At 36.1% G+C, this 144,179-nt stretch overlaps 3 protein-coding genes across 5 annotated transcripts; 1 reads left to right on the top strand and 2 right to left on the bottom strand.

The window, feature by feature from the left end:
* Nucleotides 1-18,126: 18,126 nt before the first annotated feature.
* On the top strand, nt 18,127-75,655 carry LOC133302602 (DExH-box ATP-dependent RNA helicase DExH14). Of its 3 annotated transcripts, none has more exons than XM_061502410.1 (49): nt 18,127-18,287; nt 18,522-18,583; nt 18,686-18,857; nt 19,177-19,621; nt 19,714-19,779; nt 20,367-20,471; nt 20,585-20,887; nt 21,206-21,322; nt 21,447-21,506; nt 25,694-25,765; nt 25,871-25,987; nt 26,096-26,257; nt 26,843-26,908; nt 27,021-27,173; nt 27,264-27,347; nt 27,530-27,604; nt 27,692-27,823; nt 27,912-27,977; nt 32,441-32,506; nt 32,595-32,717; nt 32,852-33,001; nt 39,640-39,852; nt 40,760-40,915; nt 41,303-41,527; nt 41,609-41,710; nt 41,815-41,895; nt 42,011-42,091; nt 43,491-43,694; nt 43,798-43,914; nt 44,025-44,147; nt 44,485-44,574; nt 44,642-44,767; nt 44,880-44,942; nt 46,654-46,742; nt 47,212-47,302; nt 47,895-48,044; nt 48,127-48,318; nt 48,441-48,506; nt 55,203-55,358; nt 55,437-55,580; nt 61,941-62,008; nt 62,107-62,272; nt 62,374-62,436; nt 72,483-72,578; nt 72,684-72,851; nt 73,858-74,028; nt 74,460-74,609; nt 74,694-74,825; nt 75,283-75,655. In XM_061502410.1, exons 1-49 carry the CDS (start codon nt 18,181-18,183, stop codon nt 75,364-75,366), a joined length of 6,270 nt encoding a protein of 2,089 aa, XP_061358394.1. In that variant the 5' UTR covers nt 18,127-18,180; the 3' UTR covers nt 75,367-75,655. The 3 variants fall into 3 exon arrangements, 2 of the variants coding, with proteins under 2 accessions (XP_061358394.1, XP_061358395.1); XM_061502411.1 differs by having other exon boundaries at nt 41,621-41,710; nt 41,824-41,895; XR_009750365.1 differs by lacking the exons at nt 74,460-74,609; nt 74,694-74,825; nt 75,283-75,655 and having other exon boundaries at nt 62,360-62,436; nt 73,858-73,994.
* A 23,198-nt stretch (nt 75,656-98,853) lies between these two features.
* LOC133302604 (flavonoid 3'-monooxygenase-like) lies at nt 98,854-102,934 on the bottom strand. Its single transcript, XM_061502414.1, has 3 exons — nt 102,491-102,934; nt 100,500-100,946; nt 98,854-99,501 (listed from the first exon to the last, which is right to left on the bottom strand). Exons 1-3 carry the CDS (start codon nt 102,932-102,934, stop codon nt 98,854-98,856), a joined length of 1,539 nt encoding a protein of 512 aa, XP_061358398.1.
* A 6,180-nt stretch (nt 102,935-109,114) lies between these two features.
* Nucleotides 109,115-114,520, bottom strand: LOC133302603 (flavonoid 3'-monooxygenase-like). The gene is made up of 3 exons (XM_061502412.1): nt 113,976-114,520; nt 110,666-111,112; nt 109,115-109,973 (listed from the first exon to the last, which is right to left on the bottom strand). The coding sequence occupies exons 1-3, from the start codon at nt 114,417-114,419 to the stop codon at nt 109,326-109,328; spliced, it is 1,539 nt and encodes a 512-aa protein (XP_061358396.1). The 5' UTR covers nt 114,420-114,520; the 3' UTR covers nt 109,115-109,325.
* Between the last annotated feature and the right edge of the window lie 29,659 nt (nt 114,521-144,179).

Genomic DNA, 144,179 nt, shown 5'->3' on the forward strand with positions numbered 1-144,179 from the left:
ACAACAATATCATCAGCTAAGCTCTTGCCTCCTGCCGCTAGAGGCATCAGTCCCAAGCTACCTGATCCTGAAATAAGCGCCCCAAACGTGGGGTGAGATCTCTAAACAAGAAATCTCAGTAAGACAAGGGGTCCTCAAGGATCTTCCACCCCAAGCTCACTTACATGTGCAATATAAGTTCTAAAAGTAGTAATTCAATATCAGTTCCAAAATCAGTGCAATGCAACAGATATTCATGTCATGTGTGTTATAACAATTCTACTGATCAGAGAAGTGCAGGAATACGTCTATTACCCACACAGTATAAGCCCATGCTGTATCCGCCCACAAGAATACCCTATGGCTTCCTGTTTAGACGGAACACCACATACATATCATATAGCATTTGCACTTAACAGTTCAAAAGCATTTCAGCAAAACAATACATAAAAACACATCATGCGTATAACCATCCCCCTATGGAGTATGGTGGAACAGACAATGGCTCAACCGAGGACACGAAAGCTTACCTTGCAAGCTAACAACCCAAGCCAAGAGTCTAACCAATGCTCAAAGTTCAAACACAGCAGAATCACAATCTGATTAGGACCAGCAAACATATCAATACACATAGCTCATAAGCATAAACATAAAGACAACGCTTCTCTTTTACGTTTTACGTCTTTAGGCTCCTCACAAAGCCTCAAGCCCTTAATCACTTGATTCTGACTTAGTTCAATTATTACAGAAGTCCAAACTAGCTAATCATGGGTCCACAAACCCAAAATAGCAATCTGTATAAATAGTGCCTTCACTGTTCTTCGAAACCCAGAATATCCGGATATTCCTCGGGGACATATCCGGATATCAATATCCGGATATCTCTGGGGACATATCCGGATATTTCCACACCCCATATCCGGATATCCATATCCGGATATTATTTCCAGAGAAATATCCAGATATTTCGTGACAGAATGTGGTTTTGCATTTTCGCGAAGATATCCCTTCAAGGTTCCATTTTTAACACTTACAGAAGCTTAAACATCAATCTTTAGGTCCATTTAGGTTCATAAAACAGTGGGTTATTTGTTTAATTCATTAAACATGCCAAGACACCATCTTTAAGCATTAGAACTCATGATCATAGGTTGGTATCACTTACCAAGACTCAACACAGAGAAAAGGTTGCTCTTGGAGCTCACCAAACAACTCTCCCAGTTCTGACTTGGTGCAAACACGAAAATGGCACTACAAGGTTGGTCCCTTCTTCACAAAGGAAGCTCCATGGAGCTCCACAAGCCAAGAAAATGAACCCTCTCACCCAAACTCCAAAAACAGCTCTCAAAAATCCACCAAACAGTGGCTGAGTGTCCAGAAAATGCAGCCTCACACTCTCACAACCCACCCTACCAAGTGTTTGCAAGATCAAGAGGAAGAATCAAGAAGAAAATGGCCCCAAAGCTCAAGAAATGGTGAAGGAAATGCAATGGAACAGTGACAACCACTCAGCCTCCAAGTGTGTCACGTAGGAAGTCTGATGTGCCAAGGGTTTTGGGCCAAGCAAGGGTATTTATAGCGGTTTACAACTTAAACACACAGTATTAGCGCTAATGGCTACACTTAGCATTTTAATCCCAAACTCAGGATTCTTAACCTACTCATTTTTACAAGATTTATCATATTTTTATTTTATTTTTTGCAGCACTTTTTCGGTACGCGCTTTTCATAGCCAGTATCAGTTTCTGGCAACAGTTCTCATTATTTTAACTTGAAACTTGTTTTACTAGTCCTATTTAATATTCTAAGAATTATCATGCACTTATAATTTTCCGGGATACTTTTTCGGTACGCATTTATACCGAGTAGCAGAACCGGTATCTGCGCTTTTCGTCCGAAAAACGACTTTTGCATTATTACTCACTTACCATAATTCTTTAAGCCTCATAATAATTATTAGGGTCAATTATGGAATTATTTCCTAATTTCACATAATTATTTAATTAACTTCCTTAATTAACGGTGCGGGTTCTTACACATCTACTTTTCGGTAGCCCGGAACGGAAGAACTCCATAGTTAAGCGTGCTTGACTTGGGAAAATTCTGGGATGGGTGACCTCCTGGGAAGTTTTCCCGGGAAGTGTGCGAGTGAGGAAAAAGCACGCTGAAGAGTCCAGTGTTAGTGTATGGGGATAGTTATTGATTCTTGAAGCAGCCAGGGCGTTATACAAGCCCCTTAAATGTTTCTTCCACTATTAGTCAAACTTCACGAGTGTTTGAAAATTTTTTACTACCTCCAAGCTTTTGGGTGCTTGAAAAGCTTACAAACTATAAGCTTTCGAGTGCTTAGAAACCTTTCAACAACCAAAGCTTCTTAGGTGCTTGGCAACCTTATAATCCACTAATTTTTCGGGTACTTGACCACCTTACGATCCCACCAAATTTATGAGCATTTGGGAATCATGCACATCCTTTGGGTATTAATACCCTCAATCACATTTTTCAGAAGGTGTTTAGGATACTATATACACTTTTTGTAACATCCCAAGAGCTGGCAAGGGCAGAGAGTGATCGCCGGTGCGAAAGGGCACGAACAATGAGCGGCTCATGCCAAATCTTGCAGCTTGGGGGTTCATGAATGAATCGAATCAACACCCGAAAGAGAGGGATTCCAGAGACTGTGCTGGTATGGAACGGTACAGTTAGGAATAGCTTATAAGAATTAATTGGTACTACCTATACTAACAAGATGCATCTACTTTTTGGTTGCCCGGATCGGAAGAACTCCACAGTTAAGTGTGCTTGACTTGGAGCAATTCTGGGATGGGTGACCTCCTGGGAAGTTTTCCCGGAAAGTGTGCGAGTGAGGACAAAGCACACTGAAAAGTCTCGTGTTAGTGTGTGGGGACAGTCATTTATTCTTGCAAGTGGCCGGGCGTTACACTTTTAGATTGTGGATAATACAAGTTGAAGCTCTATAGATGTATGATCTTCATAAAAAATATGCTCAAAGACATTAAATGATCATAAATGAGTTATGCAAGTGTTGAAGCAATAAAATCTACCAAGAAAGGCTCAAGGAATGTCTCCATGGTGTCTAAGATTGTTTATAGTCATTGAGTGAGTATTTATAAGTTTCCAACCGGAAATAATTATTACTAGCTATTGGAAAGCTTACTAGCTAGTAAGGTTTCCATTACTTTTCAAGGAGTATTCAAATACTTTCCTTCTAGGAAGGAAGTATTTGAATACTTGGAAAAAAGTAATCGATTAGTTTTTTCTCTAGTATAGTATTTGGATACCTGTCAAGAAAGTATTTAAACACTTTATTGATAGAATCCCATTATGTAATACTTTCATGTATGATTTGATCCTAATGACCTCCGACCTCTTTACATGAATGTTCTTTATTTTGGAAAAGATATTTTGAAGTTATAAAGCATGTCAAGAATTTTTTCCATGGATTTTTCAAATTACTTTTAAGAATCACATGCCATGGATTATGCATTTTTATAAACATTTTTACTTTGAACTCATTTAAGCAATATTATCTAATACCCTTACATTTAAGTCTATGTCGTAAAAATTTACTTCACTAAGGGGGCGTTTGGTTCAGGAATTTTTTCTGGAATAGTAGGGAAATGAGATAGATAGAGAAATGATTGGAAAGATAGATAAAGTGAGATAGGTAGAAAAATGTAAAAAAAAGTTGTTTGGTGGGAAAAAACTTTACTGGGAAAATTAGGTAACTTTATGAAATCAACAGTGCATTAAAAGCCAGATAACCGGTTTTCCGAAAAATCCCACCTTCAAATTGGGTTTCTAAACAGTGCGGATATCTATGTTTCTCATAAATCTATACAAATTGGATATATGGGTTTTTGGTGAAAATACGTTGAAACAAACATGGTGTTTCTAAAAGCCATACTTCAGAAACATAGATATCCGCTGAAAAGCTCCCAACCAAACACCACCTAAAGGTCTTGGACTTAGCTTCTTACATTGATTCTTGGATTTTCGTCTTTCATTTGAACTTGATACTTCACATGTTGGATTTTACAATATTTGACACTTTGTTGGACTAGATCCTCTTTTACCATGACTTGTGACATTAATCTTCTCTTGAAGATTGTTCATGATTTGTGTCTTTGATCTTGGTTCTGCTCCTCTCATTCTTCCTTTTTGCTCTTGATTCCTTGTTTTCTTCAAAGCTTATCAATGTTATTGCCACTGTGATATGTCATTGATCTTCTGGTGTGGCTCTACTATACATCTTTAATCTCCCTATATGATCTATGCTTTTTACTCTTAATTAACGATCTTCTCCTTTTGTTGTTGCCTCTTTGTTATCATCAATACATATCTTATATCTATGTTTCCTTGCTCTAATCTCCCTTTTTACACTTTTGACATCTCCAATTATAATTGTTTTCACAACATTATTTTAAGCTTGGATTGCTTTAGAAACATTACCATTTTATCTTACTCAAATGAAGTTTTGGCACCAATTCTTATCATGTTATTGATGGCTTTAGGGATCAATACTGTTAGATTATTGTTTGCTTTTGAACAACACTCATAAAATGTTATGGCAGTATTATTTAGATGTGAGCTACCCACTGGGTTGGAGAAACTATTGTTTTTATTTTCTTTACCTGAAGTTGTATCAGAAAAAGTCCAACTTATCAGTTCAAGTTTTGTAACCTTTAAATAAAATTTGAGGAGTGAGACTTCTTCTAATGCTACTTAGGGCACAACTAGAAAATTCATAAATACCGACAGAAAATTATGAGGGAAAAATATCCCTTACAACTTGCGACAGAATTTGCGACCATGAGACAATTGTAACAGTAAGTAGGCCAACTTTCCGCCACCGAAATATCGTCACAGTATCCCTCGCATTTCGGTCGCAAATTGTGAGGAAAAAAAAACCTCACAATAATTAAAATTTTGTGACAGGTAATAGCGACAGACAATATTTACGACCGAATTTCCGTCGTAAAACATGGGAGCAAAAGTTGCAACTGAAATTTCATATTATTCTTCACAAATTGCGTCGGACTTTGCGACAACATTATTTGTGCGGGAATAGCGATGAATATATTATAAATATTTGCAAGGGAATTCAATCCGTCGCAAAGTTCATAAATTTAAGACTATATAGAAGAGATGTGATATGTATATGAGAAAAAGTCATTGAATGCATCACTGCAACCTTTGTCAAGGACATTGAGTGATTATAGAATGACAGTAATGCCCATTTAGGCTAATCTAAGGAGAGATAAGACTGTGTGAAAATTCAAGGTGTGTGTATTTTGGGGTTTGGGAGTTTAGGTTATTAATAGTTTTTCCTCTTTGATTTTTTTTCTCTCTTCGTTAAGCCATCCTCTTTAAATGATATTTTTGTCCAAAAAAGATGCAATGTGCGTAGGAGAAAAAGTCTCATTGAGTGCGTCTAGGATGGAAGTGCCATTGTCGGAGAATCTAAGGAGAGATAAGATTGTAATGGCGATAAAGTAATACTTGTCGGACATGGGCAAGAGACAAAGACAAGACGCAGTAGTCAAAGATACCCACTAGGTTGCAGTGAAGGACCATGAGTAATTAGCGGTGCAGTGCAACTAAACAGGACTAAAGTACTTTAGACTAAGTTCAAAGTTTTTATTTATTTATGTATTCAAAAAAATATATTTATTTATATTGTGTTCGTCTTTCCATATTCTTCAATTATTTACATCTTTTGGACTATGCTAAAGAACATTATTTAGCATAAGCAATTGTACGAGTGAGAGTGAGAAGCAGAGGAAAATGTCTGAAACAGACACGCTCCACCCATCCTCATAGTCATCACTGTACAAATGAATGAAAAGTGACACATGCTTCCGGTGCCACCAGAAAGGGCAGTGGTCCTGGTATTTAGTTTCTCTCTTTTTTTTTCTATGGCCTTACTGTCTTGGTATCCTTTTGTTTGATAAGACATTTCAATTTTTATTATTTTTGAGGTTTTTTTTAGAATATACTTTGACAATGGAATAACGGTTCCGTTAAATGGCAAGTTTGATATACTATAGGATTGTTGGGTAGGAAAAATAAAATAGTAAGGTGAGGAGGAAAAAGAAAAGGAAATGGTGTTCTGTTAAATGGTGTTCTCAACCATAGCTATATGAAAGCACCAATGAAACAGAAATAGAAATGCAGAAAAGCAAGGTGAGGAGAGCAAGGGAAGTGTGTGTGAGAGAGAAAAAGATGATAACTTTGGTTATGCACATCTTAAGATCAATTGAGTTACGATAACTTATTAATTCATGGATGATAACTTTGGTTTTGCATCAAGTTGCCTTTAAAAGTTTTCATAATTAAGGATCATCGAAATTGTGAACATTGTTGACCAAAAAATATCAAATTGAATTAAAATAATTTATTAAAATGAAATAAAACATCATTTTCTCTTTTTTCATAATTAAATTCAACTATCCACTTATCAATATAGAATTAGCTTAGAATCATGATGTGTGCGTCATTTTTTGGGTTTTTAGGCGTGTTTATATTTCTAGTGACAACAGTATAATCTATATTTTTATTTTTAATTGCATTTCAAGGGTTAATTGGTACTTTATAAAAGGGTTTTTAAACTCCGAATGTTAGTTCTGAAATTCTTGAATATTGTTTTCATTTTTAGAGAATTAAGGAGTCTCTTTATCAATCCCAAACCTATCTTATCCTAATAAAGTGTACCTAAGCACCCTTAGGATACCTTATCAGGCTCTAGATAAAATAAGATGAGCAACCATGATAACTTTATTCCATCCTCTAAGCTCATTAAATAATTGTTAAGAACATGATAAAATAAAATATCCTATTCAGCCCTAAGAGATAAGAGAGAAAATTACGGATATGTTACGATATACAATTTGAATGTTTTAATAAGTGATACAATGTGACAAATTAGCCATGATTCAAGGGATGTTGATAAGTTAGAAGACTTGCATCTTGGCCTATAAATAGTAGCCAAAGGAAGTATAAACACACACAAAACGTAGAAAAAAGTTTGAAACATATAGAGCTTTGTTTCTTTTCATAATCAATTCCTCATTATATGTATGAATTATATGATCTCTCATTCTAGCTTGGCTTGAAAATGTGCGTGAGTGATGATTGCTTAATTATATACTTAAACCTTGAAGTGTCCAATTATGTTGAAATGTTACTTTTATCCTCTCATACAAATAGATTTCCTCATTAATTGCAAGTGAACATGTGTTATGTATTTTTTTTATTTTCTTGCAATGCATCATTTGCTATGAATTATATGTCATTCCATTTTATCTGAAGGCAAGTTCAATTCATAAAATTTACAAATTGAGATCATATTTTTTATTTGATTCATTTATATCATATATTTGTTATGGGTTAGTAAAATATAACTTTTTTATTCAAAACTTAATTTTAAGAAGGGCTAATTGAGTTGGGACAACTTGCTAGATGTGTTGGATTAGACAATACTTTACACTTTTTTGAACTAGATCCTTTTTTCCATGTCTTGTGATATTAAGCTTCTCTTGAAGATTTTTCATGATTTGTTGTCTTTGATCTTTGTTTTTCTCTTCTCATTCTTCATTTTTTATCTTGTTTCCTTGCTTAAGCTCATCCATGTTATTAAGCCACTATAATATGTCATTGTTCTTATTGTGTGGCTTTATCATGCATCTTCAATCTCTATATATGATTTATGTTTTTTTCTCTTAATTAAGTATCTTATCTTTTTGTTGTTGCCTCTTTATTATCATCAAAATATATCTTATATCTACACTACCCTTGTCTAATCTCTCTTTGCATACTTTTGACATCTCTGATGGTATTTGTTTTAACAATATCATTTTGCTTAAAAAAATATTACCATTTTATCTTGCTTAAATGAAGTTCTGGAACTAGCTCTTATCATGTTATTGATGGATTTAGGGATCACTGTTGTTATATGACTGTTTACTTTTGAACAACGGTGATAAAATGTTATGGCAATATTATTTAGATGTGAGCTATCCATTGGGTTGGAGAAACTATTATTTCTAGTTTCTTCACTTGAAGTTGTGTAAGAAAAAGTCAAACTTTCTAGTTCAAGTTTTGTAACCTTTAAATTAGAATTGAGGAGTGGGACTTCTTCTAATGCTACGTAGGGTATAAAAATTGGAAAGATAGTTTCTCCACATCATTGTATAACTCACATCCAAATAACACAACCGTGACATATTATTAAAAGCTAAAGTGGAGATTTCGGACTTGAACTATGCAAGAGTACATTGACATCACCACAACACCATTAACCATGAAGTTTCGATGACAAAAACCTTAAAGGATGAGAAAGAAAGAGAGCAAGAAACATCAATGGATAAGCAAAAACAAAAATGAGATCAAGTTTGAAGACCAAAGTGAAAGAAAAATCAACAGAAAACTTGTAGAGCAAGCAATATTGATGATGAAGAAAAGTGTAAAAGCCTAGAGCTCAAATTGTTTACATTCACTTGGACTTTGAAATATAGGATTATATGATTGCAATCATTGAGCCTAAGTCACATACATGACATACATATGCATGAAAGACTCATGAAATTACACCTCACTTGTATATAGGAAAGGATTAAAATTGAATTTTACCCCAAGAGACTTTTATGAAGTCATTTGTTAGCCAAACACGCATAAGATATAGTAAAAAATAACTTGGAATACATATTGCACATAACACTTGTCTTTTGCATACTATTACCCTAATATGATCATTACTTGAGTAATGTATGATCATTATTAGAGTAGTAAGTCTGGTATGGATTACCCGATTAATCGTAACTGATTACCTGAGTTGGTTTAATTACCTGAATAATGCCTTGTATTACCCGTGTAACATAATAGATTACCCAATAAAGCTTTTAACAACTAGTTGTGAGTACAAAGGCTATATAAGCATGTTTCCCTTGTGCATGCCTTTATGATTCAACATATTTTTAGAGAAGACGCCTCAAATTGAGAGAAAAACTCATTTTGCAACCATTTTTCTCATTCTAGTGCTTGTGGTAAATCATTATTGCTTTATAGCAATTTTGATATGATATACGATCTTTTATAAGGTCAAATATTCGACAACTATTGTTGTATTGATTCTATGTTGAGAAAGGGTAGATAAACCACAAAAAGATTATGTTAGGTGGCCAATACCATAAATTTGAGGATAATTTTGCAAGGTTAGCCAAAAGTAAGAAGGTTTGACATGTTTTAGTGCTTTTGCAGCACCTATTGTAGCTATGAACAACTAGTGGAAGTAGTGGCGGAGCCGGGCATAAACTTTAGCCAGAGCTGAAGTTTTCAACAAAAAATGAACTAATCGGGGGTTTGCACAAATTTGAGGTGACAGAACGAATTTTTGTGCCCACTCTTTAACACTGGCAAAACCCCTCTATCTTAGCCTATGCCATAGTTTTCAACAGAACTTTAGCCCACGCAAAAACTTTAGCCTTGGAATCAATTGTCAACAGTGTTCATTTTCTAAAATTTTTAAAAAACAGCTAGTACCAAAATACATAAAAAGGGTAGGATTAGTGAAAATCCTGAATTCGGAGACAAAATACATAAAAGGGGTAAAACGGTAAATTGCCAAACACGTAACTCTAGGAAATGAAATGTGAGTAGAAGGTCTCAAATGAGAAAACTAACCCTGAATATGGATTCAGAACGAAAAATTGAGTGGTCAGGCAAATTTCTGAAAATTTGATGAATAGTATTTTTACCGGGTAAAAATACAGCGGTACAGTTGCACCGAATAATGTGACGAGTGAAATTCGAGCTCTAGGTTTGAAAATAAGTTGAAAAGGGTACATAAGACTAAGAATTATGATTTTTGGTGAAAATTAAAATTTTTGGGGAAACTTGCCAACAGTGCACAATCTGGTTAAAACTTTGATTTCACCGAATGACCGAAAAACTCCGGATTCATCTAATCAAGTATAATTAAAGGACTTTGGTGAATGTTAGATTGTGAATTTTATAAATAGTTTAGAAATTTATTGGTGATTAGTGGGTTAAGTGAGTAGTTTAAGTGACTTTTTGTCCTTTTGTGCCTATGTGGCAATCCATGTCACTTAAAGACATTTGGACCTCTTCTTCTCTCTCCAATTTTCTACACACCCTCCCTTCTTCCTTGCTGAACCATGACTCCATTAGAGCACCTAGGGAGAGCTTATTCTTTGTTTGACTTCTAGACATCTTTAGGAGAAAGTTCCAACATCAAAGTTCATCTAAAAAATATAGTGAACAACATTCATGTTGTGGATTTTTCTTGAAAACCACTACATCTTGAGATATCCCTCCAACAAGGCTACAAAATTTTGAGCAAATTGGGGCCATTGGAGCTTGTTTGGCTTGGATGAATGCTTGAATATTCCCAATCCCATTGAGTTTTGTTGATGATTTGAAAATGAGTATGAAATTTGAATATGTGTGAGTTGGTTGAGGTAGTTGGAGACCTCAAATTGAATTTGTGCATTAGACAAATATTGTTTAGAATGATGAATGAGAGTGATTGAGCTCATAAAATTTATTGTGAAAAAGTTTAGTAACTTGGTGAATTTTTGGATAGATGAGCATGACTTTGTGAAATTGGATTGTTGTGTGATTGAAAAATTGAGTTGTGGATTAGTTGCAGTAGTTAATTATATGTTGTATGATGTGTTTGAAGTGTGGAATTGGATTGAATTCCCCTTGGTATGCATGCTTGTACAATTCGGCCATGTAGGTGAAAATAAGGAAGGATGATATGAATTTGATGTAATGGGTGTTGTGAACATTTGAACCAAGTTTAAATAGGTTGTGTGATGGTGTGATGCATGTGAATTGGAAGCAAAATCATTGGATATGTGTGGGTTGTGATTTCGGCCTAGAAGAGAAAGTTTAGAAAAAATGGTGTGAGTCGTGATTAAATGATGTTGTGGACTTGAATTGGTGTTGTCATGAACTTAGGAAGCCCTAGGAACGTTGGAATAAAATTAACAACATGATTTAGTAATTTAGGCCTAATGACCGAAATGGGGTTATTGGGTTTGTGGGAGTTCATTGTGTTGTATTTCAACTTGATGCACAATTGAATTAATGATCCTATGTGTGATCGTTGTAGGTTGCCTCCCACGGACGTGATCCTTGAGGATTGAGCTTGATGGATTACCTTTGGTCATTGACCAAAAGGATTGTGGCATTTCTGAGGGGACGAAGCTACGGTAAAACTTGCATTGGAGCTACCTAGCTTGGGAGGTTTAATAAGGTAATCCTTTGGTACTGGGGTTAATCCCCATGTGTGCTCCACCATGCCCCTTGGGGGGTATTGGTTGAAGGTTGTATGTCAAGAATGTAGTTATAACATGCTCATGTATTTGTATATATATTGGGTACATAGGATGTACCGTATCTCTGGCCAGTAGATAGTTGCCTTTGGGCGTTACGAACTTCCACTGGATAGGTCTTTATGAGGGAGTTCCAGTTGACCTGGGGTCATAGAGCTGTTATCCATTGAGGAGCACTCTAAGAATGTCTCGGGTGTATTGGTGGTGGGTGCCTTGGTAGATGTTTTGTGAACACATCATTGGATAAGAGCCCATGGGCTATATGCCGAGGGCAATAGGCCGGATGTTGCGTGGTTTTGCTTGACCATTCCAGTTTCATCGTATATTTACTCCGTATGCATCCCCACTTCACTAAATCACTTGTTTTATCCCTCTTTGGTTGTTATGATTTGCTGTTGATATTACATCTGAGTGAGCCATTGGGAGGAGTGATCTCCAGAACCTCTGGGTTACTGAGATATATTCGTATATCTCATCCCGTGTTTGGGACATTATTTTAGGTAGTTATAGCGGGGCAGGAGCCATGAGCAAGAGGCCCACATGCTGAGCACTTGGAGTTAGAGGACTTTTTGCATTTTAAGGCCACTTTTGGCATTGCCTAGACTTTGGGCATGAACATTGAATATTGCTTTGGGATTATGGATCTTGTCATTTGTTCATGCCATATTTTGCCTAAGTCTAGTTGATGATTTATTATGTTGTATTTTGAGGATTTAGTTATATTATGCTTACCATTGGAGAATTATAAATTGAAAATTATGGACCTTATGTAATATTTAAAGCATGTATGTGATGAAAGGGAAATAAGCCTATTTTAGGTTATGATTATGTGTTTATTGTAAGAATGCATGCAAATGGGATAATATAATTGAAATGTTTCTAAGTTTTGATAAGTAAGCATGAATGATAAATGAATGAAAAATAATGCAATTGGTAATGGGTTGTAAAAGCACCAAGGTGTTATTGGTCCTTGAGTGCCACCCTTTCCTATTAGGTACCTTTAAGGCATAATAACACACTTTTGATAAAGTGGGATAGGTTGAATATACAAAGGAGGTGCCGTCGAAATTTATATAAAATGACAATTTTTAGGCTAACTTTGGGAGAGTATATCTCCCTCCACAGAGATCCAATAGGGACGTGTCATACATCATTTTGAAGCTTGAGATATCAGCTATGTTGTGTCAAAATTTGGTAGCAATTAAAGTTGTGATCAGACCTGTAGACGCGTTTGAGTAAAGACTACCTAGATGGCCCTGCACATGGGGGCTGTCGGGTCATTGTTTTGGGAAAATTGTTTCTCCCTCAATTCTGACTAAAATTAGGCTAATGATATGTCAAATTAAAGTTGGAGGTGTCTAGTTTACTGTATAAAAATTTGAGAGCAATTTGTTGAGTGGTGTGTTCAGAATCACGGAAATGGTAGAGTATGTTTGGTTTCCTATTTTGGGTTGGTTGGCAGTTTCGCTTGTCCAACTTCAAACGAAGATAACCTGAGCAAATAAGAACTTTATGGGGTATGTGATACCTTGTTGGAAAGGTAATTGAGTCTAGAATAACATACTAAAACATGAGAGTCTTGTAACCACTAAATTACGCACAATGTCCAAAACACTAAATCATGTTCAGTTATGTAAAAATTGTAAAGTGAGAATTATGCTAAGTGGATTTATGGAAACCCCTTAGTGATTAAGATAAGTATTGTATGCTAGTTAGGCATATATTTTAATTATTATGCGTTTAGATCTCAATTATGATCACAACTTTTATCATTACGTTTTATTATTGTTTTTAAATGCTTACGTAATGAAAAGGAAAAAGTTTACTCGCATTTTTAAATGTACTGCTGTGATTGTAACTGCGCTTAATATCATAATCAATGTTAACAACATCGGTATGTAACGGGCTGTTACACAGCAGCTCTTCCTCTTCCAATAATCCCACTTTCTCTCTCTAAAACGTGGTGTGGTGTTACCTACAGTCGTTCCTGGCTTGCCTCTTGCCTTCTGAATCCGTAGGGGACTCCCCTTTAAATAGGAAAGGTGGTTGGTTAATTGGGCCTCAGGTTTAGGAGTGAAAATCCATGATTTGTGCTGTTGCAGCCTTATCTTATCCCTATTTTCTTGGGGAATAATTAACTTTTGAAATTTGAATTTCAATTGTTCCTTGTCCTCGCTGTCATGCTGTACCGATTGCTATATCATTACTTCGTTAGCTTCTCTGCTACAACACTAAGGCGTCAACTTTTCCTGCAAAGACAAACACTTAACAAAACATCTTTTCTTACACAAAATCAAGGATAATTATCCCATTTTTCATACTTAGTCATCTCAAAGAACTTAATCATGAATATGCAATATTTAGCTCAATTATCATGCATTTAAGACACTTTATATGAAAATTATGCAGCAAATTCATCACAAAATACCAAATTAACTCTCATTCGGGAGAGTTAAAAGTTAAAATAACTAATTTTCACTTTCTTGAACACTAGTTTTCTTGCACACCAAGGTTCTTGGAATTCAATTTGTGACATTGTAAGAGTTTTTTATATTATGTTTGGTAGCTAAATTCACTTTTGCAATTTGCCTCTCTTATATTTTATATTGAGCTTGAATAAGTACAATATTGGGCATCTATTTAGTCGAGAAAATGAATAATTTGGTGGGTTGCAATTTGAAAGTTTTCATAACTTAATTCACTCCATCTTGAGTTTATAAAAGTCACTTGACTAACAAGTAGTATCAAAGCTTATACTTTTTTTTTTTGGGAAAAGCTTCACTGTTGTAAAGGAATCTATGGATTCTCTGAACAATGATTTTCCCAAAAAAGGTAGGTTAACAAATAGGCTCCCCTTTTTTAATGTTACTAATTGTCCATATTGAAATTCAAGGAAAATAATATTCATATAATAAGAAACAAATGACAACCCTAAAATACCTTTCATTCATTCCCCCAACCTCCAAAATGACGTAGTTTTGGGGTTGATGGAAATAATTTTTTTTCATCTTGATGAAAAACAATATATATATATATATATATATATATATATATATATATATATATATATATATATATATATATAAGGTTTAAAGTTTTTAAAGTTACTTTAGATAACTTTATCTAATGTTCACCAAAATATACACATAAAAGTATGTCATATTTTCTTTTTCTTTTTCTTCTTTTCAAATGGGTCTATATGGACTCCACATATTTTTTTTTGTGTATTTTGGTGAACATTAGATAAAATTATCTAAAGTAACTTTAAAAATTTTAAACATATATATATATATATATATATATATATATATATATATATATATATATATATGGGGCGGGATCATCGTACACCAGTGTAAGAATTTTAATCTTACACTCCATCTGAACCATCAATCTTACTTCAATCTAACGGTAGGAGATTAATGAGAAAAAGTAAGCACGTGAGCCATTTACTCTCCCTTGATTTCTTTTCTTTTCTTTTTTTCTTTGACGTTGTAGCTTCTCCACATAACACAAACTCTTCCACCCCCACCATCGCTCCTCTCCTCAACCTCTTTTGTCGCCTTCGCTTTGGTGTTGGCCTCTTTCGCGAGCTAGAGTCAGTGCCAAAAGGCACCTCACCCCTTTTTCTTTTCCATACTTTCATTTCTCTTTGTTTTTTCCTTTGACTTGTAGCTTCTCCACAGAGGATAAACTTTTCCACACCCACCATCGCTTTCCCCCCAACCTGGGTTTCTGGGTTTCCAAAAAAACCCTCGATTCTGCTGGAATATTAGATTTTCTGGAACTGGGGTGACAGAGCTGTTGTAGCTTGTCATTCTCACGCATAAAAGGAGGTAACTTTGGGAATGTAGGAATGGATATGTCATTTTTTTGCTTATGCTAGACTTTTGAAGGTTCTTTGCAAATTTATCATTTTTAATTTAATGGGTGTTTTCTAAATTTTTCCTATTTCCTTTTAATGGAAAAGTTTAACGAATTCTTTGTGTGTGCTGAGCCTGTAATGATTGTTATAAGCTTCGACTCAAGGAAAGGAAAAGTCCACCATAAATTGCAACCTCTCCCAGAAACAATTGTTATAAGCTATAATGAATAATTTGTGTTATGATAGTTGTCAAGAAAATGGTGCAATTGGTTATTTATTGAGTTGAAAATTAAATATTTCCTTTTTTCCTTTGTTGATTTATGTAAGCTTTTCAGGATGAAAAGAAAGAACGGTAGATACAAAAGAAAGAATTATTCAATGGGAATAAAAAATTGTTCTAAGCTAGATTTCACAATGGGAAACTTTTCACCACGAGAATAATAAAGAACCAGGCAACGGCCTTAGGACAAAGACATACATTTCATGAATAGTTTATAGACATAAAAATTAATTTATTAGTTTTTAATAGGTACAAAAAGACTTAGGATGACCAGATTTCTTATTGATGAGAGGCTACTATAGAAAAATGCATGGACAAAATATTCTGCATGCCTTCTCCTTCGAGTTCGCTCCTCAATTATATCCTTTATTTGCCATTGTTTTTACCTCATGGAACATGCTACAAATGTCATGAACTCGTAAAGATCCTCACTGTCAACGAAACTCATATATTGAGAATTACTGGCTTCTAACCCCAATTAGAAGTGTTATAGTAAACACTCGATCAATAATTGTAAGCCTGGTGACACCGACTCCAGCTCACAAAAGAGGCCGACAATCATGGAGAAGTTCAGAGGGAGGAGCAACGATGGGTGTAGACGTATTATTTTGTGAAGAAGTTGCAACGTCTTGGGAAAAAGCAAAGAAAAATTAAATTATGGAAGATAGAGGGGTCACGTGCTTACTTTTTCTCATTAATCTCCTACCGTTTGATTGAAGTAGGATTGATGGTTGAGATCGAGTGTAAGATTAAAACTCTTACACTGGTGTAAGATGATCCTGCCCATATATATATATATATATATATATCTAGAGGTAGGATCCTTTGACATCAGTGTCAAATTTAAAATTTGACACCTCATCTAAGAGCCATTGATCAAAAAAGACAATGGTGTCATATGCTTACAAATAAGAACTGTTGATCTTTTTTGATCCAATGGCTCTTAGATGAGGTGTCAAATTTCAAATTTGATACTGGTGTCAAAGGATCCTAACTCATATATATATATATATATATTATATTTACAAACTAAATTTTTACAAACTCTTGCAACTAAATCTAAACTATTGATTTTCATCAATCTAACAGTTATAATTTATTGTGCTACACTTTTTAATAAATTATTAATTTTCAATAAATTATAACCATTAAATTGACAGAAATCAATAGTTAGAATTTGATTGTAATAGTTTGTAAACAATTTAGTTTTAAATATAACTCTTCATATATATATATATGAGAAAAATGTTTGTCCTTTTAAATGATATAACTTTGTGTCATTTTAGATACTGACCGTTGATTTTTGTCAATCAACAGATAAGATTTATTGGGTCAAACTTATTAATTAATTAGTAATTCGCAATAAAATCCAATAAATCTTAATCGTTGATTGATGAAAATCAACGGTTATGATATAAAATGATATAAAATTAATAAAAAATAATTACTAATCTAATTACTAATTAAAATAATTAACTACCCTAAAATTTACTTATAATAATTCATGTAATAAATATTATAAATGTCATCTATCCTAGGATTTTTTATATTAACACATGCTAATAACAACAATAATAAAAAATAAATACTAACCTTAAAATAATCCCTTATTTGGTTATGCATCTGTCGGTGAGGATGTGACACGTGGATGACATGCATATGTTGGTCGTACGGTCTCAACCATTCTCGCTGGGCATCCCAATGAGTTAGACCAGGGTACTGACATGTGGAAAATGTACACCTATTCTAGTTGGGTAGCCCAGTGAGATTAGCCGCGTGGACAACTTTTTGTAGATGTGACAGTCTGCCACATTGATCATGAATCTTGCTATACTGCTGGGCGAGATTTGTGGCCTGTAAAACACTGTCACGTGTCAAATTCAGTCTCGCTTGGTGGACTAGCAAGAATGTGACGTGGCATTTTGGAAAAATTTCATTGGATCGTGGCATACTAATAAATACTTTCAAAACAGTGGTAAAAGAGTCAATGTCCCTCAGTTGTCTTGCACTTTTACTTTTCTCATATACCTTTACCTGTCCAATTAAAATTGGGAATGAATCCTCTATATCATAGGAGAGGGAAATTTCTTAGGTGTAGTTAAAATCGAAATTTTATGTAAATAAAATCAGAAAGAGGATAAAAATTTTTAAAATATAAAATTGTAACGAAAAAAAATCATAAAAATGTAAAAGTGTTTGAAATATTGACTAAATCATTTTGATAAAAAAAATCGTAAAAATATAAAATCGTAATAATAAATCGAGATTTTAATTAGCAGCGGTTGAATAAATGTATCTATTTGGATACATTTTTTTACTAAAAGTGATTTTTTTTTCTTTTAAATCCAACTTTTAATTTATATTTCCATCGAAGTCATAAATTTTTTCATTTTTTGGATAGGATATACCTATATCAGCCGCACCCAAAATTTGTTCATAAAAGAGGTACCGTGAGAGGATTTTAATTAATTGTGATAGTAAATACGCAATAAAATAAAAATATGAAAAAAAGAATAATCATTTATTTGTATTTGGATTAATAAGATCTACTCCCATCAGTCTTTCGGTATTTATTCGAGTCATAGTGCGGTGTATGAGCTTTCCTTCCATTACCACAGAGTTCGTTCGTCTTCTTAAGAGAGGGACTCAGAAGATTGGGCATCAATCTATCGATAATGTTGATTCAGATTCCTCGCCTCACGAACTCTCTCAGAGACCCCTTCGATGTCGACCAAGCCTATCTTCATCGCAAAACCATTCTCCACAACCGAAGACCTCGCAAGTAATCCAATCCATCACACTCACCAATTTCCATCCTGTTTGTTTTGAAGTTATAGAGAATTAAGAATTTCCATTTCTATATTTCACGAGTTTCTTGGCAACCGAACACGTACTTTGAGATGCTACTGGTTTTGGTTTTGTAACTTTGTAGTGTACTGTGATTTGAATGCTTTTCTTGTTTGTTTGTACAATATATTGATGTTGACAATTTTGGATTTTGAACTGTGGCATTTAGTTCTGCAAGCTCGCTTGATGAATCGGAACTCGCACGGAAGATTGTTTATGGGTGGGAAGAAGGTATTGTGCTGTTGTGAGATCAATGTGCTAATATTTTCAATTGATTCGAAAAGAAATTAGTTAGGGATGACATGTTTGTATTCGATGAATTGGTGAAAGCAGCTTCATCAGAAGTGCGGCAGGCCTACAAGCAATTTATAGGAGCAGTAGTGGACTTGGTTGATGGAGAAATGCGCTCTGAGGAGTTCCATGAGGTGGCGCTGGCTGTATACCGTTTTTTTGGCAGGCCAATGGAGGAGGAGGATTATATTGATAAAATTATTTCTGATAAAAAGTAAGTATTGGCCTTTGAAGTTTTGACATGTTTTTTGTGATTTCCCTTTTGCGCTTTATAGGAATAAAGTAATTGTTGAACTGTGTATGGCTTTTGGATTTAAAGAATTGAATGAGCCTTACTAAATATTGTTTATTGAACTTGAATACACTGTTATGGAAGTTCTCTAATTTTGTATTGGCAGGTGCATGATACAAAATGCAGAGGCCCATAATATGTCTTAAATATTTGATTGATTATGCTGTGAGTCTTGAATGTGGAGTGATTGGAGCATTTGTTCCAAAACTTTAAACTTTCAGTGTGTGACGTTGGTATGCAGGTTAGAATTGCAAAAACTTATCGGTCATCCAATTGCTGATGCCAAGTTGAGGCAAGTTGCATCTCTAGCACAGAGTCTTCTAAATTTGCAGCCTAGCAATACAAACTCATCCTTTTCTTTGGAAAGCAATCTCGATGCTGATGACGATTTAGAATTTGGAGCTGATTTTGTTTTTCAAGCACCAGCTCGTTTCTTGGTTGATGCATCCTTAGATGATGGAGATATGATGGATTTCAAAAACACTGCTTCTTTAGCATTTCATGAAGAACAATATGGTCATACTGACCCAACAGATCATTCTGTTGTCGATGGGGAAAAGTTCAACTTGACTTGGTTAAGAGGTGCATGTGATAAAATAGTTAGGAATTGTGATTCCCAGCTATCCCGAGATGAATTAGCAATGGCCATTTGTAGGGTTCTTAATTCAGAAAAGCCTGGTGAAGAGGTATTGCTTGATGCCAATCTTCTTTAACAGGTATAAATAACTACAGTTTGCTGCAATACTGGAACTTACTCTTTTCCCCCCTGTCTTTGAAGATAGCTGGAGATCTGTTGGATCTTGTTGGTGATAGTGCATTTGAAACAGTGCAAAATCTTTTAGTGGTGAGAATATGCTAGTTTCCCCCTCTTATTTGTTAAAAGGGTTATTAGTAAATCTTTATGAATTCATTCTTCTCCACCCGTATCCAAGTAATGGTTGCTTCATATTCTGTGTCAAGTTCTGCTTTTTTTGTTCTTTGTTTGTATTAGAGAAGTATAAAAACCATTAATGTAGCCTCACCCAAAAGCTTAAGCTTTTGGGTTGAATTGGTTCTTTACATGGTATTAGAGTCTTGGTGTCACTGGTTCAATCCTCACCGCTCTCCATTTAGTTAATAATTAATTAAGTCTCGTGGAGTTTCTTAGCACAAGTAAGTGGATCTGTGCCTTATCCACCCTTTAAGCTCAGTGGCTCTCGTGTGTGGGGGCGTGTTATAGAAGTATAAAAACCATTTAATGTAGTCTCACCCAACAACTTAAGCTTTTGGGCTGAAGTGGTTTTTAACAGTTTGAATTACACTTTTTGTTGTTTGATGACCTTCACTTCAAGACATAAGGCATGATTGTCAACTATCTGATAGTGAAAGATACTGAATTTTTTTTTATGGATTTGTTTGAATCATAGTTGGCATGTCTTTGACAATTTGCAGCATCGAAAGGAGATTATTGATTCTATTCATCATGGCTTATTGATATTGAAGTCAGATAAAAATGGATCAAATGCTCAGTCTCGTATGCCTAGTTATGGGACACAGGTATTAACCATGTTCTTTATAATTAATTTGTACTTCTTCACTTGTATATTGGAATGCAGACACATGCTGTCTTTATTTAAGATATTGTTTTCTTAAGGAACTACTGTTTTTAGGTGACTGTTCAAACAGAGTCAGAAAAGCAAATTGACAAGCTTCGACGCAAGGAGGAAAAGCGAAACAGACGGGGAATAGAACATGCTGGTGATGGTGACTTGTCTGCACTGGATTTCTCATCTTTACTTCATGCAAGTGAGAAGAAAAATTTATTCGATGAGATGATCAGTTCTGGAGATAGGTCTGAGTCAATAGCTGTTACTGCTCTTCCTGAAGGAACTGTCAGGAAGCATTTTAAGGGGTATGAAGAGGTTATTATTCCTCCAAAACCAACTGCGCCAATGAAACCTGGAGAAAAGCTGGTACAACTCTTTTATTGTGATTCATGAGATACTTTCAACTATTCAATGAGAGATTAAGAATGTTATTAATATATGAAATGAGTGATGGATTTGATGCTGGGATTGCTATTGTCCTAGAGTCTTTGATTATTGCAGGATGATACCATGCCACTTTTAAAAGAATCAGAACTCAGATTTTGTGTATTTTCTATTTCTTTGCCTAAATATTAATAAAATGCATGACTACTGCTTCCCCCAATCCCCTAGATGGTCTTCTAAATAGTGGTTTGTGATAAATGGCGTCATTAATGCATATTTACTACAATTATGCACTTGCAGATTGAGATCAGGGAGTTAGATGACTTTGCTCAAGCTGCTTTCCGCGGTTACAAATCACTAAACCGTATTCAGAGCAGGATATTCCAAACTGTTTATGGAACTAATGAGAATATACTAGTGAGTGTTCTCTGGTCTAGTTTTCAAACATAACTAGTAATGATTGTAGAGATGTTTCATTTAGCAAAAGAGAAAAAGTGTTATTACTTTCCTTGTGGATAAAGTGCTTTTCATGTGCTTGCAGGTGTGTGCTCCCACAGGAGCTGGCAAAACTAATATAGCTATGATTTCAATTCTACATGAGGTGAATACTCACTTGCTTTATATTTACTCTTTTCCTGAAAGATATGATTTGTTTCTAACATCTGAAATCAATGCTTTTAGTTGATTCCTCTCTCTCGTTGATCTCATGAGACAAAGAAAGATTTGGATGTACTAGCTGTTTACTTTGTGTATTCTTTACTTTCTTCCTTGATCCTAAACCTGTTTATGAGGTTATAGTTTAATTTTCAATTCATTTTCTGCTATGTTCATCATCATTTTGTTGTTGTGTATACAAACTGAACTAATCCTCCTTAAAACAATATTTTTTTCTAGGACGTGATAGTATTGACTACATATGTGTCACAATTTTGCTGGTGAATGAGAAATTATGTTAAAGGGCTAGTAACCTAGTTTTGCCTTCTGTCTATTGATTTTATCTTCAGTTTTCATTTGCAATTTATTTTATTTTTTATATCTTTCTAATTTGAAAGATTATGGGTTTGAAGTTAGGAGTTGGTTGACAAGAACTCTAGGTTGTAGGATCATGATAAACCTCTTCCAATTACTGAAGTATATCTGTATATGTTAGGAAAAAGAAGTGGGCGAGAGTGTATAAGGGGAGAAATAGGGGAATGTTCAAAATGAGAATGATAGGCCAAAACAGAAGTTAGTTGAAGGCGTTCATGCACAGGAGGGTCCACTATTGAGAGAGGAAACAAGCACATTGGACATGGGAAAATGAATGTTCTGGAAGGAGGTATAAGGGGGGACAATGTGACTGAGGAGGCAGATAAGGTTTTGGAGGTAGGAAGGCCAGCTAGAGAGCCTGAGAGGTCTGGCCTTCAGTAGAATTTTTATTTTTTATTTTTATGCTTAAGTGTTTCTGGGCAGAAAAATGAGTTTGATAACACATTTTACGATGCATCTATTGAATAAATGGAGAGATTTCTTTGTTCCAATTTTCAAATCTTGATAACACATTCTACGATGTGTTTATTTAGTAAATATATTCCCGGGAACAAAAAAATAAAAAAGGTGTTTTTTCTTTTCACTTTTTGTTCTTTGGCTATCGGTTCATTCTCTATAATAAAAAAATGAACTGGTTTTATCAAACACATTTCTAACTATTTCTATTCCCAGACTAAAAATTGAAATAAAACTATTCTTGGGAATGCTGTCATGTACACCCTAAGTTACTTTTTACAAGTGGTCAATGTGACTGAAACAAGTCCATGGAAATTTATTTCTACTTAGATTTGAGGAACTGTGTGTTAAATCTGATCAGACTAGACTTATATTTATAATGATAGAGTACATGGGCTTGAGCTTTATTTACATGATATGAGACTAAGACTAATAAAACAGTAACTAAAATATATTTATTCTAATATTCTAACTCTCCCCCTCAAGCTGGTGCGTATATATCATGTGTTAAGCTTTGGTGAAAATATTTGCAAGTTGATCATTAGAATTGACGAATGCTGTCTCGATCTCTTCAGGCTGAATCTTTACTCGGATGAAGTGACAGTCTATTTTCGTATATTTGTTCCTCTCATGAAAGACTGGATTAGAAGATATGTGTATTGCTGCTTGATTGTCACAAATAAGTTTCATTGGTTGTTGTTCACAGAGACTTGGTTATTTAATCAATTGCTTTAACCAAATAAGCTCAAAGGTTGTAGCTTTCATTGCTCGATACTCAGCCTTTGCACTTGATCTGACTATCATAGTTTGCTTCTTACAATTCCAAGAAATCAGATTTCTCCCAAAGAGGACACAATATCCTGAAGTGGAACGTCTATCTGAGGGAGAGCGTGCCCAATCAACATTTGAGTTACTACAAATTTTGACATGCCCTTTGATGACGGCCAAGATCTGTAAGAGGCTCTTCCTACCTAGCTAGAAGCTTGACATTAAGATCCGTAGGTGTATCAATAGGCTTACACCCTAACATACCTATTTCTTCCATGATATCCAAGGCATACTTTCTCTGATATGTTCTGTCTCTATTGTGCCACCTCAATGGCTAAGAAATAACGTAACTTACTGTAAAGAACCTTGGAATACACCACCCCAAAAGCTAGCTCAAAGGGTGGGAGTGCCCAAGACCTTATAAACTCCACATTAGTTGCACATACAACCAATGTGGGACTATATATCTCAACAGGAGCCTTGTTGGGAGCCTGAGAGGAATGTCCTTGTTGTTGGATAGGATTGGTTCTTGAGAATGAACCAAAGGATGGCCGATTGTGAGAGCCAAGAGATCCAGAGTTATGAGTGTCATTAGATTGATTTTGGGGCCTATTCCAGGAGTCATGAAGTAGTGTTGTGGCAGTGTACTGGGAGGAAAGGTGGAACTAAGTCGGAAGATGCATCTAAAACTGACGTTGGAACGAAATTCGGACTGAAATGATGAGTGACCAAGTTGGCCACAGCGTTAGCACGAGATGGAGCTGTGAAAGCCTCGACCATCGCAACCTCTAAAGTCATATCCAATGGGACCGCGAAAAGGCTATATAGCTTTGAGAAAATCCGAGCTTAAACTCAACACCGTATCTAAGTAGTGACTCAAATTTGATAGCAGTGGACCAAAGATTTGTGCAGGTGGAGGTGGTAGTGATGAGGGTGCAAGTTGTGATGCTTGTGGCTCGGATGTGATCAACATCTCAAGGAGAAGGTTGCACAATGTTCACTGAGAGAGCAGCAGGTAAAGAGGAGTTGTGTGTTTATCAATATTCGCATCTTGTGCAAGGAGCAAAGATTCAGGTTCGCAGGTTGTGCAAGGATGAACTCTATTGTTAATTGAAGTGACAAATGGTAAGCATCATAATCTTCTGGTGATCCATCTAAAATGAGATCAATGTGATATCTAGCAGTGATTGTATCGCCAATGGACAAAAGTGAATCTGCAACCATCTTAATGCGCAGAAGGTACTCCGAAATTGAGCTTCCACCTTTCTTCATGTTCCTTAGTTTAGTCGGAGATGTCAGGACTGGGCTTTCATTTGGGAATGAAAATGGTTGTGTATGTCTTCCTAGACTTGCCAGGAGTGCACTCAGCCTATGATTTTCATAAGAATGGTTTTAGAAAGTGACGAAAGGAGCCTGGAAATTAATATTTGGTCCTGTTGCTCCCGCTGAATGTATGCATCACTGACTTGATCGACCATTCGATCTTCCTCCGAAGCAAATTGCTGAGGAATCTCTGGACTTGCTACTAAAACGGTGATGCTGATGAGCCTTTATCCCTGCTTGTATGTGCTGCTTCCGCAACAAGTAGTCATTCTCATCTAGTTTTACCGAAATTGAATGAGAAAATAGCACTGGATTGGTCTTGCTTTGACTTGTATCCATGGGGGACGTAGGATTCTGGTTTGAGAAGGAGGAATCACTAGGAACAAGTGGAGCTACTTTCGTATGTTGTGGAGAAGCCATGGTTAATGGTTCAGGCCCTACTGAGAGAAAGAGAAGAGAATAATGAGAGAGAGAGAGCGAGGAAGAGAGAGAGAGAGATACTCTGAATGTTTTAATATTATTTCTACAAACTAAAAACTCTGGTATGCAGAGAGGGATATAGATAGAAGTAGAAGTACAAAGGTTTGCACTGTAAGCTAATGAATCTAACAACTGCTATAACAATGACAGCTCAGCTAACCAACTAACAGAAAGAAAACTAATCTTAGCTGGAGTAACAGAGTTACTCTAAGTGCAGCAGTACCATAGTTCTGTGTAGGAATATGATTACTATTCTAATATGGACAAGCTGCTATTACTTCCCAAAACCTATTAGGTATTGTGAATATTTTTATCTAATAATCTTCGAGCCACACGCTGAAAGGAAAAAATGGTGAAGTACCGTAAGTACCATGCTTACTTAATTTTAGACTGTTAGCTCATCTATGATAATTTATTTATTTATTTTTTTAATTTTTTGGGGTACAATCTGATAAATTTTAACTAGACCCATATTGAGATTTTTTGGGGCTAAAGTGATACTATAAGTGGGGAAGAGATAAAGTATGTTCTATTTTTAATTTTTTCTTAATGGGCATTTTCAAGGAGTTTGATTGCTAGATATCTCGAGAAATTATAGGGCTTTAATGTATTCATGGTCTTTCTTAATTGTTCAATTGTTTGTGCTTTTTCATATTTTAGCTCTGTATGCTCTTTCTTAGAAGCGTGTTTTCATGAAAGAACTTATTTCCTTGATGAATGAATTGTATGCAGATTGGACAACACTTTAGGGATGGTTACTTGCATAAAGATGAATTTAAGGTAGTTTATGTTGCTCCAATGAAGGTATGTTGATGCTTGGGTTGCTCTTCTTTCTATTTCTCTATTCAGTCTTGCCTTTTATTCCCTGAATTTGTGTTGTTTCTGAGTTTAGATGATTGTCCTTTCTAGGCTTTGGCTGCAGAAGTCACAAGAACATTCAGCCAACGTTTATCTCCTTTGAATATGATTGTTAGAGAGCTTACTGGAGATATGCAGCTCTCTAAAAATGAACTTGAAGAAACTCAGGTTTCTTGTTATGAAAATTACAGGGTTAGGAATCTTCAGATTTCTTCGCCAGCATGCAAACTAAGTTCTGTTTTTTTTCTTTTTTCTTTTTCCCCTGGTTTAAATCAGATGATAGTGACAACACCTGAGAAATGGGATGTCATTACTCGAAAGAGCAGTGACATGTCACTCTCGATGCTAGTGAAGCTATTAATTATTGATGAAGTACATCTACTCAATGACGATAGAGGTCCTGTAATAGAGGCTCTAGTTGCCAGGACACTACGGCAGGTACAGCTTGTGACTATGTTTTTAATTGTTGGTGAGTTTTGGTTAAGCTAACATTCATGAAGCGTTTGTATCCTCGGTGAATTGTGCTTATGAAGAGAAATCTCGACTGGCTTCTTTCCAGTGATGTTTCTTGTGTTTGTTTTTGCCATAATTTATGTTTAAATCTAGAATTTTGATAAATAGGTTCCTCTTTCTAGTGGGTACGGGTTAAAAATGTAGTTCTGTAGGGAAGTAGAAGAGGTAAAGAATGAAAGAAACTTGTTTATTTTCAACAAGCATTTATTTTCGTTGTGCTGAAGTTGCTTGTGACTCTAATGTATTGTAAAGACTTATAATGCATCATTGTAAAGACTTATTTTCAACATGCATTTATTTTCATTGTGCTGAATGTTATTATTTTGATAATATCTCGCAGATAATGCCTGTGGTTTTGGTGTAATTTATATGATATACCAATCTGTGTAGTGGTGCTATTCCCATTACTTGGTGGTGCAACACTGCTATTACAGCCATTTATTATGTTTTATTTCCCCGCGTAATAATTGGCTTCTAATTGAACAATTTCTTCTATCTTTTTAATATCAGGTGGAGTCAACTCAGACAATGATACGCATTGTGGGCCTTTCTGCCACTCTTCCCAATTATCTAGAGGTGTTTGGTCTAATATATACTTGTTTTTATTACCTCTGTTGATCTTGATATTATGTATGCTGAAGTGTTTACTGAACTTCATCTGCCAATTCTGACCATTCATTGTGACCAGGTTGCACAGTTTCTTAGAGTAAATCCAGACGCAGGCCTTTTCTTTTTTGATTCGAGTTATCGTCCAGTGCCTCTTGCACAACAGTATATTGGAATTAGTGTGCCAAATTTTGCAGCTCGTAATGAATTGTTGAATGATATATGCTATATGAAGGTCTTGTTCCATATCTGTTCTCTTTTCATAACTAAATAAATCTTGCAATGGTGGCTAATTTGCTAGGTCTGACTCTTTTGTTTGAACCAGGTTGTTGATTCTATTAGACAAGGCCATCAGGCAATGGTATTTGTCCATTCACGAAAAGACACTGCAAAGACTGCTCAGAAACTGGTTTGTCATTTTGGAAGTTTTATGTAGTCATGTCATTTGATTTGTAGTTCTTTGTCCTTGAATTGGAGTGTTTACTAAACCATTATTATTGTACTATTTACTTCTGTGCTTGTGATCAGATTGTACTATTACCTTCCCATGCTTTGCTTTTAGTATCATCACTTGTATGTCATGTTCAATAGGTTGAACTTGCACGAAGAAATGAGGACTTGGAACTCTTTAGTAATAGTACACATCCGCAATTTACCTTTATAAAGGTAGGTTCAGTAAACATTTCTTTGGATTTTTCTAATGATATCTATGCTTCTTTTGAGTTCGGAGATTTTCTATCTTATGCATTGCAGAAAGATGTTATTAAATCCAGAAACAAAGATCTTGTTGAACTTTTTGAATTTGGCATGGGTATTCATCATGCTGGGATGTTACGTTCAGATAGAGGACTTACTGAGCGGCTTTTCTCTGATGGACTTCTGAAGGTAGAGCTTATCCCTCTCTAGTTTTTCGAGATTAGACTTTTAAAATTTGCCTGTAGGTTAATATAAGTATGGCTTTTACTGCTTTTAGGTACTTGTCTGTACAGCAACTCTGGCATGGGGTGTCAATCTACCTGCCCACACAGTTGTCATTAAGGTTTCTACTACAGATTTCTCTATCTTATTTGTTTTCTATAAATTAGATTTCATTTTCATCAATCCAATTTTTCTATAAATAATTGGTTATTCTTAAGTTGAAAATCTAGCTGTGAATAATTTGTTATTTGTTGAAGTTTTAGGTATTAGATTGAAAAGGGAAAAGTGACAGAGACAGATCACAAGAAAATGTAGTGCACTAGAGATACTTGGGGATATTCTAACATCTGTCAACCGCTTAATATGTTCTAGAAATTCATACATCTTAACATTGTGGTTTAGAAATTATGTTGGACAATTATTATATGGTGCATGAACCAGTAGAACCTAAATCATTTTCTGATTATGACAAAACTTTATTAGCTTGATCTATATGATATGATCTCAGCTTTTAATCCAATCACGGGTTTCATAGAAATTTAATTCGACAAAGAGCTATTTAATGTTGTAACTTTAGTTTAACACTCACACCTGCTCTCGATATATCCTAATGTGTTATGTGCATAACTGCATGTGTTTTTGTCGAATCTTGGAAAAGATAACAGGCACATGCTTGCGTGGTGTTGTGTGACATTAGAATTCTATTATTGTGATTATTACCATCTATGATGCACCAGAACCGACACCAACACGGGATACGATACGACACGACACACCGACACGTTAATTCTAAAAAATGTCATATTTCGACACGTTGAGACACGTTTTGATATTAAATAATTTTTTTAATATGTATAATATAATTTATATTTAATACATATACGAGTCCATAATAAGTCATATAACCAATCAAATATTTAAATTTCATAACATAAATATAAACAAAAATAATTTTTTGTACTTTGTTAATTTTTCATGTCAAATTTCATAACAGAAAAAAATTAATTTATAATTTTTTTTTTATATTTAGTTAATAAAATAAAATTAAGACTAAAAAAAATAAAAACGTGTCAGAGCGTTGACCGCGTGTCAGAAAAAGTTGACTGTGTGTCGGAAAAACGTGTCGGAGAGTTGACCGAGTGTCCCAAAATGTTGACCGCGTGTCCGTGTCCGACATGCAAATTTTTTTGAAAAGCCGTGTCCGTGCTTCTGAGATTACCATCGCATTCATAATTTGAACGGCAAACAGAGATATGGTTTTGATGTCCTCTGCTTTTTTTTCCCCCCACAAAATACAATAAGTATTTATTTAGAGAAAATAAGAAAATAGAACTGGTGTTACCAGAACCGATTGTCAAACTGTATTGTACATTTGTACTCATGAACTGTCTTTTGCTTTATACTTTCACTTTCTTTACAGTCAACTTGCCCATATTACACTTCAATTTTTATTGATTGGCTATGGGATCTAGTCTTCTTGACTTCCACAATTTTCAGAATAGTTCTACAACCCTTAAGTTTTCCTTATCTAATTGCCTTATGATTTAGCTTGATCCATGTTTGACTCGTCATATGTTGTAATCTATATGTTTCTTTAATTAGCGGGCTACGTGATATTGTAACTGCTGATTATTAATAGTTTTCTTTGCAGTTGCATAGATAAAAAAACATTTTGGGGCCTGCACCTAACAGCTTAAGATCTTAGTCTTAGGAGAGTTGGTCCTTCATTGTGAGAACCTCTTTGACTAGGTGGTTAAGATTTAGATCCTGCTCTTATTTCTTCATAAATTATTTGAAGGACTAAGTATGATGGATTTGTGCTTTATCCACCCTTGGCTGAAAGGGTTTTTGTGAGGTTGGGTAGTAAAAATAATAACCATTCCTATGCATGCACCCATAACATCTTTAAGCATTTACGACTTAGGAGAGTTGGTCCTTCATAGAGATTTTTGGTGTTTTCTAGCATGTAGTAGCTTTTGATACGAGTTTACAACAGTCTAGGCTTCTTGGATATATATATCAACTTCACCTTTATCTAAAACTAGTTTGAGTCTGCGGTTGATGAATGCAAATAAAAGTAAAAACAAGATTCAGGAAGAAAAAATAAATAAGAGAAAAAATAAAAAAGAGGGAAAATGTAAATAAGAAAGTTAAATTAATAAATAAATAAATATAGAGAGAACAGACTAAAAAGGACCGTCTGAAACATTGGAAAAAATGGGTATACCCCTCCACAAAGTTAATAGTTTTCTTCCACTCTGTCCTATATTTCCTATTCCGTTAAGTCTTGCTTTACTATTTTCCCCCAAGTAAATTTTGGCCGACCTCTTCTTTTTGTGTCATGCTCTTGGTAACAAACTTCTATTCTTACAAGAGAATTTAGGGGCATAGTAGTTAAAAGCGGCGCTACCCGCTCTGTTCGCGGGTTGCGGTGGTCAGCCGTGAGAAATTGCTCCGTACTGCGCCAAAAAATGATAGTGTCTGTAGTGGCCGAAATAGCGGAGGAATCGCGGCTGAAAGCGGTTCAAAATGAATTCAAAGCGCTTTCTCTCTCTCTCTTCTGCGTTAAAAAATGGAGTTCTCTCTCTTCTGCGTTATAAATTTGAAGACGTCGAAACAAACCCACAAACCCACGTGACTTGTATTGGGTTTCGATATATTTTAATATACTTTTTCCCACACGAGTCACGGGCAGCAGTTACAAAAGCTAAAGATTTATTTTTTATGGATAAAAAAATATATCAAAAGCTATTATTTAAATTTTAAGTAGTTGTTTAAAAAAAAAAAATTTAAACAATCAAGCTATATAAAAGAATTAGTAAATTGTTTTTTCCAAGTGTGAGCCACATATTTTTTGTCCTCTAAGATATATATAATTTTATATATACAAATTTAAGAGTCATAAATTTACTGTTACAATCACTTTGAACAAAATGAATATTATCTCAATCGATGTCTTCTCTTTTCTATCTCTATCTCTTGACTCATCTGAACAACATTGGCAGTGGGCAGCTTCTCCTCTCCTCCCTCTTGACTCATCATCTCTCCTCTCTTCATTTAGGTAATGATTTTGACTTTTTTTTTTCTCTAGCCTCTTATTTTGTTTTTCTTTTCTGGATTATTTTTTTTGAACTTTTTTTTCTGGTTTTTTTTTCTGACCTCCTATTTTTCTTTTCTGGTCTCCTATTTTTTTTTGTCAATAAAAAAAGAAGATCAATACTGATCTGGTCTCCTAATATTATTGTTTTTTATTTTTTAGCATATAAATGTGTGGTATATATAGGTTCTATTAATCCATTCCACTATTTCCGCAACCGTAACTCGATATAGTGTTTTTCAGGGTTGGCCACAATAGGCCGCAATCCGCTTTTAACTACTATGTTTAAGGGTTTTCATATTATATGCTCAAACCATCTCAATCTATATTCTCTCATCTTTTTAGCCATGGATACTGTTGCTATCTTTCGTCGAATATCTTCATCTCTTAGGGGTGTTCGCTGTCCGGATTGGATCGGTTTTGAAGCAAAAGTCATCTGATCCAATCACTTCGGTTTGTTTGGATTTTTTTTAAATTCGATCCAATCCAATCCAATTTTATTCAGTTTGGACTGGATCGTTTTTCGATTTTTAGGAAAGCCTAAAATTTCAGCCATATAAATCACTAGATATATCAAAATGAAGCCATACAAAGTTACAAACTACTGGAAATTCAAGTCTTCAAACTAAAAAAAATCATATCTACAAGTCTAACCAAAATAATTCTATCTCTTTTGTTTCTGACATCAACAACTCTATCTCTGAAACTCTTATCGCCGTAATCTCAACTCCATTTTTACTCTTATTTATGCCTGTGTACCACAACATGAATCTGGTGCCTTCTACTTCCTTAGCCTTTTTTGCAACCCATTTATGTCCTGTAGGAAATTAAAATTCACTCTCCTAACAAAAGTATCTGTTAACTTCGTTAACTTATGTGTTAAGGTTCCTTTATTCTAGCTTCCCAATTATATCCTTATATCCTTACCCCTTAGGCATTTTTTGCCTTATGTGCTTGCCCATAAATGTGTGAACACTCTAGCATACTTTTCACCATATCTGGGTGATGATGTGCGTCTTGCCTTGCGGCAAAGAACCTAGCCCATTTTTTGCTACACCCGGGCTCCGATGCAACATGTCACTAAGAAGGGTATGCTCCAATGAAAAATCATAAGTATTTATCTCATAAAGATAGTTATTTTCTTTTACGGCCAGCTCGCTACGCCTGACGTCAACCCTCCTTTGTGCTTGCTTGGGATAGGCTATGTATACATTCCTAGGTGGAGTTCTAATTCTGGACAAAATCCTAATTTGCTAACACATAATTGTTGTAGTGGAGTCTTATAGTGCCAATGTGTAAAAATTGATGACGGGCTACTACTGATTATATCCTGTACAATGTCATACCCAATATCCAGCTGCTTGGTTTCAGATTTATTTTTTCCAGGGATTTAGCATCAAGTTATTATGTCCTACTAGGTTCTTAAGGGTCTTGAGTTACTTTTATCTTGTAATTTGTAAATTGATCTAAAGATTGTTGTTCTCCAGGGTACCCAATTATATGATCCAAAAGCTGGTGGGTGGAAAGACCTGGGTATGCTTGATGTTATGCAGGTAAAGCATGGAGTTTCCTGTATTAAGAACACATGAAGCTCTTTTTTAACATTAGCTAAGATATTGTTTCTATGATATATTGTTGTAGATATTTGGGCGAGCTGGGAGACCTCAGTTTGACAACAGTGGTGAAGGTATCATAATTACATCTCATGACAAACTAGCATATTATCTGCGACTGCTGACAAGTCAACTACCTATAGAAAGCCAGGTAATGACAAGGAAAATGGTGAGGCAGTCATGTTCATGTGTGTACTTTGAAATTTTGCCTGCAAATTGGATCATGCATAAGATTTTTGTAATGTATTTGGTATTGGGTTTACTGACTTCTTTCGTCATTTGCAGTTTATTAGCTCCTTGAAAGATAATTTAAATGCGGAGGTGGCATTGGGTACTGTAACTAATGTTAAGGAAGCTTGTGCATGGCTTGGCTACACATATCTTTTCATAAGGATGAGAATGAATCCTTTGGCTTATGGTATTGGGTGGGATGAGGTACCTAACTCCAAACTTTACCTTTATTGAACTAGTTCTACAAATGTTTGTAAATTTTGGATTGTTTAGGGTAGATATCCTGTAATCATTAGAAAGTAGGAGTATTCGAAACCTGAAACATGGAAGTAGTGATATGGAGAGAAGGCTCTACTTAAGAAGCTGTACTATTGTTTGCAATAAGGAAATGGTGTAGTACAGATACATATTTACATATTTCCTATTCAGATTTGGGGACGCACTTGTCTGCCAGTATTTCAGATGCCTTATTAGGTGTGCTTCTTGCTTGTTCCAACTACATCTAGCCTGCCCTTACCCCACCAGTTTATGTGTCAACCTAGTAATTAAAATAATAAGAACTTACACAAAAAAGGAATTTGTATATTCTTTTTCTGATATGCTCCAAATCATTAGTTTTACCTTTTCACACATTTTACAAAAGTGTTAAGAGTATAATATAAACCATTAAAGAGACCCTCACCTAACAGCTTAAGCTTTTGTGTTGAATTGGTTCTTTACTTGGTATCTCAGAGCTCTTTTGTTTTGGGGACCCTCGCTTTCGCTTAGAACCTCGTTTTCGCTTTAAAACCTAAGCCCATTGCTTAGGAGTTCTTTTTTCTTTGCCGTGCGTCCTTCCGCAAGCCATCTAGGGCTATAAGCTCCTTCAGATTATTTCCGAACGCGTCAGCACCTCCGACCGCCATCGGAACCACCGTCTGTCACTGTTCCGGCCATCGGAGAATTTTTTCGGCGAGTTTTTGAACCAGAACACCTGTGATCAAGTCCCTCTCCTCCCGATGACCAGTTTTGTGGAAGTCCCACTGCCGTCGCACCCCGTCACCTTCTCTACGGGTGGTGCTAACGCGCAACCTTCCACCGGCGCGTGTGCACTGTTCCGGCGTCATTTTCCAGCCGTTCTTGGACAGACAGGCTCGCCCTCTTCTCCTCTTTCCAGATCTGTGGTTGGTTCTTTGTGGGTCTCACTTTCGTGTGTGCCTCTTCTTAATTTGCAATCAGGTTAGTTTCTGTTCACTTGGTTCTGTACCCTTGTGATTTTTTATAATGGCAGCATCTTCTCCTGCTCAATCAGGGATCAGTTCTCCCACTCGTCCTGCCAAAAGTTCCTCAAATGTCATCTCCACCAATGTTGGGCCCATTACCTCTTCCAAACTGAAGGGTTCTGTTAATTACAAAAATTGGGCTACCTCTGTTCGAGTTTGGTTCTTTGGATAGGGACATGGACAACATCTTACAACTAAATCCACTGATATTCCTAAAGAAGAAAAATCCGATTGGGATAGAATTGACAACCAACTTCTGAGTATCCTTTGGCAGTCTATTGATCCAATCGTCTTGGATATTTTCTATTCTTTTCAAACATGCAATGAAGTGTGGGAGGAAGCAAAACACCTCTACACTAAGGTAGTGTTTGGTTCAGGAGAAATTTTTTGATACTAGGAAAATGTAATTGATAGGAAAATGGAAGGAAAGTAAGTTTGGTAGGAAAGTTTAAAAAAAGTTGTTTGGTACTGCAAAATATAGATGGGAAAATTGGGTTAAATAAACTGATGTATGTTTGGTTGAAAATAAGTTTTTGACAGGAAAAAGAATTAAAATGACAAAATTAACCTTCTTCGTCTCTGTTTGTCCTGTCTTCTCCAAGCGGCCAGCTTCTGCAAAAACAACATCACTTTGGAGGTTTGATGGACTAGCCAGCTATCAGAATTACATAATTTGCAACTGAAACTTCACTAATATCATCATATGATTTAGAAAACATCATCATGTACATCGGGTTTAGACGCTTTAGAACATGTTTTTCCCAATCTGGCCTGAATCTAAATGGGCTTTCCTCAAGCCACACAGTTTGGCAATGCTCCAAATCAAGATTACCCAAACCATATCTCAAGAATTGTTCCTTCGATTGTGGCTTTCAAAAGGAGTGATGAAATTCTAAACCCTCAACTCGCATCTCAAGTTTTGTCAGAATGATACATGGTTTTGGCGTAGTCGACGTGTGGTTAAGATTGGAGGGGTATATTTGTCGTGCATGTCCCACCATTTTCAGATATCCGCTTTCTACGGAGAAAACCACCTTCACAAAAGGGTTTCAAAACACTGTTCAAAATTGGATTTCCTTTGTTATCATAGATTGATAGACAAACATCATTGATGGGGAAGAGACACCAAATCCATTTACCAAACGTGGAGAAGAAAGAAACCCGTTCTCACTTTGCTAGGAAAATTTTGAGAAGCATCGAACCAAACACTACCTAATGATGTTCAACAGCTCTATTTCATCTTGTCTCAGTTTGTGGATCTGCGCAAATCATCTGACACTCAGATGGAGACATGTTGGCAAAAGTCGATCTTTGATGCAGACATATTTGGATATGTTGCCCTACCCTACTGATGCTTCTGCATATCGGAAACAGCTGGAACGTCTCTTTATGGTTGCCACACTTTCTGGTCTTCCCGAAGAATATGACAATGTCCGGGATACTATCTTGACCAGTGGGGATGTTGATCTATCAATTACGTATCAGCGTCTTCTGAACCTTAATAAGAAATCTGCTCCTGCATCATCTTCTGTTGTTGATTCCACTGCTCTAGTTTCCCGTACTGACTTTCGCGGCAACATTGGAGGTGGTTGTGGTCGTGGTAGAGGCCAGGGAGGATGTGGTCAAGGCGGACGTGGTCAGCTACCTCGTTGTCATTATTGTCAGCAACTCAGTTATTATGAGGAACGTTGCTACACAAAGCATCCTCACCTACGACCCTCTCATGCTGCTAATATAGCTCAATCGGATACTGCTTCAATTGGTACAGTCTCTCTCTCCTCTGAAGACTATGCAACACTCCAGATTCTTCTCAGGAAGGCTTCTCCTCAGTCTCAACCCTCTGCTACAGAAACTGGTAATCCCATTGCTTGTGTTTCTCATTCTGCATCACTTAGTCCTTGGATATTTGACTCCGGTGCTACTGATCACCTTTGTGGTAATAAGGAACTCTTTTCATCTCTTACTTATTCTGATAATTTACCCTATTTTACTCTTGCTGATGGCACTAAAGCCCCTGTTCATGGGATTGGACAAATTTTCCAACCTCTTCCTTGACCTTGACATCTGTTTATTACATTCCTAACATCCCTTATAACTTAATTTCTGTGAGTAAATTGATCAGCTCTCTTAATTGTATTGTTACCTTCTCAAACCATTCTGTTTCTGTGCAGGATCCGGGTATGGGAAAGACGATTTGAGTGGGCTGTGAGTCACGAGGTCTGTTCTACCTGGTTGTGCCTCTTCCTTCAATTGCTTGTTCTCTCACTGAATCTCCACAACTCATCCATAGTCGCCTTGGTCATCCTAGCTTTTCAAAATTGCTGACGATGGTTCCTCTTTTATCCTGTCTTCAAAATTTAGATTGTCAGTCATGTCAGCAAGGGAAGCACATACGCTTCTCCTTTGCCAATCGAGTCAATAAACGAACTGATGCTCCTTTTTCTTTTATTTGTTCAGATATTTGGGGTCCAAGTCGTAATGTGTCTGTTTTAGGGTTTTGGTATTTTGTTACTTTTATTGATGATTTTTCACGTTGTACCTGGATTTATTTAATGAAAAATCGTTCTGAGTTGTTTTCTATTTATCAAACATTTTCTGCTGAGATTCATACTCAATTTGGTGCTTCTATTCATATGTTACGTAGTGATAATGTTAAGGAATATGTATCTATTGATTTTTCTAATTTCTTAGCCACACAGGGTACTTTACACCAAACTACTTGTCCTCACACTCCACAACAAAATGGAGTAGCCGAACGTAAAAATAGACATCTCTTTGAAACTGCACGGACTCTTCTTATTCACATGCATGTTCCTCTTCACTTCTGGGCTGATGCGGTTCTTGCCTCTTGTTTTCTCATCAACCGCATGCCTTCATGTGTGCTTAATAATGACATTTCTTATAACTTGTTGCTTCCAGATGCTTCTCTCTATCCCTTATCTCCACATGTCTTTGGTTGTACCTGTTTTGTTCATGATCTCACTCCTGGTAAGGATAAGTTAACATCTAAAGCCTGTAAATGTATTTTTCTTAGTTATTTTCGTCTTCAAAAGGGTTATCGTTGTTATTCTCCTGATCTTAAGCGGTATTTTGTCTTCGCTGATGTCACTTTTCTTGATCAACAACCTTTTAATTCTATCCCATCTCGATTGTCACAGGTTGATCATGTTCTTCCTGTTCCTTTTCTTGACTTGTCTTTTCCAGTTGCAGGTAACTCTATTCCAGATGAGCGATCTATTGCTTCCATACCTGAGGAACGTCTATTTCTCACCTATCAGAATCGTAGAACTGTGCCTCCTCTGACTTGACTCTTGCTTACATACTACTCTTAACCCTTATCCTCTTTATACTTTTTTGAGCTATGACTATCTTTCTATTCCTCATTTCACTTTTATTTCTAGTCTTTTTTTTGTTTCTATTCCTAAAACCACAGGTGAAGCACTTTCCTATCCAGGGTGGCGCCAAGCGATGCTTGATGAGATAACTGCACTTCATTCCAATGACACTTGGGATCTTGTTTCTGCTCCTTCAGAGAAATCTATAGTTGGTTGTCGCTGGGTCTTTACTGTCAAGGTTGGACCTGATGGCCATGTTGATTGTCTCAAGGCACGCTTAGTTGCAAAGGGTTTTACTCAAATCTTCGGCCTTGATTATAGTGACACATTCTCTCCAGTAGCTAAGATGGTATCAGTTCGCCTGTTTCTTGCTCTTGCTACTGTTCGTCACCGGCTACTCCTTCAACTTGACATCAAAAATGCCTTTCTTCATGGTGATTTACAAGAAGAAGTTTACATGGAGCAACCACCTGGCTTTATTGCTCAGGGGGAGTCTGGGAAGGTGTGCCGACTTCGCAAATCCTTATATGGTCTCAAGCAATCTTCTCGGGCATGGTTCAGTCGCTTTAGTTCTGCTGTTCAGGCTTTTGGCTTAATCCGCAACAAAATTGACCATTCTGTTTTTTATAGGATCACATCTCCTGATAAGTGCATCTATTTGCTAGTCTATATTGATGACATCATTCTCACTGGAAGTGATCAAGCTGGAATTCGTCAGTTAAAAGAGAATTTTTTCAGTCAATTTCAAATAAAGGACCTTGGGAAGTTGCGTTACTTCTTAGGAATTGAGGTGGCACAATCTAGACAGGGCATTTCTATCTGTCAAAGGAAGTATGCCTTAGATATCCTAGAAGAGACTGGTATGTTGGGATGTAAACCAGTTGATACACCCATGGATCCCACTATCAAATTATTGCCCGGACAGGGGGAGCCGTTATCTGATCCCGGTTGTTATCGGAGGTTGGTTGGAAAACTCAACTATCTTACTGTGATTAGGCCAGACATTTCCTTTGCTGTTAGTGCGGCTAGTCAGTTCCTTGACTCTCTGTGTGATTCTCATTGGGATGCTGCTGTGAGGATCCTCCGATATATCAAAGGAGCACCAGGAAAAGGTTTGTTGTATTCTGATCAGGGAAATACATAAATTTGTGGTTATTCGGATGCTGATTGGGCAGGATCACCCTCAGACAGGCGCTCTACTTCAGGTTATTGTGTCTTCTTTGGAAGAAACTTAATTCTTGGAAGAGTAAGAAACAACCTGTTGTTGCTCGATCTAGTGCAGAAGTTGAGTATCGTGCAATGGCAATTGCTACTTGTGAGTTAATCTGGTTAAAGCAGTTGATTCAGGAGCTTCATCTTTGTGAACAGAAATAACCCATGACACTCATTTGTGACAATCAAGCTGCACTACATATATCCTCTAGTCCTGTATTTCATGAGAAAGCCAAACATATAGAGATTGATTGTCACTTCATTCGAGAAAGAATTCAGTCGGGAGAAATCTAAATAGTTTTTGTCAACTCTAATGATCAACTCGCGGATGTCTTCACTAAAGCTCTTAGAGGTCCTCGGGTTGAATACATTTGTAACAAGCTTGGTGCTCACAATATATACGCACCAGCTTGAGGGGGTGTGTTGGAATACGAAATATAATATATATAGATTTTGTTTAGATTTGTATAGATTACTTTCCTATCTGTAAATATTCTTTTCCTTTTTAGTTTTGGATTAGGTCTGGGCTTCTCACTTAAGCCCATTAGGGTCTCTATATATTGTAACTCTTTGTATTAGCTTAATACACAACATATTATTATATATTCAAGTTGGTATCAGAGCCTCGTGTCCCGGGTTCAATCCTCACCGCCCCCACTTTCTCTTGTGGAATTTTCTTAGCACAGGTAGGTGGGCTTGTGCATTATCCACCCTTCAAGCCCAGTGGGTTCTCGTGTGAGGTGGCATGTTAGAGTATAATATAAACCATTAAAGAGGCCCTCCCCTAACAACTTAAGCTTTTGGGTTGAATTGGTTCTTTACAAAAAGCATGGAAAGAATGCATAGATACCACTAATTTAAAATTGAAAGTTGATAATTTGCTGTGTTTCACAGATTTTCCCTAGAGTGTCTCACTTATTATTTTGAATTTTTTTTTGGTGATTCTCTGTATGCATTCAAAGATTTTTTAATGGTAATTTTTTATATGTTGTCTAGAGCAACACTGGTGATTTCTTGTTCTTCTATGCTTTAGGTGATGGCAGATCCTGCTTTACGCTCTAAGCAAAGATCTCTTGTAATTGATGCTGCACGTGCACTTGATAAAGCAAAAATGATGCGGTTTGATGAGAAAAGTGGCAATTTTTACTGTACTGAGCTTGGTCGCATTGCAAGCCATTTTTACATTCAATATTCCAGTGTTGAAACATACAATGAAATGTTGAGACGCCACATGAATGATAGTGAGGTTATTGATTATAATCTATTGCAAACAAGGTTTTAATTACTGCTAAAGTTTTGTGATCACACTTATTGAATTCTATTTTAAGGTTTTTTTATGCTCTTAAATTTGAATTGGGACATGGTTATGTTTCTAGCTTCTCTTAGTGTTATGCCAATGGCTGTTTCAAGTTAGGGATAAATTATGTATGAGGGATAAATGTAATAATAGTATAGGGGTTGTTATAGAGAAAGAAAATAGAGTGTTAGTTAATTCTAGAATATTCTTAAAGAATAGGATAAAAGGAGGGGGATTGTGTGTAGTGAGGTAGGCATGAATTAAGTGAATATTTGGGGGAATTGGGGATCTCTTGGAGCCTAGGTGTATTGGTTCTAAGGGTGAGCTTTTGGTTTATTTTTCTGCAATAAGAGTTTGTATGGAGCTTGTCTCCATTATTTTACTTTAATATAATTTTCTGGTTCATCAGTTATGTTTCTAGCTTCTCTTAGCGTTCTGCCAATGGCTGTTTCAAGTGAGATGCCATATGCAATATGCAGAGAAATTGGGCAGCCTTGCTGCATTCTTAGTTTTTTTGTGTGTTTGTGTGTGTGTTTTCATTTTTAATGCTTTTGATGATATCTTAGCCTGCCTTTTGTTGTACTTTTATTCTTTTATTTTTTATGAAAATTTCTTTTTCCATAAAAAGGTTCTATTCTACTATAAAAACAATTTATTTCTTATACATATTATTATGTACTTTTTTTTCTGTAAAATTGGAAAAGATGTGCAATTTGGTCATTCATCATCTCATATATCTTGGTTCAGTTCTTTGTTCTATGCCTTTGTAAACATGTATCCAGTCTAAATGACATTCTTTCTTATTTTATTATTAGAATTTGTCTTTTCATTATTTTCACCTTTTCTGTCGCTCCAGGTGATTAACATGGTTGCACATTCTTCTGAATTTGAGAATATTGTTGTTCGAGAAGAAGAACAGAATGAACTAGAGATGTTGGCACGCACATCGTGCCCATTAGAAATTAAGGGTGGTCCTTCCAATAAACATGGAAAGATTTCCATTCTGATTCAGGTTTTTTTTTTCTTAAGCAGTTGACCTTGTTTGCCTGTTTGGTATTTGTTAGAGTATAATATAAACCATTAAAAAAGCCCTCACTTAAAAGCTTAAGCTTTTGGGTTGAATTGGTTCTTTACATGGTATCAGAGCCTCGTGTCCCGGGTTCGATCCTCACCGCCTCCACTTTCTCTTGTGGAATTTTCTTAGCACAGGTAGGTGGACCTGTGCATTATCCACTCTTTAAGACCAGTGGGTTCTCGTGTGAGGGGGCGTGTTAAAGTATAATATAAACTATTAAAGAAGCCCTCACCTAACAGTTTAAGCTTTTGGGTTGAATTGGTTCTTTATAATATTAGCATACCTGAATAATTTTGTGAATAATGCATTACTTGTTGTTTGCAGTTGTACATATCTCGAGGCTCTATAGATTCTTTTTCTTTGGTATCTGACGCCTCATACATAAGTGCAAGCTTGGCTCGTATAATGCGGGCTTTATTTGAGATTTGCTTGCGAAGAGGCTGGTGTGAGATGTCTTTGTTCATGTTGGATTATTGCAAAGCTGTGGATCGCCAAATTTGGCCGCACCAACATCCTCTTAGACAATTCGACAAGGACCTTTCTGCAGAAGTTTGCCCTTAACTATTGTTTTTCTCTATTCTCTAGCTATATTTCACTTTGGTGTGTGATAGTCTTTTTTGGTTGGTCTAGATACTGCGGAAGCTTGAAGAACGTGGGGCTGACCTAGATCACTTGCTGGAGATGGAGGAAAAAGACATTGGGGCATTAATTCGTTATGCACCTGGAGGAAAGGTATGTACCTTTTAGTAGGATGGTGTTCAAAGATTTCCTTTGAAAGCGGGTTCTGATGTTGAAGAAATATTGATTATTATTTTCTTATCCCTCTCCATTTTTAGTTGGTCAAGCAATACCTAGGGTATTTTCCATCACTTCAGTTATCTGCAACTGTGAGTCCAATAACCAGAACTGTCTTGAAGGTGATTCCGAGATGAAGAATTTCTTCCAGAGTGCTCAGATTGCAATTTTTTCATTGATTTTATCACATAATATAGCCATGATATCCAATTTCACATAATCAATTATTTTTTTCAGGTTGATTTGGTCATAACACCTGTTTTCATTTGGAAAGATCGTTTTCATGGTACCGCTCAACGTTGGTGGATTTTGGTAGAGGTGAATAAATTTTAATGTGATGATTAGTCACTTTACAAATTGTTTGCTCATTCTCTTGTGATTGGTTAAAAATTCTTTCTGAGGTAAAAGCTGTAGACCATTTGCGTGTGTCTGTCTATCTATCATGTTTGGACTTTGTGACCTATGCATGACATCTGTACTCCCATGACGAGACCTCAAGTCAGGCAAGGCTACCCATTGTGTTTAAGAAAATTAATAATAGGAGGAAAAGAAACTAACATGGATTCCCTTAGTGACAATGAGCGAACTGGAAAGAGCCCGCCATAAGAGTTGGTCTCCCTTGGCATCGAAATTGTAGTTTGGTGAAGCGTCTTAAGTGGCAGACTGGGCTTAAGAAGTCTGTTGCAAAGTGGGCCTAACTTTTAAATTTGGACTCCTCGGATTACTCATTTAATTTTTTTTCTTATAAATGAAGGAATTAATTAAGACAAAAATAGAAGAAGAAGAAAATTACAAGGAACTAGAGGATAAGGGATACCCATAATGAAAACGTGTAAAATATTGGGCAAAGCAAACTTCAGTGCACTAGACTACCTGCTTTGCAAGGGTAAGGGTGAGAGTTGATAATACACATTTTTACCTTCGTATGTTTTTTTTACAAAGAGGCTGTTCCGAAGACTCGAAACCGTATCTTCTGGTCTCAAAGAAGCAACCTTACCACTTGCTCTAAGGCACACCGGCTCACCCTCTAAAAAGGGAAAAAAAATGAAAAAGAAAATCAATGGATCAAAACGGCCTAATCCTCTGCTTATCGGTTTGGGAAACTCTTGTAAATAATTGTGTTTTGAACCATAAGGAAGCCAAAAGCCTAACATTATCCTAAATTGGCTCCGAGACAAAGAAACTTTAGGAGTTGCTGACATGTTTATGCCATGTTCAGATGGTTTTCTATTTCATCTAGTATAATTATTTTTATTTTGATTTGGTCGAAATGGTTTTACTGAAAATTTTGTTTTTGGTAGAGCCCCAGTGTCATTGATTGATCCATGTTGCTGATCCCACCTAATGGGTGTGTGTGTTGGTGGTTGTTGTAAGTATTTATATTTTGGTATGTATTGTTCAATGTGTGTTTGGATTTTTAGCATAGCCAGAATATTTTATTTTAAACAACTTTAGGAGTTGCCCATGTGTCTATCTCCAATTGCTGTTTGATTTTATCTAGATTGTTAGCTTAAATATTTATATTTTTGCATATGAAATGTCAAATGTGTGTCTGAAAAAATGTATTGCAAGTGTTTTGACGCCACAATTAAGCCAGGGAAAGCATGTCATGTAGGCTTTTCTCTGATCCATCATTTTACATTGCCAGATTTTTAGCTTGTTATGGCTTGATAATTGCTAACTCTAACTTGCATGCATGATCAACTATTTTGAGCAGGATTCCGTGAATGATCACATCTACCACTCTGAACTCTTTACCCTAACAAAGCGGATGGCTAAGGGGGAACCTTACAAGCTTTCTTTCACTGTGCCTATATTTGAACCACATCCACCACAATATTACATCCATGCCATTTCTGATTCCTGGCTTCATGCAGAGGCATTCTACACTATTACTTTTCATAATTTACCATTGCCAGAGGTATTACATGTCCATTTATTTCCATTTTTGGTTTCTAGATCTATTGTATGGTAACTAGTTCCTGACCAATCCTTGTCTCACACTTGGATTATATTTTCCTCAGGCTCGTACTGCTCACACAGAACTACTTGATTTAAAACCTCTTCCTGTTTCTTCCCTTGGCAACAGTGCTTATGAAGCGTTATATAGATTTTCACATTTTAATCCTATACAAACACAGGTCTGGTTCATTCGCTTTACGACAAAATTTGTTAGGTTATACACCATGGCTTTACTTGAATAAACAACTTATGTAGACTGTTATGTAATGCCTTTACTGGACTTGGGCAGACTTTTCATGTCTTGTATCACACGGACAATAATGTTCTATTAGGAGCTCCAACTGGAAGTGGAAAAACTGTATCTGCTGAGCTTGCTATGCTTCGTCTTTTCAACACTCAGCCTGATATGAAGGTTTGTATTTAAATTTGTTAATTGTTAATGCAGTTGAGAGAGAGTTTAGCATTTTATTTGAAGGAAGTCATGCTGCTTTCTTTTTTGCTGGGAACTTAAGGTGGTTAATTATACTGATGTATTGTCGTGAGACTTAAGTGAGAGAATAAAATGCATAATAAATTGCATTTATTCATTTCTGTAGATAAAATGGTGAAACTTCCTGTATATGTCGTGTGTAATTATTTTTTTTATTGTTATGCATTGTTGTGTACCAAAATAACTGTGTCTGTTGCCTATTTTGTATATTATGTAACATTATGAAATGTGTAAGTTACTTTGCTGTATGAACATGCAGGTTATTTATATAGCACCTCTGAAGGCTATCGTTAGGGAAAGAATGAGCGATTGGAAAAAGCGTCTTGTTTCTCGACTAGGGAAAAAGATGGTAAGGAAAAAAATATGACATAAACTATATATGGTATTGGTGGTATTGATATTCTGCTTTTTATCAGGTTGAAATGACTGGAGATTATACTCCAGATTTGATGGCCCTCTTGTCTGCAAATATCATCATATCTACTCCTGAAAAATGGGATGGTATTAGTCGTAATTGGCATAGTCGTAGCTATGTCACAAAGGTGAATTCATATTGTCATGATGTGTGTTTGTGGGTGTATGTAATATTATGTATTGAAATTATTTCAATATTGAAGCTATCCGAATTTGAATTGTGCTGGCACTGATCACTAGGTTGGACTTGTGATATTGGATGAGATTCACTTATTGGGAGCTGATCGTGGGCCTATCCTTGAGGTATATGCTTATGAACTGTGGCAACATACTACTTACTTTCTGCCTCATTTGTTAATTTTTTTTTTCTTCCCATATAGCACTTTTGGTAATGTGAATCGTTTAACTATTATATTATACTATAATTAGAGTCAGGTAGTTACATGCAATTGTTTTTTTTTTGGGGGGGGAGATTTCTTGTAAGGGATCCTTTCTATGTTGAGTCCTACTATCTTATTGGGTTTGTCAATCTCCCTTCCGAACTTCTTATAAGGGATACCCGTGGGGGTCAACACAGTACACAGGAGTTTCCTATAAGACTATTCTTAGGCTTTCACCTAACAACTAAAGCTTTTGGGAGAGTTGGTTCTTGACATCTTATTAGAGCCATCATAACCAAGTGGTAAGGAGTGCCCGCATTATTCTAAATTAAAAGTTGAATTTCAGCGCAAGGTAGGGCAAGTCTATGACTGTTCATGTTTCAAGTCCAAAAGTCTCTTGCGCAAGGGTGCGTGTTAGAGATAAAATTACTCTTGAGCTTTCACATGACGTCTTAAGCTTTTGGAAGAGTTGGTTCTTGATAACAGGGAATATACAAGATGCCTTCTAAGGACTGAAGAAATAAATGGGAAGGGAAAAAACCATGAATGAAATAGCACTAGAATCAGAGTGATTGGGATGCTAATATTGTAGCCTGAGCTTTACAATTTACCGCATGGAAATTTGTATCACAAGGTTATACTACCTATAGATCTTTGCTTTCTTTGAAGGTCGGTAATGGTTCTCATGTCAACTTTTGGGGGGACTATTGGGTAGGAAATTCATCTGTTAGTCTCTGGCTTTCCCATGCTGTTGTCGACTATCTTCCTATCAAAATTCTCCTATCCACAATTTTTATACTGTTCAATCCCACTTCTTGGGATTTTGTTAGAAACCCACGAATGAGAGAGCCAATAGATAGTATGGAAGAATGAATGAATAAAGACTGTTATTGATTGCTGAATCTTTATAGGAAAAGGAGAGAGATATTCTTCTAAGGGTTTTCCCTTTTTACAACTGAGCCACTGCTCTATTTCCAATACCAATGAATCTGAATTATCCTCTTCGGCCTTTCCTCCTATTTAAGCTATGTCCCTGCTCCCAACAACTTTAATCCGCCTACCTATCTATCTATCTATCTATCTATCTAATCCTGTCTATATCCTAACTGAATTATCTAACTATTTCTGTAAGTGTCCTACTTCTGGTCCCTATCAGATTTCCACGTTTTTCTTAATTGAAACAATATGGAATGTTCTGAACTGACTCTCTTGGGTCTCCCTGATTATGTTCTTTAAAGGGATTTGGCTTATTGATCTTTCTGGGGTGTTTTAATGTAAATCTAATTCGTTGAATAGAGTTCCATTCCACCTTGATAAACCTATTTGGAAGTCTAAAGCTCCCTCTAAGGTTGAGTCCTTTATTTGTACAACAGTGCTTCATGCATATGAATCGCCAAGCTTTGCTCAGTTGATACTTGATGTGTCTTTCTTGAGTGCTCTGGTTTGTGTTTTTTTGTTTCTTTTAGGAGGACATCTTATCTTCCGCTCTCGTACTTAACCCATTTCTTCTCTAATGATATTTCTTTCCTGCAAAATGTTACACTTCATTACTATTAACTTTCTGTGCATTTTATAGCTGTTGGTTTTATATAGATGCTCTCTAAGTGCTCAAGTGAGGAAATTTCTTTTTCTAGGTTATCGTTTCTAGGATGAGATACATATCATCACAAACAGAGCGTGCAGTAAGGTTTATAGGCCTTTCTACAGCTCTGGCTAATGCTGGGTAAGTTTACTTTTTTTTTTTTTCACACCCTTCTGTAAATAAGGTAATTTTTTTATAATTACTTCTTACTTTTTTATTTCTGTTTCCCATATTCTTCTCCACTCTTATCTCCACTAATATTTGTCTATCATCTTGCAGTCTCTACTCTCTCTTTTAAACCCCTCTTGTTTATTTTTATTTTTATGCACACTTAGAGGGTGAACTTGGAATAATGATAAAACTTTTCCTTTGTGATTGAAAGGTCACGGGTTCGAATTTGGAAAATAGTCTTTTTGCAATTATGCAAGGGTAAAGCTGCATACAGGGATTACACTTTCCCCACCCTTGCTAGTTGGGGTTAATGGGGAGTGGTTATGCACACACTTCAATTTCTAGTGGATGACTGAGAATATGTGGTAGGGAGAGATAGAGTGCATGGGATAGGAGTTTGTTCGATTGACTTGTAATTGTGTTTTCCCTCTATATGTAGTGATCTAGCTGATTGGTTAGGCGTTGAGGAGATTGGACTCTTCAATTTCAAGCCAAGTGTGAGGCCTGTACCTCTGGAAGTTCATATTCAGGCAAGTGGACATGGTGTTTCACATTGATTTTGGCTTTACATGACCATTTCTTTGAGTAGTGTTTCGTGTTAATTGTTTTTATTATAACAAGGGTGTGATTGGTAGTAGTAAGCATGAGTAATGGAGGAATGGAAATGTGGTACGCATATAGACATTTCCACATACATCAATTCTCCATCTTAACCTTTACCTGCTTACTCCTACCAAGCCAACCCTAATTGTTGCATACACTTTGTTAGCGATATATATAAAACCATTAAAGAGGCCTTCACTTAACAACTTAAACTTTTGGGTTGAATTGATTCTTTACATAGTATCAGAGCTTTGGTGTCCTGGGTTCGATCCTCATTGTCCTCAGTTTAATTAATAAAAAATTAAGTATTGTGGATTTTGTTAAGCACAGGTAGGCGAGTTTGTGCATTGTTCTTCTTCAAGCCTAGTGAGCTCTCGTGTGAGGGAGCGAGTTGGAGATATATATAAAACCATTAAAGAGGCCTTTACTTAATAGCTTAAGCTTTTGGGTTGAATTGGTTCTTTAGACACTTGAAATAAAGTCTTACAAATATGTTAATATTACTTGACCTTCTTATAGGGATATCCTGGAAAGTATTACTGCCCAAGGATGAACAGTATGAACAAACCAGCATATGCTGCTATATGCACCCATTCACCGGCAAAACCAGTTCTTATATTTGTCTCATCACGACGCCAGACAAGACTTACTGCACTGGATTTAATTCAGGTGCAGATCCAATCTCGTGTGGGAAATAGTATTTATTGCATTATGATTTACTGTTATTAATCCTTCTTCTCCATGAATGAAGTTTGCTGCTTCAGATGAACATTCAAGGCAATTCCTTGATATGCCAGAAGAAGCACTGCTGATGGTTCTGTCTCAAGTCTCTGATCAAAACCTGAGGCATACTTTACAATTTGGCATCGGGTTACATCATGCAGGCTTGAATGACAAAGACAGATCTCTGGTTGAGGAACTTTTTGCAAACAACAAAATTCAGGCACACATTTTTCACCTTAAAAATTGAAATTGGCACTTTTCTTTGTCTTAAAGAAAAATAAATTGAAAAATACAGTTATTTTGGCTTGCCCTTGACTGATTGGTTGTATAATATCAACGCAGGTATTGGTTTGTACCAGCACATTGGCTTGGGGTGTGAATCTTCCGGCTCATCTAGTGATTATCAAGGTGATGTAGTTGTAGTAGTTGTTTCTTTTTATACGTTCTATTGGGAGTCATTTCTTTCGTCATTTGGTTTGGGACAAATACATAGTGTTGATAAGGGGTGGTAATTCGTGTTGACACGATGTAACACCCCGTGTGTATCCGGTGTATTATCATCAGAGTGATATTAAGCACAGCTAATTAATCAAATAAATACGGAAACTAATCATTTTAATTCATAATTAATCTTGCGTAAGCACATGACAAAACTTTTTCCATTCTATATCAATTTATAATAGTTACTTGCATGTTAAGTTAATTTCATTCTATATTACTTGTTCCCCAATTATCTCATTTACTAATTACCTTCATTCTTAATTACACACTACTTAAACTATGTACTATGAGAGAAACGCTCTCCAACATAACGTCTCAACAATTACACACACTAAGACATCCAATCATATCTAAATTATTTATTTAAGTTACTCTCATCTTCCTTTACATTTATTTAAGTTACTCTGTAGAGATGGATTTAAGCCTTCCATATTTAAATTCCATAAGGTCTATAAGCATTTCTTTTTAAACATTTGTTTTTGCATCTGTTTGCCCAGAATATCCGGATATATGTCGGGGACATATCCGGATATCATATCCGGATATTGGATTACCAATATCCATATATTCCATGACAGTGGCGAAATGGAATATCTCTCTTCAAGCTGAGGGTTTAGAATTTAACTCTTTGCCCCATATCACTTCATATTGTACTTAGTTGTCCTCATTGAAGACATACAATAGTGTCGACCATGTGTATGGTTTAATTAAGCTAATTCATACTATTATATACCTTTCTTGGCACCTAAGTTATCATATCTAAAGGGATTTAAATGATTTCTACATGCATAAGTCGTGACACCTAGCAATCCTTTACTTAGGCCATCTTATATATAAATCTTATTACATAATAATGACCAACATGATCAATCACATCATTACATCCTATGATGAAAATGAATATAAATACATAAATCCCATAAACCTATGCATTTTTATCTGCACATATACATAGGCTCATCAGAATGGCATGGACACAAAAATAAATGTGGCATAGACAACTCCTATGCTTACATCAAATGAAACATACATAATATGGTGATAATAATATTCAAGTCTCATGTGCATAAGAAAATATTAGATAACAGCAATGCATGTCATGCTAAGATCTTTACTCCGATCTCTTGCCTCGAGATGCATCCATCTCATGAATATCAACCCGTGAAAAATATTCCCCAAATGGGGTGAGATTTTGACAAATCTCAGTAAACTAGGGGTCCTCAAGGATTCCTCCACTTTAGGTTCACTTGTAGTATGAGTAGTATATTATAGTGTATAATGTAGCGTATGTTCATGTCATGTCATGTGTGTATGCATCCTACTGGCTAGAGAACAAAAGATAGGCGTTACGCACGTCGGCAACCTACAGTACAAGAATAATTTGTGGGTTAACACGACACAACACGAATAATTTGTCAAGCTGAGGACCACCGCGCCACGCCACACCACACCGGAAAGAGATTGTGTTTGAAGCGATCCAAATAGCGGATAAACATGGCGTCTGTATCGCTGTAAATCGCGGATGAAAAGCAAACGAAGAAATACTGTTTTGCCTATACAAAATAGAAAAAAGACAAGGATATTTTTGTCCATTTTATTATTTATTATTAAAAGGACATTGGGCCTCCCTTTTCACGTTTTGGACTTTATATTTTTAAACCCACTGGCACACTCAACCGAAGGAAAAAAGCTTCTCTATTCCAGTCAGCAGCTTTGTTGTGTGATACTTTTCTATTCCACGGTTTCACGTATTTGAATTTTGAGGATTCCCAGTGGCAGCTTCTCTTTTTTGTCTCTTCGTTTCTTGGCAGCTTCTCCTTTTCTCTTGACTCGTGCATCCTCTCTTTATTTCGGTAAGGTTTCTAACTTTATTTTATTCTTTTCTTTTTCTTCCATCCTATTTTTATTTTTACCCTCCTATTTTTCTTTCTCTTACTCTTTTTTGTCTACCCTGCTATTTTTTTTTATTTTTTTGACTTCTTCCCTTATTTTTTCTGTTCATTTTTTTTTCTTACTTATTTTTTTCTGGCTATCATAATCGGTTTGGTCATATGTTATTCTTTCATACATATATATTGACACACATGACAGTCCCGTGTTTATTTGCTAGACACCTCTTATTAGATTAAATTTAAAAAGGAAAAAATGTCTACCCACTACTTTCAATTTACTTAAATAAAAATTATATACTTTATTTTTTTTTTTTTACAAATGTGAATTATTAAACACACTTAATAATGTTTTGTTTGTAAAATAAGTAAAAAAAAATACATAATTTTTATTTAAAATAAATTTAAAATTTTATTCAAATACAAAATAATCTTTTTTGAAAAAAAATTATAAATTAAAAAAGGGAGGTTATCAACATCAACATCACCTTTATTCCAAATTAATTGGGGTCCGTGGTAGATGAACCCAAATGAAAGATACAAAAAGGTTGAAAAAAGAAACATAAAAATAAATATAAAAATAAATAAATAGAAAAGTAATAATATATATATATATATATATATAAAACTAAAAAAGAAAGGGAAAAGAAGAAAAGGGGAAAATGAATGGGAAAAGGACTAAAAAGGGACCATCTGGAACATAGGAATAACAACGGGTCTAACCCTCCACCATGCTTATAGCTTTTTTCCATTCCGTTCTAAGGCATACCGTCCGCCAATCTATATCCCACTCCATTAAATCTTGTTTTACTACCTTCCCCTAAGTAAGTTTCGGTCTATCTCTACCTCTTTTTGTGTTGAGCTCTTGGTAACAAACTTCTGCTCTTACGGGAGCATCTAGGGGCCTTCTCATTACGTGCCCAAACCACCTCAATCTATGTTCTCTCATCTTCTCAGCTACCGGTAGTACTCCTACCTTTCGTCGAATATCTTCATTTCTTATCTTATCCATCCTCGTATAACCACACATCCACCTTAATATCCTCATCTCTGCTACTTCCATTTTATGCTCATGTTGCCTATGTGCTAGCCAGCATTCAACTCTATATAGCATTGCAGGTCTTACTGCTGTTTTATAGAATTTTCCTTTTAACTTAAGGAGAATTTTGTAGTTATACTTTTTTTGCTATCTTGTTTTGGATATTGTTTTGTTTTAAAATTGACAATATTTAGATCTTTTAATTGACTATTTGGATATTGTTATGTTTTGTAGCAATCCTTTATTATTATTGATTGATTTTATATTTTAGCATATACATGTGTGGTATATCTAGGTTCTATTAATCCATTCCGTTATTTCCGCCATTTCCACATCCGCAACCCGCTATAGCGTTTTTTAGGGTTGGCCGCAACAAGCTGCAATCCACTTTTAACTATTATAACCTCAAGTGTGTCACTCATTATGCGGGTTGACACGACATGATACAATACCAATAGCCTATATATTGTATTGAAAGATATAAAATAAATGTTTTTCTGAATTGAAAAATTTGATTTACATTGATAGGGGGTATTTATACAAGAGTAAATAAGAAAAGAATGGATTAGAATGACTCAGCAATGAGTCATCAGCCCTATCCTATCTATAGGAGCAAATTCAAAATTTAAATTCCTATTAAAGGAAAAATTCAATCACTAATTAGTAAGAAATAAAAGCAGAAAGATTCTAATCCTAATTTCCCAAACTCCTCCTCAAGTTGGAAGATAAATGTTGATCATTCCCAACTTGCCAATGAGGTCTTCAAAGGTTGGCCGGTTTAGGCCCTTAGTGAGGATATCTACAGTCTGCTCTTTGGTAGGAATATACATCATACATACACTTCCATCATCTAATTTTTCTTTGATGAAGTGGCAATTCCACGTGCTTTGTTCGCTCATGGTGAACTGGAAGCGATGCTGACAGCTGCCTTGTTGTCACAATATAGTTTTATTTGTAAGAAGTATGAGATCTTCAACTCTTCAAGAAGTCTTCTCAACCAGATTCCCTCACAGACTCCATGGGCTAAAGACCACTATTTTTTTTTGCTTCTCCAAGTTATGAGATTTCCTCACACATTGGTGCAATAGCCTAAGGTAGATCTTCTGTTCAATGATGAACCTTCCCGATCTGATCAGTATAGATTTCAATCATCCTATTATACCCCTTTCTAAAGAATAATCCTCTGCCTAGAGTGTTCTTGAGATATCTAAGCACCATATAGGCTGCACTTAGATGTTCCTCTTGCAACATGATACTCGATTCTCCTATAATTTATATGATATATTGTAAGCTATTTTTCATTATATTTTTGAATCATACATTTTGATATAATTTATGATTCTTGATTCAAAAAACCAGTCTAACGATTCACGATTTGAATTGAGACTTAACAACCTTGAATGAAAATTATTTTCTCCCTAGTGATTTCAATGAAGAGCTGAATATGGAACAACCTCTTGAATTTGTTAATAAAGGGGAGTTTTCCACACTTGTTATTTGCCTCCGCAAATATCTCTGTGGCCTTAAACAATCCCTTCGAGCTTGGTTTGACAAATTTAGCTTTGTGGTTGAATTGTTCGTTATAAAATGGAGGGAGGCTGATAACTCATTCTTTTATTGTCCTTCAACTCAGGGATGCATCTACTTGATTGTGTATTTTGACTCCATGTCATCGGAGGTAGTGATCACCTTGGCATATCTTAGGTAAAACATCTTAGTCATAACTTTTAGACAAAAGATCTTCGAAAACTAATACTTCTTTGGCATAGAGGTGGCGCAATCAAAGGATGGAATCATAATTTCTTAAAGAATGTATGCCATGGACATTCTCGAGGAAACAACTTTCTTGAATGCAAAACATGTTGATACACCTATGAATCCTAATACTGAGCTTCTACCAAATTAGGGGGAGCCACTTTCACATACAAGAAAATATAGGAGATTAGTTGATAAACTGAATTATCTCACAGTCACTTGTCCAGACATCTCTTTTATAGTTAGTGTGGTAAGTCAATTCTTAAATTCACCTGACGAAGGTCATTGGGTTGCTATAATTCATGTCCTAAAGCACATTAAAGGACTATGGGAAAATGACTCATTTGTGCTGATATAGGTCACACCTGGATCGTTAGATGCTTAGATGGTGATCAGTTAGGTTCCCTTCCTGATAGGAGATCCACTTCAGGATATTGTGTATTCACTCGGGATAAGCTAATATCCTAGAAGAGCAAAATATATTATGTTGTTGAAAGGTCAAAACTCATTTGGCTCAAAAAGTTACTTTAAGAACCTTGATTTGGGCAGGTTACAATCAAATTGCACTACACATCATATTGAATCAAGTGTTTTTCATGAGAGGATAAATCACATTGAGATAGATTATCATTTCCTCAAAGAAAATATCTTATCTGGAGACATCTGATAGGATAAAAACCTCTCCTATCATTATAGAGTGGGTGAATTGTATTAATTTTGTAAAAAAAAAAAAAGGAATACTAGAAAATACAAAAAAGAAAAACAGAAAAGAGCACGAGTCCCCCTGCTATGGAGAATGCTCTCCAAGCCCTTCTAACCCTGTAGAAAAACAAACGTAAGTCATGATTACCCTATTCCACTATAAAGCAACGGAATAACAAATCACACCCAATTCTCTCTCCACAACTGCCAATGCAAAACAACATAACCATAACCACCTATTACATGTCACTCACTCTCCCTCCCTTATTCTTATTCCTGCTCTGATAGACCAATATTGGGCCAGCCCATTTCTTCTGTTTTGGCTGTAACTCTGCATCAGGTCCTGCTGCGTTAGGTTCTGATTCTGCTACTGCATCAACATTCCTATCAACATCACTACTAACTTTGTTAATCAAAATGACTAGCTGTCAGATGTTTTCTCTAAATTTTTGATGGGTCCTCAAATAAGTTATATATGTATCAAACTTGATGTATATGACTTATATGCTCCAATTAGAGCGACATTGTTGGTAAATGTGGGTAACTATGTAAATAGTATCTTGCCGATTCTGTAAATAGGGTAGTCAGAATCATATAATTATGTTAATTAGGATAGTAGTGATAAATGTAAGTGTTGGGCAGCATTGCAGCAATGTTGTTAAGAATGGATACAAGTAGTGGCCATTTATCTCGGCAATATTCTCTTACCATATATTGGTTTCTAGTTTTGACTTCTCCCTTTTACACCTTAAACATGTATGTAATTTACCTATTATGCCTTTGTAACAGTAAAAAGCAAATCTTTATGTTTTACGATTAAGGGGTAGCACAATGGAAGTGAAATGTGTCTCTCATGAATATGAATGTGTTCGATCCCTATGTAAACCTTGTGGGGGTAGGGCCATACTGTTTCGTTGTTGGGCCGAAGGGAGTTGGGATCCCGGAGGGGGCCGTGTTACTAACCCATGACATGGGTCCATGACTGCTAACATCTTAAATTCAACCAAAAATAAAGTTCATTATATTTTGATTTCCACTACAAAATGTAATCGTCGGCCACCTTTCCTTGTCCCACAAATTAAATGCTAACAATTCATGAATATAGTATATCTTAAATGGGGGGACAGGAATATGGGACAGAAGATTTGAATACCTCCTGCTGTTATCATCTTCAAATTTTTATTTTTATTTTGACAATACTTTTTGTTTCTTTTGCAGGGCACAGAATTCTATGATGGAAAAACCAAGAGGTATGTTGATTTTCCAATCACTGATATATTGCAAATGATGGGTCGTGCAGGACGGCCTCAATTTGATCAACATGGGAAAGCAGTGATTCTTGTTCATGAACCCAAGAAGAGCTTCTATAAAAAGGTCAAAATCGACATTGATGATTATATTTGTCTTTGCCTGAATAGCCTACTGTGCTGAGTTTGCTCTTTTATGTTGCAGTTCTTGTATGAACCCTTTCCTGTTGAGAGTAGTTTGAGGGAGCAGCTGCATAATCACATTAATGCCGAAATTATTTCTGGAACAATTTGCCATAAACAAGATGCAATGCATTATCTTACATGGACATACTTATTCCGTAGACTGGTAAGTGAATTTTGGTGCTTCACTACTACTAAAACAGAAAATAGGGCAAAGTAGTTAGTGTTCATATGTTTGTCTGGAAAGACCAATCAGAGTTATGGAGCTTTTTTCCAGATTAAAAGTCATATTTGGATAAACTAGTTCCATTTATGAACTTCTTATATCGCCTTTCTCCGTCATAAAAACGAAAGATATTTTTCGTACTAGTTATTCTCGACAATTATGTATAACATGAGAAAAAAAAATTTGGTTCATCATTACTGGCAGGAAAACTAGGTGGAAAAAGAATCTTACTGCCAAACAAAAATGTCAGACAATTGACATGTCACAAGCTAGCATAGCAAGTTAATTTTTTATCATATCACTTGAATATAAAATAATATGTTGTGTATTGATCTGTGTCAGAGAGTTACAATATATAGAGACCCTAATGGGCTTAAGTGAAAGGCCCAAACCTAATCCTAATACAATTAGAATATTTACGGATAAGACGGAATCCAATCATATCTAATAATATCTGATCATATCTAATCATATCATATCTAATATTCTAACACTCCCCCTCAAGCTGGTGCGTATATATTATGAGCACCAAGCTTGTTACAAATGTATTCAACCCGAGGACCTCTAAGAGCTTTAGTGAAAACATCTGCTAGTTGATTAGACGAGTTGACAAAAGCTGTCTTGATTTCTCCTGACTGAATCTTTTCCCGAATGAAGTGACTATCAATCTCTATATGTTTGGTCCTCTCATGAAAAACAGGATTAGAGGATATATGTAGCGCAACTTGATTATCACAGATGAGTGTCATGGGTTGTTTCTGTTCACAAAGATGAAGCTCCTGAATCAACTGTTTTAACCAGATCAACTCACATGTAGTATTTGCCATTGCACGATACTCAGCTTCTGCACTAGATCGAGAAACAACAGGTTGTTTCTTGCTTTTCCATGAGATTAAGTTTCCTCCGAAGAAGACACAATAACCGGAAGTAGAGCGTTTGTCCGAGGGTGATCCTGCCCAATCGGCATCTGAGTAACCACAAATTTCTGTATTTCCCTGATTCGAATACAACAAACCTTTTCCTGGTGCTCCTTTGATGTATCGGAGGATCCTCACAGCAGCATCCCAATGTGAATCACAAGGGGAATCAAGGAATTGACTAGCCGTACTGACGAAAGAAATATCTGGCCTAGTCACAGTAAGATAATTGAGCTTCCCAATTAGCCTCCGATAACGTCCAGGATCAGATAACGGCTCCCCGTGTCTGGGCAATAACTTGACATTAGGATCCATGGGTGTATCAACTGGTTTACTCCCCAACATACCAGTTTCTTCGAGGATATCCAAGGCATACTTCCTTTGACAAATAGAAATGCCCTGTCTAGATTGTGCCACCTCAATTCCCAAGAAGTAACGCAGCTTCCCAAGGTCCTTTGTTTGAAATGCACTGAATAAATGCTGTTTTAACTGACGAATTCCGTCTTGATCACTTCCGGTGAGAATGATGTCATCAACATAGACTAACAAATAGATGCACTTGTCAGGAGATGTAATCCTATAAAATACAGAATGATCAACTTTACTGCGGATTAAGCCAAACGCCTGAACGGCAGAACTGAAGCGACTGAACCATGCTCGAGGAGACTGCTTGAGACCATATAAGGATTTTTGAAGATGACACACTTGTCCAGACTCCCCCTGAGCAACAAAACCAGGTGGTTGCTCCATGTAAACTTCTTCTTGCAAATCACCATGAAGAAAGGCATTTTTGATGTCAAGTTGAAGGAGTGGCCAGTGACAAACAGCAGCAAGGACAAGAAATAGGCGGACGGATGCCATCTTGGCAACAGGAGAAAAAGTATCCCCATAGTCAAGACCAAATATCTGAGTGTAACCTTTGGCCACCAAACGAGCTTTGAGGCGATCAACAGTGCCATCAGGACCAACTTTGACAGTGAATACCCATCGACAGCCGACTACTGACTTTCCGGGAGGAGCAGGAACAAGATCCCAGGTGCCATTGGAGTGAAGTGCTTGCATTTCATCAATCATCGCTTGACGCCAACCCGGATGAGATAGTGCTTCACCTGTGGTTTTAGGAATAGAAACAGACGAAATACTAGAAACAAAAGTAAAATGTGGTGAAGAAAGTCTATCATAACTCAAGAAACTATGAAGTGGATGAGGGTTGCGAGTGGATCGAATACCTTTGCGAAGGGCAATGGGAGTAATTTCTGATGGAGGATCCGGAGGGGAAGAGTCGACAGTAGCAGGCGGTGAGTCAATAAGGTTCAAATCCGCTGGAGGCGCAGTCTGACGACGCTGATAGGTGAGAAAAGGACGGTCTTCAGGGATGGAGGCAATGGGCTGCTCCTCCGGGATAGAGTCTCCTGCAACTGGTAAAGACAAATCAAGAAAAGGAACAGGAAGAACTTGATCAACTTGTGTTATCTGAGATGGGATAGAATGAAAAAGTTGTTGATCAAGGAAGGTGACATCAGCCGAGACAATATAACGCTTGAATTGCATAAAATTACCAGAGATTTGAATTGCATTGTAACCTTCAAGATCTCGACACTTGGAAGACGATTGGGACATGAAGCTTATTGTTCCCAAAGATCTTGTCTCTCTTGTACCCAATACCTTATCTCCCATTTTGTCTCTTCTACTAATCTTTCTGTGCAGCAAAAAAGCATTGTTTCAGCAATAGATTCTATCTCAATTCCAAAATCAGTACATGAAGCATTAAAAGATGAGAATTAGGCTCAAGCCATGTAAGAGGAGATGAATGCCTAGGAGAAAAATAAAAAATTGGAGGTTGTTGATAGACCTGTTGAAAAAAAAAAGCAGTAGGGTGCAGATGAGTTTATGCCCTAAAATATAATTCTGATGGCACTCTTGAGAGATATAAGGCTCGGTTAGTCGCCAAAGGTTACACTCAGACCTATGGCATCGATTATGAAGAAACTTTTGCCCCAGTTGCAGAGATGAATACTGTTGCCTTGCTAACAGTTATGCAAGTAAGCGCGCAAGTATACGCGATAACAAGTAATATAGGGCTTTTGTGAGTCCCAGTTATCGTTCCCACAAGGATCTTTGGCGGTTTTGACTTTGAATGAAAATTGTAATTGCTAATCGGAACTAGAAACAAAATAGAATCAAAATAAACAAACTGTTATTCTAAGCTAAATGTGAGGAAAATATTTTTGGGAAGATTTTCTTTTTAAAGGAGAGATTCAGTTGATGCAGGAAGTTAAACTAACTGGAAATTAATTAAATGGGAGCATTTATATTTTTTTTATGATTTTCTCTTAACTTTTAGAACAGAAAATTAGAATTTCTGATTTGAACAAAAATACGAAGTGGTAATAAAGATTGATTTAAAAGCAGTATTTGAAAACAAGTTGGATTTCAATTTCCCCTTCCTTCATTTATTATTAAGTTGCTTGAAAGAAAATAGTTGTTGCTTTTTCAACAGTTCCAGCTTAACGAAAATACAAAATCAACCATTGTTTCCCAACAACAATTTTTCCCATAAATAACAGATGACACATCCCTGTGTATACATTAATACAAGACCTTGAAGCACCATTTCCTTAAGTTACATGAGGGTAACTTCATCTCTGAAGCCATACCCATTGAGAGATATCTCACTCAACTTTCCATGTGCTTAATGTGAGGTCTAGTGTGGCTTATTTCCCAATAATTCCACACCACTAGGAGTTGCCTATGTGTGGCCATCACATATCAAACTCAGAATGAAAAACACAACGTTAAACAAGCTGGAAATTAAAACTTAAGCTCTAAAACAACAACTAATAACAAATGAGTTCTGGGTACTCTTTCAACCCAACTCTAAAAAAGTTTAGCTCATCACCATGGGTTTATGAGCATTTAAACAGCAAAGAGAAATTACAAACTGGAAATTAAAACCTACGAACAAAAAATTACGAGGCAGAAGCTATACCCAGAGAATAACTCTGCTACAGTACTCGGAAAAATTACACAAATCCAAATCTCCAAATCAGAACAGATGCACTAAAAAAAAATCCAAAGAGACGAAGAGAAGAGAGAGCCCTATAATGCTTTTCTCCTTCCTTTTATAGTTGATGCTCCTTCATGCAGAACGATTCACACCTCAGCCAGCACGTGTGCTACATGCTCTTCCCACTCGTGCGATTCCTTTGCAAAGGCAGTAACCGCACTCCAAAAGTTGCTTCAGCCTACCCTCCTAAAAACTCCAGCTCACCCAGTCAGTTACGGCCAGTGCGGTATTTTCTGTTTCACTCAAAATGGCTAGGGTCAGTGTTTTCGTTGAATCACTCACTTACGGGACCATGGGTAAGGGCTAAGGTTTGATGATTTGACCGAAATAAAGGAACGGTATGGCTTGGTGGGTCGATTTGTAGAAGGGACTCAGGATGGACGGTTTGAGATGAGGGTTGAGGTGGGTTTGCTCACACGGGAGCTGTGCTAGGGTTCGCAAATCTCAACTTTAGTTCCACGCTTCTGAGTCTTTCTTTTTCCTTTCTTTCTTTTCTTTCTTCAATTGGGCTTCTGATTTGCATTGTAAAAGATCGGCCCACTCTTTTTCCTTTGCTTTTCTTTCTATTCTTTTCTTTGCTTGGACAGTATCACAAGTGGGCCTGAAGAATACAAATAAAAGCCCGTTAACACTTAAATCATAATCATTCAACTCAATGCATTTGGGGTTAATATTATACACAAGATATTCTTTTCATTTACATTTTCATATTAAAACCACATGTTTCAAGTCACATTTCATGGACTTATCAAATACTGTGAGAGCCTTGTTGTCCCTTGTTGACCATTACAACTGGGATATAAATCAATTTGATATGAAGAATGCTTTTCTTAATGGTGAGTTAGAAGAAGTTTACATGGTAACCTCTCCTAATTTTGACTCTATGGATGGAGAAAATAAGGTTTATAGGTTAAAGAAGGCTTTATATAGATTGAAGCAGTCTCTTTGTGCTTGGTTTGGGAGGTTTACTAAGGTTATGATGACCTTAGGGTATAAACAGAGTTAAGGAGACCACACTCTTTTTTAAGCACTCCCAAGACGGGAGGCTCATTGTGCTCCTTGTGTATGTGGACGACATCATTATAACAAGGGATGATATTATGGAGAGACATGTTCTGCAAGCACGACTAGCCTTTAAATTTGAAATTAAAGACCTTGCGAAATTGAGATAATTTCTAGGGATAGAAGTAGCTCATTCAAAGAAAGGAATTTTTATTAGTCAGAGGAAATATGTCCTTGATCTTCTTAAAGAATCAGGAAAACTTGGGTGTAAACCCTCTAGTACTCTTATTGAGCAGAATCGCAAAATGGGTTATGAAGAGGAGAGTCTTCCAGTTGATAGAGGACAATATTTGCGGCTAGTTGGGAGACTGGTATATCTTGCTCATACTAGATCAGACCTAGCTTATGCTATTAGTATTGTAAGTCAGTTCATGCATAATCCAAAAGAAAAACACATGCAGTTAGTGGAGAGAATTCTTTAGTATCTTAAAGCCACTCCCGGTAAAGTACTATTATTCTGGCGTGATGGCAATCTATCTTTAGAAGTTTATACTGATGCTGATTATGCTGGATCCGTGACTGATCGTCGATCTACCACTGATTATTGTATTTTTCCTTATTTTTCAACCCACTGTCAAGTTTATACTTGATGATCTCATAATAACATGTGAAGGACCGATGAAGCTGCTTTGTGATAATAAGTCCGCCATTTGTATAGCTCACAATCCAGTTCAACATGATCAGACTAAGCATATTGAGGTCGACCACCATTTCATCAAAGAGAAACTTGACAGTGGGTTGATCGTCACTCCATAATTCCCTCTGGGTGTCAATTAGCTGATATTCTGACGAAAGGACATCCCTTAGATAGATTTCAAGATTTTACTAGCAAGCTAAGAATGATAAATATCTATTCCTGAGCTTGAGGGGGAGTGTTGTAAATAATAGTTATAGAATTATTTTATTTTATTCTAGAATATTCCTTATAGAATTATTTTATTTTATTCTAGAATCTTCCTTGGGCTTAGCCCAATACGTTATTCAGTCTGTTTATATAGAGACCCTTTGTACATTTGTAAACACAATTCAGATTATACACAAATCCTTATTTTTCAAGTATAACAATGTTCTAAAAGTGGTTAATGAGTGACCACTTATGGATTTAATTAACTACTTGAAAGGTTAATTTTTCCTCAACTAGAAATATTGTCTCAAGGAGTTTTAATAGTGAACCGAAATTGTATTTGTATTTGTAGATTTACCCATTTGCGTATCAGTGTCCTACATACATGCTTAATAGCCATTTTTTGACAGATGGTTAATCCGGCCTACTATGGATTGGAGAATGCTGAACCTGAGTTTCTAAGTTCATATTTATCTAGGTAATGACATGAAATACCAAATAATTCTGAACCCCATCTTGATGGAATGATGTCAGTGTTTTCAACAATGGTATTTTGACTGAGTTTTCTTTTGCCAGCCTAGTACAGAGTACATTTGAGGATTTGGAAGACAGTGGATGCATAAAGATGAATGAAGACATGGTGGCACCCACGATGTTGGGTTCAATAGCATCTCAGTATTACCTTAGCTATATGACTGTATCAATGTTTGGTTCAAACATAGCTCCAGATACATCACTTGAAGTAAGACTTATAATTTTCTCTTTCTCCTATTTTTTTGACATTATCGTTTGAATTATGCTTTCTTTTATTTAAAATCATTATGCTTAGATTCTTCTGTGTAGGTTTTTTTGCATGTCTTATCTGCTGCTTCCGAATTTGATGAACTCCCCGTGCGTCATAACGAGGTAACTGCTTTTGCTTTTTATTACTAAAAAGTCAGTGCTTTTCAAGATGACAAGTACAAAAGCATGCATGGGCTATATTTTCCGTGTCATCTAAATTTTTTATCCATTTGGTGTGCAATAATTTTTTAAATCCATTAACATTTAGGTTGGATCTAAGGATCTTGGGTCCTCTGAAGTGTAGGGTACGCTTTAGAGAGTGAACTGCGTAGTTAATAACCATTAATTTAAAAATTCAATGGTTTATATTTCTATAAAATACAATCTTAGGGAGTATTTGGATCCTCTAAAATGTAGGGTGTACATTAAAAGGTAAAGTGCAGAGTTGATTACTATTAATTAAACTTACAATACTTAGATTTTTATAAAATACGAGCAGAGGGATATCAAAGCATCCATATGTAAAATTCCAAATTCTTGATTTTTTCATCATTCATTACTGCTTGCACTTTAGGGCTCGTTTGGTGGACATGATAGGATAAGGGTAGGATATGATATGGGGCTGATAAGGGTAGGATATGATATGAGGCTGATAAGCTTATATCTTTTCTTGTGTTTGTTGAGCACCTGATTAGGAATCTGATAAGATTATGTAAAAAGAGAAATAAAAAATAAAAAATAAATATAATGCAATAAATACAAATATATTGGGTAGAGTGAGGATATTGGGTAACGTGAGGATATATTGGGTATTAAATATTATTATTCTATCCTGTTGAATCCTAACCCAGCTCCCCCCATAGGATAAGAAATCATGTATTGGATAGGATAAAATGAGGCAATAGGATAAGCTAATCATATCCTATTGACCCACCAAACAAGAGATAAAAGTAGGATATGATAAGTTATCCTATCCTATCTTCCTTATCAGGTGCTTCAAACAGGCCCTTAATCTCTGAAGTCAACCCTGCATCATAGTTACCAGATTTGTGCTTGTCCCACTTATCCGTTGATCTAGTTTGTGCATACCTTATTACGGTACTTCTACTGTCTATATAACTATGGTATAAAATGGCAAATTGGTTCGCATAATAGAAATGAACAAGAGCCAATGAAGAATATAGCAGTAAGCCCAAGGACTAAGTAGTGGCCGTGGCTGTTGCAGAGGGAATTTCTGAAATTGTGGCGAGGGAGGTCCTAGCGGAGGGAACAAGATATTCTCAGCTTCGTGAAATGCCTTGTTTCGACTTTTGATTAAAAAAGGCTTAATGAAACTCATTTTTTCAATTCCTAGTTTAGAAATCTCTTAAAAAATAACTTTTGGTTTAAACACATGAAAGGAATTCTGGAAAAAAAAAAGTTTTAAATAATTATTTTAATAAATCTGTATAGCCAACTAAAGCATACTAGAGAAGCTTACCTGTGGCATATTGTATTAATTTTAAGTGACGTTTTGCATCCCCATGCCAATATTGCTAGAGATAAAAACATTTATGTGCTTTCACTGAACAACTTAAACTTTTGGGATAATAAATCTGTATAGCCTATTGAAGCATACCAGAGAAGCTTACCTATACCATCTTGTATTCATTTTAAGTGACGTTTTGCATCTCATTCCATTATTGTTAGATAAAAACATTTATGTGCTTTCACTCAATAACTTAAACTTTTGGGGTAATTGCTTCATGCCATGGTATTAAAGCCTATATGACCAAGTGGTTTAGAGCTCAATCCTTGTTATCCCCATCCTAAATAAAATTTAAATTTTAGTATAAGAAAGGAGGACTCTTGTGTGAGGGGAAGTGTTAAAGATGACCAAACTGGTTAAGCTTATAGGATAATTAGTTCGTAATACATACCATGCACCAAAATTTCCCATGTTGCTCATAAATATGCCTTGCTCTTTAGAGGATCAAGATCAAATTGTTATGTAATTGCTAGCATAGTTATCAATCTTGGATAGTGGCATGGAATGGAGCAGTAAATGGCAAAAATGCTATAGTGGTAAGGGTGGGCACGGTTTCATTTTTTATGCCAAACGGAACCAAACTGATAAAGTGATTTGGGTCAACCAAACCAAACCCGTTTTAAGAAACGATTCAGTTTTTGAATTGGTTCAAAAGAATGTGCGGTTTGGTTCTATTCATATAGTTTTTTCATAATTCTAGGGGTGGGTATGGTTTGGTTTGGTTTTTTATCCTAAACCAAACTGAGCCAGTAAAGTGGTTCAGTTGTAGTTTTGAAAAACAATTCGATTCCTGAACCAGTTCAGAGAAAATGGTTTGGTTATATACTGGTTCAAAAAAATGTGGTTCTTTTTGTGCGGTTCGATTCACGGTTCGGTTTGGTTCATATGATTTTTTTGCACACCCTTATGTAGTGGGATGACTACTGTACTGACAATTATAGATACAATGCGAATGTTTAAAAATAAAATATTATGCAAAATTAAAGATATACTCATAATTAAGAATCAAAAGTCGTAGTCTTTACACATTCAGCTTCAATCTAAGGCATAACTGATAAGTCAATAACAATAGGATGATGCCATTGCTGCAAAGAGCAACGAGAACATAAAAATGAATTCAAAAAATAAAATGATGAATTTAATAGAAAAAAATACCGAACTCGTTAGATCAAAATTAGTGTAATTTGAACAGTGAACTGTGAAGTACACAACACAGCAAAAAAATGAACAGAGACCTGGGCCAGAGGGGATTAAGGGTGTGAATCAGAGGTCAGAACAGATCAGATTAAAAGAACCTGAAAGAAAGAGTGAATATAATTGCTATATTGTGTAGAATACAAACAAAGGGATACAATATATATAAGCCTAATGGGTTTAAAGGAATAAACCCAAATACTAAAAAGGAAAGAAATTCTAAGAAGAAAAAGGAAACAAATACAATATTAACTACAGATAACTCTAATATTTACAACACTATCCTTCAAGTTGAGGAATGGATATTTGTTATTCCCAACTTGTTAGTAAGTTCTTGAAAGTTGAAATCTATGAGTAGAAAGTCCCTTAGTCAAGACATCAACCAGTTGATTACCAGAAGAAATATATGGAGAGTAGTAATCAGTCCACTATCTATTTTTTCTTTGATGAAGTGACGGTCAATCTCAATATGTTTGGTTCGATCGTGTTAGACTGAATTGTGGGCTATACGGATAGCTGACTTATTATCATAGAGTAACTTCATAGATCCTTCACATCTTACCTTGAGATTATCAAGAATGATTTTCAACCATAATAATTCACAGATACCTTGAGCCATGGCTCGAAATTCTGCCTCTACACTTGATCTAGCAACCACATTTTGCTTTTTACTTCTTCATGTTACTTGATTTCCACAGAAACTTACAATAGCCCGAGGTAGACTGTCGGTCATTCACAGATTCAGATTAATCGGCGCCTGTATAAACTTCTAAGGATAGGTTTTCTCCTCTCTGGAATAATAGTCCTTTGTTTGATATGCCTTTTAGATATTGGAGAATCCTGTCCATTGTTTGCAAGTGTTTTTCCCTCGGGTCATGCATGAATTGGCTAACAATACTAATTGCATAACCTAAATCAGGTCTAGTATGAGCCAGATATATCAATCTTCCCACCATTTGTTGATACAGTCCTTTATCAATTGGAGGGCTTTCATTTTCATTTCCTAGTTTGTGATTATACCCAATCGGAGTACTGGAAAGTTTACACTTAGGTTTTCCTTATTTCCTTAAGGTGATCAAGAACATACTTTTGTTGACAAATAAAAATTCCCTACTTCAAATTCGAAGAAACTATTTTAGTTTTCCAAGATCTTTAAATTCAAATTCAGCTGTCGGTCTTTCTTGCAGAGCACATTTCTTGCCTATATCATCCCCCTATTATAATAATGTCATCAACATAAACTAGAAAAATGGTGAGCTTACCTTCCTGATAATGTTTAAAGAAAAATGTGTGATCTCCTTGACTTTGCTTGTATCCCAATGAAACCATAACCTTGGTAAATTTTCCAAACCAAGCACGTGGGGATTGCTTCAAGCCATACAACGCCTTTTTTAATATGCAAACCTTATTATCTCCATTTCTAGAGTCAAATCCTTGTGGGTTCTCCATGTAAACCTCCTCTTCTAATTAGCCATTGAGGAAGACATTTTTCACATCAAATTGTTTCAAATCCCAATTAAAGTGAGCAGCAAGGGACAATAGAACTCTTACCATGTTCATTTTGGCCACTGGAGCAAATGTTTTTTCGTAAACAATGTCATAGGTCTGTTTGTACGCCTTGGCTACTAATCAAGTCTTATACCTCTCAAGTATCCCATCAGAATTATATTTCAGAGTATACACCCATCTGCACCCTATTGCCTTTAGTTGAAAAAAGATATGGTCTTATTGATAAAATTGTGTATTACATCTGTACAATTGCTCTCTATTTAAAGAGACTAAATAACCTAATGGGCTAAGCCCAAAGAAGATTCTAGAATGAAAATAAATAAACAAATACTATTATTTACAACACTCTCCCTCAAGCTGAGGAATAGATATTTATCATTCCCAGCTTGCTAGTAAGCTCTTGAAATCTTTCTGAGGGAAGTCCCTTTGTTAGAATATCAGTTAATTGACGTCCAGAAGGGATGTATGGAGTGGTGATCAACCCGCTATCAAGCTTCTCTTTGATAAAATGGCGGTCGACCTCAATGTGCTTAGTCCGATCATGTTGAACTGGATTATAAGCTATACAAATGGCGGACTTATTATCACAAAATAACTTCATAGGTCCTTCACATCTTATTTTAAGATCACGAAGTATAATTCTCAACCACAATAGTTCACAAACGCCTTGAGCCATAGCTCGAAATTCAGCCTCAGCACTCGATCTGGCAACCACGTCCTGCTTCTTACTCCTCCATGTCACTAGGTTACCACAAAGAAACATACAATAACCAGTTGTAGATCGACGATCAGTTACAGATCCAGCTTAATCAACATCAGTATAAACTTCTAACGAGAGATTGCCATTACGTCGGAACAACAGTCCTTTACCAGGAGTGCCTTTAAGATATTGAAGAATTCTCTCCACTGCCTGCATGTGTTTTTCTTTTGGATTATGCATGAACTGACTTACAATACTGACAGCATAAGCAAGATCTGGTCTAGTATGAGCCAAATATATCAGTCTCCCAACTAACCGCTGATATTGTCCTTTATCAACTGGAGGACTCAACTCTTCATAACCCATCTTGTGATTCTGCTCAATAGGAGTACTAGAGGGTTTTACACCCAAGTTTTCCTGCTTCTTTAAGAAGATCAAGGACATATTTCCTCTGGCTGATAAAAATTCCTTCCTTTGAATGAGCTACCTCTATCCCTAGGAAATATTTCAATCTCCCAAGATCTTTAATTTCAAATTCAGAGGCTAGCCATGTTTGTAGAAAATGTTTCTCAGCAATATCATCACCTGTTATAATAATAGCATCAACATATACAAGGAGTACAGTTAGCTTCCCATTTTGGGAGTGCTTGAAGAATAGTGTGTGATCTCCTTGACTCTGTTTTATATCCTAAGGTCAGCATAACCTTAGTAAATCTCCTAAACCAGGCACGAGGAGACTGTTTCAAACCATACAAAGCCTTTTTTAACCTGCAAACTTTATTTCCTCCATCCATAGAGCCAAAGCCAGGTGGGATTTTCATGTAGACTTCTTCTTCTAACTCACCATTAAGGAAAGCATTCTTCACATCAAATTGATTCATATCCCAGTTGTAATGGGCAACAAGGGACAACAAAGCTCTCACAATATTCATCTTTGCAACTGGGGCAAAAGTTTCTTCATAATCAATGCCATAGGTCTGAGTGTAACCCTTGGCAACTAACCGAGCCTTATATCTCTCAAGAGTACCATCAGAATTATATTTCAAGGCATAAACCCATCTGCACCCTACTGCTTTCTTTCTATCAAGTCTATCAACAACCTCCCATGTTTTATTTTTCTCCAAGGCATTCATCTCATCTTGCATGGCTCGAGCCCAATTCTCATCTTTTAATGCTTCATGTACTGATTTTGGGATTGAGATAGAATCTAGTGCTGAAATAAAGTTTTTGTGCTGCACAGAAAGGTTAGTAGAAGAGACAAAATGAGAGATATGGTGTTGGGTACAAGATCTTTTCCTTTTTCTTAAGGCAATAGGTAAGTCATCAGAGGTACTGGGTAAGCTATCAGAAGCAACGGGCAAGTCATTAGATGCAACAATATTAGGTTCAGAAACAGGAGAAGTAATAATATTAGAATCAGAAACAAGAGATTCAGGACTTACCAGTGGTTCAGACGATTGAGGTTGCTGGTGAAGTAGTGTGGGCTGCTTTCTCCTTTGATATACCAACTCAGGTGTCACAATCCTCCGTATTTTCGATGTATCAGATGGGTCAGACACAAAAGAATCATAAACAGGAGGAAGAGGTGTAGGAGAAGGCATGGAAGGTCCAAACTCAAAGATAGAAGGTGATGAATCTACTGAAGAACTGCTTTCCCCCTAAAGATGAGGACTTGGGAAAAAGGACTCAGATTCATGAAATGTGACATCCATTGAGACAAAGAATTTCCGACTAGCAGGATGATAACACTTGTAGCCTTTCTTATGAGAGGCATAACCAAGGAAGATACATTTGAGAGCCCTAGGATCCAACTTACTGCGAAGATGTTTATGAACGTGGACAAAGACAACACACCCAAACACTCGTGGTTGAAGACTCTGCATAGAGGGAACAGAGGGAAAGAATGAAGTCATTGAGTGAATAGGACTTACATTGTCAAGGACCCGAGAGGGCAAGCGGTTGATTAAGAAAGCTGCAATAAGAATGGCATCTCCCCAGTAGCATTTGGGTACATGATTCTGAAAAAGTAAGGCACGAGCAACTTCAAGAAGATAACGATTGTTTCTCTCAGCAACTCCATTTTGTTGAGGGGTGTCCACACAAGTAAGTTCATGAATCATGCCCTGATCTTGGATGAATTTGGAAAGACACTGATTGACATATACGATACCATTGTCAGACCTTAGTCTTTTAATTCTTTTTCCAAATTAGGTCTCAATCATTTTATAAAATCGAAAGAATATCTGTAGTACCTCAGATTTTTCATGCATTAAATAAACCCAGGTTACACGACTGCAATCATCAATGAAAGAAACAAACCATTTATTACCAGAAGCATGAGGAATTTTAGAAGGACCCCAAACATCAGAATGAACAAGATCAAAAGGCTCAACACTTTTAATGGTTCTAGAAGGAAAAGAGACACGATGGTGTTTAGCAAACTCACAAACATCACAATGAAAACACTCAACAGACTTGGACAAAAATAATGATGGAAATAAAGACTTAAGCAAACGAAATAGAGGATGCCCCAAGCGTTTATGATGGAGCCAAATCAAAGACTCAGCAGTAGACTGAGACTCAGTCATCAAGGTGTGATCTTTAACATACTTTGCAGATGATTCTGGCACCAGATAGTACAGCCCACCTTGCTCTTTAGCACCCCCAATCGTCTTCCCCGTGGCGAGATCCTGAAAAACGCAGTGAGTAGGGAAGAAAGTTACAATGCAATTCAAATCTTTGGTAATTTTATGGATAGAAAGAAGATTAGTGGAGAGTTTGGGAACATAAAGAACATCTTGGAGATGTAAGGAAGGCTGTAAATATATGTTACCGGAACCCGCAACTGATGTGTGTGAGCCATCAGCTACAGCTATTGTATGGGTGCCAATAGTAGGGTTATAAGAAAGAAAGGAGTCAGCACAACAAGCCATATGATCAGTAGCACCAGAATCAATAACCTAAGAATGTTTAAAATCAGTACAAGAAGAAAGAAAAGAATGAGTAGCGGAGCTCATACCAGTCATAGCCGAAGCACTGGTATTATATGGCTTACTCAGAGAATTAGTACGAATCTGCTCCAACTCATCTCGGCGAATAGAAATAAATTCTGAAGATACACCATTTGAACCCGCCATAATATTGAGGTGAAAATCACACAAACACAAATCCAAATGATGTCTGACCGAAGAGAAAAACACAGATCCGGAAAGAGGATACAAAACCAAGTAGGAAAGTTTTTTTTTTTTTTTGGCGTGAACAGTACCAATGAACAGTGCGCGGTGAACAGTACCCCGCGAACAGTGCGCGATGAACAGTACCTCCGTGAACAGTGTTTTTTTTTTTTTTTGAGTTGTTCCGGTCGTCTGATGAAAAAGAAACCTCCGTAGAATGATAGATCTAAGAAAACGAAGTGAAACAGGGGTCCTCGCGGTCCAAAAGGTCCCCGGAAATTTTTTTCCGGCGGCGGCTTTGTGGCGGCGAGAGGCAAATAGGGTTTGATTTTTAAAGGCGGTGATTTGCGGAAGCAAAACCCTCAGAATCGAGAGCTCTGATACCAAGTTGAAAAAAGAGATGGTCTTATTGATAAAATTGTGTATTACAACTGTACAATTGCTCTCTATTTAAAGAGACTAAATAACCTAATGGGCTAAGCCCGAAGAAGATTCTAGAATGAAAATAAATAAACAAATACTATTATTTACAACACTTTTTTTCCGTTTGGCCTGCCAATGACTTCCCATGTTATTCTATAATAACAAGTCAACTATCTGTATAGCCCACAATCCAGTCCAACATGACCGCCCCAAACATATTGAGATTGATCGCCACTTCATCTAGGAGAAACTAGATAGCGGACTAATCACTACTCCATATATTCCGTCTAGTTGTCAATTGACTGATGTCTTGACTAAGGGTCTTCCTAATGATAGGTTTCAAGAGGTTACTAGCAAGCTGAGAATGATAAATATTCATTCCTCAGCTTGAGGGGGAGTATTGTAAATATTAGAATTATTTTATTATTTTGTAATTTTGTAATAGTTAGTATTTGGGCTTAGCCCATTAGGTTTTTTATTCTCTTTAAATAGAGAACTCTTGTACAGACTACAGATAACATACAGTTTTATAATACAAAAATATTTCTTTCAATTATAACCCTAATGGGCTTAAAGGAATAAACGCAAATACTAAAATGGAAAGAAATCCTCAAAAGAAAAGGGGAACAGATAATTACAATATTAACTAGAAATAACTCTAATATTTACAACAAAATACCTGCGTGAACAGAGACCTTGACATGAATGGGTGGGCACATTAGCTGAGTACACTAGCGAGCAGTGGGCGTGCCGGAAAATGCCAGGCTTGGCCGGAAACAACACTGAGGAGCAGTGGCTCAGGGTTTGGTTCAGCTGGAGTTTGAAACGGAGGTCAGTGTTTAAGTGATTTTTGCATTGAAGGAATGAGGAAGAAGGGTTTCGAATCCTATAATATTTCTAATGCAAAAAAGAGGAAGAGAAATCATGAGAATATCCAAAAAAAAAGAAGGAAGAGAAATCATGATTCTCCACGATAGCGGCCACGGAGCAAAAACACAATGTGATGCATTACCTATTGCAGCCACAAGCTACAATTGGATGGTAGTCTGTCTCTATTAGAATATATAAAAAATATCTTATGATATCTTGATTGTATCTCAAAAGTAATTTAAGAAATCCTATTTTATCTCTTAAGATTTGTTTCCATACATTAATATATTTCATAATTTGTTTCCTTATTTAGTTAGGGAAAGGAGTCTTATGTCAGTATGAATAGATTATGTTGGTATGAATTGAGCTTAGTGCCTTGTCTTTAATGACACACTATTACTCATCATATATCAATATTATATTCAATTTTTTGAGTTTGTGCTCTCTTTTCCTCCTTCTCTACTTAAATCCCGATAATTTCAACATGGTACGAGAGCCACACCATCCTCTGTGACCCATCTGTTCACTATTTTACTATTGATTTCCCTGAAATCCGATGCTCTATTTTACTTACATTCTTTTGTTAAAATAGCCCTCTCTCTGTCTTTGATAACACATTATTACACGCATCAATATTATATTCAATTATTCAGAGTTTGTTCTCTCTTTTTCTCCTTCTCTACTTAAGTCCTATAATTTCAACAGTCTCAGTGAATTAAGCCATAAAAAGTACCTCTTCTTCTTTTTCATGTATATCATCCTTTTGTCACAGGAAAAATACAATGAAGCACTGTCTGAGAAAGTTAAATATCCAGTGGATAAGAACCGTCTGGATGACCCTCATGTCAAAGCAAATCTTCTATTTCAGGTCAGTCATGTCTTTAACCATGAATTTAGCATGGTAAATTTTCTCTTTTGATTTTCTTTATTTCTTTTGTTTATATTTGTGATCAGACAAGTTTTTTGGAGACAGGCTCATTTTTCTCAATTGGAGTTACCAATTAGTGACTATGTCACAGACTTGAAATCAGTATTAGATCAGAGTATACGCATAATTCAGGCCATGATTGATATATGTGCAAACAGTGGTTGGCTTTCAAGCTCAATTACTTGCATGCATCTTCTGCAAATGGTCATGCAGGTATTTATTCTGTTTTGTTCTGCAGCTGACCTTTCTTCTTTATCAGCAGTTGGATAATTTTGCATACAACTAGCTAATTGCAAGTTGGTCGTGTTTATTTTGCGCTCAAAAAAAGCTTTCCAGCCAAAAGCTTTCTCTTGAACATTTTGATTGTCACCTTTTCTAAAAGCAAAATAAACTAGTCCGAAGTCCAAACATACACTAAACATAATGTTTCATTCTTTAATTAGACATATTGAGCAAAAATGCTGCTTAACTGCCCCACTTGGAACTGTTGTACTAGATTACATGCAGAATTTTTGGGTACACGAATCATTTTACTAACCCCAAAAACATGAGGTCCATGACCTCGAAATCTTACAATTTTAGAGCTACAGATTGTTTCCATGTCACTTTGCTTAGTTGACTAATGAGTACTTACTTTTGAATGAAGCATGCCCTTTTCAATGATTTAAATTGTAATTTGAATAATATGATCCACATATTGTAGAATTTTATTGTTACAGATTATTTCCTTCATGCTTTGCTTAGCTAATGGAAGAGAAAAATGAATACTTGATTTTTAAAATTTTAAAGGCAATGGAAATATTCTCGTGTGATAGTTTAATAATATTATTTTCTGTTTAATTTTCTACTACTTATTCCTGATTTGGAGGGGAATAATATTAGTAATCGATGCAACATACCTTTTCCCATGATTTACATTGTAACTTGTCATCAAAGGAAAATAAATTACCATATGTGCACTCTTAATTTTATATCCAAAAAGTACTTTCTTTACTTTGATAGTACTGCTACATATTTTTCAAAATATAACTTTGATCGTCATATCAGATCATTCAGTGAAAGGATAGATTGTGCTTTCAATAAAATCTTGCGTATATTACTCCTTAGAACAGCAGTACAGCATTTAACATGGCTCCTGGTCTCTCTCTCTCTTTTTCTTTTCTTTATCCAAAATATCATTTACAATTCAATCCACTTAAATCTTGTGGTCTGGTTTTAGGGTTTGTGGTTTGACAAGGACTCTTCCTTATGGATGCTGCCATGCATGAATGTTGATCTAATAAGTACACTCAGCAGAAGTGGAATTTCTAGTGTACAGGAATTACTAGATATTCCCAAGGCAGCATTGCAGACTGTAACAACAAATTTCCCGGCTTCAAGATTGTATCAGGTAAACAGTCCTAATATTTTTTTGCTTGTCCTACATTTTTATTGTATGCTAATGTTTGATTTTGATAGTAATGTAAAACATTTTTCCTTGTGGGAAGGGAACTGGGGTACGTTGAAGAAAATGGAGGAAACTTGTTTTTTTGCTGATGGATAATACTGAAAACCATGGGGAGTTGTGCATGATTGAGATGTGTTAGAATATCTACAAAATATCTTATAGGGTGTTAATGATGCATAATAGATTAGGATAATTTGTTATTTTTGTATGAGCCTTTGGGTGTTTAGGTTGTGTCCACATTTCAAAGTCCCTTTGTAGGTTGTTATAAGCAATTCCTGAATACAGATGTTCTTTTTCATAATAGTGCTTTATTTTATCTGGCAGGCATGTCACCTCTTTCAGTTTATATGTTTGTTTCTCTTTTTTTCAACCAGGATCTACAGCACTTCCCTCATGTTAAGATGAAATTAAAGCTTCAGATGAGGGACAATGATGGTGAGAAGTCCCAGACATTATACATCAGATTAGAGAAGACCAATTCTAGACGACACTCTTCCAGAGCATTTGTACCTCGATTTCCAAAGGTCTTTTAAAAAAAAAAAAAATGTTCTGCTATGATTGTAGTCTGTGTGCCTGTTAAATATAATTTACAATTTTCTTGATTACAGATAAAAGAGGAGCAATGGTGGTTGGTTCTTGGCAATACCTCTACGTCTGAGCTTTATGCTTTGAAAAGAGTTTCTTTTTCTGATCACTTGGTTACCTCCATGAAGTTGCCTCTAACTCCAGCTAGTCTTCAGGTAGATATGATTTCTCTACATCCAAACTGTGGTTCCCCTTCAGCCCTTGAACTTAATGCACTCGGTGTAAATTAGATGGACTGTGTGTAACATCAACATTACCTTCATTCCAAACTAGTTGGGGGTATGGGTTCATCTCATATAAATAGCTCTTTTTTACAGTGAGCTTGCTATGCCTCAAGCAACCGTCCTTTATCCTCTGTTGTAAATATATGTAATTATTTATTTCCTTTATAAGTCAGATTTGTGTCATCTTATTTTCAAGATTTAGGTTTGTAGCAGGTTTGAAGCATGGATAAATGATGTGATAATCTTGGAAAACAAACATTTGTTTTAATAGATTTTTTCATTACAACTTATAATTTATGCTTGACTTTGGATTGTGAGGCTTCCTTTCTTTGTAATTAATACCCTTTTGCTTGTATATTTTGCTAAGTAAATATTTATTGTTTTGCAGGGTATAAAACTGATTTTAGTCTCCGACTGTTACATTGGATTTCAGCAAGAACACTCCATTGAAGAACTTGTTCGATTTCAATAGCTGGGCTTTGACTAGCGGAGCTATCCTTGGTCGGTGGCTTCTAAGTTCTGTATAAGATGTTCTATTTAAGCACACATTTACCTTGTTTTGGGGTAGGGGTTAATTTGGTAGTCGTACAAAAAAATTCTTGTAAACTGAGTAGCTATTCGGCTCAATCTGTAAATATCCATATCCATAGGATTTGCAATTTGTTGCTTTTAATTTTTGTTCCATGGAGTGACCACAATGATCCAGTTTTCTAAGTCATGTCACATTTAGTACGTGTAAAGAACCAATTCAACTCAAAAGTTTAAACTATCAGGTGATGGTCTTTTTAATGGTTTATATTATTCTTTTACACATCTCCTCACATGAGAGCCCAGTGAGTTTGAAAGGTAGATGATGCACAAGCTCACTTACCTGTGCTAAGAAATTCCATAAGAAAAAGTGAGGGGCGATGAGGATCGAACCCGGGACATGAGACTGTGATACCATGTAAAGAACCAATTCAATCTAGAAACTTAAACTATTAAATGAAATTTTTTTAATGGTTTATATTATTTTCTAACAGTATGAATAAAGGAACTACAACGACTGGTCCTGGTGTTGGATATGTTCGAAACAAAGATTCCTTCACTCAGGACATAAAAGCAATCAGAATCGAAATATTTACACACTGCACAGGTAGAAAGATGTCTTTACATTTGTAAGTGGTCAAGGAATTCAAGCCAGTCAGCATCAAAGAATCCAGCATATTTCATCTCAGAATAATACACGTCACCTAAAAGGGAGTCTTAATCCTGCAGCAAGAGCACAACATCATACGATGTTCATGCATATGTACTAAAGAAAGTCAGAAAGAATTAGTAAATGGCATTAACTGCTTGCCTGGAAAATAAAAGCTACGTAAGGATATGGAAGATATAAAGAGCATAACAAAATACGGTGAGACTATACACCTGCAGCCAGAGAAAGATATCAATCAGTCAGTACAAAATCAAATGCAGAGAGGTATGTAGGATTACCAATTGCTCAAACCAGAGCTAATTCCTGCTAGCCTACAAGCAAACAAGGTAATAGCGCTGAAGATAAACATAAAGGTGTAGTTGTAAAATGCTGGCCCAGCTGCAAAGGCGAGAGAAATTTCAAGATAGAAAATGTTGTAAATAGTAATTATGTAGTCATTTATTTGTATTTATTTAGTCCGTTACTTGTATATTGGGCCAAGCCCATTAGGTCAAAATTAGGTCAAGAAGTCTCTATAAATAGAGACCCCTATGTACAGATTCAAATACAAATCAATAATATTTCATAACCCTTTTTCAAGTTGGTATCAGAGCTCTCGATCCTGAGGGCTCTGCTTCCGCGCCTATTGTCTTTTTTTTACAAAACCCTAATTTCTTTGCCTCTTGCCGCCATCAGCCGCCACCGGAAAAAAAATTTTGGGGACCAAGGGGACCACTGTTGACCTTCTTTTTTTTCGTTCTATCATTCTACGCAACGTTCCTCCGCCACAAACGACCCAAACACCTCCGACCGCCTTCAACCAGTTCTGTCTTCACCGTTTAGAACCCTTTCCGGTGACTTTTCAACCGCAACCACCCACAGACAGGTGCGCGCTCACCGGACAACCACACCGGAAAAATTTCAGCCGGAGAAGCCTAGCCACGCGCTCTCACGCGCCGCCTCTTTGTCCGAGAGTGAAGCCCACACGCAGCTGCTTTCTACGGCGCGTGGAGGCGCGTCCGGCGGTGTTTCTGGACCGGACCACCACCATTCTTCTCGTCTCCTTGTTCTCTTTTTGGATCTGTGTTGTTTTCTCATATCGGACATCGTTTGGTATTTTTTCCGAATTTTTTGGCTTCTTAGAGCCTTTTTCGTTGACTGTTTTTTGTGCAGTATGGCCTCTTCTCAAAGGAGTTCTTTTACAAAGTTTTATGATGGTGCATCTTCTAAACCTAAGAGAGATGATCGATGGTGTTCTTATTGGAAAAGAACAGGTCATATCAAGGATTTATGCTTTCGCCTCCATGGAAAGCAAACTGTCTTAGAAAAGATGGCAAGGATGCGTGGTCAAGCGCATTTTACTTCCTTTGGAATAACTCCTGCACCTAATGAGACCCAACCTGCATTTCGTCTAGATGAGTTAGAACGGCTCCGAACCATCCTTGATTATCTGAGTAAGCCATATGATACTAGTGCTTTGGCTTTGACTGGTATGAGCCCCAAAACTCATTCTTTCCTTTCTTCATGTAATGATTTTAAACATTCCTGGGTTGTTGATTCTGGTGCTACTGATCATATGGCTTGTTGTGCTGACTCCTTTGCTTCTTATCATCCTACCATTGGAACTCATACTATAGCCATAGCTGATGGCTCACATACATCAGTTGCGAGTTCTGGTGACATAAACTTACAGCAGTCCTTACATCTTAAAGATGCTCTTCATGTTCCTAAACTCTCCACGAATCTTCTTTCTATTCATAAAATTACAAAAGATCTGAATTGTACTGTAACCTTCTTCCATACCCATTGTGTTTTTCAGGATCTCGCCACGGGGAAGACGATTGGTAGTGCTAAAGAGCAAGGTGGGTTGTACTATCTGGTGTCACAATCTCCCGCAAATAAAGTAACAGATCACATCTTGATGTCTCATGGTCAATCAACTGCTGATTCTTTGATTTGGCTTCATCATAAGCGCTTGGGACATCCTCCATTTGGTTTACTCGAGTCTTTATTTCCGTCATTGTTTTTATCTAAGCCTGTTGAGTCTTTTCATTGTGATGTTTGTGAGTTTGCTAAGCATCATCGTGTGTCTTTTTCTTCTAGTAGTACTAAGAGTGTTGAACCTTTTGATCTTATTCATTCTGATGTTTGGGGTCCTTCTAAAGTCCCTCATGCTTCTGGAAATAGATGGTTTGTTTCTTTTATTGATGATTGCACTCGTGTAACTTGGGTTTACTTAATGCATGAAAAGTCTGAGGTACCACATCTGTTCTTTCAATTTTATAAAATGGTTGAGACCCAATTTGGTAGAAAAATCAAGAGACTAAGAACAGATAATTGTACTGAATATGTTAATCACAGTTTTTCCCAATTTATACGAAATCAAGGTATGATTCATGAACTTACTTGTGTAGACACCCCTCAACAAAATGGGGTTGCTGAAAGAAAAAATCATCACCTTCTTGAAGTTGCTCGTGCCTTACTGTTTCAAACACATGTACCCAAATGCTATTGGGGAGATGCCATTCTTACCGCAGCGTTCTTGATCAACCGTCTACCCACTCGGGTTCTTGATCATGTAAGTCTTATTCACTCCATGACTTCTTTTTTTCCTTCTGTTCCAACTTTGCAAAGTCTTCCTCCTCGAGTGTTTGGGTGTGTTGTCTTTGTTCATATTAATAAACAGCATCGCAGTAAGTTGGATCCTAGGGCTCTTAAATGTGTCTTCCTTGGATATGCTCCTGATAAGAAGGGCTACAAGTGTTATCACCCTGGTAGTCGGAAATTTTTTGTTTTTATGGATGTTACATTTCAGGAATCTGAGTCCTTTTTCCAAGGTCCTCATCTTCAGGGGGAGAATAATTCACTAGAAGACTCATCACCTTCCTTCTTTGAATTTGAATCTTCAGTGTCTACTCCTTCACCTGAGTCAGCGTCTCTTCCTCTTGTTCCTGTTCCCAATGTGTCTATGTCTGATCCTCCTGTGACTGATCCTCCTATGACTGATACACATCCCACATTGCCTCAGCAGCAACCTCAATCGTCTGAACCACTGGTAAGTCCTGAATCTCATATTTCTGATCATGATACTTCTGATGACTTACCCATTACTACTGATTCTGATGATTTACCCATTGCTCTTAGAAAAGGAAAAAGATCATGTCCCAAGAAATCTTGTTCCTCTTGTACTCAATACCCTATCTCTCATTTTGTTTCCACTGCTAATCTGTCTGTGCAGCACAAAAGCTTTGTTTCAGCACTAGACTCTATTGCAATCCCAAAATCAGTACATGAAGCCTTGAAAGATGGGAATTGGGCTCAAGCCATGCAAGAGGAGATGAATGCATTGGAGAAAAATAAAACATGGGAGATTATTGATAGACCTACTGGAAAGAAAACAGTAGGGTGCAGATGGGTTTATGCCCTGAAATATAATTCTGATGGAACTCTTGAGAGATACAAAGCTCGATTAGTTGCCAAAGGTTACTCTCAAACCTATGGAATTGATTATGAAGAAACATTTGCTCCAGTTGCAAAGATGAATACGGTGAGAGTTTTGTTATCCCTTGCTGCCCATTACAATTGGGATATAAACCAATTTGATGTGAAGAATGCTTTCCTCAATGGTAAGTTAGAAGAAGAAGTCTACATGGAAATTCCGCCTGGTTTTGATTCTGTGAAGGGAGAAAATAAAGTTTGTAAAATAAAAAAGGCCTTGTATGGATTGAAGCAGTCACCTCGTGCCTGGTTTGGAAAGTTTACTAAGGTTATGATGACCTTAGGATATAAACAAAGTCAAGGAGATCACACACTTTTTTTCAAGCACTCCCAAAATGGGAAGCTTACTGTGCTCCTTGTATATGTTGATGATATTATTATCACATGTGATGATTTTGTGGAGAGACAGATTCTGCAAACACGGCTTGCCTCTGAGTTTGAAGTCAAAGACCTTGGGAAACTGAGATATTTCCTAGGGATAGAAGTAGCTCATTCGAGCAAAGGAATCTTTATCAGCCAGAGGAAATATGTTCTTGATCTTCTCAAAGAAGCAGGAAAGCTCGGGTGTAAACCCTCTAATACTCCTATTGAGCAGAATCACAAGATGTGCTATGAAGAGGAGAGTCCTCCAGTTGATAAAGGACAATATCAACGGCTAGTTGGGAAATTGATATTTGGCCCATACTAGACCAGACTTAGCTTATGCCGTTAGTGTTGTCAGTCAGTTTATGCACGATCCAAAGGAGAAACATATGCAGGCAGTAGAGAGAATTCTTCAGTATCTGAAAGGTACTCCTGGTAAAGAGTTGTTATTCCGACGTAATGACAATCTATCTTTAGAAGTCTACACAGATGCTGATTATGCTGGATCCGTGACTGACCGTCGTTCTACCACTGGTTATTGCATGTTTCTTTGTGGTAACTTGGTGACATGGAGAAGTAAGAAACAAGATGTGGTCGCCAGATCAAGTGCAGAAGCTGAATTTCGAGCTATGGCTCAAGGCATTTGTGAGTAACTGTGGCTGAAAATTGTACTTGATGATCTAAAAATAAAATGTGAGGGACCTATGAAGCTGCTATGTGATAATAAGTCCGCTATTTGTATAGCTCATAATCCAGTTCAACATGATCGGACTAAACATATTGAGGTCGACCGCCATTTCATCAAAGAGAAACTTGATAGCGGGTTGATTACCACTCCATACATTCCCACTGGGCGTCAATTAGCTGATCTATTGACAAAGGGGCTTCCTTCAGATAGATTTCAAGAACTTGCTAGCAAGCTGGGAATGATAAATATCTATTCCTCAGCTTGAGGGAGGGTGTTGTAAATAGTAATTATGTAGTCATTTATTAGTAATTATATAGTCATTTATTTGTATTTATTTAGTCCGTTACTTGTATATTGGGCCAAGCCCATTAGGTCAAAATTAGGTCAAGAAGTCTCTATAAATAGAGACCCCTATGTACAGATTCAAATACAAATCAATAATATTTCATAACCCTTTTTCAAGTGAAAATAAATGACAACAGAATTAGACATCATACTCGCGTGGTAGCATCTCTTGCCATTTGCAGAAATGTAAAAATAAAATAAAGTCGAATGTGCAGCTAGCAATACTATATCTACAAACACCACTTGATTTTGATTGCTTCCAATATTGCCATTGAAAAATGGGTCTCCAAATTCAAAAATGTATTTTCTGATAAGGAATTAATTAGCATGAGAATTCTAAGGTGTACAATGAGAGCACCTCTCTGAGACTGAGGTTTGACTAAAAATTTATTGAATAAATTTTAAATTTAATCCTATAACTTGTATGATTGTGCAGTCGTAGTCGACGCATAATGTTTTCATTGGACTTCGTGTAATACTTTCATAATATAAAAGGGTTATATTTATCTCATTTTACATAAGAGAAACAATTTTTCTAGACACACAAAAGAGAGGTGGGTCCCACCACTCTTTTTTTTCTCTCCTCTTACTTGTGGGTCTCACTTGTAATTTTATTTCTACAACATGAGATAACTATTTTCCTACAACATAAGAAAAGTATTTTCCAATGTAAAAGTAGGAGAACTTTCCAATTAGTAAAATTTTAGATGGGTAGTCAAGAAACTTCACATAAAGATGCTGAGAATCAAACCTTTGTATCTTTTATTATTAAATACGTGAATAATTTTGCAAAAAAAGTTATGAATAACAAAATTAAAACTTGTTTTCATGAGTATGTTGATTCTCTCTTTCCACCTTTTTCCTCTCTCTTTGTTATTGTTCTGGTTTGGCCAAAATGCTTTGCCCAGTTGACCCAAATGGCCAACCGACAAAGCCACTCTCACTTAGCCACTTGTTTCTTCATACTTTCCATGCACGCGTGACCTTTTACAATCTAGGGATCACGCAGCCTCACACCTAATGGGGCTCAAATGGATGAAAACAATTGTGGCATCACACTTTGCATATTAGGAGGAATTCTCCAACTTTCTATATAAAGGAAACTCAGCTCCTTCATTATTCATCTTTTCCATTCACTATCCATTCTTGTTACTCTGCTAAAATCTCACCTTAGTCACAATCGTAGCCCAACTTCAGCTCCCTCCTCTGCAACCTCAACTAGATTGTGGCTAGCACGGTGACACCACAGTGCTTTGGTCTATACCACCGCCTATCTTGTCTTCGTCAGAACAACATACTCCACCTTTTGGGGAAACAGATCCATACCATAAATTTCGATAAATTTTAGGGATGCTGTCTATGAGGAGCGATAAATTTCGATTCCCATTTCACAATTCTTGTTTTCCTTAATCTTTTAGAAGATTTCTTGTTTTTGTACCCACAAACCTGCAATAATGGTGAATACTCATCGCACTACTTGCGTGAACCATGAACCAATTCCTGATGGTCATGTGGAGAATGTGGATGAGCATTTGGTCTCCTCCGTTCGAGCTCCTGCTCAACCTCAACCTCTTCCACCAACAGGCCTCATGGATCCAGCAACCAAAGAACTCTTCGAGAATCAGGTGAAGGAGAACCAACGCCTTCGTCAAATGGTTGCAAATATCACTAACCCATCCATACTGGCAACAATTCAACCGATGGAAGATGGAATGTTTTAACCACAAGTTCAGATCGCTACGCTTCCTATGGCAAATATGGTGATTCAACATATTCATGTTCACCCACATCCGGCTATCTCCAAGGCTGGCCATCCAGCTCTTGTGTCGCAAGTTGTTGAGCCTGTCATGAAGCCTCTAGTTGTTTAGGCTCCACCTCTGAATCTTATAGTGGCAACAATGTTACCACTAATTCAACAAGCTAGTCAGGAACAACCTTTAGGAGCCCAAGTTCCTTTTCAACCTCTCTACCAATACTAAATCCAACCTGCATTTCAGGTGGCAGAAGTCTAGCAGCAACCTCACCCCCAAGCCATTTGGTCGATGATGTTGGTCAGAATTTGAATCACCTGCTAGTAATCATCAACTGACCTCCCTCTCCTCCTCTAGAATACCCACAACACATGTGATTCGTAAATGCCCACTGGTGGATGCTATCAGATGTTTCCGAATTCCATACAAATTCAAGGTTCCCACTAACCTATCAACCTAGGAAGGAGGCTCTGACCCTTATGATTGGATCAGCTAGTTCGAAGCTACTATGACCCTGCACGGAGAAACAAACCTCTTGATGTGAAGAACTTTCCCAACTCTGTTGAAAATGAAAGCTTTAGCGTGGTATACCTCCCTTCTGATCAGAAGCATCTCTACCTGGGCAGATCTTGCCCAGAAATTTTTGGTTCATTTTGCCACTGCCTGCTCGATTCCCAAAACTGTCTTAGGCAATCCCACCACGAAGTCCATGGAAACGCTCTCCCATTTCCACTGTGGAATCTCAAGAGGTTGAAGCTTACCAGACGGCTTCTGGTGTTCTATCTTCACCTTCTGGCATAACAAACACTTGAACACGAAAACAACAATGTCCTTCTTCATTCCAAGATACACCGTCCTGGTTCTTCACATAATCCAGGCACTCTTTCTAAACTTGCGCCTCTTGGATCCTTTTCCAAAAGCTCGTTCTCGACTCTCCCAGTCTCCATCTCGAGAAGTGCACCCCCAAACAAGGAAGTCATCGTCAGTTCTCGAAACTTCACAAAAACAACAAAAACGACATTCGACTCTCTGGGATCACCAGCCACTTTCTCAATAGAGGTGACCTGACCCCACATACTCTAATCCACACAAAACTTGAGTGAGTTTTGTCCTATTCCATGACTCTAACATCGACTTGACTTACAATTTTATAAATCATTATTCTCAAAATAAATTCATATTCCTTTTACAGTACGAAATTATAATCATGTTCATTTCAACCAATACATGCTAGTTAACATGCTCATTCACATAATAACGTACCTTAGTTCATGTACACCTGCAAAATTTTCAATTCCAATAACATAATAAATCAAAAACTCTATGCAACAGTATACCCCAATCTCCATGGCATCTGCAAAATCGAGAGTCAATTAAAGGTGAAATAACATTGATACATTACCACGGTTTATCGTACTTATTTCATGCTTTACACTATCCATGGTGTTAATATGCCAACTACTTATGAAGCAGATCAATAATAACATATGAACCTAGAGTCATGGAGACCACTCAACCCATAAAACTAATTGTACATGCACTTGCCTCGCATATACAAGATCACGCGTGGCCTTGCCACAAAGTCCAAGTGTTATACACTTAATTCCTTGAAGAGAATTTCACAGTCTCAAACAAGGCACCATCACGATTATGTAATGGCGTAAGGCATCATACCTTTTTAACACAAATGATCGGTGCTCCCCTTGGAGACACGCTCAGTCAGATAAAGTTTTTCGTCGAAAGATCCTCAATATGCTCCTTAAACTCCACCAACTCTGGTGGCGACATCCGGTATGGAGCTAATGAAATGGGCCCCACACCAGGCAACAAATCAATGGAGAACTCTATCTCCCTCTATGGCGAAAACTCAGGAATCTCCTCAGGAAACACCTCGAGGAATTCCCCCACCACAGGAATGCCAGTGATATCCTCCTGTGTCCCATTCACCAAATCTCCCAACATGACATAACCGAATGCCCCTGCTCTCTAGGCTCTCCTGGCCTGCAGTAATGAAATAAAAGGCGAGTAACTGGCTGTGGAATCACACTGAGACATCACCACTCGCTTGGCACAACAATCAATCATTACATAGTTCTTGGACAACCAATTCATGCCAAGGATGATTTCCAAGTTAGCCATCGGTAATCCAATCAGATCTACCAAAAAATCACAGCCATCCCACTGAAACACGACATCTCGATGTACAGTGGAAGTATCACACTTTTCTCCAGTGGCGGTAGACACCCGCAACAATGGAGAAAGCACAGCAATGGGCACTCAAGCCCCACAGCAATCGGGGTGGCAATAAAAGAATACGTCGCCCCGAAATTAAACAAAACATCAACAGCTATTCCACAAATGGAACAGTACCTCTAACAAGGTTCGGAGCTCTGTCTGGCTGCTGCCGATCCAAAATGTAAACACGACCAGTGGCAGGTGGCACAACAGGTGCCGCTGAAGGTGGAGCCGAAATCATCTGAAGAGGGGTCTCCTGAATTGCTGCAGCCCTAGCAACTGAAACATAACAGTACTTGGCCATATGGCCACTCTTTCAACAATTGAAACAAAGCAGCTCTCCAGTAGCACAACGTCCAACATGCTCCTTTCTGCATCCTGCACACCAAGGAGAGGATGGAGGTCTAGCAAAACCTCCCTGCTGCGAAGAAGTCCTCGTGAACTGACTAGGTGCTTGCCTAGCAGCCAACTGCTTCCCTTTTCCCTTTCCAGCAAACTTCCTGTTTTTCCAGGAAGTGGAACCACCAGTTCCCTTAACATCAGCTACTTTGGCCCTATTGGCCTTGCTCACAATACAGACGTCCTCAATGTCTCGACACTGTTGAATCAAAGTGCCGAAATCTCTGGATACAGCACCAGCAATCCTGTCAGCTATCTCCTCATTAAGTCCCCTACGGAACTTAGCAACCAAAAACGTCGAAGTAGGCATGGCGATACAGAAATGTGCAAACTTGGCCAGATTGAACTTAGCCAAGTACTCGTCCACAGACAACGAGCCTTGCACCAGATGGTCAAACTCTCCTTGCTTCCGCTCCTGCGCATCATAAGAAAAATATCTGCCAAGGAAACAATCCTCGAAGAATGGCCATGTCATCACATGACCCTGCATCTTATAAGCGTGAGAGGTGTTCGTCCACCACTCATGAGCATCGCCCTCCATCATGCACGTCACAAACATCAATTTATGCGGATCAGTGCACTGCATCACCCTGAATATCTTGTCCAGGGCCTGAAGCCATCTAGCAGCAGCAATAGGATCATAAAATCCATCAAAAGAAGGTGGCTTATGCTTGCGGAAAGCATTCAGCCGGCGGTCAATCGCGTCACGGTCCTCAACAGGCTCAAGATAGGGTTGCATCATCCCAGTAAGATGAGTGGCAACCTCAATGTGACTCTGACTTTCGTCCTGAAGACTGGGTGGAGGCGGTGGTGGTGGTGGCGGAGGGAACTGACCATCATTGCGGCTAGCCCTCGTCTCCTCCAACATGACCCTCATCATGGTCATGTTCGCCAGCCGGTTCGCCTCAAGAATATCTTCTGTGGCCTTCCGGTTCGCCTCTCGAACGACATCCATCATCGCCATGTTGGCCAAGTTGGCGGCCTCCTGATCGCCTTGTCTAGCCGCCTGCATCTCAGCTAATGTAGTTAGGACCGGGTCGGATTAACCCTCAGTCTTCTTACGATTTCTCCTTGGCATTACCATGACTCTGCACAAGTTACACAAAGAATGAGGTGATCAGGCCCATACAATGTGGTCACGCATGCATCATCATCATAAAACCCAACTGAGAAAACTCACAAGACAAGACACACGGCAAAACATCCTAGTTATTGCAATATATACAAGCTTTTCCCTAGAAAGTGCTCTGATACCATAAAATGTAACATCCCGTGTATACCCGGTTTGTTATCATGTCATCGTATTAAGCTACGCTTAATTAAAATTGCGGAATACCTTTTTCTTTTCAATTATGACATCATTAATATTAACCAAGTTAATTACTTAGTTCTCTTTCAAAATATTGCCTATATGTAATTGAAAATAAAGCTAGATACACTGAATAACCTCAATATATATAAATAACTGTGAGTATTTAAGTCACGGAACTACAACACGCAGTCCGGACCAATCTTGATAGTTTATACAACTCAACTCAATTAAACTAAACACAGTCAAACAAACGTGGCATGGACAATCCTCATGCTCACCAAATAAACAACATACTTAGCAAGTCTCAATACAAACAACATGGTAATGGTTAAGGCAAAACCATTAAACAGGTACATCAGCAATATCATCATGCATATCAATCAACTAAGCTTCGGCCTCCTGCCACTAGAGGTCTCAACCTCCGAGGTACCTGAACCTGTAAATGTGCCCCAAACGTGGGGTGAGATCTCTAAAAAGAAATCTCAGTAAGACAAGGGGTCCTCAAGGACTCTTCTGCCCCAAGCTCACTTACAGGCATAATATAAGTTCAAAACAGTAATTTCAATGCATGTTCATGTTAAGCATATATTTCGTGACATTATAATCTCTTGCTCAACGAGCTAACATTTAACTCATTAATCATGTGATGTATGCAAAATGCGGTTCGAATGGCCAGTGAACAGGATAGGGATTATGCACGTCTGCGACCCATCTAAACATAAGAGTCACAGTCTTATGCCTTACACACCAGAGTCGCTGTCTGATTGTGTAAGTAACAACATCACTTTCGTACACTACATGCCTTACACACTAGAGTCGCTGTCTGATTGTGTAAGTAACAACATCACTTTTGTACACTACATGCCTGACACACTAGAGTCACTGTCTGATTGTGTAAGTAACAACAAGCATATTCATACATCTCAGGCATATATCAATGCAAATAACATTTTCATAAAATCATCCCATGCATATAAATCACCCTCTCATGGAGGTCGGTGGAACAGACAACAGATCAATCCGAGGACACGAAAGCTTACCTCTTAAGCTAACTGTTTCTTTCAAGAGTTCACACTGGCCCAAGGTCCACAAACAGCACCCTCACGGTGTGTTTATAACAGAAACAATCATTCCCATGCTTCTTTGGTTTCACTTTCAACAACCGCAAATGCTATTGGCAACACCTTACTGTTTCCATCTTGCGTTGTGGTGATCAATAATGTCCCTTTATATTTTTCGTATAGATGCGTACCATCGACTTGAATAACTGGTTTACACCATTTAAAAGCCTTGCGACATTGACTGAAAGTCCAAAAAACACGTTGAAAAACCCTGCACCCATTAACAACTTGTCGATTCATGACACACGGTCCATGTTGAATATGATAAACAGACCCTGGAGAAAAATCAAAATGTACCCGAACCATCTTGTAAGAATGCGTATGACTCATCCCAATAATTGTAAATCTAAGCAACTACTTTTTGCTTTGCCTTCCACGCCTTCCTATAAGAAACATCAAATCCAAAAAGGCCAGTAACTCGTTCTTATATCAAGATAATGGCCACCGACGGTGAAGCCTTGACCATGTCTGCATACCCATGAATAGCATTTCTGTATTTAGTAATAATATCCACATTGACATGATAAACACATATAAATTGACACGCACAAAAAGTTAAAGATTGCATAGTACCTAGAATGGCCTTATAAATAAATTGTGAATCAAGTTGCTTGTGATCTTGCGAAAGGGTTGTGTTGACACAAGAATGTTTTCCAACCCATTTACTGACTACCCAGTTGTTGTTATTCTTCGATTTAATTGCCCTAACTTGCCAATTGCAACCTTCTTCATGCTTACGACATTTTATAGACAACTTCATCTAGTACTCTCAACAACTACAACTTCTTGATGTTCATTCATGCAGTAATGTTTTATAGCGGCTTGGACATCGCGCTTCGACCCGAACTCTTGTTTCACATACATTTCATCTCCTCTTGTCCACGGTCCACGACCTAAGCCTTCAACATCCAGTATGTCTTCGTTCGGGTAATCCAAATTAACAGCCTCATAGTGTGGAATCGCATCCCAAAATGGCGTCACCTCTATAAATACACACATAAAAAGACAGATGGGTAAATATGGTAACTAATACAAAATTAATAATACAACCCATTTACTAACTAACCTGATGATGGTGGTACAACCGCAATATTGGACATAGGGATAACACTCTCTTGTGAGCCTGGATTATCATCATGTTCATCATCACCTGGATCAGTATCATTCTGATCATCGTCATTTGCCAATAGAGTGTCTACATCTTCTTCTTCCTCTTCCTCTTCATTGTTAGGTTCGACATTTACCATATAGTCGCTTTCTTCTCCATGCGCAATAGTTGATTGTGTGGGATGGGGTACCGATGACGATGGATTTTGTGTCTGACTGTTAAGGTCCAGACCACGTATTGGTGTTGATAAATCCTCTGATGTCTCAATATCCACGTATAACTTAACAAATTGAGACATAGTAGAGTTTTGGACAAATGTTCCAAGAAAAATGTCAATGTCCTCATCATCAGTTATTTCAAAACCTGCATATTTGCAATTTTCACATGGGACTCTACCCGTAACTGAAGATATTACCTGATTTTGTTGCAACTTCAACTTCTGACGAATCTTCTCAAGTAGATCTTCAATGGACAAGCCTCGGACATTATACATTGCTCTTTTTTCCCCTTCAAAGTTCAAACCGCCTACACTGTTAATTTTAGAATCATTATAATATACAAATGAACAAAATTGTTCCATTGTAGTATTGTGTTTTTATCAAATAAAACACAAAAAATTAGAGGATAGTGGACATTCAAAATAAGTAAATAAACAACAAATGTTTAAATACACATTGTAAGTGATAGAAAATAAAATATGGATGAGGAAGCGGTCAGTCAATATAAGATACAAAAATACAAATACCAGACACTAACCAAGTTGTCACATTTTGAGCAACATTGGAAGATTCTATATATAACCAAGACAAGTATTCTCGTAAGTGTCAGTAACAAGATTAGGACGTGTATGTACTTCTCACGGGACACTACCCCACGCTATCCTTGCGGGTCACCTACAGCCATATGCCGTCAACGAATATGGCAGGTTTGGTTCATAATGTAACCCATCACACTAAGTGACGGGATTAAGTCTAATTTGAGCCACGCTGGCTGCCAAACGCGTTACGATGCATGGCGGGTGTAGAAGACGTCAGATTGCATGACGGGATACTGGTGAACTCGTCAATGGAGTTGACGCGACTGGGACAGACATCCTAGGTGGCATGTAGACCCGTCAAGCTTAGAAACGACACTAAACTCGTCAGTCAACGTGACATCTTTGACTGCTCTACAATGGGCAAACTTTTTAAATGCGTCTTCATTAGGAGATACATTTAAGAATTGACCGTAGTACGGTCGTTTTGCCAATACTTAATATTTCTAATTATGTGTTTTTATCTTATAAACATCATAAAAATAACTTTTCTATACACTATTTTTAAGTTTCAGGTAACTTTTAGATATTTTCATTTTTACTCCTAAACTTTATATAATTGCACTTTTATATGAAAAGTGACTTTATTCTCATAATATGTTTTCTCATCTAATTAATCTTTCTTTATTATGGAAAATTCTTAACTACTCATTATGCAGGTCTGGGTTATTATACTTATCGCATTAAACATTCAATTGTATATTAGTTCATCCACTAATCATAGAATATAGCCCCTAGTGCTTGTTTATTGGTCCGTATACCAATACACAAAAAATTACATATGGTGCAACTATGTCATAAAACTAACAATCAACCAATCATTCAAGCAATTAACCAACACTCCCTGGAATATGTGGTGGTACACTAAGTGAGACTAATCCCAAGGTCCAAGAGTTTACCTCTTGTAGTTCAAACTTTTCATGTCTTTCCTTTGCCTAATTCAAGCCAAAATCACACACTTTCACTACCAAACACCTATGTTAAGGCAACATAATTAATCAATAAATCTTTCATCACATGAATTCACCAAGAAATCCCAAGGTCCAAGAGTTTACCTCTTGTAGTTCAAACTTTCCATGCCTTTCCTTTGCCCAATTCAAGCCAAAATCACACACTTTCACTACTAAACACATATGTTAAGGCAACATAATTAATCAATAAATCTTTCATCACATGAATTCACCAAGAAAAAGGTTCCAATCCACCAAAAATATAGGATAATTCACTTACCCTTAATTATTGAAATTTCAAGAATGTAGCCCTTAGCTCAAAGTTAATTCCAAAAATAAATCAACCACACTTTCACCACAATTATCAATACTCCTACACATATTCACAAGAATTACACATCAATTTCACCATTCATATCCTAAAATACCAAAAAACCCAAAATTCTCATGAACCTCACACACACGGACTCAATACTCTAGAAGCAAAAAGCCAAGATAAGTAAAGCTAACAAGGGTCCCAAAGTTGAAGTGTAAGCCAAGGTTGAAAGGAAACTCTTACGTGTACATTGCTGTTGGAATGCTACATCAGAACTGTTCATCTCAATAATAGTCATTGCTGCAATTATGTTGTTGAATTTATGCAGGCCAATTAATCATTTTCTTCTTTGTTACTCGAGGACGAGCAACGTTTTTAGTTTGGAGTGTGATAGCTCTCCCAAATGAGAGTTAATTTAGTATTTTTATGATGAATTTGTTGCATAAATTCCATATAAGTTGACCTCTTTGCATGATAATTGAGCTAAATATTGTATATTTATGATTAAGTGCTTTGAGATGACTAAGTATGGAAAATAAGACAATATCCCTTGATTTTGTGTAAGAAAAGATGACTTGTTGAGTGTTTGTCTTTGCAGAAAAAATTGACGTAGGAATGCTGTAGCAGAGAAGCTGATGAAGTAATGATATAGCAAGCGCTACAGCATGACAGCGTGGACAAAGGAACAACCGAACTTTTGAAATTCAAAAGTTAGTTATTCTCCAACCATACACTAGCAAGCAAAGGAAGTTTCTGAAGATTTAATCCAGAAATCACAAGGGTCAAAGACAAATTCAAAGATTGAATCTAATCCGAAAATCCCAAAGAACAAGGACAACAACCTTGATTCGGTCAACAACATTGGCACAAGAAATCCAAGAAGATAAAGATTATCCAATTAAGTGCCAACAAATCCAAAAATCCCAAGGATCAAGGACAACAAACTCAGCTCCTATTCGGTCAACAACAACATTGGCACAAGGATTTCAAGAAGATCAAGATTTTATCCAACAAGTGCCAACAGCCCAAGAATCTGGGGATACGATAAGGCTGCAACAACAAGATTCTTGGATTTTCACTCCTAACCCTAAAGCCCAATTATCCAACCACTTTTCCTATTTAAAGAGGAGTTCCCCCACGGACTCAACAAGCGAGAGAGAGGTCAGAAAGGCAAGAAAGAAGGGAGGGGAAGAATGTAGTACCCCTCCCACGTTTTAGAGAGAGAAAGTAAGGTTCTTGGAGGAGGAAGAGCTGCTGGAGCAAAGCAGTGACGACGTTTTCCTACAACATTCGTTTTAATCTTCTTTTCTGTTTTCCAATGAGTTCTTTATTTCTTTTCTCTGTTTTATTTAATTCCATTATTAGCTAAATTGCTCTATAGGTTAGGTGATAAAGTACCTATGCTGTAACATTGAGATGTATGCCTAAACTTTGTTTTTATTAATGTTTAATTAGTTATTCAACGAGTTTGCTTAATCTTATTCATGTGTGCATGTCGAGAGATACATATGTGATATTGAGGAGGTTGGGCCGAGAGGTTTCCGAATCCAGACCCTTGTTGAATTGTGTGGATTAATTAGGTTAAGAAAATTAACTTGATTAAGTTGTGGGTAGAGAGATCATTCACACCACATAGCTTTTGAACTTTAACTTTAATAATTCGGTGATTAGTTTGGCCATAGAGATGTGGGAATTAGTTATTGGGTATATATGTTAGGTTGGCCAAAAGCCCCAACATACCTTAGTGTTCGGTTACTAATTAAGCATTGATATAACATCGTTAAAGCATCGTTTCGGTATTGCTGTATCAGGGAAATTGAATCTGACCTATATCTCATCCATCATCTTAATACCTTTGAATTTAGTTTACTGTTTTCTTATTTTTAATTGTCTTTTATTTTATAAACCCCACCATAAAAATCAATATTTTTATAATTTTTTTACTTAAATAATTATTGCTTTATAAATCATCTCTGTGGGAACGATACTTAGACTTACACATCCCTTTATTACTTGTGACACGTGCACTTGCGTATTTGTGTGATTGATTAATTGATTGCAAATTGCACAACACCCAGCTCTTAAACAGAGCTTCGTAATTAGGCAGGGAAGGCAGACAACAGTCTTCCTGATCTCTTTCTTCAGGCTGCCGTAGATAAAGGGTACTACATCAAAAGGAATATTTCTCATAATGCAGTAGATTTGCACCTGGAGTGCCACTTGACAATGGCATCGTGAGTGGATGGAGTAAGGTTGGAGTTAGCAAAAAGTGACCAGAATCTGGCCTCGTCCTTCAGACTGCCCTTGCAGAGGGCTCTTTTTGAGTAAACTGGATCACTAATGATGATCAAGTTCTTTACTTCCAGTGCGAATTGTGGGTCCTCTTTGCTTTCGATGTACCCTTAGTACGGGCAGTTGGGAATAGTTGGGAGGTTGAGGACTTCCTTGATGGCCGCATGGGAAAATGATATTTTCTTCCCCCTTACCATCACCTCATCATTGGTGTATCCCACAGGCAACCTCTTTGCGCGATATAGGAACTCATCCACCAAGGAAGTGTTGAGTTCTCGTACATCTGTGGCGAACAAAGTCCACCGGAGTTTAGTCAAGGTTTCTTCACGAATGATGGAAGAGGAGCCTTGTCCTGCAAGAAGATGTTTCTCTCTGGGTAGAGAGCTACAGCATCTTCGGTGAGTTCTGGCTTTTGGCCACGGCTAGCCACAGGGGTAACACTTATTGAAAGTCTGGTCATGGTTGAAGAAGAAGAGGTTAGGGCAAAATGCAGGAAAAAGGGTTTAATGAGAGCAAAAGTTTCTAAGTTAGCAGAAGGTAGTAAGGCTTTGAATGAGGAAGGAGATGAGTTTAAATAAGCATGCAAGGGAGGGAAAGTGAGGAGTTTTTCAGGACATGGAGGTTAAAGACAAGAAGTTGAGGAGGTAGTGGAATGGGAACGTTATGGAACGAATGGTCAGGGTGAGTGGTATTCAACTGCTACTGATGGTGGTAAGGAGGTGGAACAGTTTAGGTTAGAAATGTGGGAGAGAGGGAAATAGGGTAGGAGCAGTTGCATTAATGGCTAAGGAGACAGTTGTTTTATCAGGGCACGTTTTCAAAATCTACAATGAGTGCAGATTTGATAACGGCTGCGTATATGTAAGTGACTCAGCAGGGACAGGTGTCCTTGTCACTCTTATCTCCTATGCCAGGGAACATTTCCTTTGTCTTTTTGCCTATAAAAAAAATAAACTAACACCCTAATAATAAAAATGCAAACTTACCCAACAAAAGAAACCTGAATATAAATTGCATTGCAACGAAATACTACTTATTTATTAAGATTAATATTAATATATATATATATAAATATTATTTTATTTTTTTATTTATATATATATATATATATATATATATATATTTTATATGGGAGTGTGTGGTTTTTGAACCACCCCAAAACTACGTTCCTGGAACGAAAGATATTTTACTTATTTGGACATGGAGTTGAACATCAGACGTTCCCTCCATTTTGGGAGCTGTGTGGTTAAGTTTAACCACCCCAAAACTTTGCTCTTTGTGTAAAGGGCAAAGGTATCCACTGGGTTGCCTCCCAGTCAGCGCTTAGTTTAATGTCTTTAGCTAGACATGTTATGTACCTCTCATTCTTATGGAGAAGAGGTTGAAGGAACTTCAGTATCTCCTGGGAGTTTTCCTGGTGTTCTGGTGTTGAGGCTAGCAGCTATCTGTCTCAGGTGGGATTCAATATTTCTGACCACAGCATCGTTCCTAGTGACATATTCTTTGACATAATTTTTCAAGGTGTTGATGTGTTGGTCATCTCTTTGGAATGGAGCATAATTGGTTATTCTTTGTGGTTCATATGCTCCATTTCTGCTGCCTTGTTGATATTGTTGTTGCTGATTGTTGTATGGTCTTTGGTTTGTGGGTGGTCTCCATTGAGGATTATGGTTCTGATCTTTCACTATGGTTCCTCCAGAATTTTGATTATTATTTCTTCCTGCTTGCTGATTGTCTCTGGATTGGGTGAAGTTTATGTTCCCAAAATTTGCTGTATAACACACCAAGGCAGTAGATGGGCAGTCTGCTGAATCATGGATGTCACCACATACTGAGAAAGGTTCACTCTCAGTTGTTGTGAGTTGTAAGACTTCCATCCTTGGTTGTTCTTGATTAGCTTTCAGATTCTTCACCTCATTTATCAGTGTGGCTAGTTGGGATTCCATGGCCGTTTGTTTGTCTAGTTCGAGCATGCCTGGTTTCCTTATTGGGCTCACCCTGTCTAGTGGCCATTGGAGACATCTTTCTGCTGTGCCTTCTATGATTTCATACCTGGATTCAAGAGTTCCTGTAAAGAAATATCCTCCTACAGCAAAGTCTAAATGTGATTGAGAAGTATGATCAATCCCTTTGTAAAAAGACTGTAAGATTCCCCAACTTTCTACCCCATGGTTTGACACTTTCTAATGATATCCTTATATCTCTCCCAAGCTTCATAGAGATTTTCTCCATAAAACATTCTAAAATTAGACAGCTCTGCTCTAACATCAGCTTGGAAAGACATATGGAGAAATCTTTCTATGAACTTATTAGAAAGTTCCTCCCAAGAGTGTATGGAACCAGGGGTAAGGGTTTTCATCCATGTTTTTGCTTTTGAACCCAAGGAATGAGGGAACAACCTCATTCTCATACTTTCCTCTGTTACACCCTCAGTTTTAAAATTATCACAGATATCTTGGAAGTTTGTGAGGTGTGTGTAAGGATCTTCTGCAGGGATTCCATTGAAAACTCCTGCTTCCCTGATCATGTGAAACATGATAGGTTTGAGTTCAAAGTTGGGAGCTAATGGGGGAAGGATCACTCCCTTTTCTGGTCTGTTCCTGAAAGGAGCAGCCAAAGCTCTGAAGTTCTGTTCAGGAGGAGTTTCATCATTATTGTTATTCTGATCAGCCATATTTTCACACATATTTTCCCTGAGATCTCTTCTTCTCCTATGTAAAGTACGTTCTGGTTCAGGGTCAAAGAAGAACTCGAGTATTTCAGTGGAGTGGTGAGAATCTGTTTCAGACTCTTCACTCATAAACCATAAAACACAGATAATATGAACAACAGAATATGTGACAGAATAAGAATAGAAGAATGAAAATGGAATATACAGAGTATGTACTTAAAATAGTGTTAAGGACAAAGTTTAGTGTGTCTATCCCCGGCAACGGCGCCAAAAACTTGTTGGGTCAAAAGCTGTTGGGTGAAAAATATATTATGATGAAGAACGTTCTAGTTCAGTAAGAGAAAACACTCGTGTTCTCTTACTTTCAACCCAAGTGTGCAAGTGCACGCATCAAGTAATAAAGGGACTATTAGTGCCCAGATTATCGTTCCCACGAGGATAGAACTCTAAGTAATGCCTTAAACTGTTTTAGAAAGAACAAAAATGAAAAGAAAAGTTAGTAATTGACCTGTTTGGTCAAATGTTCCCTACTGTCTTGACAACGTTCCTTAAGAACAGTAGGTTCAATCTGACAGCAAACAGTTCATCGCTTCGTTATGTATGATATCCTTCTTGTTGAGAGAAGGAACAACAATATTCATGAGAGATTTATAGATGCAAGATTAAATAAAGAAAAAATACAAAAAAATAATAACAGTAATTAAAAGACAACAGGGTAGTCTAAAAGAGTTTTAACAGAAGGAACAGATCCACTGCTTTATTCTTAAATAGCTATTTTCTCTACTCAAGACTTAACACTTTTGTCTTTGTTCCAGTCTCTTCACTGCCAACGTCTGATTCCTCAGCTTATGGACTAAATGGCTCACAAGTTTCCATATTCCTATGGCTCCCTTGACTCCAACAGTTACTTATAACAGGACCTTCAAATGAACGAGGTGGTCCCTTATTCCTAAGACAACCAGCAGTGTTGTTTCCATAACACTGCCTTCCCCCTCTGGTTAAGCTGCCTGAAATCCCTTCCTTATGGAAGTTCCTTTCTCAGTATGTGTTCAATTTCCATTGATACACAATGAATATAGCTTACTTAACCAGAGAAGTACAAAAGCTCAGTACAAAAGCTTTGAAAATAATTCTTTAAGAATTTTACAGTTTTTCCGTTCCACAGATAGGTTAGCCCATGGCTACTACTTTAAACATAATTATTCCAAACTGAAATCCCATAGACCCGAGATTCAGTTCAGAGATAACGAGTGGAAAGGAGAGAAATAACACTTATATTTAAATGGAAAAACTTAGGTTACAATAAAATGAAAAGTGGAGAAGATGGTTGTTGCTCATGAGGAGTCTCAAGTGGATGATACAGAATAGAGAAGAAGTGTTGTCACTTAACTACAACTAAAATTATACAAAAGGAAAAAGAACTACAAAATAAACTAAGTGATATCTTCTTAAGGAATTCGATCTTTTTCTTCGTGCTGGGACGTCCTATTTATAGCATAAGAGTGGATGGCAAAGTCTGTGATTCTATTGGATTTGTTTTCTTGACTGCGTGATAGAGGCGGTGTGAACAGTGCTTCGAAGGGTGCAAGTGGCTGGATGAGACAGTTATTGTTGAGATTTGTCTTTCCTTCTGATCATCCTCATGCCTTGCTTTCCTCTTTAGCCAATAGGAACCCTTTATTCTCTGCTGCGCACGTTTCCTCTTGCTTGATTGCTGCACCGCTTATGCTTTATGAAAACTTCGTTTCAACGTTTCCTGAAAAGTGGTCAGAGAGATTGAGTGAGTGAAGCAGGTGTATTTAATGTTCTCAATCCGTTCCCTTTTTTTATATATTTTCCAAAGGATTACGTCATCATCTGTTCTCCACTGTGTTTTTGTCATAAAGATATTAAACATGTGCTTTTAGTGCTAAAGTTGCTCATCAGTTGAGAGAACATATGGTATTTTGCCATCAAAATGAGCTTAGAGGGGAACGAATTTTCGTCCCATCAATACTCACATTCAAAGACTTGTATGATTGTTATCTATATAGCCAAAAAATCATAAATGACAACTCACAACTAAAGCAGTATTTACATGTGAAGGCAGGGGGGCCACCATCCTCCCTAGCCTCTCCCTCGCTGCACCACTAATGTATGTTGTATAGCAGATAAATACTTGTATTCTTTATAGAAGGTTAATGAAGATGATAATCATTCTTGTTCGTTTTGTATTCTTGTATTCTGTATGAATTTCCTTCGTCCATATAGAGCCCCTCTCTAATAGCTTCGTAGGCTCTTCTTCGTTTAGTGCCATATCAACATTCATAGCAAAAGGATTTAGCTTTAGACTCTCAACCGAGTCATCATGATTTGTCCCAATCAATATATACATAGAAAGATTAATTAACTAGAGGAAACAAACAATTTACTTTCTCAATAATCTAACTAAATGGGCAAGTAATTGAACTTGAGCCTAAGTTATTGTAATTCTACCGAAGTGCCAAACTACAATGCATCAACAAACTCTAAAACCAATGCATATTACGATAAAGATGCATCGAAGGCTAGTATCAAATTTTGTTAAACGACAAGTGTGAAGTGAAGCAGAGAGATACATTACTATTTTGTTAAAATCTTTCAAAACCATTACTAAATATAGAAAACAAAAGAAAATAAGCAAGCTATGGTAGTAAGATTTCACCAAATAAATGTTACCAGAATAAATTTACTTTATTAGTATTGATAACATTTTGACACGAGATAATAAAATGTAACTCAATGTTATATTTCAAGTAGTAATCTTTCCCCCATTTCGGATCTTCACACATTAGTATCTGCCACACCATTTCATTTTTTATTATTATTATTAACAAGATCCTCATCAAGAGAAGGAGGGAGGGGACAACTGATAGGAAGCCCAAAATCTGAACTTGAAAATCAGGAAGATGATGAGTAAACATGTGGAGAGAGCCTGGGCTTAGGGTGCACAGATAGAGGCACTGCTCGTTGCAGGGTAAGCCCATAGGCTTCATCCATGTCAAGCTTTTCTGGGTTAAGCCCATTTTCCAGCTCCCAATCAAATGAATGGGCCAGGGTTGCAGTTAGCAACTGAACCATGCGGATCCCAAGGTTCATACCAGCACATATTCTACGTCCAGCACCAAAGGGTATAATCTCAAAGTCATTGCCCCTAACATCAACATCAGCCTTCTGCCCTCCTTGAAGGAACCTTTCAGGTTTGAACTCCAATGGCTCAGACCATTCATTGGGGTCACGTGCTATGGCCCACAAATTTACCAAGAGAGTGGCACCCTTAGGAATGTGGTACCCAAGTATCTCACAACTCTCAGCTGCAACATGTGGGAGTGAAAGAGGGGTTGATGGGTGCAAACGGAATGTTTCCTTGACCACTGCTTGTAAGTATGGTAAGTGAGGCAAATCCTCTTCTTCCACATTCCTCTCTGTGCCCACAACAGTGTCTAACTCTTGTTGGACTTGGGCCATAACTCTTGGGTACCGGATCAGTTCTGCAATGGCCCACTCTACTGTGCTTGATGATGTGTCTGTTCCAGCTGTGAACATGTTCTGCAAAATTTGGTCAATTTCATTAGTTAATGATTTATATAGTTCAGACTTTACTTTCATAATTTTAGTTTCCATGAAGAATATTCTAGTCCAGTGTTCTGCTAATAAATTTATTTTAAAAGAGCCTAATTCTTTTAGTGTGTTTGAACTTTGAACTAATGATGACATTTCACACTCCAATCTTTACATCATTGCGGTTTAATATAAAAGCTTTTGTACGACTAATGACAAAATATAACTAAAAGAAAACACAAGTTGAAGAACAAATGAGACAAAATATAACAACCTTTTTTTGTACTTTTCTCTATTCCGTTTCACCAAACTCATTTATTAGTATTTTGTTTTTGTTTTTTGTTTTTTTTTTTGGGAAATCAACATTTAACATTTTTCTAATCTTTATTGCCTTGAGCAAGTAAGTGCAAGTGGAAAGTAAGTTATAGAAAGATGGGTCCCAGAACTAATATATATATATATATATATGAGGTAGGATCCTTTGATACTAGTATCAAAAATTTGACACCTCATCTGAGAGTCATTAGATCAAAAAAGATCAACAACTTTGATATGTAAGCATGTGTTTGATACTGGTGTCAAAAATTTGACACCTCATTTGAGAGTCATTAGATCAAAAAAGATCAACGACTCTGATATGTAAGCATGTGACACCATTGATTTTTTTAAATCTAATGGTTCTCAGATAAGGTATCAAATTTGAAATTTGACATTGGTGTCAAAGGATCTACCTATATATATATATATATATATATATATATATATATATATATATATGTCAAGCTCTTTTTTTTTTTTAATATACCTGCTAAAAAAAATAAAGTAAAAAATGAAACTCAAACCACGACTAATATAGGCGAAAGATTGATCTAGTCTAGCTATGCCAACATTCGTTGGCGTATCAAGTATTTTTCTAATTATTATGGATTTAAGAAGTGGGCAAGTAAGTGCACATGAAAGTAATTTATAGAAAGGTAAATAAGTACCTGAAGTAGCGCTTTGATCTCGTAATCAGTAAACGTGTTTCCATCTTCATCCGGAACCTCTTTAAGTGACAACAATGTACTCAACAAATCCGTATGCTTCTCACTCTTTGAAGAACTCTTGTGTTCTTCAATAATGCTGGTTAAAAATGCATCATACCTTTTATGCATTTTCTTCATCTTAGCTTGCAATCCTTGAAGGTCTAGCCACTCCAAAGAAGGAATAAAGTCACTTATATTGAAAGCTCCACCTAACTTCAACGATTCTACCACTATAGCCTTAAACTCATCAGCTCTAGGATCACAGCCACCATTTCCATCGTCGAATGCTCGTCGTCCTATTATTACCCTGGCCAACGCATTGGTGGTGCATACACTCAATAGTTGTCCCAAATTCACAGCTTTTGATCCTGAATTTGCTAAGTTGTGTGTCAATCTTGTTACCTCTTCCTGCAAGTGCACTTGATTAAATTAAATTAATCAATGCTATTAGAAAATTAAATGAAATGGATTAGTGGACCCTTTTTGTTCAATCTTGAAGGATTAATGTGGTTGTTTTATGATCTGTAAGCCGGTGGTGCCTATGAAGGACACAGTCGTATGTGATAGTAGATTATTGTAAACGATAGGCAGAAAGACAAAAGAGATATGTGTGTGCACAATAATTAATAAAAAGATTAGGATTTCGATAGAATATATATATATATATATATATTGGAAATGATCCGTTTATAATTTTTTTTACAAATTACACTAAGTATGACCTGTCACACACTCTTGATTGAAGAATGACCAGTCAGACATAATGTAGTTTGTAATAGTTTGTAAACAAATATAACATTTCCATACATATATATATATATATATATATATATATATATATATATATATATATATAAGAAAGATCCGTTTATAATTTTTTTTACAAATTACATTAAATATGACCGGTCATACTTAGCGTAGTTTGAAAACAAAAGATTTATAAATATAACCTTCCTTTTATTTATATATATATATATATGGAGGGGGTTAAACGGATTTTGAAAGAATATACCTATAAGGTTTAAATATTTATAGCAGGATTTACATAAAAAATTTGTGTGTGTGTGTGTGGTAAACGGATTTTGAAAGAATATACCTATAAGGTTCAAATATTTATAGCAGGATTCACATAAAAAATTTGGTCCTATTTTTATAGATCAAGTGCGGTAGCGCTATTCATTTTAAGGGGAAAACTTGTATATGCAAACCTATTTTATATATTTGCATTATAGTAATGTATGACTTTCATTTTAAGTCGATTTGAAATTTATTTACATTCACCAAAAAAATTAATTAATTAATTAAACAATTCATGCTCTATACTTGGTGCACAGTACCATGAATGCAAAAATCATTATAAATTTATAAATTTGTGATAAAGTGATATAAAAATGCATATTGTTTATGAGTTCATCTTAGAAATTTCTAATTTGACTAATATATAAATGTTTTTACAAATATTTAGCAAGCAATCCTCTAAGAAAAAAACAATAAACTCATAACAATAATTTTACAAATTCTTTTAAAATTATTCAAAAATTAAAAGAGTATTGATAATATCAAAGTTAACCTTAATTAAAAAAAAACACACATAACTAGCCTGACAGAAGTAGATTATTCATTAATTATACGTTTTCTTTCTTTTCATAAAAAGTATATAAAGTTGAACATAGAATGATAGAATCCTTAAAAAAAATGAATAAAAAAAAAAACGATCAACGTATTATATCATGTAAATTTATACAAAAAGATTAATCTAATATTAAACAAATTCAATAATCCATTTATTATTATAAATTTAAGTACAATTATTTGTTAAAGGTAAAAAGAGAAAAGCAGGAAAAAGATAACATGGATAACAAACAGTGCAATAGCAATAAAAAAAAATCCAATCGCAAAACAATAAATTGTTATAAATATAGCATTGAAAGGAAATAGGATGTAATAATTACCTGACGCAAGTGTTTAAAATCATGCAAGGCCTTGCCGGAGAAGAGGTGAACGGAGCTAATTTTCCGGAGGAAGCGCCACCGTGGACCATAGGGAGCAAACACAAGGTCTTGATAGTTATAAGCCATGTATTTTGCTCCGGTATTCGGTGGACGGCCACTAAAATTGGCATCATGAACCTTCAAGAATTGCTCCGCCACGGAGGCCGACGCCACCACCACCACGTCCACAAACCCGAGCCGGAGGTGCATCAAAGGACCATAGGTGCGAGCCAAGGTTGCTAGTGAATGGTGTGGAACAGGACCTACGTGTGGCATGTTTCCAATTATAGGCCATGGTCTTGGACCTGGTGGGAGTTGTAGCGAAGGTCTTGTTACAAATTTCACAACACGATATATGAGGATTGCTGTTGCAATTGTAACAAAGCCAATAATCCATGAAAACATGGTTGTGGCTATGGTTTTGGACAAGGATAGTATAATATGATGATGATTAATGTTGTTATGAACTTTTGATGTCTGTCACGAAAGAACAATCTCAAAGTTATATAGAGAGAAAGCCTGTATCCGATTTTTTTTTTCCTTTGTTGAATTTTCAGAACCAACTGAAATGGTGACTTATCTAGTTTGTATTAGACACTAGAACTGGTGGTTTTTAAATTCATTAAAACTTTGACTAACACAAGGCAACTGATATTTTTTTAAAAGTTAAATTATTTTTCTTCCATCATTCTTATAATATTTTTTTAAAATAATAAAACAAAGCAAATAGTCATTTCTGTTACAAAATTGATAGAAAGAGAAAGGAATATAATTATAAAGAGAAAGAAATTTATTTAGTTTTTCATTAAGAGAACTATGGAGGGCTTCCTATTTATAGAAAACAAATATCGTTATTTGCACAGTATTTATGAATAATAATCCCATGTATGAACAGTAATCATGACACAGTAATTCTGTGTATAAACAGTAACCATGAATAGTATCCACGTATAAAACGCGTATGAACAGTAACCATGACCAGTACCTGCATATAAATTGTGTATATACACTACTCATAATATAGAAGTTGTATAGAGGTAGGGAAGTTAAGGGTGTACATGACAATAATTCTATTCTCTAGCACTGTTTCTGAAAAGAAACAATTCTTTTCCATTTCTATGCCTTGGAACAGTTTCTGAGAAAAAAATGTGTTTGATAACATGTTCTATTTTTATTCCGAGAATGAGAATTGTGTTTGATAACACAACAAATAATATAATAAAAAATAATTCCTATTAAATATAAAAAAAAAATTAGATTATCACTTTCCTTTCCATATGAAGTGATTGTGGTGGCGGTGGCGGTGGCGGTACGGTAGTGGTGGTGGTTGTGACGGCAGTGGCTGCAACGATGGCGGTGATAATGGTGGAGGTGACAGCAGTGGCTGCGACAATGGTGGTGAGGATGGTGGTTGGTGGTAGTGGTGGTTGTGATGGAATCATGGTGGTGGTGGTGGTGGTGGTGGTAGTGATGGCGTGGTGATGGTAGTGGTGGGGGTGGTGTAATGTTGGCGATGGTGGTGGTGGTGACGGTAATGGTTGTAACGATGGTGGTGGTAGTTGGTGACAGCGGCAATGATAGTGGTGGTTGGTGACAGTGGTGGTGATGGTAGCGGTGGCGTCGTGGTGATGACGATGCTGGTGGTGGCGGTGATGGCAGTGGTTGCAATGATGGTGGTGGTGGTTGGTGGCGATAATGGTGATGGTGGTGGTGACGGTGATAGTGGTGGTGGGGGCGGCGGTGGTGACGGTGACATGTTGGCAGTGATGAGTTGAGGTGGTGGTGATGGTGGCGGTGGCATCGTGGTGGTGGGGGTGGTGACGACGACACTTGTTGTATGATGGCGGCGATGGTGGTGGCGATGGTGATGGTGGTCGTGTCGAGATGATGGTGGTGGTGGTGATGATGGAAGAGGTGGAGAGCAATTGAGAGAGATATGTGTTTCTCATTTTGTGTCTAGGAACAAAAAAGCAAAAAAAATTTGATTCTTTTTTTTGTTCCCCAGCACAAAAATTAAAGCGGTTCATTTCGGGAACAAAAAAATAAATCGGTTGTACCAAATGAGTTTTCTATCTATTTCTGTTCCCGGGAACAGAAATTAAAAAAAATAAAAAAATTTCGAGAAGGTTGTTATACACACCCTAAACATCCACAAATTTATTTCATAACATTTTCCCTTGGATGTTTACACTTTATTATACACTAATTTAGAGATAAAAAGGTGTATGAATAGTAACCACGTATACAAGTGATTACAATATTCATAATAGAGAAAGTGTAGAGGTAAGAAGGTGAAACATCCACAAATTTATTTCGTAACAATTTGAACACATTTTTTTTTTAACTAAAAGGGTATGAAAAATGGTGTTGTTCTATATTTATATAATGGGTCCCACCAATCAGGATTATGCGTCATACATCATGGCATAAACTAATGAATAAAGGAAGTTTGTAATAAAAAAATAAAAAATAAATAAAGGAAGTTTCGTAGGTAACACCGTTGAAGTCTTAGCTTCTTTATCTATTACGAGCGCGCGCACCTCTATGGCTGTGTGTCTATTATTTTGCTGCTGCCTCCTCTAAAGATATTACTAGTTCACATATCTCATTAATTAGTCGAACATTGACATCATTTATGGGAAGATAAAATTCGACTCCCATTTCGTCACGGTAAATAAATGCAGCACAACATAGTATACATCCATCTGTCACCGGAGCCATTTTGCTGCTGCAACAACAAACATAAATAATAGACAAATAATCTTGGAAAACAAACATCTGTTTTAATAGATTTTTAATTAAAACTATATAATTTATGCTTTGACTTTGAATTGTCAGGCTTCCTTTCGTTGTCGATACACCCTGTTGCTTGTATATTTTGCTAAATAAATATTTATTGTCAATGCAGGGTATAAAATTGATTTTTGTCTCCGACTGATACATTGGATTTGAACAAAAACACTCCATTAAAGAACTTGTTGGATATCAGCCAATAGGTGGGCATTGACTATAGCGAAGCTATCGTTGGTCAGTGACTTTCTACGTTCTGTACAAGATATTCTATTTAATTAAGTAGACATTTCCCTTGTTTTTAAGATGAGATTGAATTGGTAGTTGTGCAAAAAAAAAAATCTATACTTTTGTAAACTGAGTAGCTATTTGGCTCAATCTGTAAATATCCGTATACATAGGATTTGCAATTTGTTGCATTTAATTATCGGAAAACATTTTTTTATGTTGCATAAGAATTCAATTTTTATGTTGTGATCTTTCGATTTACGTGCAAAATTTTTCTTTTCTTTTTCTCTTTTTAATAAATGTGGAGCCCACCATTAGTTGAGTTACAACATAAGAATTCAATTCTCATGAGAAAATCAAACCCCTTTAATTATAGTTACTTTATGGGTTAAACATTTCTCCTTTAAAAGGAGAATTGATATCTCATGTGAGTGAAACATAATTGATGGGTCCCACTTGTTTTGAAAAAAACATAAAAGTATAAAGATTTGGCACAAGATTCGATGTTAGTGTAGGAATGATTCTATTCTTATGTTAAAAGATAAATTTAAATCCCTTCCTTTATACATACTAAAGGTGACATCGTCTTAGAAAAACAGGATGTCTACAATGACTGGCCCTGGTCTTGGATATGTTCAAAACAAAGATTCCTTCACTCAGTCATAGAAGCAAATTAAAATCTAAATATTTACACGCTAGACAGGTAGAAAGATGTCTTTCCATTTGTAAGTGGTCAAGGAATTCAAGCCAGTCGTCAGCATCAAAGAATCAGCAACTTCATCTTAGAAAAGTAGGGGCGTTCCCTAAAAGGGAGTCTTAATCCTGCACGAAGAACACATCATCATATGATGTTCATGCATGTGTTACTAAAGAAAATCAGAAAGAATTAGTAAATGGCATTAACATCTTTTCTAGATAATAATCTGCTAGAAAAGTTACATCTCATACCATGTAAAGAAGATACATCACCCAAAAGCTAGCTATGGGAGTGTCCAAGGCCTTATAAACTCCACATTAGTTGTTCATACAACCAACATTGGACTATATATCTCAACGCGCCCCCCTCACACAAGAGCCCATTGGACTTGAAGAGTGGATGATACAACAGGCCCAGCCTACCTGTGCTAAGAAATTCCACAAGAGAAAGTGGGGGGCGGCGAGGTTTGAACTCGGAACACGAAACTTTGATACCATGTAAAGAATCTTAGGATACACCACCCCACTTTCTAGATAATAATCTGATAGAAAGGTTGCATCCAATAACTTGTATGATTATACAGACGACATATTATATGTTTTTATTTGAGTGAGTGTAATACTTTCATAAATTTGAATTTTCCAATTAGTAAAATTTTAGGTGGGTAGTCAAGGAACTTCACATAAAAGATGATGAGAATCAAACCTTTTAAAGAGAAAATAACATGTAAAACTGTTTTAGCTACCGAAAAAGAATACCGCAAAGAACAACGAGCCTGGCAGAATGGTTGCAAGCAGAAAAACACATTTTTTTATTTAGATAAATAATCGTCAGTTGTAACCACAGTTTTTTTTCCCCTCGTTTTTGTTTGGATAGATAAAAGGAGAATTCATAATGATAGAAAGAGAAATTATACAAAGGATTAAGCATTTCTCCAGAAATAAAAAAGACAGAGAGAGAGAAACAAAATAATCATAAAAATAAACCGAGGAAAGTGTAATAACTAAATCGATTTAACAACGTTAATATATTGGAGTTCATCTAAAGAATATGATATTACTTTTTTTTTTTTTATAATTTTACATCTTTTAACAAAATCTTCGTATCTTTTATTATTAAATAGGTAAATAATTTTGCAAAAAAAATTGTGAATTTGTAAATTTTAATAACAACATTAAAAAAAAATTCATGGGTATGTAGATTCTCTCTTTGCACCTTACTCCTCTCTCTTTGTAACATTTTTCTTTCCATCTAACACACTTCAACCCTTTCTTCGATTTTTTCACTCACAACACAACAATAAAAATATGGGACTCACATTATATATAAAATTTACGTTAAAAGTTACAAAATCATAAAAATAAGTTATAAAATTAATTAAAAAAGTTACATACTTACAAATTTTTTTTACTAATTTAGTTAAAAATTACTAAAAAGATAATGTCATACTAAGGGGGCTTAGCGGTGAAAATTCTGCTGCAGTTTAGAAAATTCAAATAAGCTTATCGTCTTATGTATGAAACTCATTTATCACTAATTAAGTCGACAATTCAAATATAAATTTGATATAACTAAGGGAGGATATCCATTAAAGATATCAATCCTAATTTATACGACAACATTAAACATGAGATTGGGCTGCTGAAAGTAGCACAGAAAGTTCAGAATTCAATATCTACAGGTAAACTCTATAAATAGGAGGTAAAACCTACATGTATGATTATTCTCTCTCTATTACTATTATGTTGTCACTGTACACACACACCACCCCTTCGGCGAAAGCTGTTTGTTATTCTTTTGTGCATAATGATCTATTAAACTTAAGGATATCTAATTCATAGATACCTTAGAAAAAGCATATAGATCCAATATAAATTTACTAGCCTATTGGGCTAGACATCTATCTCCAGGATAGAACACTTATCAACAAGATATTTCTTCATATATCTTATTGATTAATTAAAGCTATATAATGTGTAGGGAACCAAATGATACTTTCACGTGAAATTAAATTTATTTATTTATTTTTTCACAGATTCATCTCTCGACAAAATTATCTCTACTAAATTTTTAAGACAGTTACTTATCTAATACTCGAATTCCATGTACTTAATGGTTAAATTAAAGATTTAGAACATAACATTTAAAATACCAGACATATATTTTTCAAATATGAATCATGCTGCAGGCGGATTGTTTAACTAGTCATCATGTCCATTAGACAAGCTACAAGTCGCATCAAGAATCCTTTGAATTATTGAGTTCGACAGCAATGGCAGCATTAAATTTAATTTGGGAGGCGAATGATTCATTGGACGTAGGCAGGTCAATAATGGCGACAAATGCATGGTTGCAAAACTTTCAATGATAAAAATGTAATCTCATGTCAGCAATTGAAATAATAATAAATATTTCTATTTAACTAACTTTGTTATTAATATTATGATGTTGATCATTTGTTCGTCAATAATGAATAATTTAAATCTTTTTGCACAACATGAACGAAAACGGGTTTCAATAACCATTGCATATCATGCTGTATATATAATTCAACGCTGATAATGGGAGCTTTGTATTATCACAAGTACGAGAAGGAACATGCATCAACAAGTAACGAAAGGAATAGAATAATTGAGACAACGAAAGTGCAAGGTACTTGAATTTCAGCATCTCTTGAATGAAATATTCGGAGAGGAATTGGAATAATTATTTCACAAAGATGCATCGAAGGCTAGCTAGTATCAAATTTAGTTAAACGTAAGTGTGAAGCGAAGCTTAAAATCTTTCAAAGCCATTATTAAATATAGAAAATAAAAGAAAATAAGCAAGCTATAGTACCATTTTACCAAATAAAATGTTACCACAATAAAATTACTTTATCACTATTGATAACATTTTGACACAATGTTACGCAATGCTATATTTCAAGCACATTAAAGTAAACTTTCCCCCATTTCGGATCCTTCACACATTAATATACTGCCATACCATTTCATATTTTATTACTATTATTTAAAAGATCCTCATCAAGAAAAGGGGAAGTGGACAACTGATAAGAAGCCCAAAATCTGAACTTGAAAATCAGGAAGATGATGAGTAAACATGTGGAGAGAGCCTGGGCTTTGGGTGCACAGATAGAGGCACTGCTCGTTGCAGGGTAAGCCCATAGGCTTCTTCCATGTCAAGCTTTTCTGGGTTAAGCCCATTTTCCAGCTCCCAATTAAATGAATGGGCAAGGGTTGCAGTTAGCAACTGAACCATGCGGAGCCCAAGGCTCATACCAGCACATATTCTACGTCCAGCACCAAAGGGTATAACCTCAAAGTCATTGCCCCTAACATCAACATCAACCTTCTCACCTCCTAGTAGGAACCTTTCGGGTTTGAACTCTAATGGCTCAGACCATTCTTTGGGGTCACGTGCTATGGCCCACACATTCACCAAGAGAGTGGCACCCTTTGGAATGTGATACCCAAATATCTCACAACTCTCATTTGCAACACGTGGGAGTGAAAGAGGGGTTGATGGGTGCAACCGGAATGTTTCCTTAATCACTGCTTGTAAGTATGGTAAGTGAGGCAAATCCTCTTCCCTCACATTCCTGTCTCGGCCCACAACAGTGTCTAACTCTTGTTGGACTTGGCCCATGATTCTTGGGTTCCGGATCAGTTCTGCAATGGCCCACTCTGTTGTGCTTGACGAAGTGTCTGTCCCAGCTGTGAACATGTTCTGCAAAATTTGGTCAATTTCATTAGCCAATGACTTATAGTTCACATTTTACATTCATTATTCTGGTTCACAAGAGGACAATTCACGTGGTTGGTGTGAAAGTGGGTCTCACAAGTCCAAGCAGGCTTTAAAATGAGGCATTGCCGTTAGGTAAGAGTTGAAAAACAATTGGATTTAACATGATAATTGAATTTTTATATTGTGACTTAATTAGTGGTAGGTTTTATATTTATTTTTTAAAAAAAAATTACACAAAAGTTGAAGATCATAATACCAGAAAATATTTTTCATACAACACGAGAAGAGAAGTGTTTTTCTCTATTCCTTATCCGTTTCACCAAACCTCATTTATTTATTAGTATTTAGCATTTTTCTAATCTTTATTGATTTGAGAAGTAGGTACACTTGCAAGTGGGACAAGTGGAAAGTAAGTTATAGAAAGGTAGGTTTAAGCGGGGGGGGAAACTCATTATTAGTATAAGATTAAGAAACAAAAAAAAAAAAAAACTCATTATTATATATCAGCTATACCAAAGGAAGAAAATTAAGAATCAAACTCAAACATGTGGACGGAAGATTCAACCAAGGTTAGAAAAATGCTTATTGACATATAAGCACTTTTCTAATACTTGTGGATTTGAGAAGTGGGCAAGTAAGTATATATGAAAAGCAAAAGAAAGGTAGGTAAGTACCAGAAGTAGTGCTTTGATCTCAGTATCAGTGAGTTTGTTTCCGTCATCATCCGGAATCTCTTTAAGTGACAACAACGTACTCAACAGATCCTTATGCTTCTCACTCTTTGAAGAACTCTTGTTTTCCTCAATAATGCTGGTTAAAAATGCATCAAATCTCTTGTGTAATTTTTTCATCTTAGCTTGCACTCCTTGAAGGTCTAGCCACTCCAAAGAAGGAATAAAATCACCTATATTGAAAACTCCAGCTAACACCATCAATTCTACCACCATAGCCTTAAACTCATCAGCTCTAGGATCACAGCCACCATTTCCATCGTTAAATACTCTTCGTCCAATCATTACCCTTCCCAATGCATTTGTGGTGCATACATTCAGTAATTGTCCCAAGTTCACAGCTTTTGACCCTGAATTCGCTAAGTTGCGTGTCAATCTTGCTACCTCTTCCTGCAAGTGAAGTTGATTAAATTAAATTAATTAATGCCATTTGAAAATGAAATGAATTAGTGGGCAATTACTCTCTCTTTTTTTCTTAACGTGAATGCTACCAATCACATGATTTTCACGCGCAATATATATATCGCAAATAATGGGACTATACCGGTCAAGTAAATGACATAATACAAGTGGCAATACTAAAGTGATATAAAAATGCATATTATTTGTGAGTTGATTTTAGAAAATGTTTAGCAAGCAATCCTGTCAGAAAGGGGAAAAAAAAGTAATCTCATAACAATAATTTTACAGAATCTTTTGAAATTATTCAAAAAATAAAGGAATATTGATAATATCAAAGTTAACCTTAATTAAAAAGACACATAACTAGCGTGACAAAAGTAGATTATTCAGTAATTATACGTTTTTTTCCTCTTAAAGAATTAAGTAACAAATTAACTACATTAATTTATAACAATACATTTTAGAGAGATAGAGAGAACAATATGCATCTTCTAAGTTTGTCAATAAGGTCGGTAAGATTAGGGGTCGCATCTTTTTGAAAATGGCACACAAGGATTATAGCATGAGACATCCCAGATACATAAAAATAAAATAAAATAAGAAAGAGTATTTGATAATTAAGTTAAAGAGATTTTATTTTATTTTCTAAAGCCTATGGGAAGTTCTTCCTGAGGTGGTGGAGGTGGCTCGAGGGGAGGGAAAAGCCAAAAAGGCGTGGGTCAACTGAAAAGAAATGCATGGCAGATCAATATTAAAAGTCACACACACAACACAAATTTAAAATGGATAACGATTATTTTACTTAGTGTAAATTATGCTCTTAATCTTAATTATTAATTTTATTTATATTTAATGATTTTGATTTATTAAATATTTAAGTTGTTAAATACAAGTAAATTAATGATCCAGATTTGATATAAGATTTCTTATTCTAATAGATAGTGATGTCCTATCTCCCTTAAAATTAATAATTTATCAAAGATAGTTGATACATAAAATCCGATTCTTAATTTTTTTAGTACTTTCATTATAAATTTTTAAAGATGTTGGTGGTCCACACCCCGCATGCTCTCGATCTTAACCTAAACTATTTTTTTTTTTTGAAAAATTAATAATTTAACTTCCTAACTATTGACTGAAGTTAGCATAGGCAATTAATAATAATTCTAGTATTCTACGGTATGCGGATATAAATAGCCTGTTTGGCATCTATTTTCTTTTTAAGTTAAAAAAAATAAAAAAATCTTCAAAAATAAAATTAAAAACTGATTGACAATTATATAAAAAATTAATTAAAAGTTTTTCATTTAAAAAAAAAATTATTATAAGAGTTTTTGTAAAAATTTATTTGTCTTAACTTTAAAAAAAAAAGAAAAAAAAAAGAAACAAATTCTAAAGAGAAAACAGTGACAGGATTTCGATCTTTTTTAATTATAATTAGCCAGGTATGTTGAAGTCAACTTGTACTGATGCTAGCCGAAGCACTATTTTAGTCTGGTAAAAAAAATAGACTATATATGCCTTGATTATGAAAGAATGAAATTCGTCACTTATTTCAATTCTTGAATTTAGTATTATTTTTTAATTTCAGCTAAAGATTTAAAAATTTACCTATAATAGTAAGTGATATACTTTATCATTATTTAAGGATAAATATTAAATTATAAATGGAATGAGTAAAATTTTAAGTTTCAAGATCATGAAATAAATTATTTAAATAAATAAATAAATTCTTTGAAAAAATGAGAAAAAAGAGAAAGAAAAGAACATAAATAAATATCTTATTTTCCGGAAAAAAATACACATCTTCTTTTCAAAAAAAATAAAAACACACAGCATAGAAATCTCTAAGTTTTAAAATGTTTTCGTGTTGAAGTAAAATAATAGTAATGGGAGTTTATCAAAAATAATAATAATAATAATAATAGTTATGGGTTGATGCAACTGAGCATTGAAGTTGTTTTTTCTTTCTTTGGGTTCGTATTTCTTACTCCTATCCTACCGAACTCTAGCATTGTGTGAATATTATTGATCGCATAAGCAGCGACGCAACCCATGAATGGTCCCACTACATAAAGAAAAGTAAATATATTTTTAATAAAAGTATAATATTTCTCATATTATAAAAAATAATTTTATCTCATATGTATATACAAAAATGTGTGAGGTCATGTGAGGAGGAGAGAGATAAAAAAAAAAAGACCTCACACACTTTTATATGTATATAATAAATAATTTTATCTACTACAACATAAGAAATGTTAAACACCCTATAATTTTGTGTTACGGAGGTGTAAATTTTTTTAAAATGTAAAAAATATAGATTAGAAAAACGCACTTCTTTACCAAGTTAGAGAAGAACCCTAATAATTTCAATAAAAAATTTACTATAAAATTATATATCTATCATAAAAAAATTTGGATCCTCTTACATGAAAAAGTGATTATATAATAATATTATTTTCTCAATGAATTATTCTAATCAAATAACATAATAAATGATTATTTTTATATAAGAGAGAATCCAAATCCAACTTTTGAACCCATAATTATCAACTACATGATGTTTACCACTGAGTGTGCAATACGTGGGACAATAAACAGCCCTTAAAATTAATTTTGTGCCTTGATATTAGAATCCACATATTTAAAGTGTCGCGTTGAAAAATAAATATATTGATATGGTCGTTATATAAATTAACTACAGTAAATATAGCTATAATGACGACAACAACAAAAATCAATAGATTTCACAGAAATATTTTTGAACGAGATAATACAAATTAACAAATATCATGAAAGGTGAAAAGAGTTAAGCGTGTAGCATTAAAAGGAAATAGGAAGTAATTACCTGACGCAAGTGTTTAAAATCATCCAAGGCCTTGCCGGAGAATAGATGAACGGAGCTAATTTTCCGGAGTAAGCGCCACCGTGGACCGTAGGGAGCAAACACAAGGTCTTGATAGTTATAAGCTATGTATTTAGCTCCGGCGTTAGGTGGCCGGCTACTAAAATTGGCATCATGAACCTTCAAGAATTGCTCGGCCACGGAGGCCGACGCCGCCACCACGACGTTCACGAACCCGAGCCGGAGGTGCATCAAAGGGCCATAGGTACGAGCCAAGGATGCTATTGAATGGTGTGGCACAGGACCTAGGTGTGGCATGTTTCCTATTATAGGCCATGGTCTAGGACCTGGAGGGAGTTGTAGTGAAGGGCGTGTTACAAATTTCACAACACGATATATGAGGATCGTTGTTGTAATTGTAACAAAGCCAATAAACCAAGGTAACATGGTTGTGGCTATGGTTATGGACAAGGATGTCGTATTGAATAACCTAGTATGATGGTGATGATGGTTAGTGTTTCTTATGAACTTTTGATGTCTGTCTCGAAAGCTCAAACTCCATGTTATATATAGAAAAGGCCCGCATCTGATTTTCTTTTTCTTTTTCTTTTTCTTTTTCTTTTTTCCTTTTTTTGAATTTTCTGAACCAATTGAAATGGTGACTTGTGTAGTTTGTATTAGACAATATAATATTTAAATTTATTAAAACGTTGACTAATACAAGGCAATTGATATTTTTTTAGTAGTTATTACATTATTTTTTAAGAGAAGGATTTGTTTACAATTTTTTTTTTTACAAATTTTTGCAAATTACACTATGTACTCCCAGGAGAATATGGTGTAACTCAGTGTTCTCCCGGGAGAACATAATGTAGTTTGTGAGAGTTTGTAAATATAACCCTCTCCTTATTTTTCTTCCATCTTTTTTATACCTTTTTAAAAAAATAATAAAACAAATTAAATACTCTCTTTTTTTTCTAGACGAAAAAAGGTATACAAAATGGTGTAAGTAACTATTAAGATGTGCAAAAGGAGAAATTTTAAGTAATTATGTAATATATATTTTCTTACTAAAATGAAAAATAACTGAATTGATCTGACATTATAAAATGAAATGAAAAAAAAACAAATGGAATTAAATGATTCGTATTTTTTAAATTTTAGTGGGCATAATACTGAATCGTATTGAAAAATTTTTATGTTCAAATGGACATTTTTAATTGAGCATTCGTTACGTGACACTGATATTTACACCGAAATAATGTAAGATGAAATTATTATTGTTATTATTATTTTATGAAAAAAGTGTTTGTTCTTTTGAACGACACAACTTATGTCATTTCACTCTCACAAAGAGGTGGGATTCACACTTTTATATTTTTTTTCCACTTTCTCTCTTCTTTATCTATCTCTTTCTCTCACTTAAAATGACACAACTTTATATCTTTTAGAATGATACACATTTTTCCATTATTTTATATCCCTAGACTGCATTAAGAATTAGTTTTTGCACATAATTTGAAAAAAAAAAAAAGGAAAGAAAATTGACCCGGATAAGTAGCTAGAAGCGTGCGCGCGAAGAACAGGTCGAGGTATAACTGGTTGTTGAAACGTGATAGCGAACTTTACAAGCGAAAAGCCGAAAACTACTGCTGCCAGTTTGGTTTATGAGTGTCCAGTGACGATGACCCATTCTTAAAATCTGTAATCAATTCTACCTGCAGGAAAACATATTCGGATAATTTTCTAAAATTAATTCTTACAAATTTTGGGGTTACAAATTTGATTTTAGAAGAAGTAGAGGCACAACTATCAATATATTATGAGTAAACACCCTTTTTAGTCCCTGACAATATCTACGAAGTCTTTTTCAGTCCCTGGCAATAAAAAAGGACCAAATTGGTCCCTGAAAGTACAAGAAAAGGGCCACTCTACATATTTGGGAGTTGACATAAGGACTAACATGGCCCTTTTTTTGTAATTTCAGGGACCAATTTGGTCCTTTTTTATTGTCAGTGACTAAAAAAGGTTTCGTAGATATTGACAGGACTAAAAAGGGTGTTTACTCATATATTATTTTGTCCAAATTATATTATAAGAGATAGAAAATTGTGCCTACCTTTCAAGCTTACTTTATCTACTCATTTCTAGTACCGTTAAATCAGAATATTCACTAACTTTTACTCTTTTTCTCTTTGCTTAAAATTCTGATCTAATGTTCTTCTTATAAAGGAGTAATTAGAATATGCGTAAAAAAGATATGCATAATATTCTATCTAATATTATAATATGTTATTTGGTGGAAATTATTTGTCACAATGTCATGATTTTTAATCCTGCTGACCTCGCAAGCGGATTAGTTTGTCATGTCATATAATCCTAATCGTTCGCCTTAAATTTCACTTATTCTTTTATTTTATCTTTTCTCTTCCAATAAATTCCATTGAATTAATATTATTTTTTGTTATTAAATTAATATTAAATTGACTAAACAAAAAAGTAATTAATAACATAAATAATTATAATTTATTTAGTGAATAATGAGGGGATAGAATCAGTGTTGTGAAACCGGGCTCGACCCAGCCGGGTTGACCTGAAACTCGGTGAACCGGTCGTCGGAGTGGTTCGAGTCAAGTATCGGACCGGCCATGCATTGAACTTAGTCAAATCGATCAAAATTAGTGACCCAGTAACCTGTTCGAGTCATGTATTTTTATAAAAATAAAAATCCGAAATTGTTTCATCTTATCAAAAAGAAAATGTATAACTCGCTTTAAAATTTTTTGTAATATTACTTACGAGTAGTATACTCTTCTACGATTACCTCAATTTCATCTTCCAATACTAAAGCAATTTGCGAAACAATAAATTAAGAGAATGTGGCATATGTCATTTCAATGTAGATAAATTTGAAAAATATGAGTTTACAACACAACATCTGGCCTTTTGAATGTCATTGAGAGGAATGTTTATGGAAATTCTGAGTTGCAATTTAAATTGACATAGTAATAGCATGCATTTTCATTTATTTGTGCTTTATGAACTTGTAAAAGTGTGATTGGGTATTTTTTAGCTTATTTAATGAATCTTGTTTAATTTATTTTAGATATGGAGAATATAATTAAATTTACATGTACATATATATATATATATATATATATATATATATATATATATATATATATATATATATATATATATATATTGGTCAACTGATCCAACCAGTAATTCAATAACCCAGTACCCCGGATACAAGTCAAATTTAATAAACTGGATAGAATATTATCTCTACTTTTTTCCTCATTATGTTACTTACTTCTTTCCTCTCTCCGATTATGTGTGGAGAAAAAATAGATAAGATATGCATTAAAAAAATAATTATAATCTATCAGAGTAAAAAGATATAAGTAAAATTGGTGCGAAAAAATATATGCATAATATCCTTTTCCATTATGAGATTGATATCAATTAATTATAATTGGTATTAATTAGGATTAGGAACATTTATTCTCTTTACTGTTTTAATGGAGTCCAAGCATAACTAATTAATATCAATTTTTTTTTTGTGAAAATATCAATTTAATTATTTTATTAATACTGAATGATATACCAATTATAATTAATTGATAGCATTCTAATCATTAACTAAAATGGTTAAATGACTCATAAATTATGATCGCTACTTGTAAATTCAAAAACATCAAATTCATTGTTTTTTTTCTAATTTGTCAAAAAATAATAATACTTTAACCAAATTGATATTATTATTATTAAATTAAATTCCAAATTGACATTAAATTCATTGAGTCAAATGATAATTAAGAAGACAAATAATTTTCATTTATATGTTGATTATTCTTCAGAATCTCTTTAAATTTTAAAAAAAAAATTATTATTAAAATAATGACAATTTCATTTTTCTTTTCCTATTTTCCGAAAAAAAAATACTCACATATATAAATAATTATTTCAATACTATTGTAATTCGTGGAATTAATATCTATTTTAGCACCTATATTTTCAATTGTAACACAACACAAGTGCTTCCGAACAAAAGCTTCAAACCCAAGGGTAGATCCAAGGAGGGCTTAGTATTGGCGGTTGTCTCGCCTAAATTTTAAATTTTTTACTAATTTATGTATAAAATAATATTTTCATAATAATAGACTATTAATACTAATAATTAGCTCCTCTTTAAAAAAATTTATAATAATTAGTATTTTTTATTAATCTTAATAATACTTATAATTTTAAGATTTTATTTTCGCCACCCTATTATAAAAACCTCTTCGTCCATCACTGTTCCAATCAAGCTTCTTACCCTTTTGATTCAAATATATTCTGTATTTTATAATTAATATAATATTCTAATTTTAATTACAAATTATTGTTTTGATAAATTAAGTTAAAGATATATATGTAGATACAAGATATGTTTTGATAATAATAAAATGGCAACAACAAAAATAGAAGATCATTAAATCAAAAGCAACAAGGATAATTAGAAGAGCAACACCAAGATCAAAGAGAACAAACCATGGACAACATCTAAAAGAAGCTCAATATCATCACCATGGTGAAAAATGATCAAAACCAACAAGTGTCAAGCATTATCATATCCAACAAGTCAAAGCATCAAACTCAAGTAAAGATCCAAGACACAAGACATGAAGTTAAATCTAAAATCATATTTAGAAGATATCTTTAGGACTTAGAATATATGTGAGGGTATATGGTAGATTGCATTGCATGAGCTCAAAGTTTTTCTCAAAGTAAACGTGTTTTTCGAATTGCATAATCATAACATTTATATACTTGAAAGAAATTTGAAAAATTCATGGAAAAGATCCTTGACATATTTTATAACTTCAACACATATTTATCAAGTCAAGATCTTTCACAAAAAGTGATTAGAAGCAAGCTAGAACACATTTGAACTTAAAATTTATTGCATAATTTCGCTGCTGACTTGCATATAATTTTTTATATCCAAGATGATGGATTTGGATTTTGTATTCTTCATAGAAGTTGTAGATCTTTCGTTTATCTTTCCAACAAGACCAAGATCACATCAATCTGACAAAAATAGCTCAAGTTATGCTCAAAATACAAAACAATGTTATTGTTGTCAAATTTCCAGCCTTCCAATAGGTTGGAAATCGATTCCCTGTACATAGGAATCGATTCCCCAACTAGGAAATCAATTACCACCGTGTGGGAATTGATTCCCTATTCCTGAAAAGGTTGGGAATCGATTCCCTAAGTATAGTAATTGATTTCCACTGCGACAGAAAGCCTATAACGGCTATAAATGACTAGTTTTGTTAAAAATCACTATAAATACATTCCTTATGATCCTAAAACGTTAAGATCACTATTCCTACACATCGTAAGGATGATTTGAGAGCTTTTACACTATCATTTTCATATTCTTTCATATCTTTCAAAGATCAAACATATTTGAGCTTATATCTTGAAAATCCATATACTCATAGTGCTTCAAGTTGTATATCCACACTTTGAAAGTGTATATTCATTTCCAAATATTTCTTTTCTTGTATTCTTGAGTTGAAAGGGTTGTGAGACCCATTATTTGAGAGGTAGCCAAATACCTAAGTAAATTTGGAGTGAATTATAAGGTTGTCAAGTACCCGTAAACTTGGAGATTATAAGGTATCCAAGAACTCGAAGTCTTGGAAGATTATAAAGGTTTGTCAAGCACCCGTAAAACTTGACCATTAGTGAAAGAGTTGATCGAGTGGCTTCAGTCTGTACCTAAGTCACAAGTGGTGGTGATCGAACCAGGATATATTGTGTTTGCAATTCTCTAACTCTAAACTCTTTATTTCTAACACTTTAATTGCTTCTTTGATATCTTGTATGTGCTAGTATAAGTTCTATAATTGTGATGTATTATATGTTATGGATTGTTTGAATGTATTGATTAGCTTTTCATATATCAAAGTGTGCTTGAAATGATTATTTATAAACTAGAAGGGGGCTTTTACAAAAAATTTAGAATACTCTATTCACCTCCTCTTGAGTATGGAAGCCACAATTCTAATAATATATTATGACAATAGGCTTTTTTTTATTTTATATCAATCATTTGGAATTCGATCACCGAATGATGCCCACTAACTATATATGGAAAACAAGGCTCTCCTCATCCAATTTTAACATTGTTGAATATTCAAAGCTGAAACGCAAAACTTAATTAAGTTTGAGCAATTAGAAAAATATTTCTGCAGTTAATGCAGATAAGTTATCTGCATTTACTTCTAAAATGATGTCGTTTTGGGATTAAAAAATTATAATTATAAAAACTATAATAATCTTGAAATAAAATAAAATAATAAAATTATCATAATTTACGCTCCAAAATAACATCATATTAAATTTATTACAGATAACTTATCTACAATAATAATAAAAAAAAAAAGCGAACCCTTGAACAATACATACTAATGGATCAACTACTTGGTGCTCGGTAATAAATAATAGGCCTCCTAATATATTTGTTTTTGACACTCCGATATATTAAAGCTCTCCTTCAACACGATTGGTTGGTCTTCGCCCACGCATTTAGGAAATCTAATTACATTACAGACCGCTACCTAACCTTTATTATCATGGGTCTTTCACTTGTCAGCTGCTTCATGACCGGCCCTTTGCTCTCTGTCCTTAGAGAAGACTTTTTGGTGGTTTTTTAACCACTTGATTCCTTTTTTTTTTTTATATATAAAAAAAGTTTAAGTGGAGTTAGATACCGATATCCCACTAGGATCAGGGAAGACCCCTCAATTTCTTTGAGGATTTCTGGGAAGGATTATATATCACCCACCAACAAAGTCCTCACATCGACTAACAGAGTTTGAACCCACACCCTTAAAAAGTATGGACCAAACCTTTAACCAACTGTACCCACATTTATTCGCCTTCCATTCTCACCCTGTCATGTTTATGGTTTCAAAAAAGTGATTATCCGCAGTGGTGTTTACTTTTATTTTTAAATTTCCATTATTAAATACTCATTTAATTATATAAAGAAAGATTATAAAAAATAAAAAGGAAAATGCATCGTATTAATTATTTTAGAACTAAAGATAAATAAAAGTATAAATAATCTTCTAACGTCTAATTAAAATGAATACCTTCAATTTTCAAATATAATTTGTCCTATTTTATTGGATTTTCGTGTTTTTCAAAAGATACCATTTGTATTATAAAAAGGAAAAATGTATTTTTGAAATAGCAAATGTCCCGGTTACATGAAATGAAGCTACCATATTTGAAAACATATGCACGGGGTTGAATCGCACTTTTGTGGACCCCACTCACAAAGTGAGGGCGCCACCATATTTTTTCACTTGGTAGGATTCTTTCGGTCTAATGATTTTCGAGTTTTATTAGGAGTGTTCATCAACTGATCTAGACCGATTTAAATTACAGTGACCGAATCGAAAAATTGATGACCAAATAAACTAAACACCAAAAAATTGAAAATCAAATTTTTTTTACAAATTTTGATTGAATTAGATCGATTTTCGGTTTGGTTAAAGAAAACTGATCCAATATATTAATTCTCATCTATCTACTTGGCCTTTTCCCAATCATAGCTTAAAAAATTCTAAACTCAAGACTCATTAACCCATCAAATAAATCCAAGAAAAAATCTAGCCACGTTCCATCAGAAAAAACCTAGCCACTTTACGTGCGCGCGAAGAACCAAATTATATTTTTGTCTAATTAGAAATTTTACAGCCAATGATGTTAGTAACATGAGAGAATTTGAATATAGAAAGTGTAAAAAACAAACCGGTGTGGATTTGGAATGCACTGTAGGTGAGTGAAGTAAAAACCCATTATTTAGTTCACATTACCTTAACTATTTTCCCTTTTTTTTTTCATTTTAAGATTCAAACTCATGTAGACACAAGGCTATTCAAACAATAATGGTTATAAAAGTATTATCTTGCATGAAAGAGTTTTTCTGCGCATTCTCATTGGAAGCAGACCACATACCATGAAGTAATGCAACTTTGAATTTCAGCTAAGAAACTCAAACTAAAAGGATACGTGTCTGAATACACTGCAAAACAAAAATAGAAGTTTATACAACCAAATACATGAATCAATAACTAAGGGGTTGTTTTAGCTTAACTAGTGATTTCGAGTTCGAGTCTAAATATATATGCAATTGTATATTAAAAACTTGGTAGGGCGCTGATGGAGTAATTTTTTTTAAAAAAATAGGTTTATTTTTCAAAATATGACATAAACGTAAGGGAATTATTTCATGGTAAAACCAAGAACAAAAAATAGCCAACACTATCTATTTAGTGTGAAAAGATGAAGATAAAGAATAATTCCTGAATGATAAATTCATTGGTTTGACCATTATTTTTCCATTAAATGCTCTAGATAGTTACGAACCACACCTGCTGGACATTTATCAGAATTTTATCCTGTTCTTTCATAAGGTATCTATATGCTTTTCTTAAGACATTCCTCGATCAAAAATTTTTGCACAGCTTGAAACTTGACTTTATCCCCATGTTATCCGTGGATATATGCCCAACCACCCAGAAATTTAAGCAATTAGCTACGGCTTCAAATTTTATTTTATTTTTAATTACATGTAATATTTTGTAATAGCTTATAATTACGGTATAATAAAAAGTCTAAGTTAAAGTGTTGGCTCGGACTTTTATTTAAGAAAGCACGTAAGCTATGTCTATCTTAATTAATTTGAGGAGATCGTTACGCAATTACAATGTCACTGCTTCATATATATAGAGGGAAAATTACATTAAACCTGCAGTCATAAAGAAATTAATTAAAAGACATTGAGCAATTCATACAGCTGTCCTCTTACACTAATATATAGTTGAGATGATTATTTTCTTTTCTCCCTGGGTTTTGTTATTAAATTATGATCATTGAAATATTAATAAATAAGTGAAATTTTTCACATGATTTATTATGATTTCACATTTGATTAAATTTTAATCTCTTCAAATGAATTTTATCAAACTAATTTACCAGTTGTTACTATTTAAATCCAAATACATTATATATATATATATATAGAGAGAGGGGGGGTGTGACCGGTGTAACACCTCGTGTATACCTGATTTGTTATCATGTCATCGTATTAAGCAACACTTAAAAAAAAATGCGAAACTAACTTTTTCTTTTCAATTATGACATCATTAACATTAATCAAGTTGATTATTTAATCTTTTTTCATAAAGCATTGTCTATATGTAAATTGCAATAAAAACTATATACACTGAATAACCTCGTAATATAAATAAATGAGTATCTAAATCACGGAACTACAACACGTAGTCTAGGCCATAATCCTGATACATTATACAACACTGAATAATCCTGATACATTATACAACCCTCATGCTCACCAAATAAGACAACAGAGCCCAACATAGTCTCAACAACGAAAACATAATAATAAATATAGAACATGTCGGCATCCAAGCACAACAATATAAACAACATATATCTCAACTCAGCTCCGGCCTCCTGCCGCCGGAGGTATCACCCCCGAGTTACCTGAACCTGAAAATGTGCCCCAAACGTGGGGTGAGATTACTAAACAGAAATCGCAGTAAGACAAGGGGTCCTCAAGGATTTCTCCACCCCAAGCTCACTTACATGTGCAATATAAGTTCTAAAAGCAGTAAAACAGTATAAGTTCCAAAATCAGTGCAATGCAGCAGATAATCATGTCATGTGTGTCAAATTATTCTACTGGCCAGAGAAATGCAGAAATTACATACGTCTATAATCTACAATCAGATCAAGACACCACTTGCCTGCACCCACCCACAGAATCACCCTATTGTATGTCTCTACATACTCAGGCTTACCATCTAGGTGGCACAACACATGCATATCATGAAGCACTTGCACATAACAGCTCAACAACATTTCAAATATCAACACATGAAAACACATCATGCATATAAACCATTTCCCCATGGGGTATGGTGGAACCAACAATGGCTAAACCGAGGACAAAGCTTACCTCTCAAGCTATCCGTCCAAACCAAGAGTCCACACTGGCCCAAGGTCACCAAACAGCACAATCACAGTCTGATTATATCATAAACCTCATCAATATCATACTCTAAAGGTTCATTTCATTATGACAACATTTCCTTTTTCGTTTACATCTTTTCTAGTTCATAATTACCAAGCATTAAGCCTCACAATTAAAGGTATTACTGTTTCCCAACAGTAACACAGACTTCCTAGGGCCTCATGCCCAAATGGGGACTTTCCCACGCATTAAAATTTGTTTCTGGTCATTTTGACAGGTGATAACTGATTACCAAGGACATGGTAATCGATTACTGCACATGGTAACCGATCACCAAAAACATGATAATCGATTACTGAACATGGTAACCGATTATCAACGAAAAGTAATCAATTACCACGCGGGTATAACAGATTTCTGCAGAATTTTTCTGCATAATCCGAAGTGGGAATGGCTCCCATTGATCCAAGGTTCGGTTTTGGCACAAAACAGAGGTTCAACAATACTTATTATACATGGATTAATCACTTTTATCATGAATCGTTAAAGTTCTTTCATTTAGTGACTTAAACAAGCTAAAATCATGGATTTCAAGAGAAATGATCAAGGTATACCTATGGGGTCTCAAAATTAGCAAAAACATATGCTCTTGGAGCTCTCAAATTTGTCCCAATAACTCAGATTACACAAGCCACGAATTTGATCACAAAACAAGGTCCTTTTCCTTCAAAAGTGGCTTTTTGAAACCACAAATGGCATGGAAATAGCTCACACACCACACAACCTCAAAGTCAGCAGCTCTCTCACTCAAAACAGAACCCATAACTCAGAAATGGCTGGACTTTCAACCTCTCATGGCTAGAGCACACTCATACAAGGAACTTTGGTAAAGAAAGTAAGAGAAAAGGTGGGAACTTGGGCTTGGAAAATGGAGAGAAGCTCCACCCTTGCAATGGAGAGGAAGGTGGCAGCCATTCAACCAAGGGGTTCAGAAATAACACGTAGAAGGGATGCAATTTCAGACATAGGGCTTTGTGCCCATGTATATATAGTCCACTTAAGATTAATCGCACAATATTAGTATTAATAGCTACGCTTATCATTTTAATCTAAACCTTCATAATCTGGACCTAGCCATTTTTCTAAGATTTGTCATTTTTTTATTTTAATTTTTCGCAACACTTTTCCGATACGTGCTTTTACGTAGCCGGTGTCAGTTCTGACGCCAATTCTTATTATTTTGACTCCAAACTTGTTACACTAGTCCTAGATATTATTCTAGTGATATATACATACTTTTCATAATTTTTTGGGATACTTCATCGGTACACATTTATACCGTGGAGCAGAACCGATATCTGCACTTTTCGTCAGAAAAGCGACTTTCAACATTAATCATCACTTAGTATAATTATTTAAGCCTTCTCATAATTATTAGGGTCAATTATGGAATTATTTCTTTAATCTCATATTTTTTTAATTAAATTCTTAAATTAACGGTTCGAGTTCTTACATTCACCCCACCTTTTTAGGATTTTGTCCGCAAAATCAGAAACATACTTGTCCCGAAACTCGGGATATTGCCGGAGAAGCTCGTCCTCTCGCTCCCAAGTACACTCCTCAGGAGTTCTTCCTGTCCATTGCACTTTGACCATCGGAATGATCTAGCTCCTTAGCTCTTTCTCGCCACGATCGAGAATCTTGAGTGGTCCGACGGGAGTCTTTAGGTTCTCCCGAACCTCCACATCATTAGATTGCACCACGTGCGAAGGGTCTGCTATGTATCTCCGAAGCTGAGACTCGTGAAACACGTCGTGGATGTTGGCCAAGTTCGGAGGCAAGGCAAGCCGGTAGGCAACAGGCCCTACCTTACCAAGAATCTAGTATGACCTAATGAATCTCGGGCTAAGCTTCCTCACTCCGAGGGCCCGACCAACAACGGTGACAAGTGAAAGTCTCACAAACACGTGCTCACCTTCACTGAAATCCAATGGACGATGCTTAACATCATAATAGCTCTTCTGGCGATTCTGCGCCTGCTTCAGCTTTTCTCTGATCATCTGGATCTGCTGGGTGGTATCTTGGACAAAGTCTAAGCCAAACAATTCCTTATCTCCAACCTCCGACCAACAGGTAGGAGTCCGACACCTCCTACCATACAGCGCCTCGTAGGGTGCCCAGGCTAGCATGGAAACTATTGTTGTACGAAAACTCAACCAAAGGCAGGTACCTATCCCATGCTGAACCCTGCTCCAAAGTGCAAACCCTCAACATGTCTCCAATGTCTGGATGGTCCGCTCATTCTGTCCGTCAGTCTGAGGGTGATAGGTTGTACTTAATCTCAACTGAGTACCTAAAGCTCCCTTCAGCGCCTCCCAGAATCGAGATGTGAACTTCGGGTCCTTATCACTGATGATACTCTTGGGCACCCGGTGAAGCCTCACTATCTCGTGAACATACAGTCTGGCCATCTGCTCAGTAGTGAAGCTCACCTTTACTGGAAGAAAATGGGCAGACTTGGTCAATCTGTCCACAATGACCCAGATAGAGTCACGACCAGCCTGAGTCTTAGGCAAACCCACCACGAAGTCCATGGAAATGCTCTCTCACTTCCACTGTGGTATCTCAAGAGGTTGAAGCTTACCAGACGGCTTCTGGTGTTCAATCTTCACCTTCTGGCATATCAAACATTTGGACATATAGACCGCTAAGTCCTCCTTCATGCCCGGCCACCAGAAATTTCTTTTCAAGTTCTGGTACATCTTTGTAGCCCCATGGTGGATAGTGAATTGACTCTTAAGAGCCTTTGACATCACCTCCACAGTCAATGGACCTCTGGGTACCACAATCCTCTTCTGGAACGTCAACAGTCCATCCTTATTCCAAGATATACCATCTTGGTTCTTCACAAAGTCCAGACACTCCCTTTGCACTTGCGCCTCTTTGATCTTTTCCATCAGCTCATTTTCAACTTTGACGATTTCTGTCTCGAGAAGTGCACCCCCAACAAAGAGGTCACCGACAAATCTCGAAACTTCTCAATAACATCAAAATCGTCATTTGATTTTCTGGGATCGCCAGTCACTTCATCAATATAGGTGACCGGACCCCCACATACTCTACTCCTCACAAAAACTCGGGTGAGTTTAGATCCTATTCTATAACTCTAGCCTCGTCTCAACTTACAATTTCTATAAGTCATTACTCTCAAAATAAAATAATATTCATGTTCATTTCAGTCAGTATATATTAATTAATTTACCAATTCACATAGTAACGTACCTTAGTTCACGTACACCTGCAAAATTTTCCAATTCAAATAACATAATAACGAAATACTCTATGCGACATCATACCTCAATCTTCATGGCATCTGCAAAATCGAAAGTCAATAAAGGATGGTACAACATCGATGTATTAACACAGTTCATGGCATTTACTTCATGCTCAGTACTATTCGTGGTGTTCACATGCAATCTACATATGAAACATATCACTAATTTACATATTAACCTATAGTCATGGAGACCACTCGAGCCACAAAACTAAACTGTACATACACTTGCCTCGCATATGTCAGATAACGCGTGGCCTTGCCACAAAGTCCAAGTGTTACACATTTAACTCCTTAAGAGAATTTCACATTCTCAACAAATCTGACTGGAGAGTGTTCCTCACTCACCAGCAATAAGATATCTTCTCTCACGTTTTTAAAGTAAAGCACCATCACAACATGTAATGGCATAAGGCATCTTACCTTTCATGTCAAACTTGGCATATCACTCTTCATATATTTTACTCATCCCACCACTTGGTGGTTGAAGAGTTTAAACTCATATTTCAAGTCTCTTAATGCATTATTATACCAAGAGGTAAACAAAAATTGATTGATCTGTGCACCTCGTGCACCCGGACCACTCGATAATTCAAACTCAAATCGGTGCCCTCATAGGACTTCCAAGAGTCAACACCCCTAGGATCCAATCCCCAAAGGAAAACCCATGACATAGGTTATTAGCCAAGGAACTAGTAGGCATACCAGTCTCTAGTGTACCTCGTACACAAAGACCACTCAATAAATTACACATCAACTGAGCGTCCAATCAGACTCCTCAGAGGCACCCTCTTCGGATGCATCCTTTGCAGGGATAGTCCACAATACGTTGATGGCCAACAACCCACTCAATCAACCTAGTTCCTCAGGTCGTATTATCAAACACTTCAATACAACATTCAATGTATAAACATAATTCATACATCATGTTATGCAATCACAATAATTAAACACACAATTAAACATACAATTTCTCAATAGCCAGTCTGTACCCAAATGATCTCAAAGTCGACCATGGGTAGACAATTAAGATCTGCCACGCAGTCTCAGACATCCAACGAAAATACCATATCCAGATAAATAGATGAAGCATCGCATTTCTTCCCCGTAGTGGTAATAACCCTCATAGATAAAGAAAGCTCAAATATGGGCAAGTTCAGCCCCACAACAATCGGACTCACAATAAATAAGTGTGCCGTCCCTAAGTCAAACAATATATCACCACAGTATCTCCAACATGAGTTATACCTCTCGCAAGGTGCAGAGCTCGGTCCGTCTGCTGACTATCCGACGTATAAACTCGATCGGTCTCTGTTAGTGCAGGAATCATCTGGAATGGTACCACATAAGCAACCGTAGCACTAGCGACATGTGTAAAGCAGTCTCTGGAGTAGTGGCATTTCTTGCCACACTTGAAGCATATCAGCTCACTCGAAGCACTAAAAGTAAAATGGCCTTGAAGGCCGTAGCATGTGAGAGGGAAATTTTTTTTTCATATACGGAATTACACATGCAATCAAGAATCATGCTTTATGGCATGTGATGTTACCTTTGTTTGTGAGTTCAAAACTCCAAGACGATCAGTGTTAGGTTTGAAGGGTTCAAATCCTCTAACGTTGATCCACACCACCCACGTCAAGATGCAAGAACGCTTTCTTGAAAGCCACCAATTGACCACCACAGAGAGGCTTGCTATGCGCTCAATAGGTGAAGAAGGAGGCTAGGTATATGTGTTTAGAAGAGTGAAGTCTCTAGCATGAAAACTTCACAAGAGTGGGAATGGTATATAGAAGAATTGGCTAGGTTCTTTTGAAAAACCTTAAGGAGAAACTCACCAACTAGGCGCACAAGAGAGGGAGAGAATTAGTGTATCAAATCAGAATTTTTACTTTACTTATAATGAAAGTGGTGCACAAGTGAGTGAGACAAAGGTGGAGTTGTTGCAATTCAAAAATCCCAACAACCTCCCCTTTGGATCCTCATAAGACTAGGTCTTTATCTAGTCAAAGTTCTGAACCAATGGTCATCATATGACCACCAATTCATGCGCCCCTATTCAGCCCAAAAAGGATCCAGATACATTTGAGCTGTTGCATTCAAGTTTGAACCAACTAGCTCACTGATTCTCTCAACAACCAAATCTGATTGGAGCTTGTTGGTTTGACAAGATGACAATCATCTCCCACCAAAATGGCGCCCCAAATCAGCCCCTGGAGATCTCCATAGATCTTCTCTTGATACAAGGGATTTGTTCCAACAAGATCTCATCTTATCCTTTTGTTATGAAACAACTTTTCATAGCCAATTCAAATTTGAATTCAAACATTTAAATTCAAACGTTCAAACATTTAAATTCTAGATTCAAATTCAAATTTCAATTTCAAATTCAAATTCAAATTTCAAATTCAAAATTCAAAATTCAAAATTCAAATTCAAAATTCAAAATTCAAAATTCAAAATTCAAAATTCAAAATTCAAATTTCAAAATTCAAATTCAAAATTCGAATTTCAAAATTCAAATTCCAATTTCAAATTCAAAATTTAAATATTTGATAATTAATTTAACTAATTAAATTAATTAGTAATGTCTTGGACCATCCAAGCCCATTAACAATACCATGCGCCCTCTCCCTCTTAGGTGGGCTTCCAAACTTCATCTTGGGCTAACAACCATTATTAGGCCCAATACCTTTAATGCTATATCATCATGACATTAAGGTGTTAGTGTGTTACCCATTAGGTCCAACATAGCCACTGACATAAATGGGCTCGGGCCCAACAAGCCCACAACTCATTTAATGACAACACAGAGCACTAGCAATGCTTTGTTGCCCAGAGCTAGTTAGATTAATGACTTGATCATCCTATTACACATATTTGGTTGCTGTATATATTTCTTTTCGTCTCGGTTACCTTCCTATAAAACCTAGGGTAAGGAAGCGTATCAACCCTTGCGGTTTAGGGTAAGCTTTATTCGAAATAGGGAATCTTCAATTTACTGACTCTAAAGGCAGATCATCTCATGATCTCTTTTACTATGCATAGATTCCCGAGTCCCTGTAAATGTCATCCCGATTTCTTCGGTTTACAGATAACCTAATCTCTCACAGAGATTTGACGAATTCCTTCAGCTTATCACCCTAGCCCTATGCTCTTTCAAGACAAGCCCAACAGTATACCTATGAGTCTCCATGTTTCAAGCAGACGAGGTATACAGTCAAAGCATGCCCAAATATAAAGAGACTACTCTAATGATACTCTCTGTCAGATTTCCTCATAGAGTCTCTTTTGTGGGTCTGTTCAGTGCGAGCTATACCCTTATAGATCCACCCACGACTTTAGCTAAGACATCTCCATATCTGTAGCTCATGAGGTCTTTACCTTGCATCCGTATACAAGTAGATAAGTCGTGCTAGTCTTACCCGAGATCACTGATCCCCATTCTCAGTGTCTCTAGACTAGGAACATAAAATTAGGAATAAATATCCAGTATCCTTGAATCCTCATGATCGTGATCTCATCAGAGATACTCAAGAGATACCTATTTTATTCCAAGGGGTTTATCCAGTTACTCATATAAAATATCAACGGTAATATTGAGACAAAATATGAAACAAGATAAATAGTGCTTTTATTTATTTGCGACAATACAAAGGTCCACATATGTCCTAATCTAATTAAAAGATTGTCTCTAGGACATCCATATACTAACAAGCACAACGTCCCAAATGCTCCTTCTCGCAACCTGTACACTTCGGGATAGTCGAAGATCCAGCAACGTTGCCTGCCTGAGTAGTAGACCTCTTGAATTTGTTGCACAGTTGCTTGTTCTGTAGATGCTTCCCTTTACCTTTGTCTCCAAACTTCCTGTCCCTCCAGGAAGTGGAACTACTGGTTCCCTTAGCCTCAGATTCTTTGACTTTCTTTGCCTCGTGGTTCACACGAACCTTCTCGAAATCACAGCCCTGCTTAATGTAGGTACCGAAGTCTTTAGATGTTGACCCAAATATCTTCTCCATTTGGCACCCTGTAACAGTTTGTACCCTTGCTGCTTGCTCCATCTTTGTAACGCATCTTTTGACAAGGTGACCTGGCTGGCCACATTTGAAACATACTTTTTGTTCTTGCCCGCACGTACCCTTATGAGTCTTTCCACACGTGCTACACTTAAGCAACGAGGATTCATTCCCAACTAGCATTCCTTTAACTCCGCTCCCAAACTGATGTGGGGATGGAGGTGGTGGCAGCAGAGGATGTTGGCCGTCATGACAACCAATTCTCATCTCCTCCAATACGACCCGTGCCATGGTCATATACGCTAGTCGATTCGCCTCCAATACATCTTCAATGGCTTTCCGGTTTGTCTCTCAAATGACATCCATCATAGCCTGGTTGGCCGCTCTAGAGGCCTCATGTTCGGCTTGTCTAGCCGCCTGCATCTCAGCTAATGCAGTCAGGATAGAATCAGGTTGACCCCCATTCGTCTCCCGAGTTCTCCTAGAAGGCGCCATAACTCTGCACATGTTACACAAAGGATGAGTTGATCAGGTCCATACAATGTGATCACACAAGCATTATCATAGCAAAACCCAAAGAGAAACTCACAAGACAGAAACTCAACAAACATCCTAAGTTATTGCAATGCAGACATGCTTTTTCCCTAGAAAGTGCTCCGATACCATAAAATGTAACACCCTATGTATACCCAGTTTGTTATCATGTGATCGTATTAAGCAATGCTTAATAAAAAATGCGAAACTAACTTTTTGTTTTCAATTATGACGTCCTTAACATTAATCAAGTTGATTATTTAATACTTTTTCATAAAACAATGCCTGTATGTAAATTGTAATAAAAACTATATACACTGAATAATCTCGTAATATAAATAAATGAGTATCTAAATCACAGAACTACAACACGTAGTCCGGACCATAATCCTGATACATTATACAACGCGAATCTAAATCAACAAAGTCAAATCAATGTAGCGTGGACAACCCACATGCTCACCAAATAAGACAACAGAGCCCAACATAGTCTCAACAACGAAAACATAATAATAAATATAGAACATGTCAGCATCCAAGCACAACAGTATAAACAACATATATCTCAACTCAGCTCCGGCCTCCTGCCGCCCGAGGTATCAACCCCCGAGTTACCTGAACCTGAAAATGTGCCCCAAACGTGAGGTGAGATCTCTAAACAAAAATCTCAGTAAGACAAGGGGTCCTTAAGGATTTCTCCATCTCAAGTTCACTTGCATGTGCAATATAAGTTCTAAAAGCAGTAAAATAGTATTAGTTCCAAAATCAGTGTCATGCAGCAGATAATCATGTCATATGTGTGTCAAAATATTCTACTGGTCAGAGAAATGGAGAAATTACATACGTCTATAATCTACAATCAGTTCAAGACACCACTTTCACCCACCCACAGAATCACCCTATTGTATGTCTCTACATACTCAGGCTTACCGTCTAGGTGGCACAACACATGCATATCATGAAGCACTTGCATATCATGAAGCACTTGCACATAATAGCTCTTGCACATAACAACTCAACAACATTTCAAATATCAACACATGAAAACACATCATGCATATAAACCATTTCCACATGGGGTATGGTGAAACCAACAATGGCTAAACCGAGGACACAAAAGCTTACCTCTCAAGCTATCCGTCCAAACCAAGAGTCCACACTAGTTTATATCAGAAACCTCATCAATATCTATACTCAAAAGGTTCATTTCATTATGACAACATTTCCTTTTTCGTTTACATCTTTTCTAGTTCATAATTACCAAGCATTAAGCCCCACAATTAAAGGTATTACTGTTTCCCAACAGTAACACAGACTTCCTAGGGCCTCATGCCCAAATGGGGACTTTTCCACGCATTAAAACTGGTTTCTGGTCATTTTGACAGGTGGTAATCGATTACCAAAGACATGGTAATCGATTATTGCACATGGTAACCGATCACCAAAAACATGGTAATCGATTACTGAACATGGTAACCGATTACCAACGAAAAGTAATCGATTACCACGCGGGCAGAACAGATTTCTGCAGAATTTTTCTGCATAATCCGAAGTGGGAATGGCTCCCATTGATCCAAGGTTCGGTTTTGGCACAAAACAGAGGTTCAACAATACTTATTATACATGGATTAATCACTTTTATCATGAATCGTTAAAGTTCTCTCATTTAGTAACTTAAACAAGCTAAAATAATGGATTTCAAGAGAAATGATCAAGGTATACCTATGGGGTCTCAAAATCAGCAAAAAGATATGCTCTTGGAGCTCTCAAATCTGTCCCAATAACTCAGATTACACAAGCCACGAATTTGATCACAAAGCAAGGTCCTTTTCCTTCAAAGGTGGCTTCTTGAAACCCCAAATGGCATGGAAATGGCTCCCACACCAGACACCTTCAAAGTCAGCAGCTCTCTCACTCAAAACAGAACCCACAACTCAGAAATGGCTGGACTTTCAACCTCTCATGGCTAGAGCACACTTATACAAGGAACTTTGGTGAAGAAAGTAAGAGAAAATGTGAGAACTTGGGCTTGGAAAATGGAGAAAAGCTCCACCCTTGCAATAGAGAGGAATGTGGCAGCCAAGGGGTTCAGAAATCTCACGTAGAAGGGATGTAATTTCTGACCTAGGGCTTTATGTCCTTGTATATATAGTCCACTTAAGATTAATAGCACAGTATTAGCATTAATAGCTAAGCTTATCATTTTAATCTAAAACTTCATATTTTGGACCTAGCCATTTTTCTAAGATCTTTCATATTTTAATTTTAATTTTTCGCAACATTTTTCCGATACGCGCTTTTACGTAGCTGGTATCAGTTCCGACGCCAGTTCTTATAATTTTGACTCCAAACTTGTTACACTAGTCCTAGATATTATTCTAGTGATATATACATACTTTTCGTAATTTTTCGAAATACTTCATCGGTACACATTTATACCATGGAGCAGAATCGGTATCTGCACTTTTCGTCAGAAAAGCGACTTTCAACATTAATATTCACTTACTATAATTATTTAAGTCTTCTCATAATTATTAGGGTCAATTATGAAATTTTTTCTTTAATCTCATATTTATTTAATTAAATTCCTAAATTAACAGTGCGAGTTCTTACGACCGGGAAGAGAAATAATACATAGAGAGAGAGAAAAATAATTAAAATAAGAGCTAGTTATAATTCAATTATTGAATAAATAAAAATTACATTTTATATAAAGTTATTAAATTGTACGAAGATGTTCCTCCTCGTCATAAAAGACAAGCCATTGTAGATTTGAAATCAACCGTAGATGAATGAAGTAAAAACCCATTATTTAGTTCACACAACCATTATTATTTGTCCTTTATTTTATTTTTTCATTTTCAAGATTCAAACTTACCTAGAACATTAGACTATTCAAATAATAATTGTTATAAAATTGAATGTGTTCAGAGTAGGGACGCAAGTCGTTTCTGCGCATTCTCATAGGAATCCTACCTCATATCATGAGGTAATGCATCTTTGAATTACTGCAAAAGAAAATCAAACGAGATCCTGCAAATCAAAAGAATGGAAGTTTATTCTTCTATATATGACATAAACATAAGGGAATTATTTCATGTAAAACCAAGAAAAAAATAGCCAATTAGATTATCTATCTAGTGTGAAGATGAAGATAAAGAATGATAATTTCATCGGTTGACCACTGTTTTTTTCCAATAAATTGAAGAGATAATTGCCAACCACACCTGGAAACATTGTCAAAATTTTGCCCTGTTCTTCAGAAGAGAAATATATACTTTTATGATCACTTGGCTCAAAAAATGTTGCACAGCTTGAAAACTTGACTTTTATTGGGAATTTAAGTGTGAGTAATAAAAAGTCTCACGTTGAAAAAGAATTGGCTAAGTATAGCATATATAAACGAAAGGACTTATAAACCTAATATTTTAAAGTTTTATATTGAAATGTGGTGTCGTATCTCTTTATTGTGAGTTCGTTGCTTAGACTCCTTTAATGTGTAAATGATATTTTTCTCTAATTGAAATTTAACCAATGGTAGATATCTTCATCTTAATTAAATAGTAAGCTTTTATTTTTTTCAGTTTATAATTCAAATACAATTTATTTTATTTTATTATTCATTTTTTAATAATTTCTATTATTTTAATAAAATATATTACAAATATATTGAATTCTATATTATTATTTTCTCTATATTGTTAATAGATATATATATATATATATATATATATATATATATATATATATATAATTTATTGGAAATTACTAATGAATTAATAAGTTTGACCCAATAAATTATAACTATCAAATTGACAGAAATCAAATGTTAGAATTTGATGTCCAGATAAAAATTCATAAACAAATCCAATAAGTGAAAGTATAGTTATTTGTGTTTATATGAGTTGAAGCGTAATAACTTGTATTAATTTTAGGATTTTTGCTAAGCTACAAGTAACATTAGTGTAATACTTTAAACAATTCTAAACCCTTTTTTCTCCTACCCATAACCTCAACCAAACAATTGGCTATGGCTTGAAAATTCAATTTTTTATTATTATTTGTAATAATATTGTTTAACCGATAAATTAGTTTACGTATGATAAAAACTCTAGATTTCCACTTCTGTAGTTAATATATAGTAAACTTATATTAACTTTTAGCGTTAACCGGCCTACTTTTATAAACTTATAATTACGGTGTATAGGATATTTATTTTTGTCCACCCAATAACGTGTTGGGCCGACCTTTTATTTTAAGGAAGCACATAAGTTCTTAATTGTGGTAGATCGTTCCTCAATTACAGCTACACTTCTTCTAATAGAGGACAAATGACATTAAAACCTACTTGTCATAAAAATACTAGTATGTCTAGATCTTCTCTTTTTTAAGTTATAAATTATTTATAAATTAAAGTTAAAAAAAGAGTTAAATGATGTTTGATAATTATATAAAAATTTTAGCTTATAAATTATTTAAAAGCATATATTTCAAGAAAATTATATCTTTTTTATTTTTATAGCTCTTTATTTAAAAAAATATACAATTCAAGAAAAGAAAATAAAAACTTAAAAAAAGCATCTCAAAATCTGTTTGACTGAATTTATACCTACAAATAATTTCTAACTTAAAAAAATAAAAAATCCAAACAGGGGAGACATCGAACAATGCATTTTCAAGTGTCCATAATGTCTTACGTCTCTCTTAGTTAGTTAGTACTTAGTACTGTTGTTAATTGTACAAACTAACTCCTATATTTGTATCGATTAAAGTTCAAATATTTTGAAAGTGTATTTTAATTCAATTTTTTTTCTTCATTTTCAACGGTTAAGTTTTAGCCTCATACAAATCTAAGATGTTTCATTTACTATTCAAGGTGCAAAATGGACAATTTAAACAATTTTAAATAGCGTGCTTGGGACCTGGGCACGAGGAACAGTAACCATTTTGCCACTGTTCTCAGTCTTATTTATCTAAATGCCACGCCTACAGACTTTTTTTCCAAACTGCCATGAGGGCAAGTTTGTTGGGCAAAGAGGCAAACTGTGTTTGCTGATGTGTCAGCTTCCTGGTGGTGCACAAGTTCACTACATGATGTAGTGAACTAGCCTGCAATTAATGCTGACAGGTAGGCGAAGTTCGCTGCCCAATAGAGCGAACTATAGGTGTGCCACGTGTCTGACATGCACCTAGTTCGTTGAGTGCCCAGGCGAACTCTGTGCCATGTGGCAAAAGCCACACAGTTCGCTGAGTGGGACAGCGAACTAGGTGCCAAGTGGCAGCCACTAACACAGTTCGCTGTACCCGCTAGCGAACTCTGTGCCACGTGACAGCTCCCCCAAAGTTTGCTGCATGGGTCAGCGAACTACCTATCGACAGTTACAGTTCGCTGGCCCATATAGCGAACTTAGTGCTATTTAAACCCACCCCTTCCCCTCTCACACCCAGTTTGTCATTTCTCTGCGTTTTCCTTTAAAGGATCCACTGTTGTTTGCTATTTTTTTTCCATTTCAGTACACAATGAGTGAGTGTAACAATGATGTAATATGCATTCTATATTACAACGGGAGAAGATATTTTGGACCGAACGATCAAGTGTTTGAAGGAGATACGATGATGTTTCGCATGAGTCTGCGCTGCAAATATATTGAGCTGAAGAAAATAATATACAAGAAGTTGAGATTACAACGAGGTCAATCCCTGTCTCAATTAATTGCTAGATGTGCCTCTGGTAACCCGGTGCAGTGGGTTGCTGTGGAGGTGGTGGAGGATGAAGATATGTCATTAGTAGTTGATGCATTTAGATAACATGGAGAGTTCACATACATCGAGTTGTATGCGAAACTAAACACCGGTGGAGAGGCAAGCACTCAAAGTTCTGTCCCTACCAGTTACTCCATAGACATTAACAGGGAGCCGCAAGTCACTCCGAATGATATGCATGTCTCACCCCCACTAACAATGCCTTTAGATGTTATTCCTGCCAATGACATGTATGATCCCTTATGGCGTACTGATAGTTTCGAAGAAGAGGTTGATGAAGGTCTTGTCCCTGACAGTGAATCATCGAATACAGACGTTGATGGTGATTTTTAAATGGATCCGTCTACTGCATTGTTTGAACCGATTCCATCACCGGGCATTGTTGGTACGCATGACCCACCACCTGCTGCAGTGTTGTGATGCATTTAATTATTGTAAGCCTATGCTCCAGATCGATGGGACACATTTGTATGGGAAATACCGTGGAACGCTATTGATTGCTACAGCCATTGACGGTAACAATTATGTCCTGCCTGTTGCTTTCGCTGTTATTAATTGTGAGAATATTGAGAACTGGTCCTGGTTTTTGGCTATGTTACGAATCCATGTGAGTCAGAAAGACGGAATATGTCTTGTTTCATATCGACATATCGGTATATTAACGGCCGTCAATAATGTTGAAAAATATCATGTTGAAGAAGCAGTTAAAGAAATTAGGTATGGTTCTGGCCCTATGCTTCTTATTGGTTGCACTTGTCAGTATATTACTTATTTAATTCCGTTATAATTATGTGTTGTAATGCGCAGGTTATACTACATCGCAATTGGATTTTGATGCTGGTTTGGAAAAATTTAAAGAATCAAGCCAACAAATTGCAGCATGGATTGATCGAATTCCGAAGAAAAAATGGAGTATATCGTACGATACTAAAGGAAGACGATTTGACCACATGACTACAAACTTGTCCGAGTGTGTTAACAAGGTCCTTAAAGGTGCCAGAAACCCACCTATCACGTCTTTGGTGCGCATCACATACGCTAGGCTAAATCAATACTTTTTGGCACACGGGCAGGAGGCACGGGAAGAGATGGACAGAGGTAATCGTTATGCCAAAGTGTTCTGGGTATCATACGTTAAAAACCAACAAAATGATGCAACACACTTTGTTACGTCGTATGACAGACAAAAAACCCATTTTGAAGTTCAAGAGTCGTACAATCAAAGAACCCATAGAGGCAGAAAGAAATGGTGGGTTTCGTTAGCTAATCGGGCATGCCAGTATGGTGACAATCAGCAACTCGAAACATTGTAGTGGATCACTCGGGATCGGCTGCCTAAACCCAAACTGTCGTAGTACTCGATCAGGCTGCTGGTACACGACAACCTGGTAGTGTATGAATGGACATACAGCTAACCATCTGCGTCCCTTGTCGTCTGACGGCCGATGTGCTGCGAATCCATCATAAGGCCTCCACCGTATCCTGCGACTGGGCATAACGTCAATATGATGACGGTAGCATCTGATGTGCGAGAAGACGAACCGTCTCGACGTATAAAAGTTAAACCTATAAAAAAAATTCAAACAAGAAAACCAATTTATATAATGGTCACAATATGTAGGTCGGAATAAAAACATGATAATGAGAAATAAACAATTACCTGGCTCCATATATAGCGTCGGGGTCAGTGACCTCAGGGAGTCCAGGTGAGATGGTAGGGAAGCGCATCCATGCCCACAACCGCAGCAATAAAGCACATCCTCCCATATCTGACCGATCGGGCTCTGTGATCTTGCACAACTCCCTGTACAAGGTCGCAAGTACGGCAGAACCCCAAGAATATGTCCTCGTTCGCTGGAAATCGTCAAGGAATAATAAATGTCAGGCCAGGACGAAGCTGGATGCAGTCTCAATGAATAACATCCCCCTCAATATGCGAAGGATCAACGCACGTGCGTATCTCATCCAATCAACCTCATTGCCGGCATGGTCTGCGTAATGCAGAAATTTTTCACGAAGAAATGTCAGCGTGTAACATCCCGCGAATTTAGGAAGTTATATAAATTTTAGTTAGGAACTTGAAAGCCCGTCTTGAACTCGAAATACATAAATATTTAGGGTGGACTTAAATTGAATCTTGGAAATTATGTTAATCATAATTATGGGTGAGTAGGTGTTTTGGGAAATGAAACTCTAATTTAAGAGGATAGGAGTAACTTAATCATAATGTATAAATTCTAATTAATGATTAGAAGGAATAGAAAAAAAATAAAATAAAATATAATCTACAGGAAATAAGGTGCATTAGGTGATGAAATTGGACCCCCACCTAGCCTTTTTATATTACGGCCCAAAATATTTGGGAGGAAGCAAAGTCAGCCCAAGTTTAGATAATCCTTTAGACTTATCACAATGCAATCAGAATGCATGTCCATTCATTGGGTGAAAGGCAATCACACTCATCCTCACCACCGTCCCCTTGTGCGCATATAGGAGTGAAAGAAACTAATGTTTGGTCCTTTGTTCAGCATACAAACTAGTTCACCATGCTGTTATCCTCCACTTCATGCACTAAGAAAACCACCAAATACAAGACTGGATGTTCCCCTCGTAATTCAGAATGAAACTCAACTCTTCTCCCTCAAGGCCGTAGATCATTAAGAGGGAGAATCAAAGCTTGCATGTTAATTCTTCTCATCTCATCTCCACCCATAAACTGTGAGCACCTAGGAAGAAAACAAAGTACTTGAACAAACCCTCTCTCCTATTTTCCTAGCTTGGCCGTGCATCTCTACCCAAAGAGGTGAAGTATTTTCCTACTCCATTGTTCTTCCTTCCTCTCGTCAGTTTGATGAGAACTTCCACTTGCATGCAGATGAGAGCCTAAGTTTACTTCTGTTCCTTCTTTCCTCATTCGGCCGAAAACACCAGCGAGGAGGTAAAGTGATGACCTCTAGTCTTGCTCCTACTCACTCCATCAGATTTCTTTATGGAGCCTTCCCCTTGTTGCATGAAGTTAGAACCCGAAATTGAAGCATAGGAGGATTTAGGAGTGTTACTCATCACTTGGTAACTTCCTTCCGTTGGAAAATTTGGGACCAGTTGTGTGCATGCAAGAAGAGGTAAGCCAACCTCAAGCATTCCCTTCACGATCTCTGTTTCGGCATGCTTAAGTATGTTAGGAAGAAGGTTCCTTTGTTTGTCATGCTTTCTTTATTTCTGCTCCTTTGAACAGCCGTGGTCTTAATGCATGCAATTCTGAAAACTGGTTTTTGTGAACTTGGAGTATGACTTATCTTGAGTTTCGGAACTGTCCTTGGATTAAGAAAATGAATTAGGCCCTGCATGAGTAGGAAAATCGCTAAAATGTTAATTTTTCATGCCTAAATAATGTGAGTAGAATTTTAGTAAAGGAAGAATAGTAAGCACCAATTTGATGACTAAAACCAAATCTGTGTGTGGGTTGTGAACCCTGGAAAATTCTTATTTGTTAGCAAGTAGTGGAATGGGTTATGTAAATAAAATCCTGAACCTTTTTATTATGCTAAAAATCGAACCTGTATAGGTGTGAGACCTTGGAATTTTTCGCTGTAACTAGTTAGTAAAAGACTCTTGGAAATCGTATAAATACTAAGGCGTGTAAGCATGGATAGCACTTGTAAAATTATGGGAATCAAAGTTTGAAATTCTGTTTTGGTTTCTGGTTGCTTAGGTGCCCATAACCCCTAGTGTGTGGGCTGAATTTTGGTGCTGATTGATTATTACTTGGACACGCAAGTAAGTGTTTGGTGGTTAAGCCTTCTGTGACTATTAGCTAGTGTATGGAATTTTGAATTGTTGCTCACATGTGCCTTCGGATTTGTATTCTGTTAAATATTATTTGGAATCTGCCCTTGGACTTGACATAATGGAAATTATGTTTTGGAAGTATTTGTTATTCGATATATTGGTATTAAAAATCCATAAGATATATGGTACTCTGATTCTGATTTCTATCATGCCATGAACATCATAATCCGCATTCTTTTCATGTGTGTGCGAAGCAAAACATATCATACCATACAACATTAAGCATTTAGTTTTGGAAACTGAAGTATTTGATACAAGTAAGCATATGTTTGAGCACGCATCATGTAGGCATCCCTCAGGTACCAGGGAGAAGGAACCGTGACTCAGTTCGCATAGGTCGCAGTCAGAATTCTCCTCTGATAGGCCAAATGGAATCTCCACTGTGTTAGTTAGTAGTACGTGCGTTGTAGTGCTATGAACGTACATTATTCTGGCGTTATATACACATTCTGATTAGTACTCTGGCGTTATATACACATTCTGATTAGTACTCTGGTGTTATATACGCACTCTGATTATATTTTAGCATCTGTCTGGAAAATTATATGTTGATGCGACTGTTTTGAAATTCTGTATCTAGTCTAATATTGTTGCTTTACTGGTTTTGCTATCACACTACTGGGATTTTTCTCACCCCTTTTGGGGCTCAATTTTTATAAAATTGCAGGAGACGTAGAAGCATTTGATAAAGTATTTGATTTGGACATATTTTGTTAGACTGCTGCTGTTTTGGGAATTCTGTTGTTGCTTGCTGTTTCTGTTGGTTGCTGGCTGTGTATTTTATGCGGATGTAATATTTCAAGAGATTGACCGCTGTTGGAAACATGTTTAATTTCACTGTATTTTGGATTTTACGGTTAGCTTGTAATTGTGAGATTCTGGTTATATTTTGCAAAAACAATTCTGGAACGTTTTAAATGCTGATTTTTAAACTGATTTAGCAAGCACTTTGCGAGTTCTGTTTCTAGGGCTACAGATCTCCGATTGACATATAATTTATATGCACGTAAAGCCCCAGATGTCTAGTTTCAGACTATATAAACTTTATGCCAAAATTCTAAAAGCTCGATTTTTAAGATTTTTCGCAAGACAGTCAGGTTTTCTGTAAAACTACTATTTCAGCAAACTATGTGTTTTATAAAGTTTCACACTATTTTTCAGGTGCAACCAGATTTCATTATAAGATTTTATTTCATGACTTAAAAACACAGTCTCAGTATTTAAATCAATCTCGTTGCGACTTTAATCCGCTTAGCAGACATCTCCCTTGGATGCATACAGGGGAGGGTGTCACACTAAATGGTATCAGAGCAGTTTTGATTCAAGGTGTCTGTATTTGATGAAATGTTTGTTGTTTGTACTTGGTTGCTGAATTGTTTCTATTTGAATATATTGGTTGTTGGTATATGTTCGTTGAATTGTTGTTGTTTGAACATAGCTGTTGAATGGGTTGCTAGCTAAAATTGCCTTGTACTTTGAGGTGCGACAGCACTGGCAGAACTCGGTATTAAGCATGGCTGTGCACACCTTAATGCTAGGAGGTGAGCCTGATCAACTCACTGACGCGTAAGATGTGTGTGCACAATCATGGTGATCACCGGGTATACTTGTGCCTGAGCACTATGTGTGAAATATTAAATTGCTACTTGCATTAATGTTTAATTATCAATTCTGTTCTTTATGGATTACATAGAAGGTTATATGTATGTATATGCTTGAGGTAATGTTTAATGAGTGATGCCTTGAGCCGTAAATGATAATTGCTGGTACATTTTTGCTTTTTGAGATTCATGACATTTTCTTGTATATTGTGATTGTGTTATATGGCTGGATACTAGGAATAGTTATTTTTTTTCACTACTTCCGTTATGTTCCATAACTGAGTAAGAGTAGCAGTAATATAACACTAATAATTGATGTAGTTAACTAGCATTAAGGAGAACTTGTTTCTTACCCTTAAAACTGTAGGGGGACGAGTTGTGCAGAAGGATAGATCAATTGGTTAAAGTAAATAAAGTCAAGACCCTATGAAATATAATTGGGGTTAGGTAAGACTCAAACATGTGGGCCCTAAGCCTTACAAATCCTTCTAATGGTGAATTGGTACTAGACATCATTCTTGAGAAAGAAGCTATTCAACAAAATAGTGATACATAGGGGATTGTACTTGACTCCTGCCTTCTTGTTCTTCTTTTAATTGACACTTGTCGTTCCACCCCTTTTACCATTAAGCAAATTCAGGAATTTCTAGGGAGATCATGTAATTGTTGATTAAGAAAATTCAGGTAAGTTTATTAAGATTATAGTGCCTACAGTTCCCTTATATTTAGATTTTGGCCTAGAACCTTAATTGTTTCTAGTGTGTTGCAACATTTATTGATTGCTACCGAACTCCACCACCTCATCTAGTTCCTGGATTTGACTACAGCTTTATTCCCTTATCACTGTCGAACCCGATTCGTCTCTCAATTAACCCAAACCCAGTTTGACATTCTTAAGTAGTGGCTCTTGGTCTTAATTTGCGCAGATGTATATATATACACCTAATACATTCCCGATTCAACTCCAAAGAGGGTCATGAATTGATGTAATTAACAAACTTCGATAAGAGCAATTAAATTCTGGTTGTTTCAGTGGTTAGGAGC

This window comes from Gastrolobium bilobum, unplaced genomic scaffold (assembly GCF_033153095.1).
Source record: "Gastrolobium bilobum isolate Gb01-03AN ecotype WA unplaced genomic scaffold, APGP_CSIRO_Gbil_v1 utg12088, whole genome shotgun sequence".
NCBI classification, from domain to species: domain Eukaryota; kingdom Viridiplantae; phylum Streptophyta; class Magnoliopsida; order Fabales; family Fabaceae; genus Gastrolobium; species Gastrolobium bilobum.

Excerpts from the sequence above, each read along its gene's own strand:
- LOC133302602 (XM_061502410.1), top strand. The coding sequence starts at position 18,181 with ATGTTGATTCAGATTCCTCGCCTCACGAACTCTCTCAGAGACCCCTTC. Across the intron at positions 18,584-18,685 it reads TGTTTATGGGTGGGAAGAAG|CTTCATCAGAAGTGCGGCAG; the intron begins GTATTGTGCTGT and ends TGGTGAAAGCAG. Across the intron at positions 47,303-47,894 it reads CTCTGGAAGTTCATATTCAG|GGATATCCTGGAAAGTATTA; the intron begins GCAAGTGGACAT and ends ACCTTCTTATAG.
- LOC133302604 (XM_061502414.1), bottom strand. The coding sequence starts at position 102,934 with ATGTTTTCATGGATTATTGGCTTTGTTACAATTGCAACAGCAATCCTC. Across the intron at positions 100,947-102,490 it reads ATTTTAAACACTTGCGTCAG|GAAGAGGTAACAAGATTGAC; the intron begins GTAATTATTACA and ends GTGCACTTGCAG. Across the intron at positions 99,502-100,499 it reads AGATCAAAGCGCTACTTCAG|AACATGTTCACAGCTGGAAC; the intron begins GTACTTATTTAC and ends CAAATTTTGCAG.
- LOC133302603 (XM_061502412.1), bottom strand. The coding sequence starts at position 114,419 with ATGTTACCTTGGTTTATTGGCTTTGTTACAATTACAACAACGATCCTC. Across the intron at positions 111,113-113,975 it reads ATTTTAAACACTTGCGTCAG|GAAGAGGTAGCAAGATTGAC; the intron begins GTAATTACTTCC and ends CTTCACTTGCAG. Across the intron at positions 109,974-110,665 it reads AGATCAAAGCACTACTTCTG|AACATGTTCACAGCTGGGAC; the intron begins GTACTTACCTAC and ends CAAATTTTGCAG.